Raw genomic sequence first — 103435 nt, 5'->3', positions numbered from 1 at the left:
CAATTCACAACATGCTTGGTACTCTTCTGGTGCTTTATATCATTTGACGAGGATGACTTCTGACTTTAAAAAGTCAAACAAAAATTTAGATATTTGGACAACATTATTTTTAATACAATGAATTTTAAAAATTCAATACACTTACATACTATGAATTAAACTTCACTGGGGATGGGAAAAATGTATTATGCGTACTCCAATTCCAAAAGTGGTGAAATCCTTTGTCCCAGTGTGGTGTTTAGTGATATGCATTATTCTGCAGTGTTTCAAGCTTACAATTAACATTCTTTGCCTCATGTCCATTTATTAGTGTTAATGGACAAATATTAGTGTAGGATTTATACTGACCATTGTAGCTTTCAAAGACATAGATAAATACTTAAGGAAAAGTTGTAGGGACATGGTGAAGAAGTACTAAGTGTATTCCTTGTTGAAAGTATTGTCACTGATCTAATCCTTTTTAAAGAATTCTATTACTCTGCAAGATCATTATTTTCAATAACTATAATAGAAGTAACAAATTTAAGTACAGCACAATAAATATATAAATCTGAAGCAGAAATAAACCATAAACAGATTTAGACAATTATAATCAAAGATGATTTGCAATTCCAAAACAAATATTGATACATAAAAGTTGTAATGATTGACAAAGTTTACTGGTTTAGGAAGAATTGATGAAATATACAAGTTAGATGCTGTTTTAGCTCCAGATTACAAATTCTTAAAGATTTGTCAGGAGTTACTCTTGAAGTGGTCAGGTTACAGTCAGCCAGTTTCATAGAAGGTTAGACAAACACACCTTTATTGGCATTTAACATTAACTCCCATGGTAAAGCTAAGTGGATTATGTTAAAAGTGCTCTTTACAGTGCAATTCAATCATAGCTCATACCTTAAAGTAAAATAATTAGAACATGTGCAGTTTGTTCAGATATTACATTATCATAGTAGACATATGAACAATAAACTTCCTTTTCATTTTCTTTCACAGTTTGAGCCCTCATTGTGGTTATTAAAATAAGACTCTTATGCTCCATTTAAAGTTGTCAATATAAAACCTGCAACCTCTGAAACATGCACTTTTGTTAGCCATAATTTTAATGTGCAGGTTATTTAATTACACAACTGTTTAGGCAAGATCTGTGGAACAATGTTGTTCTGGTAATTATAATAGCTCAAACTGAAAAATCATTTTTCTTCTTGTTTACATCATAGACAATGGCAAATGGGGGACTGCTAAGCAAATTTTATTTCTAGGTGCTTTCATGACAAAGGAGGAAATGAGCACAGAGTTAAAATTGGGGTCATATAGGACAAATGTTCCAATATTCAAGTCCATTTCTAAGTATTAAAGGCTTCAGTGGAGTGTGACTCATTGGGGAGTCTTGGGGAGGAAGTACCAGCCTGTCAAGTTTGTTGCAAGTACAGCAGTGAAGTCCACCACAAGTAAAACCCCTGCTGAAAGTGGAAGACGGGTGAAGGGCTGAGGAAGGTAGGAAATGAGAAGTATGCAATTTACTACCTGTTTTTGGTTAACAAAATTTCAGTAAGTGATTTTTAGCGATTCCTTCAAACCTTTGATATTTTTCAAATTTAACTAAACTCTGAACTGTGAGGTTGCATCCTTTAATGTATTTAATGCATGTACAATGCTAATCAAAACCTGCCAATATTCAAAAATTATGCTGGTGCAAAGCTGCTACTTGTAATTTAATCTGGCAATGGGCACTGAAAAAGTCCTTTTCTACCAGATCAATCCAATTGAGTCTTAATGGATGGTCAACTTAACATTAGATCTAACCTAGACTTCAAAAGAATTAGATTATGGAGAAGTTGCACAAATAAACTTTGAAATAATCGCATGATGAAACCTACTGGAGTCATCTACTGTATTTAACTCACTCAAGCGGTCTTACTACCTACCTAAAGAAAATGATTTCTTTGTATTAACTGTGTACAAATTGCATAATTTATATCTAACTTCAAGATCTGTTGCTGAATGTTTCTTATTCTGCAGACTTTGCTCTTTTGTTTTAAATTACAATTACAGGTTTGTTTTAGATTTTTGCGACTTGCATATATTTCCTGATGGGAATTGGTAAGGCAAATATAAAAACTCCATTAAATAAAGAATTTCATTGCACAGCTATAAGAACAATTTTGCAGTATAATGCATCTTGTTAAAATGAAGAATGACATTTAAACATTACAGCACATTAGGAAGTGTTACAACTTTAAGAGGAATAGTATTTACAACATTGTTAAACTAGTACCTCATACTGCATCATACTGAATGTAGCGTGATTGCGGTTTTGTAATCACACTACATTCAATATGACGCAGCATGAGGTACTAGTTCAACCTAGTCTTTATGGAACCTTCAGTATTACTTATGTTACATGCTTGTCATTTTACACATTTGTATTCCTGCATCATTATCATATGAATTATACTATTTGCATAAAATAGCAAGCATCAATGAATGCTAATCTTGTCAATCATGTCATCAGCATAATTTTCTTGCAAGACTGATGAATATTATTTCTGAACTCTGAACAAAGATCCTAAGAATTTAAAACTCTCAAATAAAAATCTAACTTGTCTATGTTAGGAAAAATGAGGCATATGAATATGGGGGGGGGGGGGGGAAGAGAGCATTACTTTAACTTTTTTTGGTAATCAGGATGACATATTCTGTACATGAATTGCAAAAGATTAGAGAGAAACCTAGTTTGGAATTAACAGATACATATGGTCATCTGCTCTACTATTTCCATAGATGTTTACTATCCAAGATAGGCACGACAGTTTTAATTTGTGGTATTTAGTGTTTAGTCAAAAAGACTTCAATATTCAGAGTTTAGCATAACCGTTCTAAAACATATTCATGAAAATGTGAAGATGTACTTCCATAAAATATTGCCACTGGCACAAAGTGCATCCAATACGGGAGGTCACTTATTAATCCTTCATCATTATATATGAACCATTTAAAGTGGTCACCGATAAGATTCACAAAATGTACTTAAGTATTCCCCCAACTCCTGACAAGGATAACCATAGCAAATATTTGGACTCTGCTGCTACTTTTAGTCATCCGCATTTGTGCAATTTGTTGTGATAATTGATATTTGCAGACTTTCACTGTGTAATACTTTTCACAATGAGTTTATTTCATGAACATGTCATGCAAATGGCTGCAGTTTCATTCTTTACCCAGTTACATCTGATTAGGAGGTACAAGTACTAAAATAAAAATACAATAGGAAAACTGAGCTTAGTACTTAAAAATATACTCTTATTGAAATGGAGAAATATGTACACATTTGTAATTAAAATTCTTTTGCCCCTCTATGTACATAGTATTTTAGCTGCTTACTTAAAATACAAAGGAATTATTATTTCTATTCAATTTCAGAAGTACATATCAATGAAGTTAATAGCTATACTACTATACAATTTTCTTAATTCCCAAATTACTTCCAAAAATAACTCCAGTTTAAAGTTGAGAACAACTTATTCTCCAGAATGATCTAATGAGAGAATCTTCTCTATATTTTGTGCTGAATTAGGAGGCTAGCAACATTTAATCTCAGTACCATGGGGTTGCAGTGAGTATGACACATTTGCCTGCATACCATGCAAAGGCTGATCTTCAATGTACCTATATTAGACAAGGATAAAAGTTAGGTGCAGGCTGTGAGAAGCCTACAGTAGAATACTCTTCTGACACTCACGTCACATTGCAGAGGGCTACAGGCACCCATGGAACTGTAAAGAGCCAGTCTTAAAATGGGGATGAAAAGAAATTGATGGAAAGAGGGAGAAGAATATTACTTTAACTTGCTCATTGCTGGAGCAGTCTTGAAGGTGGCAGCAGGAATATTAATCATTTTGGACACATTAGTTAAATACATGGATAACTTATTCTGAAATATGTAAATCCTTGCTTGGCAGTTTTGAAGGAATGGGGCGGGCTGGTGAGTAGGGTTCATAGTCAGAGGGGAACACAGCAGATTTGTTTTGATGGCACAATCTTTTCTCAAAAGCAAATTACAAGGGAGACTGCTTTGGAAATTACTCATACCAATTTTGGCTATGCAAGTTTAGGTTTTCTGCAGACATGATTGGATCAAATCAGTACCACAGGGTGAAGGAAGACATCCAGGAGAGGTTTTATCACTGTAACCCTCAGAAGGAAAATAACATGAAAATGTGTTCAAAATGAATCCAAGTGGTAATCCGAATAGTTCACACTTGAATTAAATAATACCTCACAACTCAATATTACAATGCACTTATTTGAAGTGTTGCCAACACTGAACCAGTTATTACAGGTTTATATATCAATCACCTGGTCGCAGCCAACTGCTATTTTGAAGGGAGCTAATTTGTAGTGACTTGAAACATGTCAAAATCTGACCTGGAATAGGTGTGGAGAAGAAACTGCGTAACAGTCCCGAGTGCAACGGTAACCTTTTGATGTTCAAGCAAAAAAAAAGCACAAATATTGCATTATGAAATGTAACAAAGTGACACTGTTATTTCCATGATTGTCCAAGTCACTTCAGGGCATCATTCCCTTCCTTTTTCAATGAATCTAATATTATTTCATGGCAAATTTTCTTGAGGTAGCAATTAAGATCCTGTGCAGCCTCACTCATATACTAGTTGCCGTGGGTTTTTTGTGTTAGCATCTTAGGCTGGTGTGATTTCAGCCAGTCCCTACAGATCTTCGGTATGAGTTCCTCCTGTGCTCTTTCAGCAGCCTCCAGCACTTCCTGTACACTGTGCACAGCCTGCACCGTGTCAAGCTTCACAGCAACCAGATAGGCTGAGCGGTATTTATTACTTAACAAGAAGGCTTTAATCTGTGGGTATAATCAGAATTTTAAGTTACAAGATAATCTGAGAACAAATAGAGCAGACTCCTGCATTTCAGACCCGGGGCCTGTATGATTGTAGGCACGGCTGCCAATGGCAACACAAGTGGAGGAGATTGAACAAAAGCCAAAATATCAAGCTAGTTTGATGTGTGACCCCAGAGGGTGGAAGCAAATTCATAAGGTTGGGGGAAGTGATGTAAATAGGGAAAGCTTCAATGCCGTGAGGAGATTTAAATATAAGAAAGAGAAATTTAAATTTGTAGCATTGTGGGTCAGGGAGGATGCAACAGGTCAGCAGGAATTAGGGCTGAATAGGCATGTACTAGAGATATGGGTCTGTTGAATCTTAGAGAGAAGAATGGAAAGGTGAGCAAGAGACCATTGATTTCTTCTACCTCAGTACAAGACCAGTCTTTCTGACAAAGGGGATTTTAAGTCAGAAGTGCAAATCATAGTCAATATAGATGCAAACAGTCTGGCTAAAGCAGAAATAATGATCAGGGAAGCAAATGAATTCAATAGTGAAGTCAATAACAATAGCCTTGATCATCCTAATTTTTAAGTGGATGAAACTGCAGCTCATTTGACTGGTCAAACATGGCACTGGCCAGGTGAGTGAGTGAGTGAGTGAAGGGAAGATGTTGACACCACCCTGTGAATGAATTCAGTTATATCCAGTGCAATGATGAACATTCAACAGTGAAGTTAGTAGGAGAGATGGTCAAACATTTAGTGAAGAGGGCAAAGGATTAAGGGGAAGTGTTCCAGAGCACTGAACCTGGATAACAAAAGGTAATGACTGTCAATGGCAGGATACTGGGTATGGATTGGTTAAGAGGGCAAAGAGCCAGAGAGTTCAGTGGAGAGCTGAGATTTGCAGCTTGAGAGGATGTCACACGTAAAGGTAGTGACTTAAAGACAAAATGTGAAAATTAAGTTTGAAACATAAAATAGCATTGATCATTCCACCAGTTAAGTGGAGGAAACTTCAACTCGAGTTTGTGTGCTAGACAAACAAAGTGTAGCAGACTGGTGACAGCAAGGGTAAAATAAATAAATGCTGGGTATTACAACTCATGCCATTGAATGAACTGAATGGGGTCAAGGACTGATTTTTGGGACTCTAGATATAATGACGATTGGCAGAGAGGCCAAAGGGATAATACACTGAAGTTGCAGTAACAGAGGTTGTAATTTGTTACCCTCTTGGTTAGAACTGTTGTAGTGCTGTCACAGGATAGATGGCTGACTGGCTGAAATATACTCAGTTGTGTGGTGCAAGACAAAAGTGCATGGAGAGAGAGTTCATCAGGTGGGAGGGGCAGGGATGGGGAGGTCAGAGGATCTTGGCAGAGAAAAATATGGTACATCATATTTAGATTTCATTTCCTCATAAATGTTGGGGCATTTTATGTACAGTTCAAATTTTGATACATTACTATTTTACTGGATTTATCTTACTTCGCTGTTCACGACTTGCTTCTATTGCACATATTCTTAAACTAAGCCCAGTTTGAGGTGTTGAATACTGCTGATGTGACTGAAGTAGTTTGGTTACTGAACTTGTAACTTCCAAATCTGTACAATTTAGCTGGGTAAATCTGCTGACCCGAGAATTAACCTACCTTCCAATTTCAGACTCAAGAGTCCCAAGTGTTTGTTTCATAAGTGAACTATTAGTGTCAACTTATTTCCAATACTTGCTTACCTTATTATCATCTTTCTTCATTTCAAGAATCAGTTTCTCTAGCTCTTTTGACTGAAAAAAATAAGTGTCTTAATCAATTTATGGAAATATTACCGAGGGGAATTAATTGCCCTAAATCAATAGGTTAATTAGGATTTATAATACACAAAATCTGTGGTATTATTTCAGCTGAACATAATTGATGGTAGAATATTCAAAATATGCTTATTCTACCAATAACTGGGTTTTGTGTTTTCTATGGAATAAACCTAGTTAAAAAGTTAGCAAAAGGGAAACATCTGCATGGTTCACACAAGTACTGACATCTAAAAATTGATTATTGAAAGAAATTGACAGGTGATATGCGATAATGGCCAGGGAGAACCTTGTAATTATACTCATGCACAAGGTTCTTCGTCTTAAGATGCCAACATCCAGAGCTTTCCCAGAAGAGGAGAATACAGCAGTTTACACAACTGCTTCCTGCATAACTCAATACAAGGCACAGAAGGAAAGTGAAGAAAACAAATTCAGTACTTTCATAAGTGGCTGGCACTTCCTCTCACTTCTATAGCAGCAGAGGTTAAAGAGACAACATTCAACAGCCAACAAAAGTTATAGCTCAAAACAGCTAGGAGACAGTTTGTAGAGACTGCAGATGCTGAAATCTGGAACAACAAACAATTTGCTGGAGGAACTCAGCGGGTCAAGCAGCATCTGTGTGGGTGGGGGGGGGGGGGGGGAGGAATCGTCAACATTTTGGGTCAAAACACTTCCATCAATCCGGAAACGTTGACAGATGTTGTTCGACCCACTGGAGGAATGCCAGCAGATTGTTTGTTGCTCAAAACACTTGATCTTAACTGCAAGTTATACTGTAGAATTGTGGCAGGCCAGTCAGAAGATAAAATATTGATTAGTACAATGGATGACAGGAAGTATACATGCCTCAGCATTACAAGAAATATACAAGTCTCAAGGATAAGTCTCCTTTAAAGCAACTTGTAATCGATCAATTCAAGCGGAAAATTGGACCTATTTTATAATTTTTGTGCATTTCAGGTGGAGCCTATATTTTTATACTGTGGGTATTCATTTGTTTTTTAAGTTAAAAGTCAAAGTGATAAAGTAATTGTACATAGCAATTAAATATTCTATTTAATACAGACAAAATATGTAATAACAATCTAAACTAAGTTTTACATTTCATGTATGCCATTCAACAAAATATACTCCTTCACTGGTCACTCAAGTGCTAACTTGCAAGGAAACAATATTTCCAAAGTGCTGCTTTTAAACCAAACCGTTCATCACTTTTCTCAAATTCAGACACAAAGCTCAAGAACAGAGTTTAAACGAAATCGTTCAGATTAAATCAGGAAACAATGAACTTGGACTGAAAAAGCCTGCAGACTGTTGGAAATAAAATAAGGAAATGGAGAACTTTAGTCATATTTCTCATAAAGTATATTTTTCCCAATAAAGGTGGTACCCAATCCCACGACAAGCTCCTTGTGATCTAGATCAGTTTGAAAATCTACTTAAAGTGCTTTATTTTCCAATGACCTTCATGCACAATAGTGACATTAAGCTGTAGTGCATGAATGTTGCTCCAAATGACAAACACTTGAGAATGTAATCACTGACGATATTGATAAATAACATTTGCAATGATTTTGTTATTTCTTATTTAATGTAAATTTTTAATGTGGTAAAACCGAGAAATTGCCTTGATTTATATCTCAAACCAGGAGGAATTTCAATGAGTACCTCCTAAATTTGATAACCTTACCTCAACAGGAACTTAACATTTTTATTTTTCATGTCTCTTAAATGTAAAAGGCAAGAACTGTGTAATTTGCAATGAAGCTTTATATTCGAAGTGACCTCAATGCTAAAGTCAAACAGAACTGACTGAATGAATTGTTTAATGACAGGCAAGTGCTGCAGAACTTCAAAAATGAGCATAGCAAGTACCTACTGACCTTCTGAATGTTGAAGAATTCAGTAAAATGCAACTTGATGTTAATTTATTTAGAACAATGCCAAATCACAAGACTATGATTTCTTTTCTGAGAGTCTTTCCTAAAAATGTCCCTTTAAGTTTCAATGTCCCTTCAAGTGAAGTTGCCATGACAAAAGCACAAATATTCACATGGATCGATCAATAGGACCGCAGTTTTTCTTTCCCACTGAACTTTTAACCCCACATTATGAGAGAGATGTAGTACATAAACATATTATAGTCTGTTATTCCATATGACGTAGAAGAAATGTGAGATTAGGACAGCCAAAAGAGTTGCAGAACAGTCTTTAAATGCAACTCCGAGTTGGAAGATGAATGTGATTTGACATCTTTCACAAACAACTGCGCTTTGGTAGTTAAATTTATGATGTTCTCACCTGTGAAAGCTGCTCATCACCACCTTCAATAAATCGGATGAGGAGATTATCGGTGTCATCACCACTAGCTACTCCTGATTCACTAACACATTTCAGCAGCTGTCTGATTTGAGAGACCTTGTGCTGTTGCAAAAGATGTTTGGCAGCTTTATCATATACAGCAGCTGCATCCAACTGAAAGTCCTGGGTTGGAGATAAAAAATAAATAGGCATTAAGGAACACAAAAAGGACCAAAATATGTAATCTTCTGTGTTTTACAGGTGGAAAAAAAACTTGACAATTGGAACTGTATCAGCAGATGATTTTGAAGAACTTTAATAGGAGTAAGTGACATTAGGAAATAACTGACAAGGAGACATCAATTTGAAAATATCAACACAATAGCAAGGAAAAAGGTTATCATAAATTCCTTTACACAGAGAGTGGAATATGAAATGTTTCCACTAGCATGTGGCTGACTCTCAGATAGTAATGAAAAAAATGGATACTTTTGAAGGAAAAATAGAAATACGTTTGAAGCAGAATTATGTGGTATGAAAGCAAGACAATGATGATGGTTTTATGTTTAGCTTTGAGTCAGGCTAGGCAAAATGGCCCAAAAGGTTACATTTCCATAGCACATCATATTTTGCATTCTTCCCTATAACTGTATCTGATACTCGTATGCCCAGCTTAATTCACTTTTCCTTCCTACACTTCTTAATAATCCTAGTACACACTTGTCCACACTTGCAGTTTGGTGGCACCTGGTTCTGAATACTTGGTTTGCAAATGTCCATGTTCAGTGAATAGGAGAAAGCCATAAAAGCAATATCTCCCACACCTTACTAGTCCAATCAACTTCTTATCCTTTGCTTCTCAATTGTTTTCTTAAAACCCGCATTAATTACATCAGCAGCATTTTGTTCATCTATCTCTTCTTATTTCGTTAAGATTGGTGACCTGTCATTTGGGAATTTTTGTGGACTGGCCCCAACTTAGTTTTCCTTTAGCACTTAAGAATGTCCTCCTGTGTTGAAGGTTCTACTGATTATCCCCATCTTACTTATTTGTGACTGTATATGAATGGGGAACATCACATTGCATTTTTTTTTGCAGTCGTTTTGCTTTTAATCAGTTTCCAGTATTTCGTCCCCAGCTTTCTTCAGAATCTTTTTGTGTAGATATTGTGCCTCAGTGATCAGGCTGGATTTTTTTTAAAGCATCATTTTCTTTTGATTTATACAATCTCAGTAGCCATCACCTCTGGGTAACCAGGTAGCAGAGTACTTAGGTGACTTATCATTGTTGGTAGTTTATCATTATTATCTCTTAGTGGTTCTACCTTTCCTTACACATGTGCCTTTTCACTCTTTTTTTGTCTTGTTAATTTTGTTTTATTTCCTTTTTTCTACTTTTTGTTTGTGAATTTGTTTTTTTGTTTCCTTTTATTAAGATTTCTTTTTCAATTTTCAAATTTTTTTCTATCTTCTGGTTCAACTACCAGACCAAAGATATCCTCCTGCTTTTTCATGCATCACAGTAAATTTAAGGAGTGCCTTTTCCCCGTTCACCCATGACACTATCCCAGGCTAGATTACAAAGGATTACATAAATTTCAGGGCACATAAATAGGCATTTGGCCAACCAATCTGCATCTCCATCTTGCCTCATATGTTTGTCATCCTCCTTTTAAATGCACCTATACTATTCACTTCAACCATTCCCTGTAGTTGGAGTTCCACATTTTCACCACTCTTCAGAAATAAATTTCTTCTGAAATTCTTATTGGATTTTTTTTTGATGACAATTAATTGATGATTATTAATACCGATGACCTCTATATATGCTCTTCCCACAAGTGAAACATTCTCTCCGTATCCACTCCATCAAAAGCTTTTACGATTTTAATCAGATCACTCCTCAGCCTTCTCTTCTAAAAAAAACTAGTCTTTTCGTCTTTTCCCAATATGGATGTGCTCACAACTCCGGTATCCTTGTAGGTCTTCTCCGAACTCTAATGCTTCTATAGCTTTTCTATAATTTGACAAACAAGTCTGGTCCAACCAAATTTCAACTACTGTGCTTTTCCAATTTTATCCCTCTGGAAATAAATCTTGTGTTTGGTTTGCTTTTTTTTCATGGATTTGCTAATCTGTGACAAAATTTACACTAATAGGTGTATTGATTATCCAAGGTTTCATTCCCTTCCACTCCACCTAGATTTGTGCATTGCAAGTAATAAGTGATCTTACTTTATTCTCACCTTGCACTTACCTTATTTAACTGTGTTGAACTTCATTTGCCAATTGTTTGCCCCATTCTGAAAATGTATTATTATCCTCTTTGTAACTTGTTGATGATCTGCAGCCTGTCATCAAACCCTCCCCCCACCCCCAAAGTTTGCATCACTGACTCACTTGTCTTCAAGGATCCTAATGCTTCAAATAATGCAACCTCAGTATAGATTTAGACACTTCAGGTCATGGCAGCAAAACTCCATCCTGCCCTCATCTAACACCCACGCATAAATATATTTCAGCAGAGATAACATAAGGGGGTTCAGGAACAGAATCTTAACTGGATTTCTTCTCACAGCTCAGACATGGGGTTAATTACTGGTACTGCAGCATCAGCACTACTGATCTCAAGATATTCAGAGAATCAAACCTAGAACATTCAGAGCTGTTCGGTCAGGTGATAAGAGGAACTGTAAATTTATGGGAAAGAATACTTTCATTACCTGAATAACTCTGAAAGAAATTCCAAAACCTTCTTCAATATTTTTGCCTCCAAGCAGAACCTGGAACAAAGGCAGCAATGACATTATCGGCAAGTTCATACAAAAATGGTTCCTGTATATTGGTTTCTTTGTGAATGTTTTTATGAATGATATTGAAAATTACATTGCAGGACAACACACCTTGCATGCAACCTCCATCTTCATTTTGTTATTCCCAAAGAGATTGGCAGGGGGTCCACTGATCCTTGAATTCCCTGAGATCTCACATCGATGCAAGAACTTTGTTACTTCAATCTGTAGTTCAATTGTGTTAATGTACCTGATAATAAATATGTAAAAAGAGTTTGCACATTATCAGTTGAAATGACAAGCAAGACACAGCTTCTGAATTATCACTGGTACGTTTCTGTTAATGTACCATCCACGTGGTGCTTGGATACAAACTTCTATAATAGCTCTATCTTACAACAATGCAATCAACTCCTTCGGTGATGTACTGTCACACAGGTTAGATGCAGGTAACTAAATACTTTTATTAAGTGGTCTCAGATGAGTCTTGCTGGTTGGCCTGAACAAGTTATTACTGCAACACACACAAAATGCTGGAGGAACTCAGCAGGTCAGGCAGCATCTATGGAGGGAAGTGATTAGTCGACGTTTCCAGATGAGACCCTTCATCAGGACTAGAAAGAAAGAGGGCAGAAGCCAGAATAAAAGGGAAGGGGGAGGAGCATAAGCTGGCAAGTGATAGGTGAGTCCAGGTTAGAGGGGAAAGGTAGGTAGGTGGGGGAGGGGGGTTGAAAGGGAATGATGGGAGAAGCCGGGGGGTGATCGGTGGAAGAGGCAGAGGGCTGAAGGAGGAGGAATCTGATTGGAGAGGACAGTAGACCATGGAATAAAGGGAAGGAGGTGGGCAGGTGAGGGGAAAGAGAAGGGGTGAAGGGGCCACAAAAATGAGGGAAAACGGAGGGGAGTGGTTACCGGAAGTTAGAGAAATCGTTGTTGATGCCGTCAGGTTGGAGTCTACCAAGATGGAATACGAGGTGTTGTTCCTCCAACCTGCGTCTGGCCTCAACGTGGCAGTAGAGGAGGCCGCGAACAGACTTGTCAGTGTGGGAATGAGAAGTGGAATTGAAGTGGGTGGCCACCAGAAGATCCTGGCTGTTGCGGTGGATGGAGCGAAGGTGCCCGACAAAGCGGTTCCTCAATCTGCATCGGGTCTCACTGAGGTAGAGGCCGCCGCACCGGGAGCACCGGATGTAATAAGTGATACTGATGGATTCACAGGTGAAGTGCTGCCTCACCCAGAAGGACTGTTCAGAGCCCTGAATGGTGGTGAGGGAGGTGTAGGGGCAGGTGTAACACTCAGCACAGTTGCAGGGATAAGTGCCTGGAATGGGGTCGGTGGGGAGGGCCGAGTGGACAAGGGAGTCGCAGAGAGAGTGATCCCCATGGAAAGCAGAGAGGAGGGGAGGGGAGGGGAAGATGTGCCTGGTGGTGGGATCCCGTTGGAGACGGCGGAAGTTGGATGCGGAAACTAACAGGGTAGTAGGTGTGGACAAGGGGAACCCTATCCCTGTTATGGGAGGGCAGACATGTGGGAAATGGAGGAGATGTGGGTGAGGGCTGCATTGATAGCAGTGGAGGGGAAAACGCCATTTTCTGAAGAAAAGAGGACATCTCAGATGTCCTGGAACGGAAAGCCTCATCATGAGAACAAATATGGAGGAACTGAGCAAAGGGAACAGCATCCTTGCAAAGTGACAGGGTGGGAAGAGGTGTAGTCAAGGTAACTGTGGGAGTCAGTAGGTTTGTAAAAGATGTCAGTAGATAAACTGTCTCCAGAGATGGAGACAGAAAGGATCAAGAAAGGGGAGAGAGGTGTCGGAGATGGACCAAGTGAATTTGAGGGAAGGGTGGAAATTGGAGGCGAAGTTGATGAAATTGATGAGCTCAGCACGGGTGCAGGAAGCAGCACCAATGCAGTCGTCAATGAGAAAGAGTTGGGAAGCATTGCCAAGTGTAGGCTTGGAACATGGACTGTTCCACGTAGCTGATGAAAAAGCCCATGCGAGTGCCCATGGCTACACCTTTGGTCTGGAGAAAGTGGGAGAAGCCAAGAGTTACCTACTCACCTACCACCCAGACTCACCTATCACCTGCCAGCTCAGACCTACAGATCTAACCCAATTACCTTGAGACATCCGCTGCAGACATTTTCTTGCGAAAAGAGCTGGTATTTTTTTTTCTGGATGAGCTGCGATTGGATACTTCCTGCAAATATGTTTTTAGGTGACCTTTGGCTTCAACCAGCCAGCTTTGTTCAGCTCCCAAGGCACTATATGACTCTGCTTTGTGGCTGAAAAACCTGATGCAAGTCATAGCTGCTCGCATATGGTCCTGAAATGAAGATATTGCAAAATATTGATTTATATGTCTGAATTCCATTTGAAAAGAGGTTACAACCAAGTCAAAAGCTGCAATTACCTTCATGAAACACTGCAGATCATACAGAATGTTGAAGAAACCCCGCATCTGCAGATGCTTGCAGGACGCAATGAGGTGGTGACTCCATCTCTCCAGGCTTGGATCCAGTTCTTCCATCAAATTTTCCAAAGCATGCAGTCTTCCAGTTGCATAACTTGGGATAAAAATCCCTTGGATGAATACTTCTTCAGGGCAATCCTAAAAGTGGGAAGTATACATTGTTCAAAGTGCAAATCTGCACATTGATCAAAACAGCAAGTTGCACATGCAAAATTCAGGAAAAATATAGCAGGCTATTAAATAATTGAAAATGGAAATTTAGTTCTGAAACACCAACCTATCAATCTCTTTTTGATTTCATTATATAAATATAAAAATATTGTATTTTAATTCATTTTTTTAAACATTTTTTTTTATCCTAAGACAAACAGTAGGAGGCCATCAGGTTTGTGTGGGCCAACAGAACAAAGGAGCATCCTCCCACCCTTGCTCAGTTAATCAGCATATCCCTCAGGAGCCAACTACTCCTTCCACAATCAAACCAAATTCTCTAAAGTTTCTTCTGAATTGCCAATTGGATTCATTGGTGCATATCATGTGTATATAGCCTCTAGCTTTGGATTACGTTCTAAGTAGATTATGTGCATTAGTTAATGCCAGTAACTATGAGATTCAGGAATAATCGAGTTCAGAAGTTGGCCTGCCAGAATTCACCAAAGAATTCATGTAAAAACACTCTCAGCATTTCTTTCTAAATTCAATTAATTTCCCTTACTCAAGGGTGTTCTCATATTCCCCAGTTACAAAAGCAGGGAGGTAACCTGCATCCTGCCTCTTTCCTTGACTGCAAATTCCTGCATCTAAATCTATATCATTAATATTCATGAAACATAACTGCACCGCCTCACTAATCATTCTTCTGTGTCAAATCAATTTTATACAAATTTATCACTGACATGTTGTAAAGGACAGAGAGTGCAGCGCCTTACTTTATTCAGCAGATGCTGCAGTGCTTCTCTTGTGCAATTGTGTCTCATATAAAAACTAATAAGGGCCAGGTTGGTGCCATAACTTTGCAAGTAGAACAGGCATTCCTCATAAAAGACTTGTTGCTTGATCTTTCCGTCCCCTTTAATTTCAGAAGCCACACCATCAACCTTCAGCATAGCCTCCAGCTCTCTCAGTGAAACAAGGATATCATCACCCTGCTGTTTATGGAAAAATAAACATAATCATTAGGACATAATATAAAAGCAGAATTTCCAAGATGATGACAGGGCAATTCGCCTGAAAGTAAATCAAAACAGCACAAAACATCAAGAAAGTTCAAACACATTACTGACTCAGGTAATAAAGCTTTGCAATCTTTCACAAGAAGTTAAAACATACATGAAAAGACAGCTCTATGACAACTGGCATAGATAAGATTTCTTTATTAGTCACATGTACATAAAAACACAGTAAAATGCATCTTTGTGTAGGATGTTCTGGGGGCAGCCTGCAAGTGTCACCACACTTCTGGCGCCAACATAGTATGGCCCACAACTTCCTAACCCGTACGACCCTTTGGAATGTGGAAGGAAACCAGTGCACCCAGAGAAAACCCACGCAAACACAGGGAGAATGTACAAACTCCTTATAGACCGTGGCCGGAATTGAATCTGGGTCACTGGCACTGTAATAGCGTTACGCTAACAATTACACTACCGTGCTCCTAAACTGAATGAATCTGCTAATTATCTGATGTTGAAGGCCAAAGACATCGACAGTGACTTTTTAAAAGCAGTTTTTAGATATTATAGTAATATAATAAACTGACAACAGTACATCAATAAAGTAAACAAATGGTTAATTAGCTATTTAATATTATTAGGTTCTCAACAGCCAAGACGTTGCACTTTTTTTGTAAAGTCTATAATAAAATCACTCTAGGTTTCTTCTAATCAATATATTACAAATTCTATTTTAATCTGGGGTTAAAAGAAAGTGTCCCATTGTACTGGTTCATAGAATGAGAGGATTGAGCGTTTGAGCAAAACCTTGAATCATAACTTCAGAGTTCAACATTCAAAGCAACATGTTGCCTGATGGACGCCATCATCATTTTTCACTAACACTCAGGAAAATCTAAATATGACCGTCTATAGTGCTTAAGTATAGCTTGTACATTTCTAACTTGAATATCTGAGTTCCTTATTCGCTGAGAACTTCGCTGCATTGAAATCTCATTCAGACTTCCCCAATGAGGGCTTTTGTCTTTCAGAAGGGATTACGACAGGAGGGCATGTTGTAAAATGCATCTAAAAACTCCATCCACACAGCTGATTCAAGACATGGAGTTAAGTCATCTGACCTCATAGCTTAATGCTAACAATGTGGCATATATAATGCAACCCCTTTCACTTCGATAGGGTCCTTGACATGCTTTGAATCAGCTTGTGGTTCTTCCCCTCTTTATTTTACCTAATATTAATGTGCATTTTGGTTTCTAGCACTTAATTGTACTTTTAAGTAAATTTATTATTCATTTTATTTTAAAATCATTTTTAATTTTTAAATAATTATTTAAAGCCTTTCAAACTGCTTTTAAATATTTCTATTCAGAGCTAATTAAAAGCAGTTCAATAGAGCAGGGAGCTGTCAGAGTGGTCTGGAAGCATGGCCTTGGGATCTCCCACCAGAGGCTCCACCACTTTGTGGACTGTTCTGCTCTGGGGGAACAGTTATAGCAACAAGCCCTAGAGATCAATTTAAATCTCTGTGCCACAAGAGGTTACTACAGCTGAAGATAGTCATGGGAGAGGGGGCAGTAGTTATTGTGAGGTGCAGTCCAGATAGAGCATCATCCTACCCGTTTCTACCTCCATGGATGCTACCTGACCCCGTTCAGTACTTCTAGCATTTTCAGATGTTTTTAAAATTTCAGTTACACAGTATTTAGATTTTGTTATACCAAAGATCTGGAAGGACAGAGCATTTGTGAAAGCCAAACGAGTCAGAGTGACAAAACTGGTACCACCAGGGTTACCATTCTTAGATCCTGATGGAAAATAAGTAAAAACTCATTACCGTAGAAAAAACAGGTTTTACTGAAGTCTCCAGGTGCTGGACTATTTCTTGCAGGAGTGAGGAGCCAGGATTTAGCTGATTTCGGTCAAAAGGTGGTTTTAAGCAGCGACTGAATTTCTCTCGAGCTCCAGATAGGTTCCCCACTTTGAGGCAGGCTAATCCCCAAGCCTGCCAGACTCCACCTGGATCCAGGCCACTCTTGGTTGAAACCTGGAAAATAAAAGCCATTGATGTCAATCGACCTCGTGCCCCGATACAAACTGAGCAACGGAAGTAATCAAAATAATGTTTAGAAAATTAAAATGCTTAAAATAATGCAATGAACTCCCAAAGCAGAACAGACCTCAAGATATTACTGTAGAAATGCATCTCGAAAAAGGCACAAGTTATTTGCAATATCAGGAGATGTTATAAATAAAAGATTCTGGAACTTGTTTTACTTATTAAACATAGGAGCCATTCAACCCATTGGATCCACAAGAGTTTCAGCAGAGTAACCCCATCAGCCCCATTTCCCCTCATCTTCTTTCCCCTGTGGCCCTTCAACTTATTCCCTCCTACATGCACATTAATTTCCAGTGATTCTTTTTTGTCACTTACCAGCACTAAATGGTAATTTACAGTAGCTAATTAAACTACCAGCACATTCTTAGCATGTAGGAGGAAACCAGAACATTTGGAGAAAACCCACACAATCACAGGGAGAAGATGCAAACTCCACACAGACAGTGCTAACGGTCAGAATCAAACTTGGGTCCTCAGAGCTGTTAGGAGCACTAACTACTATGCAACCAAACCACTCCTTAAGGGCGTTTAGTCTGCATTGACAAGCTCTGGATTAATAAACTAAGCTCAGAAGCTAGACTTGCACTTTCCCTACAGCAAGTGTCTGGTGTGCCATTAACACAATGACTTAGTTGGCAGCTTGCCCAACCTTAAGTTAGAACTTTGCTGACTCAAACCCCAAAACTGCCCTAATATATGGTCAATGTCATTCCAACAAATAGCAGCCAAATTATATTAAATAGTTACCATTGCAAATTCTCACTGACAATTCTCACTGCCCGTTCTTAATTGACAAGGGGGGGTTAAGGTTTATTAGGAGAAGGTGGGAGAAAATCAGCCATGGTTGAATGGCGGAGCAGGCTGGGTGGGTCGAATGGCCTAATTCTGTTCCTTTGTCTCATGCATGCATATGGGTTTCCGTCATTCCTTACATAATAATGGTGACTACAGTTCTGAAGTCATTGACCAGATGTGAAGCTTCAAAATACTATTGAAAGAACCTCATCTTCTAGAGAGACGATTTCCCAATATTACCACACCATTACAGTTACGCCAGATACTAAATGCATCCCTGATTGCAGAAATTGTGTCATCGAAATAAAAGTTTACACTCACCTCAACAGCCAGTGCATAGTATTCAGTTTCTAAAAGCTTATTTCTCAATCTTGTGATGGCTGCTGGTTTAAGGATTTGTTCAAGGGAAGGCACATCCTGGTAGTTAGCAGCAACTAAAATCTTCACTACATCCACCTTGCTGATATAACTGCATTAAGTGACAGAAACCATGAAACAAAGCTTGAAAAAGAACTTCTATAAGGAATACAATGGAGAGCTTGTTTAATTTCAACTTCTCTGAAGTAAAAGAATGCCATATATTTTCCCACACATGCAGATAAAGGAGCAGTCATTCAAGTACTTCAGGGTCACCATATTGCACATGGAAGACTAAGCTGACTACAATGAGATGAGCATAATAGACTGAGCTCTTTGGTTCACAACATGGCAAGCTACCTCACTGTGATACCACAGAATAATCAAAGAAAATGTGGCTGAGATAAAATGTGCATTTACATTGTGTTATGTTTGCAATAAATGAACTACTTCTGATGTAGGGAAATACTGATGTCACTCTAAAAATAATTAATTGAAAGTAAAATGCTTTAAGACATCTGAAAATACAGTAACATACTATGATATTGTAAGCTTTTTCTTTCAGCTGCATTTTATTCAGTTATCATTGAATGAAATACTTCAACTTAGTTGACAGATATTCAAACATTAAATTGTGACTTCAAATAAGGCTAAATTTTATCTGTGATCAAATAATACGTTTGCAGAGACTGCTGCTTTCTCAGCTGTTCACCATTAATAATTAGGATCAGGGAATCAAGTGTAATATTCAAGTTTGCTGACGATACAGTGGGCTGTGAGGAGAATGCAGAGAGGCTTCAGGGCATATAAACAGTCTAAGTGAATGGACAAGAACATAGCAAATGGGGTATAATGTGAGAAAATGTGAGGTCATCAACTTCAGTAGAAAAGTAGAAAGAAAGAGTATTTTTAAATGGTGGGAGACTGAAAGGTGCTGGTATTCAGAAAGACTTGGATGTCCTAATACACAGTTACTGAAAGTTAACATGAAAATACAGCAAACAATTAGAAAGACAAACTGTACATTGGCCTTTACTGCAAGAGGATTTGAGCACAAGAATAGAGATACATTGGTATTGGTTTATTATTGTCACTTGTACCAAGGTACAGTGAAAAAGATACAGAGAAACAGAACAGTACAGGTCAGGAACAGGCCCTTCGGCTCACCATGTCTGCGCTGAAACCACATCTGCCTTCACGTGGTCCACACCCTTCTATTACCTGTCTGTTCATGCGTCTGTCTAAATGGCTCTTAAATGTTGCTCTTATATCTGCTTCTACCACTTCGCCTGGCAGCACGTTCCAGGCACCCACCACTCTCTGGGTAAAAAAAAATTTGCCTCGCAAATCTGTTTTAAACTTTCGCCCTCTCACCTTAAATCTGCCCTCTGGAATAAAGACTCTGACTATGTACCCCTTATTTATGCCTCTCATAAAAGGTCTTGCTCCAACAATATGGAGCCCTGGTGAAAGTGCATCAAGAATTATGTATAGGTCTGGTAACCCTACCAATGTGAGGGAGTGGAGCAAAGGTTCACCAGATAAATTCTTGGTTTGGCTGGTTTGTTATCGAGATTAAGCAGAATGGGCCTATATTCTCTTCAATTTAGAAGAATGAGATGTGAATAGTGCAAAGTTCTTATGGGACTTCAAAGGGTAAATGCTGAGCTGATATTTCCCCATCTCATGTGTCCAGAACCAAGGATCACAGTCTTAAAAAATGGAAGCTTGACATTCAAGGTAGAGAAGAGAAAAAGTGAATAACTAGAATCCTCTATTCAAGAGAAAGGCGCTGTGATTTTTGGGTATGAAGGGAATCAAGAGACTAGGGATTCAGTGCCTCTTAAGAACCGCTTGGCCAAAGAGAAAACTCCGCATCCATATTTGCATAAAAGCCTCTCAATCACAAAATGTGCATCATCCAAGGAGATCATGAGTGGCAATGGTGCTTTGTACACAGAGTGTGCTAACACTACAAATGATACTCAATAACATTATGAATGTATAGACAGAATGACACTATGAATGTAAAGAAAGCCATGCACTATTTCTGTATTTCTTGTATACAATTTTATGAATAACATTTATTTTTGAAGTAAAAAATGTTGCTCCACGAGAACGCAAGTCACAGACGTCAGAGATAAAATGCGTCATTTTTCTTTTCCAAGGCGGAGTTCTTTTAACATTAAGAGGAAATCAGTCTCCTGTAACAGTACTTGAATAATGACAATATGTCTCACCTGTCACAAAGTGCCAGGTCCTGGCTCCTTCCTGCTTTCACAAACATCATTTTAGCACTGAAAAGGAGTTGCTTCATGATGTCCATTAAGAGGCAAGCATCCACTTCTGGGTTTGTTAATGCTTGTGATAGTTTGCTGCAATGGTCTATCAGTTGATGGCCACACACCATACTATTACTGTGTAAATTCAGTATGGCAATACACAAAGAAGCGCTGGGTGCCTGTAAAACAGAAACATAGAACATTATAGTACAGAACAGGCCCTTTGGCTCACGATGTTGTGCTGACCTTTAACCCACTCTAAGATCAATCTAACCATTCCCTCCCACATATCCCTCCATTCTTCTATCATCTATGTGCCTAGCTAAGAGTCTCTCAAATGTCCCTAATGTACCTGTCCCTACCAGCACCCCCGGCATTGCTTTCCACGCACCCACCGCTCTGTGTAAAAAAAAACTTGCGTCTGATATCCCGCACCCCCACCCCCCGCGTAATTTCCTCCAAACACCTTAAAATTATGTCCCCTCATGTTAGCCATTTCTGCCCTGGGAAAAAGTCTCTGGCTGTCCACTCGATCTATGCCTCTTATCATCCTGTACACCTCTATCAGGTCACCTCTCATCCTCCTTTGCTCTAAAGGGAAAAGCCCTAAGCTTGCTCAACCTATCCTAAGACATGCTCTCCAATCCAGGTAGCATCCTGATAAATCTCCTCTGCACCCTTTCTAAAGCTTCTATATCCTTCCTATAGTGAGGCAACCAGAACTGATCACAATATTCTGAGCGTGGTCTAACCAGGGTTTTATAGAGCTGCAACATTACCTCACAACTCTTGAATTCCATCCCACGACTAATGATGGCCATCACACCATACACTTTGTTAACAACCCTATCAACTAGCACGGCAATTTTGAGAGATCAATGGACTTGATAACAATAGTAATTTTTGCAATTTCATTTACTGCCTTCATTTCTGTACATTTCCTCCTAGTTTTCACCACTCAACATGTTCCCAAGTCATTTTCAATGGCAACAACCTGAAAGGTAGTGAAATTATTTCAGTCTCAGCTTCTCTGCCATTTCCTGTGCCTCCTTTCGCTGTCAAGAAATTGCTGATGGCCATGATACAAGAAGGAGCCCAAGCTACAAGCAAGGGCTTTTCAAGAAGGGTCACAACGGTAACCAGGAACAGAAGCCATAGACAATTATATCCACAACTATCTCCTGGATCTTGAGGACAATTACACTGTGCTGACTGCTATCCCAGTTGAGGTATCAGCAAAGACTAGCAACTATTGCTGGAACTATACACATGGATGGATTTAATGTTACTTTATTCATTACTTAATCTATGGGAAATCATAGAGGCTTTAATTATTTCTTTTCTCTGGAAAAAAATGTCCATCAAATTCTAATCATACATTTTAAGTTCCAGCTCAAATGGTAATACTTTAACGCTTGACTCAGATGGTGGTGGATATAAACCAGATTCCATGAATTGTGCATGTAATTTAGGCTGGCATTACAAAGCAGTACCAAATGAATGCTACAATATTGGAAGTGCTGTCTTTCAGGGAACCAAAATAAAACAAAAAATCATGAGTACTGGCCATCTGAAATAAACACAGAAAATACTGGAATTACTTGGAAGGTCAGGTAGAATCTGTGGAGAGAGAAGCATAACTAATGCTGCATTCAAAAAATGTTTCCAGACTTGTAGGTAAATATATGACTTGAAGGCACTACACAAAAGGCAGCAATGTGTTCACTTAATGAGCCAGCAAGAAATATAAATGCAAAAAGTAACAGCTTCTACAAGTACATAAAAAGTATTGGTCCCCAAGAGGATTATACTGGGAAATTAATAATGGAAAGTATAAAAATGGTAGCGACTTTTTCAAGGGAGGAAGAAGCTCCCTTAGAAAAGTCTCCAGGTAAACTAATAGAACTTGTCAACTTGCAGTCCTATTTTTTCTGTTCTTATGAAATATTAAAGTTGTCTAGTTCAGCACAATTTAGTAGAAAATGCTTTTGGATTTTTTTTAAAAACTGCATGAGAGATTCATGCCACTGACTTCTTTTTGGAGGCACACTGTGAAATGAGCTCACCAACAATCCTTTATGTTGCCACACACTGAAATATGACAACCAAGAAATCTCGAGACATGAATTGGGGACAATATGGTTGGATAAGAAACATATTCACATCCGTGGTCTTCCAAGTCCATTCTGGGAGTCTTGGCTGCATTAATGCCTGCCATGCCATAATGAATTAACAAATGAGGTTTTTGTGAGAGGCAGCCTCTCACAATCTTAAGCTATTATGTACAATCTGTAGAGTTGGGACCGAAGAAGGAACAACACTAGTTATCTCACTACCTAGGGAAAGTGGTAACATTTATTTTTCTGAATGTCCACTACTCATGTTCATTGCATCAAGTCACACTTTGACTGCAATAAATGGAGTGCATTACAAAACATACATGTTATTCGTACTGGACTGCTTACACAGGCTGCAAGATATTTTTCAGAAAGGTGTGTTGCTTTGTTTATTCTGAAGCAACCTACAGCTTGCTGTGGTTGTAATTGTATCTAGTGTACATTAAACAGAAATTTTAACTATTAAACTGTCCTGCAACAAAAAATAATCAAGGTACAAGAAACAGAAGCCAACAGGTTTCCATTGCTCACCTGCTCATAGGAAAATTCACTGCGCTCAGTTTCATTCTCATCCTCATTCAGAGTCAGATTCCAATGTGTTTCTGCCACCCTTGGCATCTGTAAAGCTGCAGCAAATTCCGTGCCAGCTTCAGCACAACTTGTGGCATCTGGCATATAAAAATGGAGTTGTACACATCCATCATTTAGATAGGAAAAGAAATAAGAATATTTTCATGATTTTTTAAAAAAAGATTTGCTCACCTTCTCCTTCATCTAGTTGCTCTTTTTCTCTATAGAAAATAAAATTAGATACAGAGAAAATTATAAATTAATGCATGGAACTGAATTTTAAAAAGTACCTGCAATTCAAATTTTATGAAGCAAGTGACTCTTCCAGAAACATTTATGACAAGTTAACACATCAAATAAACAAATGCAATAATTTTTATATAAGCTTTAGTTTGCTTCAGAGGACACACTTGCTTCTAAAGCATAATATAACATACAGTTAACTTATAAAAATAATATTAAGTGCACAAAAGCACCATCCAATATCCAAATACTAGTTAGTCATGACAAATTCAGATTGGAGATCTTCTACCAGTATGACACCGAATGTAGAATAACTGATACATTACAATGGTACAGCATTTAAAAATCCATGCCTTTATAAACTGTAAATAAGCTAAATTCACAAAAGAAAAGCAGTTATTAAAGAAAGAAAATACTTACTTTTAGTAAAATAATTAAAAGTGCCCATCCACAATTTCTCCATGTTGTATATATTAATTTCCACTCATACTGAATTACTGGTTCCGAGAAACACTGTACCTCAATTGTAGTTGTTCTTAAGTATTCTGGCATATCTACTGTATAGGACATTATTTTTCAAGGGGAACACTCTTCTGACCAGGCAAGCAAGAGCAAATCATCTTGGAAATGTCAATTCCAGAACCTTAAACACTATAAGCAAAGCTTGCTTTTCAATGGTGATCTCTACCAAAGTACATACATGGTGTCTCTACACATACAATCCATGTCACACCAGTCTGAGTGAACTTGCTCAATAAATGATTAAGAGTATGGCATTGAAAATAAAATTTCATTTTATAATTTTAAAAGTATTAAAATGTCTTTTGAAATATTAATTTACTATAGCTGGTTCTGTGATATTTTTGAGCAAAACTGATTTTCATCAAATTCTAACAAAGCACATATGACAGCATACTTGCCAGCAGTGGAGTGTTTCCAGAATAAACACAGTCATCTCCCTGCCACAATATGTATTATTGCTGTCATATATGAAATCAAGTCCATAGTGAGTTAATGCTTACTTTGTATGATAATAATTGTAACACTGGTCGCAAACTCGTACTGGGTTCTCCCTGCAGTCCTTAACCACCATTTTGTTGGTTGAACAAGACTGGCAAACAACACGACCACAGCGCCTGCAATGATGTCGACGATTGAACTAGTCAAGAAAGAGAGCTTTATGTTAAAGTATGATAAATGCCACCTTATGATTTAGCACACCAATAAAAGTCACATTCAAAATTCACTACAGCTTAGAGCACAATTGCTTAATTCTTTTGAGACACAAGAAACTGCAGATGCTGGGATCCAGAGCAACAGTGTTTGATGTAGGCCCTGATGCAGGGTTTCCACAATTTCCACCACCAGGGCATGTCCTCTTCACGTTACTACCATCAGGGAGGTGGTACAGGAGCCTGAAGACCCACACTCAACATTTCAGGAACAGCTTCTTCCCCACCGCCATCAGATTTCTGAACAGTCTATGAACACTACCCCGTTATCCCTCTTTTGCACTATTTATTTATTTTTATAACTTATAGTAATTTTTCTATCTTTATGTCTTGCACTGTACTGCTGCCACTAAACAACAAATTTCATGACATAAGTCAGTGATAATAAAACCTGATTCTGAACTGCGCCAACATTTCCAAGGCAGGATGGTGTGTGACGGAGGGGAAACTGCACATGGCAGAATTCTCATGCATATGTTGCCCTTGTTCTTCTTGGTAGTAGTGGTTGCAAATTTGGGAGATGTTTTCAGGGTAGTTTGGGTGAGTAACTGCAGTGCATTTTGTAGACAGTACACACTTTGGTCACTGTGCTCCCATAATGGAGAGAATAGAACATCTGGATGGTGGAGGGGGTGCTAATCAAGTGGGCTGCTTTGGCCTTGATGCTATTGAGCTCCGAGTTGTTCGAGCTACATTCATCCAGGTAAGTGGAGAGTATTCTATCACGCTCCTGGCTTGGATGATCGAGAAGCCAAAACTGGAACATGGCCATCTCATATGGCTATAGGGCTAGAGAAGGACTTGAAAACAAGGACAAGAAATTTAAATTGAGGCACTGTTTGACCAGGAACTGATGCGGCTTGTTGGCACAGGAGTGAAATATGGATTATGAAAGGGTTTGCAGAATGTTGGACAAATAAAACACAGAAGGCTGGCCAGGAGCGAGTTGAAATAGTCAATTCTTGAGGAAGCAGAGATATGAACAAGGGTAGCAGCAGCCAGTTAGCTGAGGAAGGGTCCCAGTCTGGCGATGCTGGAGGTAAAAATTGGCATTCTGAGTGATATGCTAGAAGTTTATTCAAAAGTCATCTGTGGGTAAAATCTGTTGAGCATGGTAGGCAAAAGATGCATAAAACAAACATCAGATTGATAATACAAGAAAGAAAATGGCTCAGCACAAAGTTCAGAGATCAAGTGAAAAGGGAAATCTAGGTAAAGACAAAACAGGAGGATAGCCTTCTTTAGTGGTACAAGTAGTCAAATGGGTGGTGCTAACGAGGAACTGAAAAGTTGATCATGCATGGCAGAGGTAGTAAATGAGTACTTTGCATTTTACCAAGGAAGGTTAGGCTGCACATTGAAAGTGTGGGTGGCTGAGAAGCGGCTCAGGCTACAAACTGATAAGGTAGAGGCACCAAGGAAAGCTGTGTGTACTTAAAAGTGGATGAGTCAACAGGTTTAGATGGGATATATTCTAATTACTGAGAGGAGGAGAATGGCATGGATACCGGCTGCTGACACTATTCCAATACGAAGGGACAGGATGTGGACTGAGCCACAACCAGCTCCACAGTAAAACAGAAGACCCCAAATTGTGTCCCATAGCAATACAAAGTGTGATTAAGTGAAAGAGGAAAACACAGAAACTGGCAGTTCTCTTTTCCTTAAATCTGACAGATAAACTCTGAAGGCAACAGGATAGGGCATTCAGAACTAAAATAGAGTCACTGAGTTGAACAGCACAGAAAAAGGCCCAACTGGCCCACCACATTCATGCTGACCTTTTGCCCAAATTACATCCATATCCTTCTATGCCTTGCGTATTCAAGTGCCTGCCTAAATGCCTCTTAAACGTAGTGATATTATCTGATTCTATCCTCTTCTCTGGCAGCACATTCCAGATATCAACCAGTTCTGTGTAAAAACTTACCCCCAAGGTCCCCTTTAAAACTCCTTCCTCTCACCTTAAACCAATGCCCTCTTGTTTCTGACACCCCTACCAAGGGAGAAAGATAATGACTATCAGCCCAATTGATGCCTCACATAATTTTGTATACCTCTATCATGTCATCCCTCATCCCTAGGAAAACAAACCAAGCCTATCCAATCTCTCTCCATAACTCAAGTCCTCCAAATCAGGCAAAATCTTGGTGAATCTCCTCCACACTCCCTCTATCGCGATCAGATCCTTTCTAATAGCGCGATGACCAGAACTGCGCAGTCCAGTATTGGGAGAACCTCTCGAAGCCTAGAAATCCCTGTCTAACAAGAACATGAGAGTACCTTCCACTGCGATTTTGCAGCAGCTCAAGGCAGCTCACCATTACCTTCTCAAGGGCAACTAGTGACAGGCAATAAATGCTGGCGTTGCCTTTCATCACCTACATAGCACGAAAACATAATGAATACTACAATAGTGAAGTCTTGCATCTTTATCATGATATAATTAGCTAAAAACATGCTCCCTGAGGTTAAAGATTTCCCCTTCCCCCTCTCAACTGAATCCATCCTCTGAAAGGCGTATATCCAATATACATTCTCCTTGAACTTCCAGTTGAAAGAATAATCAAAGAAATGAGCTGCTATTAGCTGTGATCTCAACGTATAAAAAATGAATCATTGATGTCAATACATGAGCTTCAAGGAATTTGTTTTAAAAGATTTTGTGCACATTTCCAACAATGTCAGAAGTAATAAGCTCTGAAAAGCTATATTTCACAGTCCCTCAGACACAGATTAGTCAGGGTTAGCCACTGCTAATTTTAGAGCATTCTTCAGCTGTTTTTGCTAAATTGTTGTTTAATCTGTCTTGGTGGAAAAGTCCTTTGAAACAGGATCACTCTACAAACAAAGAAGTCATCTGTAAGCAAGAACTATGGGCTGTAGAAGGAAGTACAATTCAAACAAATGGTCTGGACAATCCCCTTCGGATGCTCCGTGGACACTCGCAATATCACTCTGGTATGGTTATATTCTTCTCCGTTAGTTCATGTGTTTAGACATTGGGTTCTGGACCTAGGTTGCCCAGTTAAATTTTTTTTTAGAAAAGGATGAACTGAGATTAAAATAACACAAAACCTCTAACACAATGGAATCATTGTACAGAGAGAGAAAACCACTACAAAGCTTGATTACAACTGTCAATAATGCAGTTTTGGCAAACAAATGGTGAGATTTGTTGTTTTCCCATTATGAAAACAAAAGTGAATGATTCACAGATCCATCCAGATGAAAAGGTTTTAGCAAATCAATTGCTGTAGAACTCGTGTTCAACAGCATGAGCCTGCAAGCCTACAAGATATGAAGTGTTTAGAATTTCAATTATAGTTGGTTAACGTATTTATTAATTTCCTGGGACATGAGAGCAATTCCTTCTATGGAAGAGCAAAATTCCTTTGTTTGATAAGTCTAAAGTGCAAAGCTACTGGAAGCCAACACAATCCATAGCAGAAAAATATGTTACTGACATTTCGCTGATCCTTTCCAAGTCAAATAAAAGGGGTGGAAAATGTTGCAAACATTACCCATGTCTCCTTACCATGGTAAACCTTTCTTTACAACAGACCAAGCAAAACATTGCCTTGCTGTCAGGTACCCAGTCTTTCTTAGCAGGTGGGCTATCCGGAGGAACAAATTCAGTGATTGATTTAGACCTTCGAATAGATCCTTGAGCGGTCGATGGTCCGTGAAGAGGGGGATTAACTGCAACATGAAATACAATGATTTAGAACTAAACAGAGAATCTAGAATAATTAATATCCAGTGAGTAATATGGTTTGAGAATAGCATGTTTGTTAATCTACCTGTTATCTAACAGTGAAAATTCTTGGTTCTAAATTATTCATTGATTCTGCAGCAACAAACAAAAACTGCTGGAAGTACTTAGCAGGTTAGGCAGCATCTATGGAGATAAATGAACAGTTGACGTTTCGGGCCAAGACTCTTCATCAGGACTGGAAAGAAAGAGGGCAGAAGCCAGAATAAAAGGGTGGGGGGAGGGGGAGGAGCACAAGCTGGCAGGTAAAAGGTGAATCCAGGTGATGAGGGGAAGATTGGTAGGTGGGGGCTAGGGAAATGGGAATTATTCGAGAAGCTGGGAGGTGATAGCAGCAAAGGGCTGAAGAAGATGGAATCTGATAGGAGAGGACAGTGAACCATGAAATAAAGGGAAGGAGGCAGGAAACCAGAAGGAGGAAGGTGTTGGGTGATGGGCAGGTCATAGGGCAGGTGAGGGGAAACAGAAGGAGTAATGGGGCCAGAGAGATAAGGGAAAAACAAAGGGGGGGGGGTGGAAACAGAGAGGAGTGGTTACTGGGTTAGAGAAATTGATGTCGATGCCATCAGGTTGGAGACTACCAAGACAGAATATGAGGTGTTGTTCCTCTAATCTACACCTTACCTCAACTTGGCAGTAGAGGCGGCAGTGGACAGACATCAGTGTGGGAATGGGAAGTGAAATTAAAATGGCTGGTCACCAGGAGATCCTGGCTGTTACGGTGGACAGAGTGAAAGTGCTTAACGAAGCGATTCCCCAATCTGCGTCGGGTCTCAATGATGTAGAGGCCGCCGCACCGGGAGCACCGGATGCAATAAATGACACCGGCGGATTCACATGTGAAGTGCTAGCTCATCTGGAAGGACTGTTTAAGGCCCTGAATGGTGGTGAAGGAGGTGGTGTAGGGGCAAGTGTAACAGTGCAGTTGCAGGGGTTAAGTGCCTGGAGGGGGATCGATGGAGAGGGACAAGCAGACAAGGGAGTTGCGGAGAGAGCAATCCCTGCAGAAAGCAGAGAGGGGAGGAGAAGATGTGCCTAGTGGTGGGATCCCATTGGAGATGGCGGAAGTTGTGGAGAATGATATGTTGGACGCAGAGGCTCATGGAGTGGTCGAGAACAAGGTGAACTCTATCTTTGTTACGTCAGGGGAGGGGGAAATGGGGTGAGGGCAGATGTATGGGAAATGGAAGAGATGCGGGTAAGGGCTGCCTTCATAGCAGTGGAGGGGAAGCCCCGGTTTCTGAAAAGAGGGGACACCTCCGACGTCCAGGAATGGAAAGTGTCACCATGAGAACAGATGCGGCGGAGGTGGAGGAACTGAGAGAAGGGAACAGTATCCTTGCAAGTGACAGGGTGGGAAGAGGTGTAGTCATGGTAACCGTGGGAGTCACTGGATTTGTAAAATATGTTGGTAGGTAATCTGTCTATTACAGATGAAGACAGAGAGATCAAGAAAGGGGAGAGAGGTGTCGGAGATGGACCAAGTGAACTTGTGGGCAGGGTAGAAGTAGGTGGCGAAACTGATGAAATTAACGAGCTCAGCACGGGTGCAGGAGGCAGCCCCAATGCGGAGCATTTGGTTCTGTATATGCATTTAAAACAGAGCAATGAAACAAAGTGAGAATGCAGAACATTAAGATCATTATCATTTCACCTATCGGATTGGTATTCAAACTTAGCAGAGAAAGACCTTTGTCTGCTGTATCTCAGACACTAGACAGTTCTTGGGGGCCATGAATACTAAGCATTCTATAACCCAGCCTTACATCACCTCAAACACAATGACACAGGCAAGGTAAGCCATCATGATTTTACTCTGTGGTGTGTGCCCTCATTGTAATGGATCAGAAACATGATCAATTTTGATCCGTAACAGAAATAACTACCTGACATTATATTGTAGTGCTTTCAAAGTTATTACAATTTACATATAATGTACCAATAACCACCTGGATTATGCAATCATATTCAATTTTCATAAAGCATTTGAGAGGGGGCTTCTTTTTTTTTGCATTGTTAAGAAAGTTGTTAATTATGAGTTGCAAAGTCTTCAAGGATAAATGTAAGAAAATGAAACACTGCTACCCTGTATGTAGCAATATTTCACATGTATCTCGTGGCACTCACAAACATTCAAAATCATTCAGAACCTGTTCAATTTAAAAATAAATACTTAAAATTAGAAGTTAAAAGACTGAAATCACAAGTGAGCACACACAGACACACTTAAAACAATCAAAATACTTCAACTAACTAAAGTGAATCCAATAACATTCTTCAATTACCTTTCTCCTAGCAGCCAACCTCCAATTCAGGCAGCAACTGTGGGGAGAGAAACAGTTAACATTTCAAATCGATGATCTTTCGATCTGAAACAATAACTGTTTCTCTCTCCTGAGATGCTGCCCATCCTGCTGCGTGTTTCCAGAATTTTCTGTTTTTATTTCAGATGTGCAGCACTTGCAATTTTCTGTTTTTCAACTTCTCCAATTCATTTGAATGTGGCAGTTATACTTAAAGCTGGGCTTACTGTGTGCTCAGCTGGTAGATTTTTTTGCCTGATATCTACAAAAATTCACACTGTTCTCTTGAACCCTTCAGGAGTCTGTGATTCTGTGAGCAGAAGACTCAGCTCAGGAAATGTCCAGCTAAGGACACATCTTCTCGTAGATCTGTGTGCATCTTAATGAAAGGTTTGTTCCATTTGGTACTTTGGGAATTATAAGAAGGGCACTGAAGTTAGAATAAAGGAGTAATATATTTGTGGGCAACTCAGAAATTTTGAGGTAACTGTTTCTTTCTTTCCCTTCCCATCACATAGAATTAGTAGCATACGTTCATTAGGGTTACATCCGACAAGACAAATATCAACCATCAAAATGCTGAGGCTATTTCTTCAATGGCAGGGAAGATGATTCCACAGAATAGTCACAGAACGGCAGTAGACAATGTTCCATTTTACACTTAAAAACTCCATAAACATTTGAAAGAAAGATTTAGAGTTAGGGGATACAGCAGGATGGTGGGATGAATTTTGAACTGCTCTAACCAAGAGTTGCTTCACATCCAATCATACACCAAATAACTCCCTACTGCACAGCAAAATTTATGATTTTTATGACATTGTCCTCACCAGAAGGCAAACTAGTTGTTTGCTCAATATTTGGCAATATGGCGATGCTCTGTGGTCCTGCACTCTGAGTGAGCAAATCTTGCAGATTAATTACAGAATCTAAAAAGAAGAAATAAAACATCATAATGGCTAAATGTCAGGTGTCAAGTACAAAACTCAAGAGCTCAGCATTTCATAATTTACGAACAAAAAACAAGTATTTTCACATCAGCTTTCATGGGGTTACTAACGCAAAAATGCATCATTTATCCAGAATACTGATTAGCCCTTGAAATTGAGCACTGGGAAGGCTTTGCTAATAGCAGGACAGTAACAAATACGTCTAATCACTTTCCACCTGAGTCCAGATAATTGGTGAAAAAGACAAAGAACTCCAGAACGCCATTAATTTTCTAATAAGTCAAACTCACTTGCATGGAATCAAACCATTAAGTTTCAGGATGTCCAGTGGAACAAAACAACTCAGACATTGAGTGCTTTGAATTTCTGTCAAAACTACCATATATATTTATGCCAGTTGTACCTTTAAGTTATGGAGTCAACCACAAGAGTACCACAGTATGAAGGCACAAAATATCAGTGCTCTGCAATACAAATACTGCAGAACATGCACGTAGTTTAAATTGTCTTGACACTTTCATTAATTCTACATATGAGCTTAGTTAAAAAGATTCCAACTATATCTGTAGAAGAAATAATGCCAATACAAAAGTTCCATTTGTAAAGCTAAAATAAAACTGAGAAACTACAGGAAAATCTTTGGTAATGAATAAAACATGCTGATCAAGACAAAAAATAGCTTGCCAGTAGCCCATGAATGAAACCACAGAGGAAAAAACACAGAAATAAACATTAAAGCAGATGAAATGATGGCACACTGCTGCATTTTTGTATTCAACATAGCTGGAAAACAGGAGTGATTAGCAAGTGGAAATTTACAACCCCAGGATTAAACATAATATGAAAATAAGACACAGAAAGGAAATTATGTCAAAAATAGCTCCTGCAGCATAGCAAGAAATTTTGACAATCTTTTTAATCAAACCATATCACAATAAAATCTTCTGCGTGCAATTTGCTGCGATCAGCCAAATTTAAGGGTGGTGGTACAGCCTTCCCAGTACAACCTCTTTTTTAAAATAAGAATAAATCCTGTTTTACCAAAAAATTAAATCAGCATATTTTTTGTTACCTGATCGTGTTTTCTCTCGTACTGCATATGGAACCTCAAGAGCTTTGGCTGCATATTTGGAAAGAAGACAATCAATGTCTTCAATGGCAAAACCCGCTTCTTGCCCCATAAGTAGTTGATGAAGGGTCTGCACAGCTACTGAAGCCCAATCCACCTTCATATTCATGAGTAGTTGCTCCAGCATCAACAATGGGTTTGAGGACAGATGTGAATAGGCATCATGTGCAGACTCCGGTAATGTTAGTAAAAGCTACAAAATGGAAAATATACAAGTCAAACACAAAAATCAATGGTTCATTGGGCAAGAAAACTGATGAGCACGGCAATGAAATAATTCCACAACAAGTTTAAAATTTCAATTATTAACTCAAAGCAAAGACTGGGTAGGTAAAGTAGTTTATCATAGTGTCAAAACATCCAAATACAAATCATAACTTTGGAATGTAGAATATTGTTAGGCTGACAAAATGTCATGATATTTACTTGAAAAGTTAATACAGTTGCACTATTAATGATGCCATAGACTTTGCATATTAAAAAAATGAAGGTTCCTCAAATATTTCAACAGTTAGAATTTGCTTTCTATGCAACTACTCATTTTAAACTGAGTTTTAAACACAGTTTACATATCAACGAGATAATTTCTCTTTGCAGATCCATAACCAAATTAAACGGATCCTTCCAATTTTACCACATGGATGCATAATTATCACTACTTTGTTTGGGCTTTTTCGTGAAAGACTGAAGGATTCATTTACACAGAACTGGAAATTCCAGTGCTGACTAAGGAAACTGTACGATACTTTTATGAAGGAAAATATAGGCCATTCTCTGATATATTTGAGAAGCAGTGGATAAGGGATACTAATCTTTACCTTTGATCCAATGCGCATGGCTTGGATTTCATGACACCGTGCAGCAGAGAGACTCTTATGAAAGTGAGTGGTAAGATAATTGGAAAGAAAGTGGCAAGCAGCTAGTCCTGGATGCTGATCCAGAGCTTGTTCACATATAACTTGGCACATGTCAGGATCACAGATTCCCCGCAGAAGCTAATGGAACAGAAAGAACTGAGCTGATATTCAATACATTTTAACAATACTGAGTCTGAATGCTGAATTCAAGGCCTCAGTTGTAATATTGCATTCATCCATTTTGTATTTCAATAGCTTCGACCTTTCTTTCTAACACAATTCTAGAGTACTGTGACGTATCATTCATTCTTTTAATAGTATAGCTATGGTGCTTCCAAACATCCATATCAGTAGAATAACCATATGAACCATGAAAAAGCTAATTTTAATTAATATATTTGGCTCTAAAAAGATTGCATATTTTCCTAACGCAGAGCAATTTCCATAAAATATATTTCTCATAATTTTCATCTCCTATCCTCACGAGAGCCCAATTGTTTTGGAAAAATTCCATAAGCAAAAGTCATCTCTCAACACATCTCTCAAGTGACCATTATTCAACAGAGGCTTGAGATGAGGCATTGTCGTGCTATTCATCTGTGAAGAATAACACAGATGAACTCAATACTGTAGAAGATAGAAATCTGAATTAACACAAAAATGCTGGGAATGCTCAGCAGCTCAGGCTGCATCCGTTAAGAGGGAAATGACAACATTTCAGCTCAACAATAGCACTTGATCCTCCCAATAGGTTTATTACCTATTCTGGACTCCATACCAAATTCATCATTTTCAGAAAATGAGCATTTCCAGAAAATGAGCATTTCCAGCATTCACAGCATTTTACTTTGGTAACTGTAGAAAATGATTCTGCTTTTCCCAGTACAACTTCTCCAGATCAATCTTTTGTTTTTGTTTGATTTGTCTCATCACTACCTTTTACCTTGCGTATTACCTTTGTCGTTTAGTGTCTGCGGCCTCCCACCCTATCACAATCATTCTCTCTGGTCCCTCCACTCACCCCCCCCCCCCCCACTCCCTTTATCTGCATCTTAAAACCAGTTTATCTCCAATCCTTCATATCCAAAAGTCAAATAAAGTAGGGAAACAGGCCCTTCGGCCCACCAAGTTGGTGCTCACCATCGTATCCAATTGCATTAGTCCTATGCTAATCCCATTTTTTCTCCCACATATCCATCAACTAACCCCATCCTCCCCACACTGATTCTACCATTCACCTACATATGAGGGGCAAAGTAGTGGCCATGAACCTACCGAACTTGCACATAATTGGCATGTGGGAGGAAACACTGTAGGTGACAGGGACAACATGCAAAGGCCTCAAAGCACAGAGATTGAATCCAGGTGACTGGTGCTGTGAAACAGCAGCTGCTCTGGCTGTGCCTCTGTGCCCTCCATTAATTTGAAACTTGATTTCTCTCTCCATAGATGTCACCTGATCGGTTGAGTATTTCCAACATTTTCTCTTTCTATCACTGCCACGCTCAATCCTGACTTTATTTAAAGCTCATAAATACATTTCCACCAGGGTTTGCGGAAAAACTATCGCCTTCAGGATTTCCAAGGTATCGTCTCATTCTTGCACTGAAACGTTTAAGCTAAATAAAGCATCTACATCTGGGTTAACATTGTTAACCTGGATGTCTCAACTTAGAAACCAAACATGAAACCTGATGAGACACAAGAGCCTGCAGATGCTGGAATCTGGAGCAACACACAAAGTGCTGAAGGAACTCAGCAGGTGAGGCAGCATCTATGGAAGGAAATGGACAGTCAACAGGGCAGTTTCCAACCTAGCAGCATGAACACTGAATTCTCAAACTTCCAGTAACTGCTCCCCTCTGTCCCTTTTCTTTCTCCACTTGATCCGACTGGTCCCCATCACCCTCTTTCCCCTCCCCCACCCTCTCCATCTGCCATCACCCACACACTCCTCCCACTTGTTCCCCTCCCCACCTCCCTCCCTTTGTTCCATGATCCACCTTCCTCTCCTATCGGATCCCATCATCTTCAGCCCTTTGTCACTTCCACCTGTCACCTCCCAGATTCTGACATCATTCCCACTCTCCCCACTCCCTCATCTGCCTATCGCCCACTTCACCAGGATCCACCCATCACCTGCCAACTTTTGCTCCATCCCTTCCCCCTTCTTTTTATACTGTCCATCTCCCCTCTTTCAGTCCAGATGAAGGGTCTTGACCCAAAACGTTGACTGTTCATTTCCCTCCATAGATGCTGCCTGACCTGCTGAGTTCCTCTAGCGCTTTGTGTGTTGCTTATGAAAGCTGATGATGCTTTTGTGTCAGTATAAGTTGGGACAAATCCACAGGATCATCTAAGACACAGAATGTGTATCATTTTAAAGAATACATTTCATTTTCATTTGCCATGTACAGATCAGGCAGAAAAACAATTTGAAAGGTTTTAAAATTTCAGAACAACTAATGCTTAGTCAATAATCAAAATAGTAAATTCCACTATTTAAATTTATTTTAATGAAAGAATGACAAAGATTTCATTTAAAAAGCCAATCACCTTTAGTATGCTGCAACCAAATCAATGGACGTACAATGTCACACAGCTACAGTTCCACTACAGTTAAAATCTAAAGGAAATATTCTTTTATGAAAATCCATCCGATTTGGAAGGAGTCTGAATAATACCTAAAGTACTTAAACTCGACACTTTGGTACATTTGTAGAGCCAAGCTAGATTCAGTGCAACCTTCCACTTGACCATTTTCTGGAAAGAATGTGAACTCCCCTTCAGATTATCTATTTTGTTATATTGCACTTATTTATTTTAGTTCAATCTATAAGGAGCCAACAATAATTAAGATAAACATGGTTAGAATACCAAGTTTTGAATACATAAAGTAAATCGAAGATCGTTAAATGATGACAAGGACAGAACAACAGTAGTATATATACCCTTGTCTTCTTTCAGCTTAGTCATGATGAGGGGCTCACACTAAAAGTAGCAGAAGCAAGATGATATAGGTAAACAGAATAATAACAGGGGCAAATACATATTCAACAATTTTACCTATCGGTTACTGGAAAATATGTTAATATTTTTTAAATATCCTTCAACTCGTGCCACAAATTCACCATCATCACTCATGTAACACACAAGGTCATTCTTTATGGTAACACTTGCCTGGAATGCTTTCTCCCCTTCTCCAAGCTCGAGAAGGTGAAGGAGATATTCATGCTGGAGCTTCACTGTGAAGTTCATTGGAACAGGGTGCAGCCGAACCCAAGATTCACAAAGCTCAAACTCCTGTAAATGACAATTTATCAACCCCCTCTGTGAATAGCATTCATTAAGAACAACACCATTTGTTTGTTCACAGGAGCATTACTGAACATAATTTGACACCAAGACATATCATGAAATATTAGGACAGAGTTAGGTTTTAAGGAGCAATGTAAAATAGGTAAAAGAGGTAAAGAATTGCAGAGCGAATCATAATTTAATTGAAGCAAATACATTTGGGGATGATCAAAAAGCCAGATGTGCAGGGGCACTCTAATGCTGAAAGACTGCAGAGATAAAAGAGATTACAAAAATAAGGAAAGGCCAGGGAGGGATTTGAAAGCAAGGATGAGAACTTTAAGACTAAGGACATACAAAAAAATAAGGAGCCAATGCAGACCAGCAAGTAAAGGGGTGATGGGTGAACCACATCTGGAATTCATCGGAATAGGCATTTTGATGGTAACAATGGCAAGGGTGATGGCTTCAGCATCAGGTGACTAATGGCCAGAAGTAGAGTCTGATGTTACAAAGGAAAGCGGTGGGCATAATGATTGCACTAATACACAGTCTGAAGCCTAGAATCAAAAGTAGTGCTATTTCAGACATCTGCTTTCGTTTCAAATAGTAGCTAGATATTAGGAAATATTCAGTATCCAGGGAAGAGAGTCTGTGATGGCACTAAAGACAATGGCTTTCGTCTTTCCAATATTTAGTTGGAGGAAATATTTGCTCTTCCAGCACAAAGTGACTTTCAAGTAATGTTGCAATTTAGAGGCAATGGAAGGGTCAACAACAGGTATATGGAAGCCAACACTGGCTTTTCAGATGTTGCCTATGGGCAGCAGCAATAGATAAAAAAAAATAAGAGGTGCCCTGGGATATATCCCTGGAACTTGAGGGGATACAGTGTGGGAGCAGGAAGAGAAGCCGCTGCATTATGCATTGGCTACAATTAGACAAGAATGGACCAAGGCCAGTACAGTCCCAATGCAGCTGAATAATGCACATGCTAAATGAATAAAATATCATTGGACAAAACAATTTGTTCCAGATACTAGTCAGTTGACAAATACGTTTTGTTTTTATACCCAAACTATAAAATGGGATCCTCACATTTGCAATAACCTGTTACTCTATAATTGGCGATAGAGAACTAATGGATATGTAAAATAAATTATTGGCTCACATTTAATTCTCTTTTTTAGTTAATCTCGAGTGAACTATTTTATTTTTTCACAAATTCAACAAATTTTCTAAGCAAATGTCAACTTAAGGGAACTGGAAAATAACGCTTCTTTTTGCAAAATAACTCATGGCCAGTTAACAATAATCTTCAAAACTAAGGTATTAAATGACTACATGCACATGTGGCTGACAATGTTGTAATATGCACTTTTTTGTTTAATGTTTAAAATACTTACAAAACAATTTAATTGTGTTAACAGCAAAGGTAGTCAAAAAGAAATCTTTAGAATTGACAATGAGTCCTTTCTTACCCTGGACTTCAAAATGATATCCATCACAGTCTGTGGGTTCTCATTGGATTCAGTCCGTAGTTCTTGCCAACCATGCCAAGGAATAGGAGGCTCAAGATTAAGGATCTAACAACAGAAACCTTTATTTTAAGATTAAAGCACTATTTGTCTAATATTGTCTAAATGTTTTACAGCAAGAAAAATGTTCACAAGATCCTGCAATTCTGGCCTTACCCGATGAGAGATATTTTCTTTCTCCTATACATCCTTCCACTATCTTTTCTGTAACTTAAAAATAACTTGCTTTCTCACTTTTCCAGTTCTGATGAAGGGTTTTCAACTTGAAAATGTAAACCTGCACAGATGCTGCCTGACCTGCTGAGTGTTTTCATCACTTTGTTTTATTTTATTTCACAGGTACAGCAAAGATAATATATATGGATATTTCACACCCTGGTCTTTAAAACCAGAAGTAAAAGATTATTTGATTTTGAATTATACTACTTACTGGAGATTGTCTGGATCTCTACTTGTACACTTATTTTGATGTTATTGAAACCGATCATCAGCAAAATTGTAAACATATCCTTCAATAATACAGAAACAAATACAGCAACAACTGGAAATTTAAAGCATTTCTCAGCATTTTTACAGACCTCCCTGCCTAACTGTGGGGGAAAGCAGTGTTTCAAGACTTGCTAGTATTTTTAGATGCTACTTTATATCTGAGACTGAATGCTACAGAAGGATTTTTTATTGGTTGTAGCGAGTTGTTGGTTGTACATTGGTAGTAGTGTGGATCAGGCTTCACTGCTCAATTTGAAATCATTGCGTATATCCAAGATGATTGCTGGTGTGTATTGTACACAGCGGCTAGAGAGTTTAATGAACGGTCACTGACACAAGGTGCCATTCAGCAAAATAATTTGCTAATCCTGAACAAGCAGCTCCTTTTTATCCAGCACATCAAAATCCATCATGATTTTGAACTCCTCCATGAATTCTCTCCAACTCCGCTTTAAAAGAAACAATCCCAGCTTCTCCAGTCTCTCATGTAACTGAAACCTAGTATTCATAGTGGCATTCTAGTCATTGATGCTAATGTAACACAAAAAATTGCAAATGATGAAAATCTGAAACACCCAGCAGGTCAGGGAGAATCTTTGGAAAGTTCAAATCAAACTGAGAACTGGAAAAGACAGAAATTTGCTTTAAGTTTAGTGAGATGGGAGGCAGTGGGTTGAAATGATAGACAGGACAAAGAGAATATTTCTGAAGGTGGAGACCCACGGTTGCCATGATGATTAGCTGTTGATGAAGCCATCTGGTTGATGAGGGCAGTTAGACTGTAACTGGCATGATGGCACAGCGAGTTGCTGCCTCATAGCTCCAGTGACCTGGTTTGATCCTGAGCTCTGATGCCGTCTGTATAGTCCTCCTTGCAACCATGTGGTTTTCTTCTGGAATTTCGAGTTTCCTCCCATAGCCCAAAGACATGCAGGTCTGTAGGCTAATTGGCTGCTGTAAGTTGTCACTGGTATGTAGTAGATGAATGGTAGAATCTAGTAGAGTTGATGGTAATGCAGGGAGAATAAAAGGGGATTAGTGTAAATAGGTGCTTGATGGTCGGCATGGTCTTGTTGAGCTGAACAGCCTGCTTTCACGCTGCACCACTCTGATTCAAAATCAAAAAAGGGACACGTAAAAGGTGTGAAATGCAGGTCAGAGCCATGAGAACTGTCCAGCAATGCAGGTAGTGTCAGTGCAGAGAAAAAAATGTTTGGATAACCAATAGCAGAATTCACAGCAAGTTACCTGAAATTGTTGAATTTGATATGGAGTCCAGAAGGCAGCAATCTGCCCAGACACAAGATGAGGTGCTGTTCGCAAGTTTACGTTAGATCTCATGAGAACAGTGCAGGGGGCCACAGGTCAGACTGGGAGTGGGATAGAGAACAAAGTGACTGGCAAATGGAATCTCAATGTCACCCTTGTAGATTGAATGCAGGTGCACCACCAATCACACATCTGCAGTTTATTTCTCCAATGTAAAAGGAGACTACGTTGTGGACACCAAGTACAAACATTAGATTGGAAATGCAGGTGAACCACAGCTTCATCTGAAAGGACTCTGAGTCTCTGAATGATGGGAAAGGAAGAGATGAAAGAATGGATGTTGCAGCACCAGTGGTTATCTCACTCCACCAGAGGTATTCCCTTTGTCCGATCCCTCCCTCACCGCAATTTAAAACCAAGTCATTTTCACATTTTCCCCCAATTCTAATGAAGGGCCTTCAAAATGCATCTTTAACTCTGTTTCTCTTTCCACAGATGCTGCTGAATATGCTAATGCTCTTCATTACTCAACTCTGAATGTTCATTCATTCTTCACCAGTAAAGTTTACTCTCCTTTGCCCTATCAAACAGAGATAACCATTGTCAAGAACCTGGATTTACTACATATGAGGCACTTCCTTTTTAAAAAATAAAAGGTAGTTGACTATAATTGAAAGTGTAAATTAGTGTTACTGATATTTTGTCCTACATGGACTTCTCTAATATCTTATAATAATCATTAATGATGATGGATCAATAATGATGAAGTAATGATGATGTGAATGATATAATGGAAAATCTGTCAACATACAATTAAAATATTTTTGTTTAATCATGAAGTATCACACAAGATTTTAAAATTACAGAACACAGCGAAACCTCAAAAAATTTTAAATGGTCAAAGAGGTAGCATAAATGGTTTTAAAATTTATATGCTACGCCCAAGGTTCTGATAGTATATAGCTTCTGTTTAAAGCATTAATGTATAGCAAATTATCTTTTAATAATGATTCTGCTACTAATTAATGCAGAGCATGACTTGCAACAGCTATTCAGTAGAGCTGAAACAAATTCTGTGATCTCACATCATTCAATCGATAATTTCTAGTTATCTTGTATAATCACAAATTTTTCGCATTGAAATATCAATAAGTCGTAATTGGATGCCACATACCTTCTGATAAACCTGGAGCTCCTTTTTCTTTGCAAGCAGATCAGACTTCAATTCCCTTTTGTTTGTATTGGGATCACTCAGACAATAGAACAGAACCTCAAGACACGCATCAAGAGGCCACTTCTCTATGCAGTGGAGAACCAGCTTAGCTCGTAGGGTCGCGTTTCTTATACGGATCAGATATTCCCAACCTTCTTTCTCTGCCAAAGTTACAGAAATTCATCCAATAACAATAATCACTATGATAATAATTATTAAGACATGATACATTGACTATGAATATAAAATGATGAAGTAGATTCAACAATAGCTGATCTTAAAAATAGTGCTTATAAGTCAATGAACAATTGCTTTATACTTTGTCCTTAAATCAACTCAGATGAACAGATAGATTTCCCCATTATGAGCAACAGAGGGATCAGCTAATGTAGGAAACTGCTTTCATTGCCTGGTTAAATAAAACATTAACAATGCTAACCACAGTATGTAATATCGCCACCAAACCAGCAGGAGAGTGTAACAGTTGCATGCCAAGTTTATACAAGATATTGTTACATATGTACACCAGAATTAGCACTTAAAAGTGACAGGTTGGTGCATACTGATCTGGGAATTTTCATATATTACTAATCAATATCCACTATTGTTACACATGGGGATTCAGAATCAAGTACAGCATTTGGATAAAGCAGGGCTAAAAGACTTACAATCCCTGAGCTCGGAGTGCAGACATAACTCGGTACCCATTCTGATTACATATATTATGTTTGCGTGCTCTTATTATAAATTCACCTGTTCACATTTGTTACAGATATTTCCTATATTACACTAACTCTAACTACGTCTCCCACCGGCAGTGTAATACTTCAACTAGCAAGAGAGTGGGATTATTATGAAAAGCTTCCAGAGGCTGTTTTCATAAATGTGAATGAAGTTATAATAGAATATATTGAGGAAATGCAAACATGTTAAAATTGAGATTATGTAATTAAAATTTTTGTAATTAAATATTTAACAAAGGTATGTAGATTTTGTGGAATTGTTAATTACTTTACCTAAAAGTTCAATATTGTCAAAAGGTTTCTTAAGAGCTTCAAAGACTTGGACACCCATCAATGTGGATTAAACACCACAAAGTGATCAGCAGAGGGCTTGATTTGCTTCTTAAATTTAAGAATAGCATAACTAACGCATTCTTAAAATCATGGACCAATGATTTAAAACAAAATTTCAACACTTCAATCTTCCGACACAACAGGGAAACTTCACTCAACTAAGTGCCTCTCAAGCCTATTAATTTACATATTTTGGACTGTTCTCCCTGGAAATTATTCCACCTTTTCTAGGAAATTATTTAAATTTTAATTGGATTTAAATGCTTGAAGCCTTTAACAATACTTGATCACAGGAGTTTCGCAGCCTTACCTTCCATGACAGCACAACCGAGCAGAACATCTTTCAGTTTCTCAAACTCTTCATTCTCATCACCATACAGTTCAAGAATCTTCAAGGCCCTGAGCCAGTGTCGATCAGACAGGAACTGCCTGAGCACTTCTATTACTGTGTTCACAGCCATCTCAGAGTGAAGGCCTGACAGCAAAAGCGTAGTACATGGATTACCATACAGAGAGTCCACAAGACTGGCAGTTTCTTCTTGGGTTCTTGGAAAAGGCTCAGCCATTACAGAAAGAAAATGCTCAAGGATTGGAAATTCTTTCATTAACTCCTCGCACTCCTTGCAGATCTGTTCCATGTCAAGGGGTGCCTCCGTGCGACTACTCAAACGTTCCTTCCATGACAGATTGTGTTTAAGTGCCCTGTGACCCCGGGTAGCAGTTAAACAAACAAGGACTGCTAGTAACTTTGAACGAGACTTGAGGAAATTCAAAGCAGAAGGAATGAGAGAATATGGTCCCAAGGAAGATTCTGATAATTCACTTTCAACTATTTCTTCTGCCAGGTGTAATGAACTTGGGAGGGTGAATCCCAAATCAGGAAGACAACCTTTTGTGTTTTCTTCTATCAGTTTAGTTACTTCATTGAGAAAAAATGGACAGTGGCTGAGTTTCCTGGTGTTCCACAGTGGAAGACGTTCACAGCAGCAACTAACAATGATCTCTTGTACATTCAGATTCAGTTCTTCCTTGTGCAGTAACATGAACAGCCTAATGAGAGAATTAAGATATCCATAATCAGGCTCAGTGCACTTAAGCCATTAGTATCTAATATACTAACAGTCTGAGAAACATTCATGTTGCAAAAATGGTTGTCACTTTGTTAAGAATGCTTTCAAAAGAAAATAGTAATTCAATGTGCAAGTATTTTTAGGAATTTCAATGATGTGTTAAGATATAATGAACATTAGGATTTGAGTTTGGATTATAATTGAGAAAAATATTAACTCTGTGAGAACATGCTATTTTTCAGGAGGAGAACAGGGAGCCCTGGTAAGCCAGCCAGGTGCAAGGATGAAGTCAGAATGGGTGGGGGATGGGGGGGTGGTGGGTGGTGGTTAGTAATGGGGCCAGGTATGCAGCCAGAGGCAGTGGCCGGGAACAGGACCAGGAGTGCCACTGTGATGGGGAACAGTAGACCAGAGTGCACCTGGAGGCATGGGTAAGAAGGTGGGAGGGGTGAGAAGTAGAAGCAGCGTGAACATCATCTTCAGCAAACAAAAAATCCAAGAAAAATGCGAGGAGCAGTAACGGCCACTGTGTATGGGGTTTATTGACCTCACTAAAGCCTCTGACTCCATTAACTGGGAGGAACTGGGGAACACTCTTCTCGATTGCGACTGCAAACACAAATTCATCTCCAGCTTATGTTTGCTTTACGATGACACAACAGAGCCAATCACAGTAAAGACTAGTGTGAAGAAAGGCTACGCCATCACCCAAACACTCTTTTAAAATCTCTTTGCCGGAATGCTGCACTTACTTCAGCAAACTATCCATGAGAGTGGAGCTACACTGGGAACGAAGTCACCCAAGGCCTAGTAGACAAAAATGTAGCTGATAGGCTGAGCTCCAAGTGGGTGCTGCCTGTTCCAAGCAATGGTGCACATCCACTGTGCCAACAGTGTACAGCCTTGAGTCTGACATCTCAGTGCTGAGCAGCTGCATTGCTCTCCCCATTCTACCCAATATTAGACCTCACAGGCAGCCGTTCCACAGCCAGCTCTGGGCAATTCATTGCTGGGAGACAGTCAGCAGAGAATAAGGTTTCACACCAAGTTCTCAGCAGAGCAACAGGGAAAGTTGGCACGGATGTGATTTTCAGATTAAAGATTAAAAAATGAGGATGACTTGGAGCAAACTTTCCAACTTGAAAGGAGCTGCAAACAGGATTCATTCCCCCACCCCCTCACACCCCGCATGTGTTTGGGAACAGTTTCCTCTGTATGGTCACTGGATTAGTTACATTCAACATCATGTTGAGTTGAAAGAAAACTGAACACATATTTAAAGTGCAGCTTGCAAGGAATTGAGGACAGAGATAACCACCAATACACAAGGGGATAGATTCATTTTGGGCAAATTGAGATTAGAATCGAAGTTGAAGAGGAAAAAAAGTGCATGCTGAAGTTACAGGTTAAGGCTGCTAAAGTGCAGAGGTCATATTAGCCTACGATGATTTGGGAAATGTTACATTATATAATCGTTAGCAATTATAATATTTTATGTCATATTATTGGTGGTGCCTGTGTCTTGATATTATTTTACTTGTCACACATACTCAGCCTTAATAAACTTAAGAAAATTCTGGGTTGCGCAACTGTGAATTTCAACTGATTTTTTCCCCCAACCAAATGGCTTGCAATCAAACTCAGAAGATAGGTATAAGAGACAACTATCTACACGGCACATTTAAAGAAACTGATTGCACAGATTAGATCATCAAGCAGCTGAATGTAGCTAAGAAAGAGGGAGAAAAGGACAGGTTGTTGAGATCTCTTAAGGTTAAGAACACAACGATAGAAGACATTGCTGGAAATGCTTAGGGCTGGACATCTGTTCACAGATCTCCAAAAAGGTGCTGTAGAGTTGAAAAATCAGGTTAATCCAGAGTAGAGAAATTTTGCAAACATTTCTGGATATTAGAGCTTAAGAAATTTGTCTCTTAATTTTTCAGGAGGATTCTTGTTCTATTTTGCACTATTCTCTGGTGAAAACTATCCCAAATGAAATTAATCGTAGTGTAACCTGCAAAATTCATCAGCAGTGAGATTTTCAACCTCACTCATCTGAAAAAACAATGGTTCATATTTTAAAAAATAACAAGCAAATTTTACCAACTCGGTTTCTCCTGAACTATATTATTTTGTAGAGGACCAACAATTAAACTACATTCTCTGTCCTCACTGAGATCTCTGATTTCCAGTAATTTAAAATATAATTTCAGGTGTGTCTCTTTGCATTTGCTCATGGAGTGACCTTAACCCTCACCTCCAAGATTCCTACCTCAGCGTCATTGAGACTACTGGTGCTGATCTCAGTCACTTTGCCACCCCCTTAAATAGTTTCCTGACTGTGCACACCATTCATTGTTTTCATTGCAACATCATGACACCCACACCCAACTTCACTTGCCCATGATTTTCGCCTGTCAAAACTTCCTAAAACTGCATGCTAGTCACCAAATTTTACAAGTACAACCACATTAGTTTCCTCTATAAAAGCACAAGCATGTTATGCATGCAACAAAGCTTGTCAACTCTAATTATCAGGGAGACATTTGTGGCACAGAACAAGCAGCAAAAATTCATGCCTTACAGAGGGACTTTCCTGACACTGTGGTTGTAGGACCTTCCAATGGGACAGAATAGTAATGTCCCAGACGACATTACAAACTATACTTAGATGTTTTTTTCCTGTTAAATATGTTTTATCATCATACTCTGCCCCTGAAAACTTTTCTCTGAGTGAGAAAATAAAATAGTTTAGGGAGTATAACAGCATATAAACAACAGCTACCACTGTTTAAAAGCTTGAACACATCTTATAGGATAGCACTAAAGAGCTTCACAACAGCAACTCAAATTCAGTTCAAAGGTTATTTCCAGAATATGCGTCAAGTACACCTCAGGCTTGCTCAACTAGCGACAAAGAACCAGAAGCAAAAGATTTTTTAAAATCATTTTACAGTCTTATTCGTCATTTGCAGAACTCAAAGTTCATAAGTTTAGCACAACTAAGTTCGTCTTTCATTCTAAATTTATGGTTTCTGACTCAACTGCCATGTCTATTTCAAGTTGATTCAATTTACCTTTCCACAATATTTACTGTTTTATATAATCTGAAAAGGTTTACCCAGATTGAAAGATTTAAGCTTCACGATCTTTCACGAAAGTCGGACAAATAACACACTTAAAACCTAGACTGTGTTTAGAACATTCACATTATGGAGTTTGAAGAACAAAGTACCTATCGTAAACACAAGTAATTACCGCTGATAAAAATCTGTTTGTACACTGTGCAAATGAAAAGAGGGCAAGTGAAGAAACAATAAGCATGTTTTATGATGGGAATCAGAAAAATCATTCAAATTTTTCATACCGGTCAGGTGAAGTTGGCTTCTCAAAAAGCAGTTGTGCAAAGAGTTGCGATGGAGTCTGCTGCAGAACTATGAAAGGATTTCCTACTTTTATATCTGCAAATTGATCTGGGATTAAAATAAAAATCACTATTAGACTTTGCAATAGCTCAAGTTATCCAAGATCAACACAATTTTTGCTACACTGTTGCTATCTTTTTCTTTCCTCTCCTCCACCCCTTTTGCATCCCTTAACCTCATTTTAAAAAGAACTAAATCAATGTAACTTTAAATACTTAAAGATATGATGAATATGTTTATAGGTCTTACCAGTATCTCGGTTCATACTTCGAACAAGCACTGCTGCAAGGGTGTTGATGTAGTCAAACAGGCTTCTCACATAGTCTGGTCTAATTTGATTATCCATCACAGCTTCTATCTGTCGATCCAGATTCTTCAGTAACTGCTTCATCTGGGAACGAATTGTATGTCCTTCTGAATCTTGAGATCGAGAACTTGTTTGTTCTAGCCAACTGAGAATGTTTGTTTTTGCCTCTAAAACAATAAGATATTTTTTTTTTACATACATAAAAGCATTAAACACAGCTTGTGTGCTTCAGCATTATTGACAGAATATGTCAAAAATCCTTATAACTAGTATCCAGTTCCTACAAGGAAATGCTTCCTGTCCTAAAAAAAGACAAAAACAATAAATGCTGCAAAAGAAATGGGCAGACAACAAAATAACTGGGAATGCATTTTGACTGTAGGGTAGGACTAGACCTTGCAGTTATTGGAGTGCAAGTATCTGCGATCAGTACAATCAAAAACAGGTCGCATGAAAATCATTGATACTAATCTTAATTTTAACAAGGTGTTCCATAAGTTTTCTCAGCTTCTAGATTTTGCGAAGTATATGTGCTTCACAAGGAGGGTCAAGCAGCACCATACTTGATATAAGGGTTAATGAAAGTTGTAAGATGTTGTATTTACATGCACGATGTAAAAAAAAGGATGAGACTCAGCACCCTACAGTTGTCCAGCATAGAAACATGCCCTTTGGCCCACAGTGTCTTTGCCGATCTATACTAATCCCAATTACCTGCATTAATTCCATTTCTATGTCCTGCTCAGTCAAGTACCTGCCCAGATGCCTCTTAAGTATTGTTCCTGTTCCTGCCTCCACCACCTGCTCTGGCAGCTGATTCCAGATACCAATTCTCTGAGAGAAAAACTTATCCTTCAAATCCCCTTTGAACCTTCTCCTTCTCACTTTAAACTGTGTCCTCTAGTTTAGGCACCCCTACCATGGAAACAGAATCTGGCCATCTTCCCTATCTATGCCGCTCATAATTTTATATTCCTCTAACATGTCTCCTCTCAGCCTCCTTTGTTCCAGGGAAAACAGCCAGCCCATCCCATCTCTCCTTATAACTCAAACCCTCCAATCCAGGCAACAACCTTGTGAACCTTTTCTGCACCCTCCCTCACTTAATCACAGCCTTCCTGCAGTGTGGCAACCAGAACTGCACACAATGCTCCAAGTGCGGCGTAACCAATATCTTGTACACGACTTTGTAACAATGTCCCAATTCTTGTCCTCAGTGCCTCAGCCAACAAAGGCACGCATGCCATATGCCTTCTTTATCACCTTGTCAACCTGTGTTGACGCTTTCAGGGAACTATGTACTTGTACCTCTAGATCTCTCTTTTCAACAACACTACCCAGGGCCCCAACATACACTGTGTATGTCCTGCCCAGCTGTAACTTCCCAAAATATATCACTTGGCACTTATCCAAGTTAAATTTCATCTGGTATTCCTTTACCACTTTCACAGTTGATCAATATCTAGTTGTAACCTTAGACAAACTTCTTCACTCTCCATTACATCACCGATTTTGGCGTCATCTACAAATTTACTAATCATGTCACCTACATGCTCACCCAAATCATTACATACGACAAAGGACCTAGCACCGAACCCTGCGGCACACCACTGGTCACAGGCCTCCAATCTGAAAAACAATCCTCCACGACAACCCTTTGCCTGCTACCACCAAGCCAATTATGTATCCTATTGACCACCTCACCTTGGAGCCCATGTGTTCTAATCTCCCAAACCAGCCCATCATGCGGCACCTTGTCAAAGGCCTTGTTAAAGTCCACGAGACAACGTATATTGCCCTGCCCTCCCCTCGTCAATCCTCTTGGTCACTTCTTCCAAAAACTTTATTAAATTTGTGAGACACTATTTCCCACGCACAAAGCCACGCTGACTAGCCCTAATCAGCCCTTGCCTTTCCAAATGCAAATAAAGTGCATCTCTCAGAACATCTTCCAATAACTTTCCCATTGGCATGTAGTTCCCTGGCTTATCCCTGCTTCCCTTCTTAAATGAAGGCACCACATTGGCCTTCTGAAGAACTCCAGTCTTCTATTAACTCACCTGTTGCTAATAAAGTGACAAAAATTTCCACCAGAGCTTCGGTAACTCCCTCCCTTACTTCCCATAACATCCTAGGATATACCTCGTCAGGCCTTGGGGAATTATCTACCTTTATACTTATGTTTTAGATTTTCTCCTAACTAGCTGAACAAACAATTCAGTGTCAAAAATTGTTTCAAAACATCAAAGAAATGAATTTCTGAAGCTCATTCTGAGTTGAGCATAACTCTGCAATGATATCAATATTATAACAATAAGCAAAAAAAAACAGCATTACAATCAATAGCAGCAAATTGTAAATTCATAACAATTTGAGGAGAGAAAATATAGTCAGTATTGTCCATAAGCCTCCCTTGCTCATTTCCTTGACACTGAAAGTTTCAGATAAATTAAAAGATTGTACCAAACCAATCCAGTTGTAATAGGTTTTAAGTGTTATTATGTTGCCAAATTGTAATTCAATTCAAAAACGCAAATATCCAAAACTTCATTGGTGGACAGGTTCTTTGTGCTTAAGATGAACCTTATGAGCTATTGGTGGAAATAGTGAAGCTGGTTGGGGTTCACAAATACAGTGGACAGCTGTGACACTTTATATTGTTATTGTTTTTACCTGTACTACCTCAATGCACTCTGTCCTAACTCAATGTAACTGCACTGTGTAATGAATTGACCTGTACGATCGGTATGCAAGACAAGTTTTTCACTGTACCTCAGTACAAGTGACAGTAATAAACCAATACCAATACACCCATACCAGTAGGATTATGCATTGTACCTGACAAGGACCATAAGCTATGATTCAATTAAAACTGGACAGAAGCATTGATATTTACCATTTGGTTGCTAGGAACTTGTACAAATTTATCAGAAAACAATATAAATGTTAATCAAAAACATATTTGGCTTCCAATGAAATATTGGGGAGTGTTGATTTGTGGGAATTCAAACAATCAATCAATTCGGCAATTCTTGCTGGCATACACACCATGAATACTGTGAGACTATTCTGAATTTCAAAAATCACATAATACCAAGACAGATTCTATTTCTACTAACCAGTGGACTTTATTGCTGTCTGAAGTTTCTGTGTGATCTGCTCCAAGGACTCTGATAGGTTGAGTTGTGTAGTGACACATTCCTCAGAAAGTTCAGGGTAACAAGCTAGTAGAAGATCTGTCAAGCTGCAGCTGAGATGCCTGGTAACTCTGTCCTCAGAAGGCTCTGACAAAAAACGAAAATGATGAACGACCACAAAACATTCTTCACATACAACTTCCACCTACCACTGGATCATTCCCAGCACATTTAGTGGAGCTGCTACCTCCCCACTTCAGTATATCAGTGTTCAGTCCGGACCTCTGGAGTTTCATGTTCTCCTTGTGACCGGGTGTGTTTTCCCACCTCATCCCAAAGACATGCTTTTGGTAGGTTAGCTGGCCATTGTAAGCTTGCCCCTAATGTGTAGGTGAGTGATAGAATCCAGTGGGAGTTTATTGGAATGCAAGAAGAATAGGTTGCAAGGAAAATTAGCGGGAGAATGGGATGGCTCTGTGAGGCAGCATAGGCTTGATGGGCTGAAGTGGCCTCCTGTTAAGTCATATGAAAATTCCCCAGCTGGAAAGGTCCTGAGGAAACAATAAAGTGAATGCTGCTCGACCCGCTGAATTCCTCCAGCGGATTGTTTGTTGCATAAAGTAAAAGTGTAACTTGGTGTTAGAAATAATCTTGAAAGCCACTGTACCTGTCCAATTTTCCCCAATCTAAAGACGTCTGCTTCTCTCCCACTTTTAATAGTGGGTTCAAGCACCTACCAATCTATCCATTTATCCACATCTCTGTGCTTTTAATATTTTCTACAAGACTGTTGCCATCAGATTATAAACCTTCAGAAAACACTTTACAGATCAGGCAGATGGAAGTGAACCAGGAAGAGCTGCGTTGTTAGGTAATATGCTAACAAGCAACCAATCTTATACTTCTCATGGATAAAGCAGGCAAACAGGGTTAAGGTGTATAGTGCATTTTACACTCAAAGGTATTCTTATAAATGGAGAATACAAAACTGTGAGTCCGACTAGATGGTAAAATTTAACCGAAGCCATTTGAATAATACTTGAAAAGACTTAATATTGGAAACTGTGACAAAAGGGAAAAAAAAAACCACAGCCTATTCCCATAAACATAAAAGAAAGGAAGGTAACTTTACTGATTTTTGTTGATCCATGTGAACTGTGTGAAAAGTTCAGGATTTTGCTCATTTGTTGAAGGACAGAAGGAAAACCTTGGATTCCATCAGGCTGATGGGCAGCAGAATCAGGTTTTCTACCTGTGGGGCACAAAATAATTATATAGATCAGTTTGGAAGCTTGATGAATGAAAATGGAAACAGTGATATATGAAAACATAATTAAATAATTGAACAGTAAAGTGTGGCAAGGCCCAGACTAAATTCACTTTATATCTATGGACATGTTTGAATTAATATGTCCCAAGGTAATGCAGATCATCAACTAAATTGCAGATTCCTTCCAAGTTGATGGTTGGGGTATTTTGAGTTCTGGCACTTTGAACTTAAATCTAAATTAATGCATGGAAGATTTAGTATTAATATGCAAAGTTTGATGCACATTGGAAAAAACAATCAAAATAAACAAGCTTTTTTTCCCCAATCAACAGCAAACTTACACTGGCACTCACAACACTGAGTTTACTCTCAAATTCATCAAAACTAAGACTGATTCAAACTTCAGTAACATCTAATACCTTGGTTTGTTCATATTCTGTTGCTTCAATTAAAGAAGACACATTTCTCTTACCTTTTGCCTCAAAGACTGCCATTAGTCTCCTTTCTGCAGTCTCCAGCAATTGTTTACAGGTTTTCCACAATTGGCACTGGGTACAAGCAAGATCAAAGACAGCCATTGCAGGAGCACTGAGGTACTCCAGGATATCATGGAGGGGATTGGTTGGCTCAATTTGAACGTTACTCTTCCAGAAGCTCTCCGACAATGCCGAGTTGGCGACCTCAGGTGAATTAATCAGCTTCTCAATAACATCAGAAATGGAATAAAACACCATACCTAGACAGGGAAAATATATTACAGTGAAGATTACCATCCACCAAACTACCTATAAACTAATAATACAACATATGATGATAGAGGAGTGTCTTATCTAACAAGAAAAGTAAAGTGAAATTTTGAAGCTCTGAAAACTAAAACTACTGATATTATTCCAAAACAATTAAAATAACTTTTTGTTTTGTTTAGATGCTTTCAACATTCAGGTGTTAACAACTCAGGTGTCCAAAATCTTTCTCTGAACTACAAAGGAATCTGATAGCTACCTGCTGCTGCAGCATCACCAATTGCTTGAAGTGTGAACCGCCCAACACTTAGTTTGCGATTAGCATTGTCCATGCCTTGGTTCTCCATTTTCTGTTCTACTTTCACAAGTTCATTGATTACCTCCTGGTATCGTTCCATAAAGATCAGTTCACTATAGCAGTAAGAAGACTGCATTTCAAACATCAAAGCAACCTGCAAAGAAAACAAAGTAGCTTTGTCACTATACATTCCACAAATGGTGAGATGCTCATGCGTGATAGTTGGCTGAACCTTGCTAGTAAATACAGTATTCTATTATTGATAGCAAGAACAGGACTTTGGTGCATGTACATCCAAACACAGAAAAGCCAAACTTGCTGATTGTCCGTCAGCACACTCACTGACAGACCTTACATGCATTGCAATGCTAGACCATAAACTTGTTGAGATTTCAGAACTGTTCTACTGGGAAACCAGTTCACAGATCCTAAGCCAGGTTTCAATCAAGATTTTGGAGCTGTATGAATGGAAGTTAAATTCTTTAAAACAAAATCTATGTTTGCAATAACATTTATGAAAACAGCATAGCTTTGCCAACTGTTGAAGGTTTTCTCAGTGGTTTTGTGGCTGATGCTTATCCTGCACTGCACCTCCCCACCCTAACCCATGTGTTCTTGTTATCTTGTGTAAGATCCCGGTACTGTTGAAGACTTCACCGAATTGATCCAACAAGAAAGCTCAGATTTTCAGACCTGAACCAGTTAAGTACTGGGCCAAAGGTACTCCAAATGGTGAGAATAGTTGGCTGGCCCCACTCAGAAAAACCCAAGCAAAAACGGCATTCATATTCAGTGCTGCAAACTCAATAGAAATTTAAATACAACAAAAAGAATACATCTTAATTTAAATATGCAACTCATTACATTATGCTCTTAGTAATATGATGTAAAAAGTTATTGAAAACCTCCATTTTGTTTAAAAAATTACAAGTATTTTTGAACAATATGGCACTTGGAGCAGAATCAATGAGGTAAGAGTGAGATGACCAGAGAGATAAGAATGAAGGAGCAGACGGGGCTTTCTAGGTCAGCTCAAGGGTTGTTAAGAGTTTCCCCATACGTGTATGAAACTAGTTGCACATAGGCCAAACCAAATAATAATGGCAGCTTTTCTTTCATAATGGTACCATTTGGATTTCTTTCTAAACCTAAATTATTGCTGATGACAGAGAAATATTCCTTTCTCCACAGATCAGCGAGTAGAGGCACCTATTGTTCCTTTTGTCCAATTTGATTCATGGAAAGTCTAAATCACCTCCCAAAATGGTCTTTTGCTCTGGACAAAAAAAACCTGAAGAGTGTCCAATTAGAGCAGTTGGTTGTGTCATCATAATCTTATTTTCAAAGCAATCAAGCCAGGAAGGTACTGAAGTTATACTACCAAATTGACATTCTAGTTACCAAATTGAATGTGGTAGATTACAGCTACCATTTTTATATTGATCTTGTTCTTTAAGGAAATTCTGAATATCTTTCCCAACAGTTAAAACTATCCTTCACCACCTTGTCAGAATTATTTTCTATTTCCTCAATTAAAAATGATTCCTTGTTCAAGCCATGCGAGTTTCTTTATAAAGCTAATTCATGGCTTGTAACCAGGAAGGCACGAGTAATGCCACCACTATTACTCACAAGTAATTCATTTAAGTGCTTATTATTTATCTACAAACCCTGGCAGTAGTTCCCAAGCTGTCACATGGGTTATTTTACAGGTTGGCAAGAAGCAATGAATGGTGTGCTACAGGGATTGCTGCTGGGGCAACAACTTTTTATAATTCATATAAACAATTTGGACGAAGGCACCAGAAGAATGGTTGCTAAATTTGCTGATGACATAAAGATAGGGAGGAAAGTAAATAGTGAAAAGGATACAAAGGGACATGGACAGGCCAAGTGTGCAGGCAAAGATCTGGAGTACAATATGAAACAAAAACACATGATCTAAATGGCAAGAGGTTGCAGAGCTCTGAGATGCTGAGGGATCTGGGTGTCCCAGTTTATGATTCACCAAGGTTGAATGCATATAAAAGTATATAAAACGCTCACAGAATGGTACCACTTATTGCTTGCAGAATTAAATGTAAAAGTAGCAAGCTTATACTTCAGTTAAATATGGTATCGGTAGGACCCCATTTGCAGTACTGTGTACAGTATTGGACTTATTTAAGGAAGGATGCAAATGCATTGGAAGCACGCCAGAGAAGGTTTAATAGACCAACACCTGGAATGGACTGATTGACCTACATAGTAAAGATTCAATAGGATAGACGTGTGTCTGCCAGTGTTCAGAAGAGTAAGAAACAACTTGACTGAACATACAAGCTCCTGGGGGAATCTTGACAGTAGGTTTATGCAGAAGACATTTCCTCTTTTGGGAAAATCTAGAACTGGGATCACAATTTAAAAATAAAGGGTCACCCATTCAAGACAAGCGAGAAGAAATTCTCTCTCTCAGAAGGTTGTGTGTTTGAATATATTTAAGGAAGAGGTAGATTGATATTTGATAAGTGGGGGAGGGGGATTAGCAAAAGGTTACCACAGGTGGATGGGAATGTGGAGTTGAAATTACAACATCAGTTATTATCTTATTAAATGGTAATCCCAAGACCGCAGATCAATTTTTTTTCACATTGCAATCTGTTTGCCCACCTCCCAACTTGCAGCATCATGGTCCAATCATTTCACCCTATCATTAACTGAAATGAGATTAAGTACCAATCAATAAACTAATTGTTAACTTCTTGGTCCATGTGGGTCAGCTACTTGATGGAAAATGTAAAGTTCAGCTCTGACAAAGGGGGAAAAATCAACGTGAAACACTGACTCTGTTCCTCTTTCCATGGGTGCTGCCTCACCTTTGTCAGGTGGTAAAGCTACATCGTCTCTGCCTGACCTGCTGAGAATCACTATCTGGTTTTATTTAAAATATAAATAACATTTGATAAAAAAAACTATCTTTTATCTGCAGGAATGTCGCTCCAGAACTGGCAAGATGAGGATAGCTTGAGGAGGGGGGTGGTGAATGGAGGATAGAGAAGAATCACATCGGTGACTATGAATGAAGATCAGCTTGATTACCTTGGAGTACCAATGAGCATTTATGCAATATTTTATCCCAAAAGATTAAATACAAGAGAAAAGTCCCAGATGGAAAAGGATGTTGAGGAAAAGAACTCTTGTTCTCACATTCATCTTTATATTCTTTTCGCACACTAAAGGTTATACGTGAAGAATGGTCATTTTTTTTTAATCCTGGAAATTGAATTCCAATTTACCTGATGTGCTTGGGCAAAGTTTCCTCTCAGGATACAAGAAATGAGAAGGGACTCTGGTGGAGCCAGCATCATAGGAAGTAGAAGATTACGTCTGGGAACTTGAGCCTTAAGTCCCTGTTCATTTGTTGCTGTCAAATTTACAACACCTCCATCTGCAGTATTTAACATTAATAAGTATCAACTAAAATATGACATTAGAACATGCAAAGAGAAACCAGTAATATGAATATTTTCAAAAACATTTAACCCAAAAAAACAACAGTTCATGTTTTGATGGAGGAAAACTGTATTTCATAGTTATAAGGACACAAGATCACAAGACAAAGGAGCAGAAGTAGGCCATTCAGCCCATCGAGTCAGCACCATGAGCTAAACTAAACTATTCTCCCATCTAGCCCCAATTTCCAGCCTTTTCCCCATATCCCTTGATACCTTGACTAATTACCTATCAATCTCCTCCTTAAACACCCCCAATGATCGGGCCTCCACAGCTGTAGGTGGCAAAGAATTCCATAAATCCACAAATCCACGACCCGCTGGCTAAAGAAATTTCTCCTCATTTCTGTTCTAAACGGGTACCCTCTAATTCTAAGACTGTCCCCTCTAGTCCTGGACTCATCCACCAAGGGAAACAGCTTAGCTACATCTACTCTGTCCACTCCTTTCAACATTCAAAATGTTTCTATGAGGTCCACGATATCTCGGATCGAGTTCTCGATATTCTCAGGAGGGAGGGTGAGCAGCCAGATGTCGCGGTCCACGTAGGGACCAATGACGTGGATAGGAAAAGGGAGGAGGTCCTGCAAAGAGAGTTTAGAGAATTAGGTGCAAAGTTGAAGGACAGGACCTCCAAGGTTGCAATCTCAGGATTGCTACCTGTGCCACGAGCTAGTGAGGCTAGAAATAGGAGGATTATGCAGCTAAACATATGGCTAAGGAAATGGTGCAGGAGGGAGGGCTTCATGTTTCTAGACAATTGGGCTTTGTTCCAGAGAAGGAGGGACCTGTTCCGACAGGACGGTTTGCACCTGAACTGGAGGGGGACAAACATTCTTGCGGGTAGGTTTGCTAGTGCTGCTCCAGGGAGTTTAAACTAGATTTGCAGGGGGAGGGGAACCAGGGTGTTAGAACAGATAGTGAGGTGGAGGAGGAAAAAGGTCATGTGAGGACTGGAAATATAAACAAAAATCAAAGGTTTGTACGTGATAGAAATGTTCTCAGGTGCATCTATTTCAATGAAAGGTGTATTGTAGGTAAGGCAGATGAGCTTAGGGTGTAGATTGACACGTGGGATTATGACATTATTGCTATTAGTGAGACCTGGATGCAGGAGGGGCAGGACTGGCAGCTTAATGTCCCAGGGTTCCGTTGTTTCAGACGTGATAGAGGGGGAGGGATGAAAGGGGGAGGAGTGGCATTACTAGTCAGGGAAAGTATCACAGCTGTGCAGAGACAGGACAGCCCGGAGGGCTCGTCTACAGAGGCCATATGGGTGGAGCTGAGGAACAGGAAAGGTGTGGCCACACTAATAGGGTTGTATTATAGACCGCCCAATAGTCAGAGAGAATTGGAGAAACAAATCTGTAGTGAGATAGCAGACAGATGTAAGAAACAGGAAGTTGTGATAGTAGGGGATTTTAACTTTCCACATATTGACTGGGACTCCCACACTGTGAAAGGGCTGGATGGCTTGGAATTTGTCAAATGTGTTCAGGAAGGTTTTCTAAATCTATATATAGAGGTACCAATGAGAGAGAATGCAATACTTGATCTCCTATTAGGGAACCAGACAGGTCAGGTGACAGAAGTATGTGTAGGGGAGCATTTTGGGTCCAGTGACCATAATGTCATTAGTTTCAAGTTACCTATGGATAAGGACAGGTCTGGTCCTCGAGTTGAGGTTCTAAATTGGAGAAAGGCCAATTTTGTGAAAGTGAGAAAGGATCGAAAAGAGTGGATTGGGATGAGTTGTTTTCTGGCAAGGATGTGCTCAGTAAGTGGAAGGCCTTCAAAGGCGAAATTTTGAGAGTACAGAGTTTGCATGTTCCTGCCAGGATTAAAGGCAAAGTTAAAAAGCATAGGGAACCTTGGTTTTCAAGGGATATTGGCGATCTGCTTAAGAAAAAGAGAGAGGTGTGTAGCAGGTATAGGCAACTAGGAACAAATGAGGTACTTGAAGAGTATAGAAAAAGTAAGAAAATACTAAGAGAGGAAATCAGGAAGGCAAAAAGAAGACATGAGGTTGCTTTGGCAGATTATGTGAAGGTAAATCCGAAGGGTTTCTACAAGTATATGAAGAATAAAAGGATAGTAAGGGACAAAATTGGTCCCCTAGAAGATCAGAGTGGTCGTCTACGTGTAGAGCCTCAGGAGATGGGGGAGATCTTAAACAATTTTTTTGCATCAGTATTTACGCAGGAAACGGGCATAGTGGATATGGAAGGAAGGGAAACAAGCAATAGAGTCATGGAACATATAGAGATTAAAGAGGAGGAGGTGCTTGCTGCCTTACAGCGAATAAAGGTAGATAAATCCCCTGGGCCAGATATTTCCTCGGACATTGAGGGAGACTAGTGTAGAAATTGCAGGGGCCCTGGCAGATATATTTAACATGTCCTTAGCCATGGATGTGGTGCCGGAGGACTGGAGGGAAGCTCATGTTGTTCCATTGTTTAAAAAAGGATCTAAAAGTAAGCCAGATAAACACAGGCCAGTGAGCCTGACATCAGTAGTGGGTAAATTATTGGAAGGTGTTCTGAGAGATCGGATATACAAGTATTTGGACAACCAAGGGCTGATTAAGAATAGTCAGCATGGCTTTGTGCATGGTAGATCGTGTTTAACGAATCTTGTAGAGTTTTTCAAGGAGGTTACCAAGAAAGTAGATGAAGGAAAGGCTGTGGATGTTGTCTACATGGACTTTAGTAAGGCCTTTGACAAGGTCCCACATGGGAGGTTAGTTCAGAAGGTTCAGACACTAGGTATCCATGGTGAGGTTGTAAACTGGATTCGAAATTGGCTGTGTGGGAGAAGACAGAGAGTGGTAGTGGACGATTGTTTCTCAGACTGGAGGCCTGTGACTAGTGGTGTGCCTCAGGGATCTGTGCTGGGGCCTTGTTGTTTGTTGTCTATATCAATGATCTAGATGACAATGTAGTAAATTGGATCAGCAAGTTTGCTGATGACACTAAGATTGGAGGCATTGTGGACAGCGAGGAAGGCTTTCAAAGCTTGCAGAGGGATCTGAACCAAATGGAAGAATGGGCCAGAAAATGGCAGATGAAATTTAATGCAGACAAGTGTGAGGTGTTGCATTTTGGAAGGACAAATCAAGGTAGGACATACACAGTAAATGGTAGGGCACTGAGGAGTGTGGAGGAACAAAGGGATCTGGGAGTTCAGATGCATAATTCCCTGAAAGTGGCATCGCAGGTAGACAGGGTTGTAAAGAAGGCTTTTGGCATCCTGGCATTCATAAATCAAAGTATTGAGTACAGGAGTTGGGATGTTATGGTGAGGTTGTATAAGACATTGGTGAGGCCAAATTTGGAGTATTGCGTGCAGTTCTGGTCACCTAACTATAGGAAGGATATCAGTAAGATTGAAAGAGTGCAGAGGAGGTTTACTAGAATGTTAACGGGTTTTCAGGAGTTGAGTTACAGGGAAAGATTGAACAGGTTAGAACTTTATTCTTTGGAGCGCAGAAGAATGAAGGGAGATTTGATAGAGGTTTACAAAATTATGAGGGGTATAGACAGAGTTAATGCGAATAGGCTCTTTCCACCTAGATTAGGAGAGATAAGTACGAGAGGACATGGCTTTAGGGTGAAACGGGGAAGGTTTAGGGGGAAGGTTTAGGGGGAAGGTTTAGGGGGAAGGTTTAGGGGGAAGGTTTAGGGGGAAGGTTTAGGGGGAACTTCTTCACTCAAAGAGTGGTGGGAGTATGGAACGGGCTGCCATCTGATGTAGTAAATGCGGGCTCACTCGAGTTTTAAGAATAAATTGGATAGATACATGGACGGGAGTGGTCTGGAGGGTTATGGACTGGGTGCAGGTAAATGGGACTAGCGGGATAACGTTTTGGCACAGACTAGAAGGGCCGAATGGCCTGTTTTTCTGTGCTGTAGTGTTCTATGTTCTATGGTTCTAGGTCCCCTCTCATTCATCTGTACTCCAGTGAGTACAGTCCAAGAGCTAACAAACACTCATTGTATATAAACTTACTCAGGTTTGGTGTCAGTACTCTTTTGATACAGTTATTGTTAAATGGCACTCTGAAGAAATGTCATTCACAACTCTTCCCTGCCACATCCAATAGCAAAGCAAAGCAAGCAACATTCTCAAATTTATTTTGCAGCGGACAGTGCAGATTCCAGGATAGTGCACAAGACACACTGTGAACAATTTCCTACTGACATTTTATGTTATTTCTTGCCGGATGTGGATGTCACTGGCAGAACTAATATTTATTACTCATCTTAATTGCCCTCGAGTTCAAGTCCTCTTCTTGAGCTACTGCCATAGTAAACTGTATACCCCAAAGCAATTACACAACAAACAAAAAAAAATTGTTGACAACTTGGATAGATATTTACATCCAGGGTAGAAGAATTCAATGGTGAGGAAGAGACTGGCTTGGAAAATCATGAATTTTGGCTGGAGCAAAGATAAACCAGGGGGTAGAAAACTTTGGTGGGGATTTACAATAGGCTCCAAAACAGTAGTGGTGATGTAGGGGATGGAATTAAATGGGAAATTACAGATGCATGCATATAGAAGTAATCATGGATGACTTTCGTCAACATACAGATTGTTCAAATCAAATTAGCAATAACACTGTCGGGGAGTTCTTGGAATATATATGTTATTTTTTTTTAGGAAACCAACTAGAGAAGAGGCTATTACGTACTGGAAGCTGTTAATTATTCCTTTCTCAGTGTACAATTCTGTGCATTGTCCCTTAGGACCATAATGTAATAGAATTCTTCATTAAGCTGAAGAGTGAAGTAATGGAATCAGAAAGTAGCATGTTAAAATAAAGAATACTCAAAAAGTATGGTGAGAGTTGATTGTAAGACAAAAAGATAATATTTAAAGAATGTATACATGAATTACAACTATTATTCATTCCTGTCTGGCACAAAAATAAATTGGAAAAGAGCACTTACGGACAAAATTAGATACAAAGAGGAGACATGTAAAATTGCCAGACAAGGCAGCAGGCCTGAGGATTGGGAGCAGTTCACATTTAAAAAGGTTGATTGAGAAGGGAAGGATGGAAGATGATAGGAATCTGGCTGGGAGACTAAAAACTGACTGTAAAAGCTGCTTTGTGATGAGAAAAAGATAAATGAAGACAAATGTAACTACTTTACAAAAGACATGGGAGAAATTATAATTGATTACAAACAAATGGCAGAACAATGAAACATATACTTTACTTCTATCTTCACAAAGGAGAACATAAATAATCTCCAAGATATGTTGGGGAAGTAAAGGTCAAGAGAGGGAGTAAGTGAAGGAAATCAGGACTGGTAAAGAACTAGTGCTTGGGAGATTATGGGGTTAAGGACAACAAATCCCAGAGTATTAAAGCAAACGGTATCTTTAGTATGGAGACCAAAACTGCACCTAGCATTATAAATGAGATTTCACCAAAGTCCTATACAATCTCAGCAAGACTTCCTTTTATACCTCATTCACCTTGCTATAAAGAGGCCAATTTACTGCTTGCTCTTTCTCCATTTATTTTCTATAACCCCTACAGTCAGAAATGGGAAATTATGATCAGGAACAAAGAAATGACCAAATAATTAAACACACAAGTTCTGGCATTACAAAGAAGAATACAAATAACCTCCCAGATATGTTGGGGAACCAAGAGTCTAGAGAGAGGCAGCAACTGAAGGAAGTCAGTATAAGTATAGAAATAGTGCTTGGGGAAATTCATGGGGAAAAAGGTGAACAAATATTCAGGGCCTGAAAATCTACATTGCCAGAGTACAAAAGGAAGTGGCTCTGGAAATGGTGGATGCATTGGTGATCATCTTCCCAAATTCAGTAGACTCTGGAACAGTTCATGTAGATCAGAAAGTGGCAAATGTAACCCCACAATTTAAAAAAGGGAAATAGCAGGGAATTACACTGTATGCAGAAGGGAAATCTATTATAAATGATGCAATAATAGAACACTTGGAAAGTACTAATGGGATTAGACCAAGTGAGCATGGGTTTAAAAAAGGAAAATCATGCTAAGAAACCTACTTGATTTTTTTTTGAGGATGTAACTGGTAGAATTGGTAAGGGAGAACCAATGGAAATGGCGCACTTGGACTTTCAGAAGACTTTTACTAAAGTCCACTTAGGAGGTTAGTGTGCAAAATCAAAACATGTGGGATTGGAGGTAGTATACTGGCATGGATTGAGAAATGTTGACAGATAGGAAACAGTAGGAATAAATGGGTATCCTTCTGGCAGACAGGCAGCGACTAGTGCGATCAGTGCTAGTGCCCAGCTACTCACAATATACTGTATATCAATGATTTGGATGAGGGAACTACATTTAACATTTCTAAAGTTGCAGACAATGCAAAGCTGAGTGACGTTGTGGGCTGTGAGGAAGATGCAAAGAGTTGTGATTCCGACAATTTTGGTAAGCAGGCAAATGCATGGAAGATATAGTATACTGTGGATAAATGTGATGTCATCCAATTTGGTTCAAAAAAACAGAATGACAACTCATTATCTGAATGGTGATAGCTTGGGAAAGGGGAAGGTGCAACAAGACCCAAGTGTCTTTGTATACCAGTCGTTGAAAACAAGCATTCGATTGCTGAAAGCAGTTAGGAAAGCAAATGGGTACGTTGGCCTTCACTGCAAGGGGTTTTGAGTACAGAAGCAAGGACATCTTACTACAGTTATACAGAGCCTTGGTGAGATCCCATCTCGTTATCTAGAGAAGGATGTCCTTGTTATGTAGAGAGTGCAACAAAGGTTAACAGATTGATTCCTAGGATGACAGGATTGACTAATTAAGAAGAGACTGATGTTACGGACTCAGTGAAAGTCCCTTTAAGATAGAGAGTGTGTGTGTATGTGTGTGTGGGGCGTGCTTACGTCAATAGAAGATAAAGGACGTAATGACGTTGTTGAAGAAGTCAGAAGAAGAAGGAGGAGAGAGAGAGAGAAGGGAGAGAGACGCCAGCCTGCTTGTTTTCTCTATCGATGGATGAGAAACAATAACTGTGTTTGCCACTGAAATCCATGTATGGAAGTTGGAAGTAATCCGGTGGAGTTCACTTTGTTGCTGACCTGTAGAAGGAAACAGGTATTTGTGTGTGGACGACCACGGTTCGGATGCTTTTCGGGGTGAGGAAGTCACTACGAGTAAACACTGAAGTGTCGTTTGGGTTCCATCGTGGAACATTTGGATTTCGTATGTACTCTCTCTATGTTTTCTACATCTACATCTTATCTTCAGACAACGGTGGTTGTTGAAGAAGCCCTTGCTCATGTTTCACCTTATGGCTTGCGGAACTGAACTTTAAGAACCATTCAGGAACTGGGAGTTTTGGACTTTGTCACACACACACGAAGAATTTAGTTTTGGGGTTAACGTTCGAGGTTTAACATTTTTGAATTCTAACATACTAACATTTTTTTTTTAACTTTTATTTTACGTATTATCATAAGTAGTGATAAATAAAATAGTTTTTAACACTGAATCATGCACAGTGTGTTTCTTTTGTTGCTGGTTTGTGACAAAATTGGGGGCTCGTCCGGGATAGTTCCCAAGGTTAACGAGTGTCGTCTGGGATTGTACCCCAGATTGACAAGATTTGTTCGAGATTCAATCCAAAGATTTTTGAGGGAGGTCTGATAAATTCTTTTTAATTGGCTTGTGTGTGTGGAAACCAGCAGCAATGGATATTAAGGCATTTTTGGAGTCACCAACCCAAAAGGGATTGGAGGTGGCGAAAAAGGATGATTTGATAAATATTGCTACAAGGTTAAACCTTACAGAAGTAAAGCAGTCTATGAGAAAGGCAGATATTCAGAGACTGATAGCTGGTCATTATGTGGAAAAGAAGGTGTTTGAGAAGGAAGTGTTAAAACAGTTTCCTGGCAGTGAAATAGCAATTTCTGAGGCACAGGTGCAGCTGGCAAAGATAGAGGCTGAACGAGAGCAAACTCAGTTAAAGATAGAGGCCGAACGAGAGAAATTAGAGGCCGAACAAAAGATAACTCAGATGAAGATAGAGGCTGATCTAGCAATGAAGCAGATGGAGCTGGATAACGAGGAGAAAAAGAGGCAGCATGAGTTACAAATGAAGCGTAGGAGTTCGGAATCTGATTCTGATGATGGTTTTTCAGCCAGCAGGGAGGTTCGATTAGTCCCTCCGTTTGAAGAAGATCAGGTTGATCAGTATTTCCAACATTTTGAAAAGGTTGCTGTGAGTTCAAACTGGCCAAGGAAAGGATGGGCTCTTATGGTACAGAGTGTGATTAAAGGTAAAGCTCAAAAAGCTTATTCTGCTTTGTCTGTTGAGGATGCAGCTGATTATACCAAGGTAAAACAAGCTATTTTGAAGGCCTATGAATTGGTCCCTGAGGCTTATAGACAAAAATTCAGAGACTTGAGGAAATCTGCAGATCAGACTTATATGGAATTTGCCAATGGAAAGAGAATATGTTTTGAACGATGGTGCCTGGCTAAAAATGTAGATGGGGATTACGATAAATTGACAGAATTGATACTGGTGGAAGACTTTAAAAGATGTGTTCCAGCTGAATTAACAACATATTTAAATGAAAAGGCAGTGGAAACTTTACAAGAAACTGCTAGGTTGGCAGATGATTATGCTTTAACCCATAAATCCAAATGGGGACAACCTAAAACCTTTCAAAAGAGTTACAAAGACAATCCAGGTAAACCGGAGATTAAATTGGGAGGTAATCAAAAAGGAAAGGATGAAAAGAAGCCAGGGCTGGAGAAACCTGTTGAGCGTACTTGTTATTACTGTAGGAAACCTGGCCACGTGATATCTAATTGTGCCCTTTTGAAGAAAAAGGAAGCTGGGCCCAATGCTTGCTTTCAGGCAATTAAAAATCAAAAAGGTTTAGGAGATGCTGTTAAAGACCAGTCCTTGCAAGAGGGAAAAGCGGAAAAGTTGGAGGAGGTGAGAAAAGAATTCCGTTCGTATGTATCAGAGGGTTTTGTTTCACTGAATGATGAGTCACCCCAGGTGCCAGTGAAAATTCTTAGAGATACTGGGGCTAGTCAATCTCTCTTGCTGGACAGTGTTTTAAATTTTGGTGAAGAAAGTGACACTGGTGAAGTAAATCTAGTACGAGGCGTTACAGGTGAGACCATGTCTGTCCCTTTTCACAGGGTGATTTTAAAGTCAAAAGTTCGTAGAAGGACCAGTCGAGATAGGGATAAGACCCAGTTTGCCAGTGGAAGGAGTTTCTTTGTTATTGGGAAATGACCTTGCAAATGGAGAAAGTGATCCTGTGGTACGGTTAACAACCAAACCAAGGATTGATGAGTCTGAGGATGATCCAGATGTTTACCCATCATGTGCGGTGACTCGAGCTAGAGCTAGAGAATTAGCCAAGACAGACAGTCCGGTGCAGTCTGATGTGGTTCCTTGTGACAGTCCTAAACAGGAAGAAAATTATGATGCCTTATCTGAGACTTTTCTGTCTTCATTGGAGGATCAACATCCTTATAGTGAGCCTGAATTTAAAGATTTGTCTTTGTCAAGGAAGGATTTTATGGTGGAACAGACAAAGGACCCTGAGTTGACAGAATTGAAAGAAAAAGCACTCTCATGTGAGGAGATTGAAAAAGTGCCAACTGGATATTATGTCAAAAATGGAGTGTTAATGAGGAAATGGAGACCTCCTCATGTTCCTGTTACTGAGGAATGGGAAGTTATTCATCAGGTTGTTGTTCCAAAACTTTATAGGGATGAGATTTTAAACCTGGCCCATAGTATGCCTTTGGGTGGTCATTTTGGGGTGAATAAAACTGTAGGGAAGATCTTGAAACAATTCTATTGGCCTGGTTTGAGAAAAGGTGTGGTGATGTTTTGTCGAACCTGCCACACATGTCAGATGGTAGGTAAACCAAATCAAAAACCCCCTGTGGCTCCTTTGAAACCAATTCCTGCTTTTGGGGAGCCCTTTTCGAAGGTGATTGTGGACTGTGTTGGCCCCTTACCAAAGTCTAAGACTGGAAATCAGTATTTGTTAACCATCATGTGTGCCACTTCTAGATTTCCAGAGGCAATACCCCTTAGAAATATTAAGGCCAAGACGGTGTCAAAGGCTCTTGTAAAATTTTTTACCTTGTTTGGTTTGCCAAAAGAAATCCAATCTGATCAAGGTAGTAATTTTATGTCAAAAATTTTTCAACAAATAGTCTATGAGCTGGGAGCAAAGCAGATTGTATCATCTGCATATCACCCAGAATCTCAAGGAGCTCTGGAGAGATTTCATTCTACTCTCAAAAATATGCTGAAGACTTATTGCTTTGAAAACACCAAGGATTGGGACGAAGGTATCCATTTACTTTTGTTTGCCGTTAGAGAATCGATCCAGGAGTCAATAGGATTTAGTCCGTTTGAGCTTGTGTTTGGACATAGGGTGAGAGGACCTTTGGAGTTGTTGAGAGAGCAATGGGTTAATGAGGAAGTTCACTTGAGTCTGTTGGACTATGTCCAAAAATTTAAAACTCGGTTGGAGAGAGTCTGCCAGCTAGCGAGAGAGAATTTGAAAACAAGCCAGATAAGAATGAAGACATATTTTGATAGACGTGCTCGGCCTAGGACATTCGCAGTGGGGCAAAAGGTGTTGGTATTTTTCCCTAGCAAGCTCGTTTTTCTGGACCCTATGTTATTGAATCTCGAGTGACTGATCTAACATATATAATCAAAACACCAGATAGACGCAAGAAAACACAACTCTGTCATGTAAACATGCTAAAACCTTATTATGAGAGGGATTCAGTTGTGGCCTTGGTGGATGGTGTAAAGGTTGTTTCTAGAATGCCTGATGTTGATGTTGAGGAAGGCCAATTTAGACCAAATATTGTTCCATCGAAACTAAAAAACCAATCAAACAACACCCATATCGAATGAATGTGGAAAAAAGTAAACTTGTTGATCAGGAAATAAAATACATGTTGGAAAATGATATTATTAGACATTCTACTTCAAATTGGAGTTCGCCCTGTGTTATTGTACCTAAACCTGATGGAACTGTTAGATTTTGCACAGATTACAGGAAAGTGAATGCTGTAACAAAGTCAGATGCTTACCCTATTCCTAGGGTGGATGATTGCATAGACAGAGTGGGAAAGGCAAAATTTCTTACAAAGATTGACCTATTAAAAGGGTACTGGTGTGTTCCATTAACAGATAGAGGAAGGGAAATTTCAGCCTTTGTAACCCCTTCTGGATTGTATGAATACAATGTTTTGCCATTTGGAATGAAAAATGCTCCGGCAACATTTCAAAGAATGATTAATTCAGTGATTCATGGGTTAAAACATACAGATGCCTACATTGACGACTTAGTGACTGGGAATGATACATGGGAGGATCACATCTCTGCGTTAGAAAGGTTGTTTGAAAGACTTTCCAAGGCTAACCTTACAGTTAACTTGGCTAAAAGTGAATTTGGCCATGCCACTGTGACGTATCTTGGTTATGTTGTAGGTCAAGGCAAGCAAGCTCCTGTTCAGGCAAAAGTTCAAGCAATATCTGAGTTCCCTATTCCCACAGGTACGAGGACTGTTAGAAGATTTTTGGGAATGGTTGGATATTATCGAAAATTTTGTAAAAGTTTTGCTGATATTGCTCTTCCCCTAACTAATCTTCTGAAGAAGGGAGTAAAGTTTGTTTGGACAGATTCTTGTCAAGAAGCATTTAAGAAGCTGAAAGCCATTTTATGCTACCATCCTGTGCTCAAAACACCTGACTTTGAAAAGCCATTTTCATTAGCAGTAGATGCCAGTGATGAAGCTGCAGGAGCTGTGTTGTTGCAGAAGGGTGACCTTGATGATATTGACCATCCTGTAGCTTACTTTTCAAAGAAATTTAATGAGCATCAAAAGAATTATTCCACCATAGAGAAAGAATTACTGTCGCTTGTTTTAGCCTTGCAACATTTCAATGTATATGTTTGCACCGCTCAGAAACCATTGACTGTGTATACAGATCATAACCCATTGGTGTTTCTGAGCCGAGTCAAAAACAAGAACAGAAGGCTGTTAAACTGGAGTTTAATTTTGCAAGAGTTTGATCTCATGATAACTCACATTAAAGGCAAAGATAATGTGATTGCTGATTGTCTTTCCCGATGTTAAATGGGAAACATGTATCTGTACTAATCTGATAGTCTGTAGTTGTGTAGAATGATAATTATTAACATTACTAACTGTATGCGCGGTTAAAATTTTCTTGGGAAAATTTTTTTTTTAGGTGGGAGGTGTTACGGACTCAGTGAAAGTCCCTTTAAGATAGAGAGTGTGTGTGTATGTGTGTGTGGGGCGTGCTTACGTCAATAGAAGATAAAGGACGTAATGACGTTGTTGAAGAAGTCAGAAGAAGAAGGAGGAGAGAGAGAGAGAAGGGAGAGAGACGCCAGCCTGCTTGTTTTCTCTATCGATGGATGAGAAACAATAACTGTGTTTGCCACTGAAATCCATGTATGGAAGTTGGAAGTAATCCGGTGGAGTTCACTTTGTTGCTGACCTGTAGAAGGAAACAGGTATTTGTGTGTGGACGACCACGGTTCGGATGCTTTTCGGGGTGAGGAAGTCACTACCGAGTAAACACTGAAGTGTCGTTTGGGTTCCATCGTGGAACATTTGGATTTCATATGTACTCTCTCTATGTTTTCTACATCTACATCTTATCTTCAGACAACGGTGGTTGTTGAAGAAGCCCTTGCTCATGTTTCACCTTATGGCTTGCGGAACTGAACTTTAAGAACCATTCAGGAACTGGGAGTTTTGGACTTTGTCACACACACACACACGAAGAATTTAGTTTTGGGGTTAACGTTCGAGGTTTAACATTTTTGAATTCTAACATACTAACATTTTTTTTTTAACTTTTATTTTACGTATTATCATAAGTAGTGATAAATAAAATAGTTTTTAACACTGAATCATGCACAGTGTGTTTCTTTTGTTGCTGGTTTGTGACACTGAGTTGATTAGACGTGTATTCAGTGTTCAGAAAAAGAGGGGATTTTGTAGAACCTTATACAATTCTGACAGGATTAGGACAAACCAGATGCAAGGAAGACGTTCTTGATGTCCAGAACCCGAGATAACAGCCTCAAGACATGCAATGTGGCATTTAGAACTGAGGTCAATAGAAATGTCAGAGGGCGGTGAACCTGTGTAATTCTCTACCACAGAAAGCAGTAGAGGCCAAGTAATTAGATATATTCAATAAGAAGATGGATATATTACTTAATGCTGAGGGGATCAAGGGATATGAGGACAACAACTGAAGTGGATGATCAACCAGGCCCAAAAGGCCTACATCTGCTCACATTTTCTATGTTTCTATGCCTGTGCCCAATCAATACAGCATTCCAGCTGTTTGCTGCTGATAATGTGATTCCAGCAACTCAGTTAGATTTCAACATTGGTTTTGCTGAGATCTGGCTCATAAACAAAATAAAATTTTATTATTGCATTCTTGAAATTCTCAAAATGTTACACATAACATACCTGAGGTGCTGGTACTTAAATCACCACTCACACTTTCTACTGTCAACTGAGAACTGGAACTCTGTTCTGTCAAGGCAGAAAATAAAAAGATGAAAATGCTGAGACTGAAATATAACTGATAGAAATGAGGAGATGCAGCATCTCAAATAAGACAAACTCCACTAAAGTGTTCATTTGTTAATGGACTTCCTGCTGTCTACAGATATTTAAGCTTTTGAACAGAGGCTTGATATAATCTTTTATCTGATTCAGCGCAGCACCTTCTACTGTGAACTTACACATGTTCAGCACAGGAAACACTGAGACTTTGCAAGTGTGGAGTTTAAAGACCACTAAAATCACATATAGAAACAAAAATAATGAGGAAATCAATATGGGATTGAGAGAAGGAGATAAAAGGCAGACAGAAAACATTTTTTATGATTTCCAATATTAATTAAATTCAGTAGAAGAACTTGCAGAATTAATTTTTGTGTTACATGCTGCCCAACTTGCTGGATATTTTCGTCATCCTCTTTGGCAGCAATTATGACTCACCATATTATTAAACATTCACTTCCATCTGAATGCATTAGCCCTATCTTTTTCTGGTAAAAGTGGATGAGAAGCAAGTAGGTGCAACAATTTCATGCCATCAAATAAAACAGTAAGTGGTGGCAATACTCAAAAGGTCAGGCAGCTTCTGTGGAGAAAGAATCTGAATTAAACTTCAGTTCAATGAACTTTCATGAGAACCACGAGTTAGAAAACAAATGATGACAGAGCAAGCTGTGAGTGGGTAATCGCAGCTGATCTGTCTGGACAAGACAGATGTAGGCAGAGATGAATGAGGACAGAGGAAAAAGAATAAAAAAGATGCTGGAACTGTGAGGTACAGAACACTGCAGCTAATGAAAGTTTGAAATAAAAGAGAATGATGAAAATATCCAGAAAGGCAAGCAGCATCTGTGGAGAGTGAAAAGCTGAGTTACATTACATGTGGATAATCATTCATCAGAACTGGCCAGTTCCAAAACATTCGGGAAAGGCGGGTTATCTGAAATTGTTGAATTCAATATTCAGTACTGAGGACTGTAATATTCCTCATTGAAAGTTGCAATGCTGTTCCTCACATTTACATTGGGCTTGAATGGAAAATTACAAGAGTCTTAAGACAAAGTAGTGGAGAATGGGGATGGAGAACTAATGTGACAGGCAATTGGAACATCTTTTGTGTCTGTACACATTAATTGTTATTATTGTAATCCCAATCTCTTTCTATCATGGGTATAATTACTATTATTATGTTTATTAACTTGAAAATTAATAAAAAGATTGGAAAAGAAAGAAAGGAACATCTCGGTCACCTTTGGGGGCTGAACAAAATCCTACAAAGCACATGTGTTCAGTCCACTATGGTTACTCTGAAGTTCCACTCAGCCTATAACCTTAATTCTTCATCCACTCCCACTCTGACCTTGGCACTGTACACTATCTGTCTTAGGCACTGTAAACTGCTCCAATGAAGCTCAAGGAACAGCATCTTGTCTTCTAACTAGGAAGATAAGAAATGCAAGAAATAGGAGTAGGCCATTTGGATCTTTATACCTGCTCTGCTTTTCAATGAGCCGATCTTTACCTCAGCACTACTTCCCTGTTCCAATCTCAAATTCCTTGATTCCTTTCAGAACTAAAAATAATCTATCAATCCCTGTCTTGAATATATGTAATGACTGGCTGCACAGCTCTCTTGGTAAAAAATTCTAAAGGTTCGCTATCCTCTGAGTGAAGAAATTTCTCATAATCTCTGTTCTAAATGTCTGTCCCCATTTTTTTTTTAAAAGATTGAAAGCTCTGGTTCGAAACATCCCAGCCAGGGGAAACATGAATTCCACGTGTACCTTGCAAAACCCTGTACCTTTCAAAAAGACCACCTCTCAAGAATACAGGTGTGTTCTGCCTAATTTCTCCTCATAAGACAAACCCATCATCCCAGTGATCAGTCAGTGAGCCTTCACAGCTTTTCTTTTACAAGTCCATCCTTCCTTGCGTAATGAGACCACAATATTCCTGATCTGGTCTCAATGGAGTACTACATAAATGGAGTGAGGTGTGTCTACTCTTGTACTCAAAGCCTTTTAAAATCAAGGCCAATTAGCCTTCCTAATTTCTTAATGAACCTGCATATTAACTTTGTGACTCACATACAAGAATATCTGAACATCCACCCCATTTAATGTTTCACCATTAAAAAAAATTCCATTTTTTCCACCAAAGTGCATGACTTCACATGTTCCACATTATATTCCATCTTCTGTTCACCTAGCCTACACATACCCCTCCGAAGCCTAAATCTGCATCCTCCTCAGAGCATACACTGTCACCTAGAGTCAGAGTTATACAGCACGGAATCAGGCCCTTCGGCCCAACTTGTCCATGCCAATCAAGGTGCTGACCTGAGCTAGCCCCATTCACCTGCATTTGGCCCATATCCCTCTAAACCTCTCCTATCCATGTACCTGTCCAAAGGTCTTTTAAACGTTACTGGATCTACCTCTCCTCAACCATCTCCGCTGGCAGCTCATTCCATATACTCACCACCCTATGTGTGGAAAAACTTGCCCCTCAGGTCCCCTTTAAATCTTTCCCCTCTCATCTTAAATCTATGCCCTCTAGTTTTGGACACCCTCATACTGGTAAAAAGACTGACAATCCATCTTATCTAAGCCCTTCATGATTTTATAAAATCTCTGCAAGATTACAGCGCCAGCGATCGGGGTCAATTCCCACTGCTATCTGTAAGGAGTTTGTACGTTCTCCCCATGACTGCGTGGGTTTCCTCCCACATTCCAAAGATGTACGGGTTAGTAAGTTAACATGGATATAATTGGGCAGCGCAGGCTCGTCAAGGCCAAAGGGTCTGTTACTGTGCTGTATAAATGAAGTTTTAAAATGAAGTTTTTAAAGTTTAAAAAAAAATAATCACTCGTCAGCCTCCTTCGCTCCAGGGAAAACAGTCCCAACCTATCCACTCTCTGCTTATAACTCAAGCCCTCCAGTTCCGGCAATATCCTTTCTGCACTTCCTCTAGCTTAATCACATCCTTACCAAGCTTGGTAACATCCACAAACTTGGATATATTGACCCCTTATCCAAATCATTGATAGAATTCTGAGCAGTTAGGGCTCTGGGATTGCTCCCTATGGCACACTACCTGTCACAGCTGCCACTCTACTTACACTCTGCTCACTCTTGCCACTCTGCTCACACAGCTGCTTACTCTGCTTCCTGTCTGTTAACCAATTCTCAGTCTATTCCAGAATATTACTCCCAATCCTGCGTATTCTCATTTTATTTAATAATCTCTTGTATGGCACCTTAATCCAAGGAATTCCAGAAGTCCCAATGCATCTAGACCTGGGACTCAACACCTCCCTTTGAAACTGGATCCTTGACTTCCTAACCAACAGACCACAATCAGTAAGGATAGGCAGCAACACCTCCACGCGATTATTCTCAACACTGGTGCCCAAAAGGCTGCGTCTTCAGCACCCTACTCTTCTCCCTATATACTCCTGACTGCGTGGCCAGATCCTGCTCCAACTCACCTACAAGTTTGCAGATGATACCACCGTAATGGGTCTTATCTCAAATAACAATGAGTCAGAGTACAGGAAGGAGATAGAGAGCCTAGTGACAAGATATCATGACAGCAACCTTTCCCTCAATGACAGCAAAACAAAAGAGCTGGTCATTGACTTCAGGAAGGGGGGGCAGTGCACATGCTCCTGTTTACACCAATGGTGCTGAGGTAGAGAGGGTTGAGAGCTTCAAGTTCCTAGGGGTAAACGTTACCAATAGCCTGTCATGGTCCAACCACCTAGACGCCATGGCCACGAAGGCTCACCAGCGCCTCCACTTCAGGAGGCTAAAGAAATTTGGCATGTCCCATTTGGATGCATTATGGCTTGGTATGGCAACTGCTCTACCCAGGACTGCAAGAAATTGCAGAGAGTTATGGACACAGCTCAGCACATCACAGAAACCAGCCTCCCCTCCACGGACTGTCTACACTTCCCACTGCCTCCATAAAGCAGCCAACACAATCAAAAGACATTCTCTCTTCTCCCCCCTCCTGTCAGGCACAAGATACAAAAGCCTGAAAGCACATACCACCAGGCTCAACAGCTTTTATCCCGCTGTTATAAGACAATTGAGCAGTCCTCTCATATGATAAGATGGACTCTTGACCCCACAATCTACCTCATTATGACCTTGCACCTTATTGTCCACCTGCACTTTCTCTGTAACTGTACCACTTTATTCTGCATCCTGTTGTTTTACTTTGTACCACCTCAATGCATTGTTGTAATGAATTGATCTGTAGGAATGGTATGCAAGACAAGTTTTTTCACTGTACCTTAGTACATGTGACAATAATAACCCAATTTACACCATAAACACGGTAGCATAATGGTTAGCGTGACGCTATTACAGCGCCAGCGATTGGGGTTCGATTCCCGTCGCTGTCTGTAAGGAGTTTGTATGTTCTCCCGTGTCTGTGTGGGTTTCCTCCGGGTGCTCCGGTTTCCTCCCACATTCCAAAGACGTACGGGTAGGTTAATATGGGTTTAAAATGGGCAGTGTAGACTCGTTGGGCCGGAAGGGCCTGTTACCACACTGTAAATAAAATGTAGTTTTAAAAAAAATTAAAAATTTAACTGATTAGCATTATCTATTTTGCTGGCTGCAACCTGAAAATATTTCAACAGATTTGTCAAACTTGATTTCCATTTCATAAATCCATAGCAATTCTGTCCAATCCTATTATTGTTAGCAAGCAAATCATAACAATACACTTGGAAAATAGATTCCAGCATTTTACATACTACTGACGTAAAAGTAAAACCCCCAGGACTCAACAGTGAGTTCAACAATTCCAGATAACCAGTCTTTCCAGTTTGTGTCAGAACTGACCAGTTCTGTTGAAAAGTCATTAACATGTAAACTGATCTGTTTCTCTCTACTATTTTGTTTCAGATTTCCAGGAACTGCAGTCTTCAGAATCTCACAGGCCCAGCACTGTTTTTCTCTCTCTCATCTATCCTTATTTACTTCCCTCTATTTACCACTTATCCTGACAGATAAGCTACAACAAACAAGTCTTCTCTCAGCCGGCACCATTTGCATCATACAGTCTCTCTTGGCCTCCAATCTATCACAGACATTCTTTTTTTTTGTCTCCATCATTCCCCCTTTTCTGCAATTTAAAACTTAAAGGTTTTCTAACTTTTCCAAGTTCTATTGCAACGTACTCAACCCAAATCATTGTCTGTTTCTCTCTCCATACATGCTGCTGAATATTTTCAGCATTTTCTGTTTTATTTCAGAATTCCAGCAGCTGCAAGGTTCTATCTTTTGAACTTCATACCATTCACAAATTTCAATGCAACTTCTATAGGTATGGTTCTGTTATAAAAGCCTGTGGGAGAAACATGGGGCCTCAAACCTCAATGTAGGATCTCTATGTTTAATTGTGCATGTGTGTATTCCAAAAATCAGAGTCACATTTACAATCATAAAAGGGAATATCGTTAGCCTCACCATTATTCTCAAAGTAAAAATCTGATCTGTATCTTCAAATTAGTAAAGGAAATACTGTTTTTCTTACCATTCCTATTCCTTTGAGCTTTGTTTCTCCTTTTCAGCGTAGAGTGCTTTGACAGAGATGGAGGTTTTCTTGTAAAGGACAGCAAGACTCCTTCTATAAAAGAAAAAAAAACTATTACTGTTTGATCTAACTTATGACCAGCGGGCAGCAATAACTCATACTTATACACCAGTTTTAGCACTGAGCCATCTTGAGAGTAACTCATCCCCACGAACAGATATAAACTTTTAAGCAGTAAGTTACATAATAAAAGTAACACAGACTGTGTTCCATCATCAAAGCAGTAATTTTTTTTCCTCCCTTGAATATATCAACTTGCAATGATTATAGTTCCAAAAGAACTTGGAAGTACCAGTGCTCCTTTAAAGTCACATGGAGAAATCATTGGCCTAAGAACAAAATCCACTATGATTTTCATCTGTCATCTAGTTTTCTTTTAGCCCTCAGGCCTTAGGTACATTTGCTGACTGCTTTGCTCCAGTACTTCCCTGGCTGAAATAGTGTACCCAAAAGATAATAGTTCAGTTGAATAAAGATATAAAGTATAAAGCAAAACTGAGGAAGAAGACTTATGATAAATGCAAGGTTGAACCAAACTAAATACAGAAAAGATGAGAGGGCTAAGCAGAAGTATGAGAATAAATTAGCAGATTACTTACATAAACATAAATAACAAAACTGCAGTCAATGGAAGGATGATCAAATTAATAACCAAGTGCACATCTATACAATCTAAATGAGTATTTGCACTCATCTTCACTAAAGTGAAATCTGACAATCTAAGATTAAAAGGAAGCAGTGGTGAAAATAGGTAGGACAAAACTAAAAGCCCTACTGAACAATGGACAATCCTTTTCCAACATCCACAGTCGAGACCGGAGCCAAAGGACTGAAGGATTACAAATTCTGTATCCAAACTTTATAACCACTGTTCAAAACAAAAAGGGAAGGAATAATTTTGCACTCACCTACGCACTAGGAGCAATTTACTGTGGCCAACTAACTTACTGACACACATCTCTCGAGTGTGGGAGAAACCAAAGCACTTGGCAAAATCCACACGATCACAGGGGAAAAGGTGCAAACTTCACACAGAAAGCAGCTGAGATCAGGATGGAATCTGAATATCTGGAGCTGTAAGATAGCCACTCTACTAGCTGCACCGCTGTACTGCCCCATGGCTAGTAACTACAATTATAATGGGTTGTGGGATCCTTGTCTTTATTAACAAAAGTATAATAGACAAAAGGAAGCAAGTTACACAAAAATCATTTTTAAAAACACAGATTAGACCTTCGTCAGAGTATGCTGTTGTTTTAGGAACCACTTTGAGAAGCCAGGATCTTTAAGGTGGTGTAGAAGAGACCTTTTGAAAGGCATGAGGAATAGATAAAAAAAAATCAGTTTTGTGGAGAGACTGATGAAGCCTGCTATATCACTAAGAGCAAAGAAGATTAAGAAATGATCCAATATAGGTGTTCAGAATGATAGGGTTTGAAGAAGTAATATAAGCAGCAGGCATGGATTTAATGTGATACACAACAAAACTAGAGATAACACAAATATAAAAAATTCTGCTGGTATCTGGAATGTTCTGCCTGGAGGTGGAAGCACATTCAATGATAACAATCAAAATAAAATTGATAGAAATATGCATACAATGTTATGGGAACAGTTCCAGGACTGGGGCTAATAAGGCTGTTTTTTCTAATTGACAGCACAAAGCAATGAAGCAAATGCACTATTTTTCTGCTGTATTATTTTATGATTCTAAAACCATCAGGTAATGTTTTATCTCCACTCTTTGGACTTCCACTGCTTCTAACATTTCCTTGTTTAGAAAGCACTCTACTACTTTTTAAGGTCCAAAGCAAATGACCTTGGATATAGTTGAAGATCAGACAAGCAATCCATAGTCCAGACTACTGATCTGGACACACAAGTTTCTTTTCTGCACAACAGCTGGACCATTTAAACACAACTAACTAACTTTTATAAAAAGCTCTAGCATAAAATCCTAGCTCAGTAATGGTGACTGCCAGATGGTCATTAAAACCCATCTGGCTGATAACTCTGCCACCAAGCCTATATGTGACTCTAGAACCACAACAATGTGGCTGAGTTTTAACTGCTTTCTTAAATGCCTTAACAAGTCATCAGTTCATGACAATTCTGAATGGGAAAGAAATATCGATCTCATTGGTAGTACTCACATTTACTGAATAATTTAAAAAACTGCCTATAATGAAGTCAATGGGCAAATGATGGCAAATTCATTTAATCTATTAATATCTCTTTGTGATTCAGTGTTTCTGCTAAGACTTTCACTGTGATTTTCACTGCATAGTCAAACTTGGAGGATATAAAAATGTCAATGGACAGACTAAACAGAGTTAGGTTAGGAAGCATGGGGTGGGGGCAGAGGGCTGGTAGGCTCAATGCATTTATTTTAATGCAGGGAGCCTCACAGGTAAATCAGATGAGCTTGGAGCATTAATCAGCACATAGAAGTATGATATTATTGCAATCACAAAAATGTGGTTGAGTGAAGAACAAGACTGGCAGCTTAATGTTCTGGTGTATAAAAGGGGAATGCAAACGAGGAGGAGTCGTCACACAGCTGATGAGGGAGAGCATCACAGTAGTATACAGAGAGGATATCCTGGAGGGATCGCCCAACAAGACCATATGGAGAACTTAGGAATAAGATCAGTCTGTTGGGGTCAGCAGGAATTAGAGGACCAGATATGTAAGCAAAGCACATAAAGGTGTACAAGCAACAAGGTTATACTAGCAGGAGATGTTAACTTTGCTCATATATTGACAGGGATTGCCTTAATCCAAGGGGTTTAAATAGAGTGGAATTTGTTAAGTGTATCTAAGATAGTTTTTGAGACAATATGTAGATAGTCCCATCGGAGAAAGTGCTGTACTTGACCTCACCTTGGGAAAATAAAGTGGGTAGGTGGTGGAAGTATCCGTTGGGGAACACTTTGGATACAGTGACCACAATTCTGTAAGTTTCAAGGTAGTTGTGGAAATGAATAAGGTTGGTCCTCGAGTTAAATTCGTAAATTGGGGAAAGGCTAACTTCAAAAGCACATGAGAGGACCTGGTGAAAGTAGACGGGACCAGATACTTATTGGCAAAACAATATCTGACAAGTGGGAATTCTTTAAAAGAGAGTTCTGGGACAGCCATGTTCCAGTCAGGTTGAAAGGAAATGATGGCAAGATTAGGGGAGCTTGGATGACAAAGGTTACTGAAGGTTTGATCGGGGAAAAAAGGAAGCAGATGAAGGCATAGGCAACTACAATCAAGTGAATTTCTTGGGGAATATAGAGGGTATAGGCGAGAACTTAAGAAGGAAATTAGGAGGGCAAAAAGAGGTCATGAAATACTCTTGGCAGGTAAGATTAAGGAAAATCCCAAGCTATTCTAAGTATATTAGGGACAAGAGGACAGCTAGGGAAAGAGTGGGCCCACTTAGGGATCAAAGGGGTAATCAACATGTGGAGCCAGGGGATGCAAGCAAGGTCTTACATGAATACTTCTCCTTGGTGAATATACATGAGGAGGATGTGGAGAGTTCAGGGAGAGATATGTTGATTATTTGGAGCATGTAAGTATTAAGAAGGTGGAAGTGTTAAGTATTTTGGAATGCATAAGTGTGGATAGATCCCCAGGGGCTAGATGATATCTATCCCCGAATGCTATGGTAAACAAGGGAGAAGATTGCTGGGGCCCAGATAGAGATTTTTGTATCTTTGTTAATGACAGGCAAGGTACCAGAAGACTGGAGGATAGTTGATGTTGTTCCTTTATTTAGGAAGGATTGCGAGGTCAGGCCAGATAGGACAGGCCAGTGAGCCTTGCATTACTGGTAAGAAAATTATTGGAGAAAATTTTAAGGGTCAGGATTTATGTACATTTGGAAGGATGGGGACTGATTAGGATTTGTCAACATGGCTTTGTGAGGAGGAAATCCTGTATCATCAACTTCATTGTTTTAATTTCCCAGGAGGTAACAAAGAAAGTTGGAAGAAAGCAGGGCAGTAGATGTTATGTATGTGGACCTTAGTGAGGCATTTGACAAAGTCCTACTTGATAGGCTGGAGCAGAAGATTAAGGCACATGGGATCCAGGGTGAGCTGGCTAATTGGATCCAAAATTGGCTGGGTGATAGGAGTCAGAAGGTACTGGTGGAAAGATGTTTTTCTGATTGGAGGTACGTGACTAGTTGTGTACCACAAGGATCAGTGCTGGGACCTTATGCTGATAGTGAAATGTATTAACAGCATGAATGCAAATGTCAGAGGTAACAGATGACACAGAAAACTGGTGTTGTGGACAGCAAGGAAAGTAGTCTCAGGATACAGGTCATTGGAAAGTTGGGCGGAGCATTGACAGATGGAATTTAAACCCAATGTGTGCATTTGGAGTATGGCATGCAGTTTTGGTTGCTCCACTATAAGAAGGATATGACTGCACTGGAGAGATTCACCAAATGTTGCCTAGATTGGGGGACTTTTGTATTGGGGAGAGATTGCATATGCTGGGCTTGTTTTCCCTGAAGTGAAGGAGACTGAGGGGTACCCTGATGGAAGTACATAAGGTTACAAGAGGCACAGCTAGGGTAAATAGTCAAATTCTTTTTCCCATGGTAGGGTTATCAAAAATGAGTGGGCATAGCTTTAAGGTGAGAGGAAGGAGTTTTAAAAGGGACATGAGAGGTAATCTTTACACAGAGTGGTTGAATCTGGAAATCGCTGCCAGAGGAATTATTACATTTAACAGACACTTAAATCAGCAAATCATAGAAGGATATGGTCCTAATGAGAGCAAACGGGATTAGTGTAGCCAGGCAAAAAGGTCAGTGTAGTGGGCTGGAGAGTCCATTTCTCTGCCGTGCGACTCTATGAACATCATCAAACATGTTACGAATCCAATGAGAAACTTATTTAAAAGAAATTGATTCCATTAATGACTACTAGTCCAAATTTAAAATTAACCCTCAAGGACATAAATCTCAAAAAAAATCATTGAAATGGATGTGTTTTTTTAAACAATACTTTAACACTTCATTTTATAATGAATAACTTTTGAAAGTCAACTTGCCTGGTTCAGACACCCTTCACATCTCTTTTTATGTATATTCAATACTTACAAGATTCTTACCAGCTGTATTATTGCTTGTTACTACTTTGTATCTCCACTGGGCTTCACAGATATACCTGGAAAGTTGTGCTAACCGGCTTCCAAAGGAATCTGCACCAATTGAACAATTCAGGCACTCCACTAGCAGGACATCCTCTTCAGACACATTGCCAGACGTCCAAGGAACATGGCATTTCATTGCCTCCAGATGACCTTTTATCAACTCCAGAAATATGTTCATTGTCACTGGATTTACCAAAAAGTCATTACCACGGCTTGCGCTCATCATAAAGTGTTTCAGATCTAAATAATCCAGCTCCTTGGTTGTGGAATCATTTTCTGCAAACTTAGACATGAAGTCTATTTTCTTCAACTTGTGCATGCAGTCATCATGGAGCACTCCAGAGCTCTTCAGTGTGGCATTCTCTTCCAAACCAGTATTTGTATGTTCACGATGTGGGACATTATAATCCACAGACCCTACAGTGGATTCCAAGTGTCCGTCAGTGCAGCCAAATCCCTTTAATGCTTGTATTTGTTCTGTGTCTCCTTCTTCTTCAAGGCAAAATTGGCCTTCTAATCCCGCTTTATCACCATTGAGGTCATTATAAGATAAGAACAATAAAGAAAAGATATTTTCCAACACCTCCAATCGGAAAGGAGCAGGAATCACATGCAGAAACTCCTGGCATCTGGATAAATAAAACTTGAAAACTGCAGAACAATCTGTTTGACCAAATAAACACTGTGTTATTTCTGAAAACTAGATGTGCTCTAAGTTGCTTCTAAAGTATTTTCAACATCTGACAATGCAGTTGACATTCAATTTCAGACTGACAGTTCGCTCAGGTACACCTTATACAAAACTCAGGTCACACGGATTGAGGCAGCACTCACATTTGTTGCTTGATTTCTACTAATGTCAGCCTGGGTCACAGCATAAGTGACTCATTTGGCCTCAGCACTTACAGTTGCAGGGGTGACAAGGGCAAGGGACATAGCAAGGTAAATATAAATCAAACTGCTGCGTCTGTTGAGACAGCGGGATAGTCAATGTTTCAGGTCGAGACCCTGCATGATGAGTCCTGGTGCAGGGTCTTGACCTGAAATGTTGTCTATCCTTCTCCCTCCACAGATGCTGCTTGACCTGCTGAGTTCCTCCAGCAGTTTGGTTTTTGATCCAGATTCTAGCATCTGCAGTCTCTTGTGTCTCTAAATAAAAATCAACCCGAGTTTTCCAATGACCACAAGGTCACGGCTCTCCCAAGAGTGGACACTTAGTTAAGTGGCTGCTGGTGCTGATGAGCCAGACTCCACTCACAAATTAGTAACTTCAACAGATGAACAAGTAAAGAAAAAGGAAAAGCTGAACATTTCCATTGATTGAGAAGCTTTTAATCTGAAACTGGGGCTGGAACATTCAATAAGACACTATACTCCAAAAAAATTTGAAGCCTAATATAACACAATATCTCTGCAAATATGACTTTAAACTGAGTTACACTATTAGAATAATATTCATTGGATAACAATCCAATAAAAGTGTAAATTATGCCAACACATTGAAACATGAACATGTTGGCAGACCATATTGCTGCAACATACATTTGTAGTTGTCGCTCAAAAAGATAAGAACCCACAGCACCAACTGGGCACAAAAGATTGCTCTGTTTAACGGAGATACTGTGCACAACAAAAACTAACATTTAAAAAAAACTATTGTTTAAATATACCCAGGCTACTTTTTAAATTGCATAAACTTCCAGACTAGAAAGAAAAGGTAGAATATGACTAATTGCCTATGGACATAACAGTGGTTTTATTTTTACCTTGACTACGTGATTGATCATTTTCAGCTGCAACATCTTTAACAGCTGCATCCAGTGCCAAATACGGACAATCTTTACACGAAGATGGCTGGTGTGCATTTATGCAGAGTGCATATATGGCATATTTAATAGCACACAATGCTTGATACAATGTCACATTTCGCCTCTGCGTCATGCTCAGACATCTTGCACCTAATGTGTATCAAAAAGAGAAGAGTAATGGAGAGGAAATAGAAATATATTACAAACCAATTTAACATTTGAATTATATGAATGAACTTATTTACTCAGAATAAATATTATCAAAATCATCTAGCCCTTCAACAAGTTAATATTTTTTTGAAAAAAAATACGAGTTCCCATGACCAAGAAACCTCAAACCTTTTGCTGTGTTGTTTTGCACCAACTCCTGTAATTTAGGCTATATAGATCAATACTCATAGCTGGTGCTAGAGAATTCATAGGTGGATGGAAACTTGCATCCTCAAATACCAAGTTCCTGACTGCAAAATATGCTACATGGCTCTTGCACATTTACTAATGACCAATGCAGAGCATATTTCCCCATTGCCTAACTTCACTCTTAACCAAATTAAAATGCATAAAACACAGGATGAATAAAAATGTCAATGACATCAGGTTAAAAAGATAAAGCACTGCTCTATTCAGTTTCCTAAAAAAAAACAATGTTTTAAGCAGTTCATACAAACAAGATTGCAACTTGCAAACTGCCTTCTGAAATCTTTCCCCCTTCAAACCTCTATATTCTGTGGACAACTGTTGCAAATGTGAAATAAAAACAGAAAATGACAAACTCTCAGCAAGACAGAAAACATCTAGGGAGAGTAAAAAAAAAGGGGCCAACATTTCAGGTCTATGAGCTTTAATCAGAATTGTGAATATAGTTAGAGATAGTTACAGATCTTAAGATGGAGTACAAGAAGGGGAGGAGGGAATGCAAAGGGAAGTCTGTGATGGGGGAAAGGCAGGGCAGATTACATAACAAAGTTGCGATAGCTAATATAACAAAAAAATGGAAAAGGTGGAAATACAGATGATAACCTGAAATTCCCAATTTTTTTCTGTTCTTATCTCTAATTTCACATTTGCATTCAACATAGTGTTTGAGGTTAATGCCAGAGAAAGGTCTTCTAACAATTCAAAACAACCAACAGAAACTAACAATTAACATCACCTTTATCATTAGCAGACTGTTTCTGGAGTAGATCAATGATATCTTCCGCTTTCAGTGCAGGTAGGTTTGTAAAGTGATGGAGACTATACAAAGCAGAATGGCAATCCAAACTGTACAAGTGCCGAATAAAATTCTTCTCAGGAATGCTGTTTCTAAGAAATGTATTTAAAAAACAGGAACACAGATCAAAACACATATTTTTGTTAATCATCAAGCAAAACAATCAGATCAATTCATCTCTGCAACATTGGCCCTATAATCAGAGTGTTGAACTTACTGCTTTGATCAAAAAAGTAGAGAAAAAGAGCCCCCAAAAATACTCCTTACTCTTGCTGGGTCTAGGAGCATTTCTTGTGGATTTGCAAAAATATCTTACTGGCATGCAACTTCCTGTTGGCTGCATTTTCCAGAACAAGATAGCTAGACTCCTAATTGATTGCCCCACAATACCTATCCTGTGGCACAAAAATTGAATTCATTTCCCCTTATTCAGGTCAACCAATGTAGCAAAGATGATGAACCGCATGTGCAACCCAAAAGGATTTATCAGCCAATAATTAACACATTTAAATTTTTATCAAGGTGAAACTAATTACTTCAAACAACATAAAGCTGGTATTCTACTCTAACAGAGTAGTAGTACAGCAACATGATATTGGAGAAATAATTATACCAAGGTCTTTACCTGTTTTGTTTTAAACACCACTCAAGTACCTCAATATGAGAAGAGAGTCCGGTACAGAAGTTGTGCAGTACAGCATCGCAACATAAATCCTGAAAGAAAGAACATCAATATGCATGTGAGGAGCAACAACAGTACTACTTATTTACAAACTTGCACCAGAGTACCTCTTGAAATAGGATCAATACAAGCTGGCAGTATTTTGCCAATTTCAAACTATTCAGGGGTAGGAACTGAGACTGAAGTTCATATAATTTTTGATCAAATTGGTATCTATTTTGCTCAAATTTTCAACAAAATGAAGATGGTTTCTAATTTGCAATGCCAAGATGAAGGACATGAACAAGCTTAACTAGACATGGAAGGTTTAAAAAAAAGATTGCACTTAAATTATGCACATGAAATAGTAATGTGACAGAAAAATACCCAGGAATTTTGATGATATTGGCTATCATACTGGGAGAACTCCCCTACTCCTCAAATAGTTCTATTGCTTCCTTTGCATCCAATTTAAAGTGAAGACAAACGTCAGATTAAAAAAAACAGAATTTCTGAAAGTGGATCCTTCTGTAAAATGTCAGCCTAGATCAACGTTCAAGTTTTTGGGTTGGGATCTGAGCTCATGACCTAGTGATTCAGAGATGAAAAAGCTGCTGTGCCATACACCTCCTCCACATAACATGCTTCAGACCAGCTTTGAATCCCATCATTGCTGACCACCACTGCCAGTTAGTGCCAAGTTAGTCACTCTGAAGTTACTAAGATCTTGACTGAAACTGAACATGGGCAGAATATAAATAATGGAATTCATTGCAGAGATGTATTAAGTGAGCCACTTTGGTAGAACAACTATGGAAAAGCAACATCAGGAATGGAATCAGGAAAAGACCATAAGGTCCCTCAAGACTGCTCCACCTTTCAATAAGATCCCGTCTGCTCTGATCATTGGCCTCAACGCAACTTCAAATGAAACCATTCTGAAAGGAGTAACTTTGGTGTCAATGTATACAAAGCCTTAAAGATGGCAGGGCATGTTGAAAAAGGGAATAAAAATTCAATTTTATTTTTTAGGTTTCTAAGGAGAGGAGCAAAATACAAAAATATTACACTGGAACTTGTTAAATCAATGGTCAGGTGTGGTGATAGTCTGAGCACCTCACTTCAGGGAAGACAAAAGCTGAAGAAAGGACACAGATAAATTTACCTGGATGTTATCAGCATTTGAGGGATTTCAGTGATGAGCAGAGGTGGAAAGTGAGGACTATTCTTCTTGTGACAGAGAAAGTTAAGGGATGATCTGATCAGAGAAGTTCTGATACTGAGAAAATCTATACCCTCTAGTCAATGAGAAAATAACCAGACAGCATACACTTAAAGAAACTGGCAGAAAGATCTAGATGGAATTACTGAGATCTGGAATGCTCTATCCGAAAGGGTCATGGAATCAGCTTCCATTAATAATTTTGAAACAAAGTTATAGAGGTACCTGTGAACTACAAGGTTAAGGATTAAAAACTTAGGGTGTGGAACAAAACAGTTACCACAAACAATGGCAGGCTGAATAGTCTCCTTCAGTACTGTATATTTCCATAATTCTGTGATGCCAAGTCCCTGAAGTATCAAAGCTACTGCACCATCAGACCCATTTTGAATTGTCACTTAGCTGACCAAAATTCTTAAACGCTGCAACAGGTGAACAGCTTGTAATTTTTTTTTAAAACTCCCAGGAAGTTTCAGCTGACATTTAAATTCAATGAATAACCTGGTTTAGAACTCAGCAGCTCATAGAGTAGAGATCTTCTAATGTATAGGATACTAAAATGGAATTGCTAGGTCTAGGAAAATAAAGTGAAACATTAGCATTATGTAGCCTTAAATTTATTATCCTTGCTATTAAATCAAACTGAGATTATCTTGCACTTGTGAGCCTGTTTACTTCCATCACTAAGTTTCTTGAACTATTTATGGCTTCAGTCTGAATGCAATCACAATGACCTGTAAGTAAAGGACTCTGCTACCAAATTTAACCATACCTTGTTCTCATGAAGAGTATACAGAAGAGTCTGAGCTGATTCCAAACTTTGGCAGTAAGTCCATCCCAGCAACACCAAGAGTCGTGTAAAAGGCTTAAAGGTCTTCTTCAGCACCCTACTTAAAGTGCTGTAATCCTCCCGCTTTATGCACTGCAGGGCAGTAACCTAACAAGAACAAAATGAGTACACAACCATCATGTATTCATAAAATGATTAATCTACCTCTCTCATTCTAACTTGAAGTACGATTTCTTAAACCAAATAGTTCGTCCTCCCAGTGGTGCTCCTGTTGAAATTACTGCTATACTTTACCTCCAGTACAGCCTTGAGGAGCTGGGATAGGAGGAGAAGCAAGACATTGGCAAACTTAAATTAATGATGCTGACAGTGATTACAAAGTAGTATTACATCCCCAAAAGAGAAAGTAGATGCCCAAAAATGAAATTCTTGTTCACGTCAGGCATTCAAAGGTCAATACATCATTAAAGGATTATGATCAATCTTGACATATTTCAACCAAAAGTTGTATCTCATACAATTTCAATTTTATCAGGAAAGATGCAATCAACTTTTATTAACAATTAGATCTATTGTCTGTATTTTCAGTGTCATTATTACACTAAAATAACACAATAAGTTAAGTTGCAATGGTAAACGCACTGTTTTGTCAAAAAACTCTGCAGCCAATTACAGTAACTACCCCATCTGATTCTGAGGAAGCACCTGTATTATAAAGGAACTGATACTGTCAGAGAAAATATAACACTGTTATCAATAGCTGTTGTACCTTTTAAAAAAGACAAATTATATTTTTGAAGTCTGCCTAGGAAAACAGAAACTAAGCATGGACTCTGTTCAGCAAAATTAAAGAGGCAATTGCTGTTCATCAGAAGCAAAATGCATGTGTGACAACAAACAGAGCAGATGGCCAACATTAATGGAAACAAGTGATTCCAGATCAGAAATATAATGAAGTCCTTCAATTATTATTTAAGTTCTATAGATAAATCTTGATGTGAAAGAATGGCACCCTCAGCCTGATTTGGTGCTCAGACACAAAGCACAGCACCACTCTAAGCACTGCTGGACTACACTACAAGCAGGATAACTGGATGAGTTAAAGAAGGAGCAAGTAATGGATTAAGTGAATGGGAAAAGCTGTGGCAAACATATTTCAACATAGACAAGTGCATTATCCACTGTGTGGCTAAAAAAGGTTGGATCAATTGCTTCCTAAATGGTGAAAAGCTAGTTGTATTGGAGGTCCAAAGATATCTTCGGGTCCAACTACATTAAAATGTCACAGGCAGGTACAAAAAAAAAACAAAATGCAAATGAAATGCTAGCCTTAACCTCTTAAGGGCCAGAATACAAGGAGTTAAAAAGTCATAATTTAGTCATATAAAGCAAAATAACACACAGGCTAGACATCTGAAGTAAAACAGAAAATGCTGGAAATACTCAGCATGCCAGGCACCCCTGTGGAGAGCCCTGGCTGAACCACATTTGGAGTAATGTCAGTTCTAGTCATCATGCTTTAGCATGGATATATTAGCCTTACAGGAAAATAACAGAGATATTAGAAAGCTAAGTATTAAATGACAAGTGGAAATTCTACAAACTAGAATTGTATCCCCTACCATTTAGAAGATTATGGAGTGATTTATGTATGTTTTCCATAGCCTGGACTTTCCCTTGTGGTCCTGTTACCCATACTCATCGCTTAACTTCCTCATTCCCCTGAACTTACCTCATTTGGATGCAGAAAGCCAATCTCACTGCATGGTAGTTCCAAAACCTAATGGAACTTTATGTTGAGAAATCCTGACAGGTCCATACAGAACTGCTGGCAAAATTCAGGCTAATAGGAACCTGATAGAAAGAGAGATATCTCCTGCTGTTCCAGAAATCCAGGACTAGGAGACATAGATATTAGACACAGGCTTCCAGAAGTGAAGTGGGGAAAGCCTTTGCTAAGTATAAGGTGGAGCGGGAAGCAATTTGGAGAGCAAGTCTTGTTGCTGGCAAGTTTCATTTTACAGGAACGAGAGCAGGAAGCAGTTTGGAGGGCAAGTCTTGTTGCTTAGCTAATTGGGCACCAGCAGCCAATAAGAAGGTCAGCTCAAGCAGAGTGGCCATTGTGTGAGTGGCTCAGTGTAAGGGTAGGATTTGAGGCTTCAGCATGAAGAGATGAAGTAAACGAGCAAAGACTACAGTGAGGCTCAGGTAAGGTCTCTTTTTTTCTTATTGCACAGTTTGGAGCACTGGGAATGGCAGGCAGGGCATCAGTTTGCTCTTGCAGGATGTTGGCAATCAGGGAGACCTCCATTGTCCCCGATGACTACACATGCGAGAAGTGCATCCAGCTACAGCTCCTTATAGACAGTGTTAGGCAGCTGGATGAACTCTGGAGAGGGGGGGTGGGAGAGAGGGTGCAAGGGACCTACCAGGGAAAGCCACAGTGGCCAGGTCTCTGGCACTGAGCCTGACTCCGGCACAGAGGGAAGGGGGGAAGAAGAGGGCTGCGGTAGTACTAAGGGATTCATTGGTTAGGGGAACATATAGGAGATTCTGTGGACGAGAATGAGACTCCCGAATGGTATGTTACCTCCCAGATGCCAGGATCAGAGACGTCTTGGATCGAGTCCACAGCATTCTCAAGGGGGAGGGAGAGCAGCCAGAAGTCGTGGTACACATTGGTACCAACGACATAGGTAGGAAAAGGGATGAGGTCCTGAAGAGGGAATATAGGGAGTTAGGAAGAAAGCTAAAAAGCAGGACTTCAAGGGTGGTAATCTCTGGATTGCTGCCTGTGCCATGCACCAGGGAGGGAAAGAATAGGAAGATACGGCAGACGAATGCGTGGCTGAAGAGTTGGTGCAGGGGGCAGGGTTTCAGATTTGTGGATCACTGGGATCTCTTCTGGGGAAGGTATGACCTGTACAAGAGGGACTGGTTATACCTGAACTCGAGAGGGACGAATGTCCTTGCGGGCAGGTTTGCTCGAACTGTTGTGGAGGGCTTAAACTAGGTTGGCGGGGGGGTGGGAACCAGTTAGGTCAGATGATGGAGCAGTTGGTGTAAAGGTAGATGTGATGTGCAGAGAGACTGTGAGGAAGGATAGACAGTCATAAACAGTCACTTGGATGGGTTGAAATGTCTTTAATGCGAGAAGTATTAAGAATAAGGGTGATGAACTCAGAGCATGGATCAGTACGTGGAATTACAATGTTGTGGCCATTACAGAGACTTGGCTGCTTGATGTTCCAGGGTTCCGATGTTTCAAGAGGGATAGGGAAGGAGGTAAAGGAGTGGGGGGGGTGTGGAGGGAGAAGTGGCATTGCTAATCAGGGATCAGGGATAGTGTCACAGCTGCAGAAAGGGAGGACGTTGTGCAGGGATCGTCTACTGAGTCAGTGTGGGTGGAAGTTAGAAACTGGAAGGGAGCGACCACTCTATTGGAAGTATTCTACAGGCTCCCCAGTAGCCACCAGGACACTAAGGAACAGATATGTAGGCAGAATTTTGGAAAGGTGCAAAAATAACAGGGTTGTTGTCATGGGAGACTTCAACTTCCCTAATATTGATTGGCACCTCCTTAGTGCAAAAGGTTTAGATGGGGCAGAATTTGTTAGGTGTGTCCAGGAAGGATTCCTGCCATAATATGTGGCCAGGCCAACTACAGGAGAGGCCATATTAGATCTAGTACTAGGCAATGAACCTGGTCTGGTGACAGACCTCTCGATGGGTGAGCATTTCAGAGATAGTGGCCACTACTCCCTGACCTTTAGTACAGCCACGGACAAGGATAGGAGCAGACAATATGGGAAAGGTTTTAACTGGGGGAGGGCTAATTACATTGGTATTAGGCAGGAACTTGGGAGTGCAAATTGGGAACAGGTCTTCTCAGGGAAATACACAGAAGATATGTGGAGGCTGCTTAGGGAACACTGGCATGGGGTTCTGGATGGGTTTGTTCCACTGAGACGGTTGGTAGGGTAGAGGTGCCATGGTTGACAAGAGAGGTGAAATATTTAGTCATGAGGAAGAAGGAAGCATACTTAAACTTTAGGGAGCAAAACTCAGGCAGGGCTCTGGAGAATTATAAGGTAGCCAGAAAGGAGCTTAAGAAGGGACTTAAGAGAGCTAGAAGGGGACATGAGAAGGCCTTGGTGAGTAGAATTAAGGAAAACTCCAAGGCATTCTACACGAACTTGAGAAACAGCAGGATGACTAGAGTGAGGGTAGGACCGCTCAGGGGTAAAGGGGGAGGAGGTAGGGGAGGTCCTTAATGAATACTTTGCTTCAATGTTCACCAGGGAGAGGGACTTTGACAAATGTGAGGTCAGCATAGAACAGGCTAATGTGCTGGAGCAGGTTGAGGTTGAGAAAGAGGTAGTGTTGGAGCTTCTGAAAAACATTAGGATAGACAAATCCGGACAGGATATGCCCTAAGTTACTATGGGAGGCAAGGGAAGAGATTGCTGGGGCGTTGACAATGATATTTGTATCCTTCCTGGCCAGAGGAGTGGTACCAGAGGATTGGAAGATGGCTAATGTTGTTCCCTTGTTCAAGAAAGATAATAGGGATAATCCTGGGAATTATAGACCAGTGAATCCTACATCAGTGGTGGGCAAACTATTGGAGAGGATTCTTAGAGACAGGAGTTATGAGCATTTGGAGAAGCATAGTCTTATTAGGGATAGTCAGCATGGCTTTGTGAGGGGCAGGTCGTGTCTCATGAGCCTAATTGAGGTTTTTTTTTTGAGGAGGTGACAAAACAAATAGATGACGGTAGAGCAGTGGATGTGGTGTATATGGACTTCAGTAAAGCACTTGACAAGGTTCCCCATGGTAGCCTCATCCAGAAAGTCATGAGGCACAGAATCCAGGGAGACTTGGCTGCGTGGATTTGGAATTAGCTTACACTTAAAAGACAGAGGGTGGTAGTAGATGGAGAGTACTCTGCCTGGAGGTCGGTGACCAGTGGTGTTCCACAGGGATCTGTTCTGGGACCGCTGCTCTTTGTGATTTTTATAAACGACTTGGATGAGGAAGTGGAGGGATGGGTTCGTAGGTTTGCAGATGACACGAAGGTTAGAGGGGTTGTGGATAGTGTAAAAGGTTGTCGTACGTTACAACAGGATATAGACAGGATGCAGAGTGGCAGGTGGAGTTCAATCCGGAAAAGTGTGAAGTGATACTCTTTGGAAAAATGAACATGAAGGCGGAGTACATGGTTAATGGAGAACTCTTAGTGTGCAAGAACAGAGGGATCTTGGGGTCCAAGTCCATAGATCCCTCAAAGTTGCCACACAAGTTGATAGGGTGGTTAAGAAGGCATATGGTGTGCTGGCTTTCATTAGTCAGGGGACTCAGTTCAAGAGCCATGAGGTGATGTTGCAGCTCTATAAAAGTCAGGTTTGACCACACTTAGAGTATTGTGTTCGGTTCTGGTCACCTCATTATGGGAAGGATGTGGAAGCTTACGAGAAGGACCTTTAAAAGGCTCTTAGATAGGCACATGGAATTGAGAAAAATGGAGTTACATTGGTTGTGTAGGAGGGAAGGGTTAGATTGATCATGGAGGAGGTGTTCATGTAGTTCAGCACAACAGTGTGGGCCAAAGGGCCTGTACTGTTCTATGTTCTACAGCTTGGAGTTCTCTTCCACAAATAATGGTTGATGCTGGGCTGAATACTAATTTTATTTCTGTTAGTCAAATTATTTAGGGATTTTGGACAAAGACTGGTAAATGATCTTGCTGAATGATGAACCTGAATTGAAGGCATAAATAGTTCACTCATGTACAATGCCCATTTGATTATAGTCCTTTTGTACTCTGCAGAATACAAAGTAGCATTGTGATCCAAGTGAGTTCAATGATCTAACAGTCATAATCAGTCCAACATCTGAGAAAGCTAGTGGAGAACTGAAGCCAGCCAAACCAGATGAAGTGAAAACTTCAACTGATAGATACAAGTGTGAAACAACTTCCATGAATCCTGTACAGTTCACAAGCAAAAATGTATAACAAACATGCAAATTACAAGTCAAATCTATAATATTACTTCCCAATAGATCTGCAAGAATGTGTGTCCAGTTTTTTAAAAATTTCTCAATACAGGCCATCAAACAGATTCTGTTTTTACAGATACCCATAAGTTGATTTTGCCCACAAGCCGGAAAATACATTAAAAAAAACACTCCATATGGTAACCCTACCTCCACAGTAATATAATAAATGGCATCAAAAGGACACAATACTGATAAGAAAGAACAATTACTAAAAGTGGAGAAAGAGAGGAAACTGCTATTTGTAAGAACAAACGAACATATGTAAGTAATTTGGACTTCGGAATTTAATATATTATGGGAGCACATTCCTATGTAGGGGTATCCAAAAGTCAGACATACATAAGCAGGGACAGCCTGTCCTGCTAAGACTCAATTAAAATGAAACAGAAAAGACAGCGCTGATGTTCCCTCAAGCCTTTTGTTTACACTGGGTGTGCTAAAATTAGATTAAAATAATGAGAAAATGTTTCAGAGTTTGGAATTAGTGTAAGTGAGAAATCCACCAAAACATGTACTGAGTAGTGATAGGAGAAGATTTACAAACTTGTATTTTGGGGACTTCCTAGGTAATTGCTGAATAAACCAGTACATAACCGTATTTTCCACACATTATTGTCAATACCAAAAATTTGTTTAAATCAAAGTTTTGAAGCAAAAATATGACAAATTGAGAATGTATCATAAACCTTCTTCCTTGCTAGTAAATGATGATACTTAATTTGCTACAGCACAAACAGATATTCAACATTTATCGAAGTTGTTTCTGTAAAGACCATAATAAAAATAGAAAATGCTCGAAATATTCAGCAGATCAGGTAGCACCTTTGGAGAGAGAAATTGAGTTAACACTTCAGGTTAATAGCCTTTCTTCAGCTGCTAACTCATATCCACCAGGAAAAGACTAGAAACTTCCAGACTCAATACACTACAGCCTGTTTCAATCACAGTATAATTCAGTCATTGCTCACTAACCTACACAACATAAGGGAAAAGACAGTGTGCTATGCTAAGCTCCTTTACCTCACTTTTTTTCTGTTAAAAGTTATGCTCATCTGACTTTTCTGCAGCAAAAGATATCTACATGATTTCACGATAAGTCTCTTGCTGTCATCATAAACAAAAAGAATTTACATTAAAGCTTCATCAATCTTCTTCTTAATGACCTACTAAAGCCATGCAAAGTGGACACAAACCGCCTTGAAACTTAGAATGGTAGTTTTGCACCTGTTGCAGTATATTTATTTATCATATTCTTCTATAATCTACAAGTCTCTTAAATCTAGGCACTACCTTACTGACCATTAATGAGATACCCCATCTTACCTACTACTCCTTTTACTTCAGTGGCATCCTGTGCTATGGACATCAGCCCTTAACACATCAATTAAAGGAAATGATGACTATTTATTTTATTACAAGTCCTTGGAGTTTTGCAGTCCATAAAGTGCAGAGTTCTGGATTTTATAGTTCCACAAATAAATCATAGTGGAACAGAGGTTTAAAAGAATGCTCATTTAAGTTAATAATAGATTAGAGATAATTGATCTTTGGCGAACATTTTAAGAACCTTTACCACATTCATTATTAACTGTTTGATTCAAATACTGGTATCAATACTTTCTGTTTACTCACTCCCAATACATACCAGAATTTGTTCCAGAAAGTGTTTACTATTACTTGTGCTGTAGAAGTACAGTTCCTTCCAGACAGAATGTTCCTCTGAGTCTGTAAACAGTGCTAGCGTAACCCTTTCAGCTTCTGATAGTTCAAAAGAAACTGGAAAAAAAAAATCAAGATAGCAAAATTTTACAAAAATTACTGGTCAATTGGTGACTCTCACACATGCATACACCCACACCCCTCCACCCACACACACCTGCTTGGAGGTATCTTCCAATGGCAAACTTGAAAGGGGCACCTAAAATGGCCATAGCAACTTAATATAGCATTGATTTTCACTGCCAAGTCACTCCTCTATACAGAAGAATTCCTGCCAAGAAGGAGATTGAATAACTTTCTTTTGAAAAAGACAGGCCCAAAGTTATCAAATTCTTCAGATAATCTAAAAATATTTTCTATATTAATATCAAAGTGTGTCATGTCGCTTTTTTCCCCACCCCCACACAGACAACAGAAGATGAAATCGTTAAGAGTATTTTTCAGGCCACAAATTTTAATGTATCCACTGACAAATGAATATTGAATGACACAATACAAGATGATCACTGTTCAGGGTAACACAATGGAACAGCCCCCATTATAACATAAAAAGATTCTGCTGTTGCAATATCAAATAATACAAACTTACCATATATATACATACAGAGAGATAGAGAGATAGCTAGAGAGAGATAGCTAGAGAGAGATATAAAATACAGACCAAGATCCACCTTTGGTCAAGGATAAGATTTTAGTCAGATGTAAATAAATGCATTTAAATTGGCCCTGTTGTTTTAAAAACAAGTCGTCAGCCAGATCTTCCATAAGCTCTAACTAAATGCCTGTTGCTGGAACAGTGCACACAAGGGTATTATTTAGTTCTAGCATGAGGCTGGGTTATTTCCATAAACTAATGACTTAAAGAAAAACCACCTGGGCAAAGCTTAACAGAGCTCCAGACACATTCAAATAAGAAAGGGAAAAGTAGGGATGAGAGGTACCCATGGATGAAAATTTTCTACTTGTAAAACATTAGTTTAAATAAGAATAAAGGAAACCAAAATGCAGTTATTTCTGTAAATGAGCGCCTGAAGGATGATGAAACATTACCTCTTTCAGGTGAGATGTGTGCAACTAACTTCTCTTTACTTTTCTCTATGGATACAGCACTATATAAGCTTATCAGACTCTGGTTCTGTTTTCCCAGCATGCAGCCAAGTAGGCGATCCTCATTCAGTCCATATTCTGTTGCGCAACAAGCATTGTAGAGTTCCTCACACAACTGTCGAATTTCAAAGGTCCGCCTTTCCACATCAAAAGTAAGCACAGAAATTATAGAATAAATTTGGTTTGTGGTCCGCTCATGCATGTCCATGTCAGATCCATTCTTGGCTTCTCCCTGTCGTGCTTTCTTCAAGGAACAGAGGGCGTAATGCAGAAAGTCAACAAATAGTTTCTGTAATGTGTGATTGTATTCCACAGCAGAACTGTTGCTGTTTTCTACCAGCAGGAAACTAACCACAGCCTGCACAAGTTGAGGGCTCCTGGATAAAAGGTTAAATAAAGAGGAAAATGCTTCAGAACTTAGTTTGTGTGTGCTGTAGTCCATCTTCTTCAGATCAGTCACCAGATCGGGGTTATGACAGTTTAAAAAGATATCATGTAGCTCCTGTACAGAGAAAACAACAGATTAATAGCAAGCCATAATATTTATCTGCTACTAATACCTAAATCATATATTCCCTCAGAAGCATTACCAAAAGTTCAACATGACAAACACTAAATGTTCCAATGAACATCTTACCTACTTGATTTCATATACTGTACAATATTACATAAACAAATGAATTTTAAATAATACTCGACAGCCATCTCAGAAAACTGCTCAGTTTAAAAGAATCACTGAAATAATTTAGAGAGCATATAAATCACCTTTATTACATCTTGTGAGACCTGTGGTTGTAGCAGTTCCAGGAGCAAAAAAAATTCAATCTCACTCCTAACATGTGGTGGTAGTGATATCTGATGCAAATGAAAAATCAATACTTTAGAATGCAAAGGCGGCAATATCTTGAAATGAATGCACAAATTCACTGATATTGAAGAAATTAATAGAATCACAGAGTATTTATTTACCTGATCATGTGACCACCACAATTCTAGCTCCAGCAGCCACAACCAGGCAAGTCGATGAGGACTAGAAACCGATTCCCATCTGCAAACAAACATTTGGTCAGAGAGCATTCAAGATAAATTTCAAGAGTAACAGAAAATTAAATGCATTACTTATAAGATTCCTGTGACAGTTACAATGTTTAGTTCAAATCAGTTTTGACATATTTAGAATTCTAAGGGGTTTGAGAAAGCAGTTTATGAAAGGTTTTTCTACGATTCCTGCGACATCATGCCTTAAATTGCTTAACTATATAAATCAGGAACAACCCATGGCTGAGCTAAATTTGCCAATAAATCTGATTTCTCAATCCATGACTCTGGGAAGATAAAAGTCAAACAATGCTCTGTATACATGTTTAGTAACCCAGAATGGAAGTGTGCCTGAGTTCATATTGGGCAAGGGCAGAATTACACATGGTCTGTGCTGACTGCTGTATGCTAGCCCACTAAGACCTGCTGCATCCATGCAACTACACTAACCCAGGAAACCAATAACTTAAGGAAGCAGAGGAAAATACATTTTTTGAGAGGAAAAGTAAAGAAATGATAATTGGTTGTTCTTGATGCAGTACATAGATATACACATATGCTTACCTGCAAGTTAAATCAGTTCATTTTAATTTGATGAACAACAGTCGTGAACAGCAATTGGGCCTGTTGACAAACATTTATTTCACATCCCAAAAGTGACTGAGGGAAGGGGGCAGTGACCAGGTGGGTGTCTGCAGTGATGGATGGGCAGAAAGTTGACAGATGAGGGCCTGAGCCTATGGTGGTTCTTGATGGAGCAGCACATTGGAAGTCTGGGCCCTTGCCCTGTGGTGGTGTAGCAGATTGAGAGATCAGCATCTGGACTTGTGACCTTGTATGGTTAGGGGTGGTAGGGAGGGGAGAAGGGAGCTGGAGAAACTGCAGACTAGGAGATAGATGTGAAGACTGAGACTCAGGGGATTGTGGAGTCAAGGGAGGATGGGTGGGAAATCCACAAAAAGGAATATAAAAATGCATTCTATAAGTGGGCACTTATAAGCACAAGAGTAAAGATTATGTAATTTATGCAGGATATTGTTTGAATACAGTTTGTAATTTTGAACACCTGTTAAAAGAAAACTTTCCTAAAATGAACCCAAAGACGGAAAACTGTGAGAAAAGATTTGCCCTTCTGTGATTTGATTTTTTTTAAAAAAAGCAAACATTCCAAGGAAAAAAATGTAATTCGTTAATAAATTCTGTGTGATTGATGGGAGTTGCCAATTTAAGATTATCACTAAGAATAAGAAGAAATGCTAAGAGAAATCTCAATATAAAAGAATATATTTGGTGCTTCAAATGTTTTGCCACAGGACTCAATGAAGGTAAAACCATTTCTTCTTTTGTCTGAGTGGTGAAGAAGTTGCATTGGCCACCATATGGAAAGGTGGAAGTGAATTTAAGATAAAGCTATATATGTGGATAAAAGAGGAGAATAAATAGGTTGATATGTAGCACTGAGGTAGGGTGGGAGAGAAATACTGTGTGGAGAATGAAAACCATAGACCCGCTGGGCCAAATATTCTACTTCTATGCTGCAAAATTCTACATAGTTTTTGGGGAAAACTTGGTACGCATTTAGAACCAAGTAAAAAATGAGGCTATGGAATCAAAAGTTAAAAGGCAGCATGATCAGTCTTGGTTTGCTCCAGCATGGACCTAATAAACTGTATGGCTTCTCTGTAAATATCTAATTAATTCCTTCAAAGTACTCACAACAACTTGTACGGACAGGCAACAATTGCCTGAATGATTTCCTTCACTTCTTCGGCACCACCTCCTTTCCACTGCCTTAACTGGGGCATACAAGCTTGTGCTAAGGCCCAGTGTCCCTGCCGCAAGTGCTCCCTGAAGAACATAAACAATCTCTCGAATGAATCCTCTTCCTCTCTCCCAAACGGATACATTTCCGCAGTCCTCATCCCAGTGGGCAAGTTCAATGAAGATTCTTCCATAGAAGTAGTATTCTGTACTAGAGGCTTGTAAAGTGCTAGAGATGCATCATCTGCAAATAAGAAATTTAATCAAAACCAGTCTGCTTACAGTAAGATAGCTATAACTTTTGCTGTTAAGCACAATGCTAAGCACAAAAGAAACAGCCACCAAAATTTTGCATTTCTGATTTTAATTGCTCCAGTGACGACACCCACCCTTTCAGTGTCCGAGTACTAATGTCCGAGTACTGTGTCATTGTTTAGAAAGCTATTGAGTTTGTCTTGTTCTCCATTCCTTCCAAATTGCCCTGCAAAAGATAACTCCAGAAAGAGTACCAATATTCAGAAATTGAGGAAGATCTGATTTAAGTTAAGTTTTCATATTCTATCTGTCTCTTGTATACTGAATTGAAACTAAGAAATTAACATAATCTTCTTTCAAAACAATGGGAACATTACAAGTTCTGAAAAATATTGAAAGATTCCAAAATTATTCTCATTTTGCATCAATTCCTAATGGGATGCCATTTGGTCAGAGGCTACCATTCAAAAATCATCTTGATCCCTCAGTTTCAGCACAGTAGGGACTTAAACTACTAAATTGACTCAAGTGCACTTTTTTCCCCTCCTTTTGCCAATACATATTCAAAATTACCTTGCAATAATATGTAAACAGATTAATAATATCACGATATAAACTACACTATGGAACAAGAACGTTTCAAAATTTATGTAAACTAAATATACTTTGAGCTGATTGAAAAGGAGCACACTCACCATTACCCACATGAAACTTTCACTTCTCTCAATTTCATGTTCCTTAAATTGATTTTAAAATAAAATCAGTTCCCCATTTTCTATCCACAACATTGTGATGTTAAATCAAAACAGAAAATCTGGGGCTACAAGTTAAATTCAATAGAACCAAGAAATTCACATTTATGGTATTACACATTATAGCATTTTTTTCTCATTCAGCATCATCAGAAACTCACCGTACAAACTAACTAAATCCGTCCAATTGCACCAAATTGGCTGTTACTCAGAACAAATCGTTTCTCAGCCTACAGGGCAACTTAAGGAGGTTTTACGGAATGAGCAACAGCTAATTCATAAATTTTCCACACCCTCCAAATGAAGTCATTGCAACAATCACAAAATTATTATACACTGCTTGCACAGTTAAGAATAGTACTCTGTATCAGGTTACTTGTTTAACTTTCAACCTCAGTGTCCTCAATGAAATCAGGTGTAGGAGATCCCTATGTTTTTTCTCAAAAATGATTTAATCTCAGGTAATTGCAACAGAATCATTCAAATACATAATTATCACAGCACGATGGCTGCCATTTGGCCCAAATCCACACTAGATCTCTACAAAGCAACCCCATCAGTCCAAATTCCCTTATTCTTTACCCATAGCTCTGCAAATTATTTTCCTGTAAGTGTCAATCCAATTTCCTTCAGAATGTCCCAAATGACTCTACCACCCTTACAAACCGCAAGTCCCAGATCATACTAATTTGAATAAAATCAATTTACTTTCTGCACCCCTACCGCCATATCATAACAATTAGCCTCTTGTTTGCAAAGAAGGGAGAGAACAGGGTTCTCAGTCCTGGTCAATGTCTAATAAAACAATGCGGTGCACATTCAGGCAATATACGTGAAGGTGGGTTTGCAATTTGTGGAGCTTCCCTTGAAGTCCCTGCCAACTTTCACTGCCTGACCATTCTAGCAAGGTCCTGACTCAATACCCCCCCTAATAACTGCATCTCAAAAAGTCAACACGGAAAGGGTCAAAATTTGCTACACAGATTAAAACTTCGTGCAAGTTTGAAATTGATTAGGATCAAGGGAAAATGCGTAATTGGAAAAGTAGATACGTAACATTTAGATTTGTGAGTTTATTGTGCAAGATTTATAGGCATAACCTGGTAGTTTTAATCGGCCAGTCACAAAGCATTACTCAATGTCCGTTCAGTTTTAAATCTCTTGTTTTAAAGCCACAGGCCTCGGACTTCAGCACGTCCCCAAACAGCAGGAGCGAAGCCCCGATCTGCACAGACCCCTCTTCCTGGCCCCGCCCTTTCCTCTGCGAAACTGCTTGCCTGAGCCAGTTCCAGTTCCCAGAAACCTTACTTTCCGTGGCTCGGTAAGACAGAGAGGCTGCTCCGGCCTTCCTTCGCCCGTCCGATCCTGTGTTTAAAAAGCCATCGACGCCAGCTGAACACCCGCCCGCAGACGACCCACCATCTCCTCCCCGGCCATGGCCTAGTGTCACGTGACACTGACTCCGTCAGTCACCTGATCGCTCCCGTTCTAGGTCATAGGTCGCACGATTCCGCCGGTGACCATGGAAACGGGAGTATGCTGGTGGGGTGAATCTGGGAGAGAAAGAGGCGCCGTTCCCGGCTTCGCAAAGTTTACTGACTGGTAATAATTTATTTTTTTCGGCCATGTGGACGTACTAAAGACAAATCCGTAACTCCAAAGATCCATAACTTGCAACACTGGGAATAAGCGAACCTGCATCAGAAGATCGCAGGGCGCTCTGCTGTCAATGGACTACTTATTTCCCGTGGTGTTGTCTGTGTTTTAAATGGGAAACCGGCAGGAAGTTTGTGTGCAGCGAGATGCCACAAACGGCAATGTGATGATATCCAGATAATCTGTATTAGAAGCAACACCCACAAAATGCTGGAGGAACTCAGCGGGTCAGGTAGCATCTGTTGGAGGAAAATAAACAGTCGACGTTTCGGGTCGAGACCCATCATCAGGATTGGAAAGGAAGAGGGCAGAAGCCAGAATCAGAAGGTCGGGGGAGGAGCAGAGGCTGGCAGGTGGTAGGTGAGCCCGGGTAAGAGGGGGGTGGGGGGATGAAAGGGAGTGATGGAAGAAGCTGAGAGGCGATAGGTAGAAGAGGCAAAGGGCTGAAGAAGAAGGAATCTGGTAGGAGAGGGCAGTAGACCACGGAAAAAAGAGAAGGATGTGGGGAATAGATGGGCAGGTCATTAGGGCATGGTAGGGGAAAGAGAAGGGGTGAGGGGCGCACCGGAATGAGGGAAGACAAAGGGAGGGGGGGATGCGACAGGAGAGGGGTTACCAGGGCTTAGACAGATCGATGTTGAGGTTGGACACTACCAAGGCAGAATATGAGGTGTTGTTCCTCCAACCTGCATCTGGCCTCAATTTGGCAGTAGAGGAGGCTGTGGATAGACATGTCAGTATGGGAGTGGGATGTGGAAGAGAAGTGGCTGGCACTGGGAGGTCCTGGCTTTTGTGATGGAGGGAGCAAAGGTGCTCGATGAAGTGGTCACCCAATCTGCGTTGGGCCTCACTGATGTAGAGGACGCTGTACCGGGAGCGCCAGATGCAATAGTGACCCCCTCAGATTCACAGGTGAAGCTCAGCGTCACCTGGAAGGACTGTCCAGGGCCCTGAAACAGCACACCCTGATGCCTTCCTGATCATCACCAGGGACTTCAACCAGGCCAGATGGAAAAAGTCACTGACAAACATGTCACTTGTGGAACCTGAGGAGCCAACACACTCGATCACTGTTACACCACCATCAAGAATGCTTACTGTGCCATTCCGCACCTGCACTTTGGCAAGACCGATTACCTGGCTGTACTTCTATTCCCAGCGTATAGGCAGAGACTGAGGACCTCAGCACCAGTGATGACTGCAAAGCTATGGTCAAGGGAGGCGGAGGAGCATTTACAGGACTGCTTTGAATTGGTGGACTGGACCATATTCAAGGATTCATCATTGGATCTATATGAATATGCCATGGCCATCACCGACTTCATCAAGACCCGCGTGGATGAGTGTGTGCCTTCAAAAACATACTGAGTCTTCCCAAACCAGAAGCCCTGGATGAACCAGGAGGTTCATAGTCTGCTGAGAGCTAGATCTATGACATTCAAAACCGGTGATCCAGAGCCCTACAAGAAGTCCAGGTATGACCTATGAAAGGTCATCGTGAGAGGGAAAAGGCAATTCTGAGTGAAGCTAGAGACATAATCGAATGCACAACACCTGTGGCAGGGTTTGCATGCCATTACTTCCTACGAGGTGAAACCTAACAGCATAAATGGCAGTAATGCTTCACTCACCAATGAGCTCAATGCTTTTTATGCATGCTTTGAAAGGGAGAATAACACTACACCTGTGCGAATCCCCAGAGTATCTGGCAACCCTATGAGCTCTGTCTCAGATGCCTACGTCAGAACGTCCTTCAAGAGGCATCAGGCCCCAAAGGTGACCCTGGCATGCTACTGAAAATCTGTGCTGACCAACTGGCTGGAATGTTCAAGGATATCTTCAAACCCTCACTGCTGCAGTCGGAGGTTCCTACCCACTTCAAAAGAGCATCAATCATACCAGTGCCCAAGAAGAGCAGGGTGAGCTGCCTGAACAATTATTGCCCGTAGCACTCACATCTACTGTGATGAAGTGCTTTGAGAGGTTGGTCATGGCTAGGATTAATTCCTGCCTGAGCAAGGACCTGGACCCACTGCAATTTCCTACCAGTACAACAGGTCTACAGCGGATGCAATCTCACTGGTTTAGGTGCTCAGTTTTGGAGCACCTAAACAACAGCAATGCATACGGTCAGGCTGCGGTTTGTCGATTTCAGCTCGGCATTCAACATTATCATCCCCTCAGTGCTAATCAACAAGCTTCAAAGC

General features: G+C 39.6%; 1 protein-coding gene across 3 annotated transcripts; it reads right to left on the bottom strand.

Annotated features, from left to right (window-relative positions):
* Positions 1-3154: 3154 nt before the first annotated feature.
* Positions 3155-101021, bottom strand: zfyve26 (zinc finger, FYVE domain containing 26). Of its 3 annotated transcripts, none has more exons than XM_052010149.1 (43): positions 100881-101021; positions 98955-99046; positions 98521-98809; positions 96736-96814; positions 96532-96621; positions 95710-96268; positions 94586-94716; positions 86862-87026; positions 84832-84920; positions 84147-84298; positions 82952-83143; positions 81144-81848; positions 75966-76058; positions 70316-70381; positions 56563-56714; positions 53249-53441; positions 52719-52982; positions 52109-52228; positions 50959-51123; positions 47782-48006; positions 47475-47580; positions 43345-44084; positions 41920-42119; positions 38931-39035; positions 37333-37455; positions 34114-34290; positions 33239-33488; positions 32047-32145; positions 28677-28840; positions 24929-25065; positions 23856-23884; positions 23625-23761; positions 20935-21155; positions 18659-18806; positions 17258-17467; positions 15178-15396; positions 14189-14386; positions 13896-14101; positions 11882-12020; positions 11702-11761; positions 8979-9161; positions 6597-6647; positions 3155-4873 (listed from the first exon to the last, which is right to left on the bottom strand). In XM_052010149.1, the coding sequence occupies exons 3-43, from the start codon at positions 98757-98759 to the stop codon at positions 4670-4672; spliced, it is 7785 nt and encodes a 2594-aa protein (XP_051866109.1). In that variant the 5' UTR covers positions 98760-98809; positions 98955-99046; positions 100881-101021; the 3' UTR covers positions 3155-4669. The 3 variants fall into 3 exon arrangements, with proteins under 3 accessions (XP_051866109.1, XP_051866129.1, XP_051866119.1); XM_052010169.1 differs by having other exon boundaries at positions 98955-99059; positions 100881-101016; XM_052010159.1 differs by lacking the exon at positions 98955-99046 and having other exon boundaries at positions 100881-100993.
* Between the last annotated feature and the right edge of the window lie 2414 nt (positions 101022-103435).

This window comes from Pristis pectinata, chromosome 1 (assembly GCF_009764475.1).
Source record: "Pristis pectinata isolate sPriPec2 chromosome 1, sPriPec2.1.pri, whole genome shotgun sequence".
Taxonomy (NCBI): Eukaryota; Metazoa; Chordata; class Chondrichthyes; order Rhinopristiformes; family Pristidae; genus Pristis; species Pristis pectinata.
Note: the sequence above shows the minus strand (reverse complement) of the source record. Positions and strands in the feature narration are given on the sequence as shown.

Excerpts from the sequence above, each read along its gene's own strand:
- zfyve26 (XM_052010149.1), bottom strand. The coding sequence starts at position 98,759 with ATGGAAGAATCTTCATTGAACTTGCCCACTGGGATGAGGACTGCGGAA. Across the intron at positions 32,146-33,238 it reads ACGAGAGAAAACACGATCAG|ATTCTGTAATTAATCTGCAA; the intron begins GTAACAAAAAAT and ends TCTTCTTTTTAG. Across the intron at positions 28,841-32,046 it reads AACAACTAGTTTGCCTTCTG|TTAATCCCCCTCTTCACGGA; the intron begins GTGAGGACAATG and ends TTCATGTTGCAG.